This window comes from Carcharodon carcharias, chromosome 2 (genome assembly GCF_017639515.1).
Source record: "Carcharodon carcharias isolate sCarCar2 chromosome 2, sCarCar2.pri, whole genome shotgun sequence".
Taxonomy (NCBI): domain Eukaryota; kingdom Metazoa; phylum Chordata; class Chondrichthyes; order Lamniformes; family Lamnidae; genus Carcharodon; species Carcharodon carcharias.
In genome coordinates, this window is record NC_054468.1 from 142,921,071 (window position 1) to 143,065,249 (window position 144,179).

Consider the following 144,179-nt stretch of genomic DNA (forward strand, 5'->3'; position numbering starts at 1 on the left):
GAGTCACTTGTAGGCCAGACGAGGTGAGGGCATTAGATTTCCTTCCCTAAAGGGGATAAGTGAACCAGATGGGTTTTTTATGATAATAAACAATGGCTTCATGGTCACCATTACTGAAACTAGCTTTTAATTCCAGATTTATCAACTGAATTCAAATTCCACCAACTACCATGGTGGAATTTTAACCCATATCCCAGAGTAATAGCCTGAGTCTCTGGATTACTGATCTAGTGATGTTCCCACTATGCCACTGCCTCCTCTTGCCTTTTTCTTTCTCATCAGTCCTCTTTGCTTTCCCTGCTGTCTCTTGCTGTTTTCTTGTCAGTGTCCCTCTTTTCTGTCATTCTGTTTGTTGTCTTTGTGATGGAATCTTGCCAGTAAAACAGGAATACATCACTTCACATAAATACCGAGTCTGCATATAAATATACAACGATAAATATGAACATACAAATATATTTTCACACCTGCAAATCTCCACTGAAATTGCTACTTACATATTTTTTTCAATTTTCCACTTGCAACAAAAAATTTTAAGTTGGGACAATCAACATGCCCATTGGATGGATCTTCATTAAGACAACATGTCAATCATGGAACAAGATAAAGACGGGGGTTGCGGGAGCTGGAGGATACAGACTGGGGAGGAGAGAAACTGAGGGAGACATAATGGGAGGAAATTGCTGCATCTAGTTGGCAAGGCTGTGTTCAACCCCAGGGAAATCCACCTGGATGCAAAGATAAATCGAGACCTGTAGATTATTGGAATTAAAATGAAAATAAAGTCAGTGATTGAGATTATGACATAGTCAGAGGGGGATGAGAAGAGAAGCATTGACTGGTGTTTACGTTAATCAAATTGACAGCAGGTACCTAATGGTTCCACCTCAAGTCAGCTGAGAAGTACCGAAGCCTACTGCTAACTACTCAGAAACTGAGTCCATACTGGATTTCCAGTGGTAACTAGAATCACTAATTCATCAGTCACTTCTATCAAAATCCAGCTGAGATCTGCTCAAAACCAGTTTTTCCTTCTGGGATTTTCTTTGAACTGTTCTGAATCTTGGCAGTGTGTGTGCCCTGCAATATAGACATCAACCCTTGCACTTTTGTTCAATCCACATTTAATTAAGCCAAAATGCACGTCAAACTTACATCATGAACTTCACAGCGTACCAGAAGTTCCCCCGACAAGTTTTCTTTCACACCAGACCCCTTTCACATTCTAGTCTTGTTTTCCTTGTGCCACCCAGCTGGGATATTGTTAAATGAGCCCTGGGTGCTCGTTTTCCCCTCCCCAATCCCCCTTCCCCAGAATTCCCCTTCCCTCAATCCCCATCCCCTCACCCCCAAATTCCCCCTCCACCACCTCTCCCCATCAATTCCCGCTCCTCTCCCAATTCCCCCCTCCACCAATCCCCCTCCTCACTTCCCTCCCTCAAATTTCCCCTGCTCCCAATCCCCCTGCTCCGCATCCCCCCAAATTCCCTCTCCCCAATATCCTCTCCCCTCCCCCTCATTTTCCCCACATCAATCTCCTCCCCTCCCCGTCAATTCCCTTTCCTTCCCAATTCTCCTCACCAATCCCTACTCACACCTCTCTTCCAATTCCCCCACCCAAATTCCCCCTCCCCTCATTCCCCTTCACCTCCCCCATTCCCCCTCTCCCCTCACACCCCCATTCGCCTTCCCCATTCCCCATTATTCTCTCTCCACCCCTATTTGGCCTCCCCATTCCCCGTCCCCCCTTTCCCTCTCCCCCATTCCCCCTCAATCCATTCCCATTTGCCCTCCCCCTTTCCCTCCTCCCCCACATTCACTCCCTCAACACCATCCCCCCCAGTTCCCATTTGACATTCCCCTTTCCCCCTCATCCCCATTTGGCCCCACCATTCCCCCTCGCCCCATTCCCATTTGACCTCCCCCATTCCCGCTCTCCAATCATTCTCTCCATTCCCCCTCCCCTTCTCCCCATTTCCCCTCACCCCCATTTTACCTCCCCATTCCCCCCACCCCATTCCCATTTGACCTCCCACTCACTCCCATTCCCCTCACCCCAATTCACATTTGCCCTCCCCCTCACCCTCACCCCCTACCTCCCCACCCCTTCACTCCCCACCCCCATTCCCCCCTCACCCCCATCCCCCCTCACCCTCACTCCCCCATTCCCCCCTCACCCCCATTCCCCCCTCACCCCCACTCACCCACCACATTCCCCCTCACCCCCATTCCCCCCATTCCCCCCTCACCCCCATTCCCCCCTTACACCCATTCCCCCCATTCTCCCCTCACCCCCATTCCCCCCTCACCCCCATTCCCCCTCACTCCCATTTGCCCCTCACCCCATTCCCCCATTCCTCCTCACCCCCATTCTGCCTCACCCCCATTCCCCCCTCACCCCCATTTTTCCTCAGCCCCATTCCCCCTACCCCCATTCCCCCTCACCCCCATTCCTATTCCCCCTCACCCCCATTCCTCTCCATTCCTCCCTCATCCCCATTCCCCCCTATTCTCCCACCCCCAATTCCCCATTCCCCCCTCACCATCCCCATTCCCCCTCACCCCCAATCCCCCCCCCCACCCCCTCCAGCTCCCCCGCTGCCTGCAGACACTGTCATTGGCGACCCTTCCCTGGTTTCAAACAAATCCCACCAACGGCCGGCTCGAGCGTTTCCCTGGTGAAGTCCGAGCCATTGTGACCCACACGCGGGACGATCCCAGGCCGTGAACTTTGGTCACTTAACTCACATAAATACACAAAAAATCAAGGCGGTCTCGGGAAAAAAAAGTTGATTATAAAAAGAGCCTCCCAAACTTTTCGCCGCTCTTGTCGGTTAGAAGTCGTTAGTTTGTTCCTTAACTTCAATCGTCAATTTGCTGAGTGATTTTAATCAACACAATGATAAAAATCGACAGATCCACAAAGAATATTTTAATTGTCAGCTTCGGGTTTTTGTTGCTGTTTACTGCTTTTGGAGGACTTCAAAGTATCCAGGTAACTTTTCAGCATAGTAAACGTAACGTTTCAATGTAACTTACAATTTAGAACTTCAGGAGAGGTTCATATACCGTGTTTAGATTGTTGTAATTTTGTTATTTTGATATGATAATTCAGCTGGGGCTACATTTGTATTGTCAAGTTTACATCGAGGTCCCAATTTCAGTTCCCGTTACAGAGCCCAGACTATTTTCAACATCCCCATGGTTATATTTTTCCACCACAAAATAACCTGATCATTTATCCTGGGATGTGCATGGTTTCAGCTATTGATACCGGCAGTAGCAGGTGCTATTCGAATGGTAACTATTAACCCTAATTTTTTTTTCAAAGAATCGTATAAACCAGGAATCAGCTGTAGGACTCCCTGATGGGTCACTGTGGCAATGCACTTTGCAATGTGGAACCAGGTATATCCCAGTTGAGATATCTAGTCCGTCTGGGTTTAGCTGGTCCCAGGATGACAGAAATGCCTCAACCGCCCTTTCCATGTCCTATGGAGTGGTGGGTGGGGTGGGGTGGGGGTGTGGGGGGAGGGGTGCGGGTGTTGACAGCATGGGTGGCTGTTCCTGACCGCCTATCTGTGCAACTGTGTCTGGACAAATGAATGTCACTCAATGTTTAGGGTGACATGTGAAAAAATACCATTTGGGCAAAGTACTGAGGATTGTTTGTACCTAGGGGATGATGATATGCCAACAAAAGAAAAGGGGGAATGACGTTTGGAGAACAAAATTCCGTTCCAAAACAAAACAAGGAAATCAATTCAATATACGCATCATAATCTGTAAACTGAAACAAAAACAAAAATAGCTGGAAAAACTCAGCAGGTCTGACAGCATCTGTGGAGAGGCACACAGTTAACGTTTCGAGTCCGAATGACTCTTCATCAGAACACATCTCTGTGTTCCTCTCCGCAGATGCTGTCAGACCGACTAAGTTTTCCAGCTACTTTTGTTTTTGTTTCAGGTTTCCAGCATCCACAGTATTTTGTTTTAATCTGTAAATTTACTGCTACTTCAGGTTTTGATTCTGATGGTTTAAGTTGAGTGACGCCACAAGCTATGTGCTTGATTTGAGAAAATTCTTTGATACAGGAAATACAATTTTACTTTCTTCATTAAATAGTCTGCTCACATTCTATTCTCCCACCTGACTGCCCTTGGGTTCCCATCCTGTCTATTGTCATTTTTTCTCCTCTTGCTCCTTTGAAAAAAAGAGGAAAAAGTAACAAGTATTGCTGCTGGAAAGGGAGTACCTTAACAACAGCTGCATTCTAAGATCAGTTATTCTTCCAAAAGCACAAATGGGAATGCATAGATTCATTTCATAATGTAGAGTAAGCTAGGATAGATGTGTCTTGAGTAACGTTCTCTAATTCTGTGACAAAAGGACAAGAAGCTGTGAGGGTTCATTCTGTCCAAATGGGAGGTAAGATTGTATCAAGTGTTATCAGTGATTTTAACATGAAAGGTACCACAAGTTCCAGTACTACTGCTATTAAGGATCCAATGTAAGTGGCAACACAGGGCAAAATATAACTGAGAAGTCCAGGTGGTTGAGAAACAGGAAGGTAACATCATGAAGGTGACATAACAATACCAAAATGGGAAAACATCTACTTTTGACTTTCATGTTTTTTATCAAACGGTTGAGTCGGCAGCGATTTAGAAGATGTGCTTGTAAATTTCCTGCGCTTTGGTGAAATAGTGTTCTTTGCAATAAATGTATGCAAGAAAATTATGTTAATTTCAATAGGGCAAATTTCCAGCAAGCAGATTCCAGTGTGTGTGGATAAGGAAATTGGTCGTTAATCACTTTCACCCATTGCACACTGAAAACTCAAATGTTATCAATCAATCAAGGAAAACCAGTCCTTGAAGTATGGTGCGGCTCATTTCTGCCAGGATTATGAAATGGCAAGTAGAAGTGGCATGCCACTTCTGGTAGTATGGTTGCTATTTTAAGCATATTTGTTAAGACACAGGTTAGTATATTTTTCTCCACATGACTGACTCCAAGCCTACATCCCTGATCCAAATGCATCTCCAACGTAGGTTATCCTATTGCCATCCATTCGAGGAATGTGAAAATCAGGGCCCAGATTTTCATCTCCCAATGGAGGCGCAAATTGGGCTGGAAAATGCTGAACTCTGTGCTTTAGCCTTCTGCAGTCTTTCTCCATGTGAATAATATTCAGCTGTTCTATCCTTCCTGCTAAAGTGCATAACTCACATTTTCCCACATTATATTCCTTCTGCCAAGTTTTTGCCCATTCACTTAACCTGTTTATATCTGTCTGTAGACTCTTTGTGTCATCCTCAGCACTTGCCTTCCCACCTATTTTTGTGTCATCTGCAAACTTGGCGCTATATTGTAAAAAATTGTGGCCCCAGCACTGATCCCTGTGGCACTCCACTAGTTACAGGTTGCCGTCCTGAAAATGCTTCACTTATCCCAATTCACTGTCTTCTGTTAGCCAATCCTCTATCCATGCTAATATACTACCCCAACACCATGGATTCTTATCTTATTAAGTAGCCTTATGTGCGGTACCTAATCAAACGCCTTTTGGAAATCCAAATATATTACATCTACTGGTTCCCCTTTATCTATCCTGCTTGTTACTTCCTCAAACAATCCAATTAATTTATCAGGTATAACTTCCCCTTCATGAAGCCATGCTGATTCTGCTTGATTATATTAAGCATTTCTAAAGGCTCTGCTATTGCATCCTTTATAATAGGCTCTAACATTTTCCCAATGACACATGTTATGCCAACTGGCCTATAGTTAGATATTTTTTGTCTCCCTCCTAGGATGCAACCCATCAGGCCCAGGGGACTTATCAGCTTGTAGCCCCATTAGGTTCCTTGGTACTTTTTTCTCTAATGATAGTTATTGTATTTATTTCATCCCCCACTTTTGTCCCTTGATTATTTAGTATTTTTGGAATGCTATTAGTGTCTTCTAGCATGAAGATTGATGCAAAGTATTTATTCAATTCCTTTGCCATTTCCTGGTTCCCCCTAATTGTTTCCCCAGCCTCATTTTCTAAGGGGTCTATGTTCACTTTGGCCCCCCTCTTCCTTTATATATATTTAAAGATGCTGTTATTGTCTGTTTTTATACTACTTGCTAGTTTACCTTCAATATTTATTTTCTCCCTCTTTACTTTTTTTTTGGTCATCTTTTGTTGGTTTTTAAAACTTTCCTCTGGTTTATCACTAATCTTTGCCACATTGTATGTTTTTTCTTCCAATTTGATACTACCCTCAACTTCGTTGATTAAGCATGGTTGGTTTGTCCCCTTCCTAGAATCCTTCTTCCTCACTGGGATATATCCTTGTTGTGAGTCATGAACTATTTTCTTAATTGTCTGCCATTGTTCATCAACTGTCTTTTCTGCTAAACTCCTTTCCCAGTCCATTCCAGCCAACTCTGCCCTCATTCCTTTGTAATTACCCTTATTTAAGTATAGCACAGTTGTTTCTGACCCAAGTTTCTCACTCTCAAACTGAATACTAAACTCTACCATGTTATGGTCACTGTTTCTTATGGGATCTTTTACTCTGAGATCATTTATTAAACCTCCCTCATTACACATTGCCAGATCCAAATCTTAATCCCTGGTTGGATCCACAACATATTGTTCTAGGTAACTGTCCCGAGTATGCTTTATGAATTCTTGCTTCTGCCAATTTGTTTTCCCCAATCTACATGAAGATTAAAGTCACCCATGATTAATGTACTGCCTTTTTTACATGCCCTCGTTATCTCCTGATTTATCCTCTGTCCTACAATATAGCTACTGTCAGGGGGCCTATAGACTACTCCCACCAGTGTCTTCTTCCCCTTTTTATTTCTTATCTGCACCCATATGGATTCTATATCTTTCGATCCAAGATCATTTATTGTATTCGTACTTATTCCAATTTGTACTAACAAAGCTACCTCACCACCCTTTCCTTCTTGCCTGTCCTTTCAAAAAGTCACATACCCCTGAATATTTAGTTCCCAGCTTTGATCTCCTTATAGCCATTACGGAGACGTGGTTACAAGATCATACCCATTCACCTCTATTTGTGCTGTTAATTCATTTATTTTGTTCCAAATACAATGTGCATTTAAGTAAAAAGCCACTAATTTTACCTTTTTACCATTTTCTCCCCTTTGACTCTATTTGCTGCTGTTTTATTAATGTTTGTACACTCTATCCCTTCCTGTCACACTCTGGGTATCAATACCCAAATAGCTGCCCTACAATGCTGCCATCCTTTTGCTTTGTTAGCCTACATATTCCCCTCTCCAGAACACTGCCCCCCCCACTCCACCCTTAAAGTCCTCTCTACAGCCCTAGTGATTTGATTCGCTAGGGCACTGGTCCAGCATGGTTCAAGTGAAGCCTGTCCCACCAGAACAGCTCCCTTCTACCCCAGTACGGGTGCCAGTGCCCCATGAACTGAACCTTATTCCTCCCATACCAATCTTTGAGCTACACATTTAACTTGATTTTTTTTTACCCTATGCCAGTTTGCCCGTGGTTCAGGTAGTAATCCCAAGATTATTACCTTGAGGTTCTGCTTTTTAAATTTAGTTTCTAACTGTTCAAATTCTTTCAGCAGAACGTCCTTTCTAGTCCTATCAATGTCATTGGTACCAACATGGATGATCACAACTGGATCCTTCCCCTCCCACTCCAAGTTCCTCTCCCTCCTACTCCAAGTTCCTCTCCAGCCCTGAGGAGATATCCTTAACCCTGGTACTGGGCAGGCAACACAGCCTTTGGGACTCACACTCACGGCTGCAGAGAACACTATTTATCCCCCTAATTACACTGTCCCCTACCACTGCTATGTTCCTATTTCCTTCCCCCACTTGAATGGCTCCCTATACCACAGTGCTGTGGTCAGTTCACTCATCCTTCCTGCAGTCCCCACTCTCGTCAACACAACTTTCAAGAACCTAATAACTATTGGACAATTACAAAGGTCGAGGTTCCTCGAATGCTACCCCTGGGTCCTTATACCTGCTGCACCTGCAGTCATGCCCTCCTGTCCCTGATCACACACCAAATCTGAACGACTTAATCTTGCGTGACTGCCTCCTGGAGCGAAGTGTCCAGATAACTTTCCCCCTCCCTGATGTGGCATGATGTCTGCAGCTCGGAGTCCAGCTCCTTAACTCGGATCCGAAGTTCCTCGAGCTGCAAACACTTGGTACAGGTGTGTTCAGTCTGGATCACCTTGGTGTCCAGCAGTGTCCACATGCTGCAGCAGCACCACATCAGCCATCCTGCCATCACTATTGTATTTTATTTCATTACTTAATTAATTACTCTAGTATCCCTGCTCTTTACACTTGAAGAACCCTAGGTCTTTACACTTTGTAATTTTTTTCGTTACACACCAGTATCAATCTTATACTTAACAAGCTATTTTTAAGAAAAAGAGAAAAAAATGCGAGAGACCTAAACACAAACTAAAGACCTTACTTTTACTTTAAAGACTAGAAATACTCACCAATCCTACTCACCAAACAGCTGCTCTCCATGCTCTTTAATGGTCTCTCACTCCCTCACTGTTAATGGCCCCGCTGCTTCTTGCACTCTCTCACTGTTGGAGACCACACCGCTCCTCTTGTGCTCGCTCACTGTTAGAGGCCACACTGCTCCTCTTGTGCTCGCTCACTGTTGAAGGCCACACTGCTCCTCTTGTGCTCGCTCATTGTTGGAAGCCACACTGCTCCTCTTGTGCTCGCTCACTGTTGAAGGCCACACTGCCCCTCTTGTGCTCGCTAACTATTGGAAGCCACACTGCTCCTCTTGTGCTCGCTAACTGTTGGAAGCCACACTGCTCCTCTTGCACTCGCTCACTGTTAGAGACCACACTGCTCCTCTTGTGCTTGCTAACTGTTGGAAGCCACACTGCTCCTCTTGCACTCACTCACTGTTAGAGACCACACTGCTCCTCTTGTGCTTGCTAACTGTTGGAAGCCACACTGCTCCTCTTGCACTCGCTCACTGTTAGAGACCACACTGCTCCTCTTGTGCTCGCTCACTATTAAAGGCCACACTGCTCCTCTTGTGTTCGCTCACTGTTGGAGGCCACACTGCTCATCTTGTGCTCGCTCACTGTTACAGGCCACACTGCTCCTCTTGTGCTCGCTCACTATTAAAGGCCACACTGCTCCTCTTGTGTTCGCTCACTGTTGGAGGCCACACTTCTCCTCTCACTCTCTCACTGTTAGAGGCCATGCAGCTTCTCGCGCTCTCTCATTGTTAATGGCCCCACTGCTTCTTGCACTTTCTCACTGATAATGACCATGTTGCTCCTCTTGCCCTCTCTCACTGTTTGACTAAGTTGCCAGAGGTTTAATTTTCCCCCCAATGATTTTAAACTAATTTCCATTGGTATTGCATGGCTTCTGAGGACTGTACATAGTGCATACTGGGTGAGTAGCTATGGAGGACATTGTGGTGGGGGGGAGAGGGGGGTCGCATGGAAGTGGCATTGGTGATCTGAGGGGGCATTGGAGTGGGTGGGTAGAGGTTGAGGTTTTATGGACCTTTAAATTATGTTGGGAGCTGGACTGCTATGTTGGAGAACTGAGTTGTACCTTCTAACTGCCCCACCTCCATACCCCCACACTCTATTGCCCCTCACAAAATGTACTGTGAACTTGTGAAAAGACAAAAATCCCAGGCAAAGTCACTCATGGGTTGGATGTACATTTCAGAAGGTGCAAACATGCACAGATCAGCTTTTCATGAACCTCCATTAAAATCCAGACCAAGGTCTCTGATCCAGCCCGAGCTCCCATCATGCCTTTGTGCTCTCATCTTGTCATGCACATCACTCTGAAAGACCAAAATGGTCTGATAATTAAGGAAGAATAGACAAGTTGCAAATGGTGGAAAGAATATTTTGAACACCCATAAAATGTTCTGAGCATGGTGAATTAATCAATTCTGGAGAAACCATACTGTCCAAAGTGTAAGGAGTTGATACTGAATTTCTGAAAGATGAGGTAAAAGTTTCTATTGGTAGTTTGAAAAATAACAGCGATTCTGATATCAATAACATAGCCAAGGGTCATATTGTGAAAGAGTGATGCAAAGGCAATTGGACAAAATTTGTGAAGAAAAGCAAGTATCTGAAGATTGGGGAAAGGAATGCAGACAATTGAACCAGCCAATCAAGTTCAGAAGCAACAATGGAGTGAATTTGTTTAAACACTTGGTCACTGCTGAACTGATGGACAGAAATTTAGTAGTAGTGTATAAATGATCACAAATCAGCACTCTAACTATAAGCACTGTGGAAATTCTACCAATAAGAAATGCAGAAACTACACCAACTAAATTGGTCATAACTATTCCCACTGGCAAAAAAAAGGGTCTGTAACCAGAGGAACATGATTTAAGGTAAGTGGCCAAAAAGCCAAAGGTGAGTTGATTTTTCATGCAATGACTTATGATGATCTGGGGGGCACTGCCAGAAAAGATTGTGTATGCAGGTTCAAGAGTAATTTTCAAAAGGGAGTTGTATACATAATTGAATGGGGAAAAAATACAAGGGTCTGGGCAAAAAGCAGGGAGAGGCACTAATTGAAAAAGCTTTCCAAAGAGCTGGCAAGGCACAATGGACCAAATGGCTTCCTTCTCTACTATTGCTGTGAAACCTACAAATACAATGTTTTCAAGCCAATAATATATATTCAGATCAATAATGAACTATTCAAGCCAATACATCTGACACTTGCAGCCTCCTTGGTTAGACATTTGCAGCAATGTACAATAATTGCATAACATTAGATAATTGTTCATATGTATTTATGTAGTGCCTTTGATATGGTCAAGTGTCCCAAGGTGCATTACCAAACAAAATTTGACACAGAACTTCATAAAGAGATGTTAGGACATATAACAAAAATCTTGGTTAAAGGAGGTAGGAGGACAAGATGACAGTTACTGTTATGACTTATCTTTGCATTTTTCTTTGAATCTTCTTCCAAGTGCAGCTGGTTGTAGACAACATGTACACCACATGCATCCCATACTGCTGAACTTCGTTTATAGGTTAGCTACATTTTGACATTTACAGTCCACTCTTCCAATCCCTTGTGCTGTTCACAATAATCTGAAGTGCTTCTTGTGTTACAAACTATCTTGTAACAATGTATATGATATAACAATAACATGCTATTATGATGGTATTACATGACATAGCATTATTGCATATATTCTGATTGCCTGCTATTGTTGGAATTCATTTGCCCCCAAGAAAGGTGGTGTGTAAACATGCAAGAAAGGGTGTGATTTAATGCACACATAGTGTGCCAAGAAGAATTTGATCCTCATAATTCTTCAATGTTTGGTTTCTGAACAAGAAACATTGAAGCTGGATCGAGTTGTGTTGACTCTTTGGCCTTTCATACTATAGAGCAGTGTTGTTAAATAGAAAATCACTGACTAACCACAATGTGGCTTAGGTGACTGTTTTAGTCCAATGCAATAAATTTATGAGAAAACATCTTAACCACCCTTTTATTGCCGGTATACTTACTTAAACATCCACCATTATTCTGCAGCCAAGGAAGTAAAACAGTCACACACACTGGTCTGGATTTTCATCTTTGAGGCAGGAGTCAGGAAATTTTACAGACTGCACGATTCCACCTCTGTCCTGGCAGTGCATGCAATGATGGTTTCTATTATTCATTTTTATTAATCAGAAATGCAATTAGCTACATCTGGATTCCCAATTCACTAAATGTGGCCAATGGCTAATGTACTTTGCTACAAAGTATAAAAAGTAACTGATAAATCCATATAATCTTTTGGTAAACAGATTTACTATTAAAAGGATTTGACATCAGTGTTCTGTTCCTAACTATCAATTAATGATTTTAGAACTTGATATATTGCACTTCCTTCCAAATCTGCAACCATTACCATCTAGAAGAGCAAGGGTTAGGGCAGCAAACACATGGGAACACCACCATCTACATGTTCCCCTCCAATCCACACACCATCCTGACTTAAAACTACTTTACTGCTCCTTCACTGTCACTGGGTCAAAATCCTGGAACTCCCGAACAGCATTGTAGCTGTACCTATAGCAGATGGGCTGCAGCAGTTCAAGAAGGCAGCTCACCCATCCAATTCTCAAGGGCAATTAGGGATGAGCACCAAATGGTGGCTTTGTCAGTGACACTCACATCCCATGAAAGAATAAAAAAACCTAAGTAGCCATTTGTCATGCTGAAGTCCACAAAAACTGCATACATTTGAAAAATCATTTGGTTCTTCCAAGCATACCAGTTTCCTATTGTTAAATGTAATATTGTCAGCATTGTTTAAATAATGTACCATTCACAATAATATTTTCCATAAAAAATCCCATCAAATAAGCACTTTGTAATTCAGAGGAAGTCAAGAGAATGTAAGAGTTTATTACGGGAGTTGATTACCATTTAACAAAGCTCATCATTCCTTTTAATATTTGCATAAAAAGCAATCAATCAAACCCAAATAACTGCAATAAATTAATAAATGGAATAAGGCACTGTAGTAAAATAAATCAGAAGTGAACTTTCTAGGAGAATTATGATAACCACATGATTATGTAAGCAGTACAGAGGTACATTTTATCCAGAAACATTGAACTCTATTTTAAACTATTTGTCACTTGTGAAATTGCTTCCAGCTCCTGCTCTTTTCGTAACAAAAACAGAATTACCTGGAAAAACTCAGCAGGTCTGGCAGCATCGGCGGAGAAGAAAAGAGTTGACGTTTCGAGTCCTCATGACCCTTCAACAGAAGAAACTCTTTTCTTTTGCGCCGATGCTGCCAGACCTGCTGAGTTTTTCCAGGTAATTCTGTTTTTGTTTTGGATTTCCAGCATCCACAGTTTTTTGTTTTTATCCCTGCTCTTTTCATTCTGCGTTCTGGCTTTCAGGTCACTCTCTAATTTACTCACCCTCAGAGTTCCTTCCACTTAATTGCTGTGATGCCAATGTTGACGTTACTTTATCAAAATTCTAAAAAAAACCTCTGGGGGAGAATTTTCTCCCCATCAGCAAGATTGGATGGGAGTGGGTGCGGGCGGGTGCACAGCTGATCGTTATGCCCGCCCAACGTGACGTGAACCCAGAAGCGCTGAGCGCTCTCTGTGCGGGCGGGGGGAATAGGCTGAGTGCGCGAAAGAGTATAGAAATCTCCCTGAGGCACAGAGTTGCCTCAGGGAGATTACTTTGATTATCAAAAGTTTTAATAAAGGGGAAAAAAAATAAAGCCATGTCCCCCCATGTGACAGTATCACATGAGCTGGGACATGTCTATGAATTGTATTAAAAATTTTTATTAATGTTTTAAAACTTTCATGAAACCTCATCCTGCCCAGGAATTTAAAAGGCCTTAATAGGCCTTGGACAGTTCGGCTGGCGTGCAGCCAACTCCGGTGAGTGCCTGCCAAACTTAAGATCGAAATTTTATGTGGGCCTGCCCCCGCTCGCCAACCTGAAAATTCTGCCCCTGGTGTTTGTTCCTCCCTCAGTGCTCTGTGTTGACTGGTGATTTTCGGTCACAGCTTCTCCTTTTTAAGTATGGTGGACTCCTCCCTTGGCCAAGCTGGCATTTCTGGGGTCAGCCAAATATATGAATATAAGGAAAATGATGGACAGGAAAAATTTTACTTGTCTATACCTTGTGCAATGAAGCCATGTAATCTCCCAAGAAGAGGCAAAAAAACTAGATTAAAAACCAAGGCTGATTCAGAAAAAAAAATGGATAATCCTTCTCTGACTCACATATGTGATCAAAACCAGTCCAGGAGACCTCCCAGATCCTGACTAATGTTATGTGGTAGCTACATATTGTACGGGACATTCTCTACCCAGGCAGAAACCAGTTCAGCTATTGCTTGAAGGAATTCAGTGAATTAGCATTCTCCATACAAGCGGGCAGACTGTTCCATGTGTCCACAGTGGTATACTGGCAGGACGGAGTGGTCAGACTCCTTGAAGTCTCATAGCATCAGATCAGACATGGACAATGAAATCTTCCTCTTTCAGATGATGAATTAGTGCTTCTCCATGTTGAAAGCCAATTGGAAGATGCACTGAAGGTTGCAAGGGGACTTCAATTCCCAATGGTCAAGATTGGCTCAATAGCACCTACCTGACTGAGCCCTGAAGGACAAACCTGCCAGTCCATGGCTATGGTAGGTGGCGAGAGAACCAACAAACATTCTACCTGTTACAGACGCATCTGCCCATGATAGGACTGAGCACTGCATGGTTCTTGTGAGATGAAGTTGCTTCTTCACACTGAGGATACCCTCCCTTTGTGTTGTGTGGCACTACCACTGTGCTAAATGGGATATATTCAGAACAGATTTAACACCCCAAAACTGGGCATTCATGAGGCGCTGTGGACCATCGGCAGCAACGAAATTGTACTCGAGCACAATCTATAACATCATGACCCAGTATGTTCCTTACTCTACATCACCATCAAGCAAAGAGACCAACCCTGATTCAGTGAGGAGTTTAGGAGAGCAGGCCAGGAACTGCACCACATATATTTATTTGAAAATGAGATGTTAACCTGGTGAAACTACAAAGCAGAATTATGAGCATGCTAAACAGCAGAAGCAGCATGCTATAGGCAGAGCCAAGTGATCCTACAACCAATGGATCAGATCAAAGCTCTGCAGTTCTGTCACATCCAGTCATGTATAGTGGTGGGAAATTAACAACCAGCTGGAGGAGGAGGCTCCACAAACAACGCTAATGATGGTGAAGCCCAGCACATCAATGCAAAAGACAAGGCTGAAGCATTTGCAAGGCATAAGTCAAGAGTGTGATTCAATACTGTCTGCTTTCCTGGATGAGAGTAGCTACAAAAACAATCAAGGATCTAGACAGCACCCAGGCCAAAGCAGACCAGTTGATTGGCACATTAAACATTGGGATGGATTTTCATGTTGGCCTCCGAAAGTGTGAATTGGGCCATTTGCCGACTTTGGAAACTCGAACTCATGTCATCTCTGCCCATAACCCCATATTTTCATCTCCTGGAGATGTGGGTGGGCAAGGTTTGAGTTTCCTTACTCCCGAGGCAGCGTCAGAGGAATGTGAATGTGGAAGCAGGCTGGTTAGAAGGCCTGCCTGGGTTCACTGAGATATTGGCCCAGCTCTTCACACCATTCTTATGCTCCTAACAATCAACCCTCACGCCACCCACCCCCATATCTTCCTAAGTATGCTTCATAGCCATTCACCCACTGTCCATTAAGTACTGTCCTGAGGAGCCATGTATAGTAATTTCTCACTTAATGTGGTAGTTGTGTTCTTGAGAAGTGCAACTTTAAGTGAAACGATGTTAGGTGAATCAAATTTTCCCAATACAACAAATTTTAAAGTTGTAGTTAGGTTCTTTAGGATCTTTCTCATCAGAAAAAAATTATAACATTTTTGTGTACATTTCTAAATTCCTATATTCATAAATGAAATAAATTTGAAATAATGTAAATGTCAAAATATAAGAAGTAGAGTATAAATGTAAATATGTCAAAAAAATTGCACTCACCAGCTATCTGGTTTTGAAGTGACTGGCTCCATCTAGTGGCTAAGGTTTGTCAGTGCAGGGAGCAGTGCTTGCTGAGGGTGGGAACATGAGCAAGGGATAGAGGAGCAGATGAAGCAGCCCCTGGGGATGGTAGGTACACCAGCGTCTTTAAAGATAAGAATGGAGGGTGGGAACGGGAGCAGAGGTAAAAGGGACTTCAGAGAGTGGAAGAAGGGAGAAAAGCAGTTGAAGAAGTACCAGGTATTGGCACTGCACACTGGGGACTTCAAAGGTAAGAGCAGCATGAGAATGGGGGTGGGTGGATGAAAAAGACTGGCTTCAGTACTGAGGGAGGAGTGGAAGGGAGAGGAGCAGATGAAGAAGTCCCTAGCAGTGACAGTGGATGGCTAGACCTGGACTCCAAGAGCAGAAAGAAGAGGAGCAACAGAAGAGGCAATGACCTCACGGTGCAGGAGGAAATGGCAGAAAGTGGCATGTGCACATGTAGGATGTGCAGACCACAGAACAGTAAATCTGTGGCAAATTACATTATAGTGAGCTTCACAATATAAAATAGGAACTATGTAACCGTTTAAAGACTAATGTTACAGCGAAACAACGTTGATTAAGTTAGCATTAAATGGAGACTTGCTGTAATACCAATGGGAAATCTTTGAAATGAAAATTTAGAAAAAGCAAACCTCTAACAATCTGAATGGAGCTGTCATTCAAACAACCATTCATTGTGAAAAAAACTTCAGACCCAATGAAAGAAAAACTTAAATCCCCTCAAGTGGTCATTCAGTTGTTAAAAACAAACATCTACTCAATAACCACACCACAGACAGATAATCCTCTAATAGTCTCTTAAAATGTCAATCAAACTGCACCCACAACTCTCTGCTGAGATAAGTGGTTCACAGCATTAGAAACTCAGACAAGCATTCATAATAGACTCAGCTGTCAAAAGCCAAACAATGGAGTCCTTTCAAACTGGAAAAACGGGTGGCTAAATTTTTTTCTAAGCTACACCAGATGTCCTGTCAAAAAGTTCCAGGAGCAGGTGGCTGTTTTTATGTCTAAGTGAAAGCTGCAGGCCAATTCTATTCAAATTTAAAGCACTTTGGACATTTAAATTGCTTCAGATCATGACATTAGAATTCCCAAGCTCTGTTTTCTTCAGTCTTGAATGCATAATAGCACATTCCATATGGGAAAGTACTCTGATGCATCTCAACATTAGCACAATGCTGACCAATGTAATGGTCAACTTACCGTTACAGGACAGAGCCCCATGATCAATCACTGCAGTAAAAACATTTCTAACTTAAAACATAGCATCTCATAATGACATTTGAAGATGTCAAAACAGGTAAGTGTTGCCTGTCAGAATGTTTCCGACTCCACAGCAGGCTCCAAGAGTCCTGAACTCTCAAACAAGGCAGGTTTTCAGAAGCCTTCCAAAATCCACCCAACACACTGGGGGACAGGAAATGCAAATTTCCCCATGGGCTGTCAATGACAACCTTGACATCAGAAGTTGTTCATACTAGTTGTAATCTGACCTTAACCCTTCCTGCCTATGGGAAGATTGCATGGCCCATTTTTATAGGGGAATTTTATATTTGTGTGGAAAAAAATGTTGGTGATTCCCGACCTCAGGAGGACACTAAAATATGCCCCCTTACCCACCACGGCGCAGAGTGGCAACAGTGTGTACCATCTGCAAGGTGCACTGCAAGAGCTCATCAAGGTTCTTTCAACAATCCCTTCTAAACCTGTGATCTTTACTACCTAGAAGAACAGAGGCAGCCATGTATGGGAACAGGACCACCTGCAAGTTCCCCTCCAAGTCACAGATCATCCTGACTTGGAACTATGTTGCTGTTCTTTTACTGTCACTGGGTCAAAATCCTGGAATTCCCTAACAGCATTATAGGTGGACCTACACCACATGGACTGTAGCAGTTCAAGGAGATGGCTCACCATCACTTTCTCAAGGGCAATTAAGGCTGGACAATAAATGATGGCTTTGCCAGTGACACTCATATCTCATGAATGAGTAAATAAAAAATATATAATGAACCTCAGATAAGAAATGAAGTAAAAAATTGACCTTCCAAAAACCTACATGGGAAGCATACGATTTTTAAACAACAAATTTGATGAACTCAGATGTATAAGAGTAAAGAAATCTTATTATAATTATGCAGCCTATTGGTGAGGCTACATCTAGAGTACTGTGTGCAGTAATGATCTTCTTACCTAAGGAAGGACAAACTTGCCTTAGAGGGTGTGCAGAGAAGGTTCACTAGACCTGCTTCTCGGATAAGGAAATTGTCATGTGAGGACAAGTTGAGTAGACTAGGTCTATATGCTCTGGAATTTAGAAGAATGAGAGGTTTCTAAAGGAAACACATACAGTTCTTAAGGGACTTGACTGGGTGACTGGGTAGATATTCAGAAAGTATTTTTTCAGGCTAGGAATCTAGAACCTGGGATCAAGGTCTCAGAATAAGGGTTCGGCCATTTAGGCCTGAGATATGGAGCAATTCCTTCACTCAAAATGTTGTGAATCTTTGGAATTCTCTACCCCAAAGAACTGTGGATGCTCAATTGATGAGTATATTCAAGGCAGTGATCAATAGATTTTTCATACTGAGGAAATTAAGGGATATGGAAATTGGGTAAGAAAGTGGAGTTGAGGTAGCAGATCAGCCATTACCTAAGTGAATGGTGGAGCAGGTTTGAAGAACCAAATGGCCTACTCCAGCTCCTATTTCTTATGTTTTATATTCTTATGTCAACCCCCACTCTGCATTGTGGAGGCACAAAACTTGAGGCTTTGCCAGTCGAAAATCTAAAAGCTTGTCTCTGCAAATTATTATATTTATATTCTTGGGATCATGGGAGAAGCTGCCTTTATTCTTCCAAATACACAATTGTTCATGAAATTGCTCAGCTAAATCTTTACCACAGTGACACTTTTATAGGTCACATCCATCATTACTGGAGCTCAAAGTTTGAAATCCTCCCTGTTTTTCAGCTCTAATCATTCAGTTCTCAGATTTTGCCAGTGATTCATGCATCCTTAAATAGACGGGGTGCTCATCTTATCAACAAGTAGGCTCAGAGCCAAAGGACAGTATTAGAGCAAGATTGGCACATACACGTTTTGGAATTAAAGCAGCAACATTTTAGGACAAGCAGTTCTCCTTTGGACAGCCAATATAATACTGATCTAGTATGTCAAGAAGCAAGATCCCCTCCATACAGGCACAACAGGGGAAGATCTATTCCAAATTTGTTCAAAATCTTTTTCAGCACATGTAACTATTCAGAAATCAACTTGTTAACTTCTCCTGACAATTATCATTTCTTATAATTGCCATGAACAGCCTGGAAACTTGAATTGTTTATTATTTTCTTGAATTTACAAATCTCTTCATGCTCACCCATCATTCTCTATAATACCATGAATTTTGTAGATGATTTGAGCAGTGAGCATGAAGTTGGTCCTGGTAACACAGTGTTAGTTCTGGAAATCATGGCCTGAATCTTCTGGTCAGTGTGCAGGGGCGGGCCCCACACGCCGACACATAAAATGGTGCGCGGTGACATGTGGTGTGCGTCCCGACATCACCGTGCGTCATTCCGATCTTCAGTACGGTGGGCATGCACCGGAGTCGGCTGCGTGCCTGCCGAACTGCGAAAAGCTTGTTAACGCCATTTAAATACCAATTAAAATCATCAACAGGGCTGCCCGCCCAAACTTAAGGTTGGCTGGCAGGCGAAGAGCCCAGGCAGCCTTCGCATTTTTCATGGAACCTCATCCACGGCGGGATGAGGTTTCATGAAGGGTTTATAAGTTTAATAAAAATTTTTATTAAAATTCATTGAAATGTCCCAGCTCATGTTACACTGTCGCATGAGGGGACATGTCTGAATAATTTTTTTCATTCTTTACTTCAAGTTTTCAGAATGAAATGAATCTCCCTGAGGCAACTCCGTGCCTCAGGGAGATTTCTGCGCTCTTTCGCACACGTGCTTGAAAGAGCGCAGGTCCCGACTCTCCCTCCTCCCCCTGCCCACACAGGGAGCGCTGAGCACTTCTGGGTGCATGTCACACTGGGCGGGCCTTAATTGGCCTACCCATGTAAAATGGCAGTGCGCAACCAATCACAAGTGTGATCGGCCGAGTGCCCACCCGTGCCCGCGCCCACTCCCGCTTCCACTCCCACCCAGCCCACACGACGGGGAGAAAATTCTCCCCCATGATTTTGGACATTCTTGCTGTGGACAAAGCTCTATCTATCTCAGCACCTCGAAGAAAAAATCTCCTTTTTCAACTATAGGATCACATTTTTTATGACTTTGTGGTCAGTGGTCTGCCCTTTGAGAGGCGACAATTCTAAAGTCATGCTCTGTGAGCTGTAGTGAAGGACATCCTAATGGAATCCCTTACTTGTAAAGTGTATAATTTCAAATGGACAAAGTTTGTAGAATGGTGTGTCCTGCATGATGTTACCTCTGTTTTCTATGATTGTGATCCACTACAGAAAGTTTATTATGCAGCTTTGGTACAGTCATGTCTTTCTTTAAAAATAAGGAAGAACTTTAATTTATTTTGTGTGCTCCATGACCTCAGGACATCCCAAAGTGCTTTATAATTAAGGATATTTTTTTTAACTGTTTGGAATGTTGCAAACAAGGCAGCTAATTTAGATTCAGCAAAGTCCCTGAAATGGCAATATGGTCATGCCCAGAACAAGATGTTTTAGTGACATTGATTGAGAGAAGAATATTGGCCATGACACTGGGAAGCACTACTTTGCTCTTCTTGAAATAGTACCATGGGCTGATTTAAGTCCACCTGACAAGGCAGGCAAGGTCTTGGTTTAATATCTCATCTGCAAGCACCTTTGACCATGCAGCACTCCATTAGTTCTGCAGTGAAGTGTCAACCTGGAAAATACACTCAAGTTTCTGATGTAAGACTTGAAACCATGGCCAGAATTTTTACTTCATCGGCAGGCACATGCCCAACCCGAACAAATGTAAAATGATGTGCGATATTTCGGTCAACGCGAGCCAGCAGTGCACCTGCCAACAATTGAAAGGCTCATTAAGGCCATTAAAGTTATAGTTGAATTCAATTTTTCGCTGCTCTTCCAACCTTATGGTTGAAGGGCAGGCGAAAAGGCCAGACGACCTTTGCATTTTTTCAGAAACCTCATTCACGAGCGGGATGAGGTTTCCAACAGCAGTTAAAAATAAAATAAAAATGTTAACATTTTATTAAAAACATGCCCCTGCCTCATATGACAGAATCACATGAGGGGACATGTTTTAAAATATTTTATAAATTTTCATTTTTCATTTTCATATCTTCTTCTCCCTAAGGCAGCTCTGTGCCTCAGAGCTTTTCCAGCATGTACCCATGTGCATGCATGAACTTGCACTCTTACCCGCCTCTTCACCCGCTACCACCCCTACCCCCCCCCGCCCCCCCCGCCGCCTACATGCAGCATGGGTCTCATGCTGGGTGGGCCTTAATTGGACCGCCAGTATAAAATCCCGGTCCAGCCCCGATTTCTCCAGCCTGCCCCCGCCAAGCCCACCTGGTGAGGGCAAAATTCTGCCCCATGACTTCTGACAGATGTGACAGTGCTACTACTGAGCCAAGACTGACATCTTGGAAGGATAAATATCTGGATACATTACTCTTGAACAGTAACACCAAGTAGAGAAATACAATTACAGGAAGAGCTTTATGCTCCAGAAAGCCAGTTAGTGAAGTATAGAATCTTTACAATCTTTACACAATTTTATAAACATTTATTTACAGTTACAGATTACAAGAAAACAACTCTTAACCCAGTCATAGTTTAAGGCAATATCTATTTATAAGGGCACAAGTATATCCTCAGTAAATGTACATCGACTGCCTACAATTAAACATAATTAATAATTCCCTTGTTTCTTTTTATTTATTGTACAGCCTGAAGTCCTAAACAAATTAAATCTAAAATGTCCATGTTTCTTATAAAGCATTACATTGCAAGACACCCCTTCTCTTGGACCTCTACCAATTTCTTCGTATATGCATTTCTTTTTGTCAAACAATTCAACAATTGACCACTCACATGTACCCATTTAATTTTAAATATTTCTTTTCTCTTCTGCATTTGTTTCAAACCAGCAAGGTCAATTCAAAACATTGTCTACTTTTTGTAGAGTGTATATTATTTCACAATGAACGATTATCTACACAACATTCACTGGACATATTGGGTTGAATTTTCACTCCCGAGTTGGGGGCACAGAGTCGGGACAATTCCTGCTGAGCCAAATCAATCCTGAATGATCTGATTTTCATTGCAGAGGAATGGATGCTAAAGGGAGTTGGGCCCGATACCCCAGGAAAGAGTTTGGAGGCAGCCATGTGTGGAGGTGGGCTGTTTAAAAAGGCCCGGCCTGGTAATTTGGCATTTTGTCCCAGCTGTATAAAAGCAATAATACCAAAAACCAGCCATCCATCTATCACCTCTCACTCATCAAAACCCCTCACCCCTCCACACACACTCAATGCCCTATCCATGCCGCCTCGTGCTTCCTATGATCCCTCGTATCCTGCATGCAAACCTATGCCCCTCTAGCCACCCTCATGACCCCTCATTTCCTCCATGTCAATCCACAACTCTCTAGCCCCCTAACCCCCACACCCCACCATGGCCATTTATAGCCTGGTACCAACTTAGTGTCAACTCATGCCAACCCAGCCGCCCAGCCTTTGTGAGATGAAATTGTATTAAGTTGTAAGTGTCTATGATGACCACTTTTTAATAAAAAAAAGTCATTCATAATGAAATCATGTACTTAACCCCTAATAAAAAAACAAACATCTCAAATACTTAATCCCCTATTAAAACAAATATTTGTATTCATAACTTCACATCAGAGACTTTATAACCACTTGGAACTGTCAATCAAACTGTGAACTTGTAGCCCCCCCTCCCCACTTTGATAATGATAGGTTGTGGAATCAGTCACGCAGCACTAATCCTAGTTTATGTTAACAGCCTATGTCCACAGAAAGCAAGTGAAATTGCAAGCACTGATTTTTTTTTTTAATTGCAGGCTGTTTTTCCCAAAAAGTTAAAGAGCTTGGCGATTAAAATGCCTTGACTGTTGCATTAAATTTATCCACATTCATGTATACTTTTAATAATCCCAAAGGGCACCTGACCTCTCCCAAATACCTCCAGCAACTTTAGACCTTTTGTTCAGTGGTCTAAGGCCCTATTTTGTCATATTTTGAACATCACTGGAATAAAAATTGCACCTGTTTGAAGGCAGCTACACTTTTACATGTGCAACTGCCTCCATGAACCACAAATGTGCAAATTACAATCTCCCCCCTTCCTGGCCCTGACGAAAATGGTGGGTCCCGGGTTGGGGCAGGACTTCTGGAATCAGGACTTTGGCACCATTTTGGCTCAGGCACAAACCCCTTCTGACTTGACGAAAATTTGGGCCATTATTTTCAGTATACTTATTGTACAAATCTCACATATATTTATACTTACAAATATTTGACAAATAGAATCCCATATCCACTGCCTCCACAACAGCCAGTGTCTCAACAGCTGAAATACTTTTAAACAACTTACATTTTCTTCGCCTCCCAAACAAAGCAACAAAATTTCCAATTTTCACCCAGAAGAAATATTATGAAACCATCTGCACTCCATTAGGAACATTAGTTCATGAAGCATAGATAAAAATGGCATTTCTCCAGATTTAATAATTTTAATGTTTTATTTTCCCTTAAAACATACTTTATTGTGTATCAAAGGGCAGGATCTTCCGGCCAGTGAGTGGGGGTGGGCCCCGCTCGCCGATGGGTAAAATGACGCAGGATGACGTTGGGTGGAACTCCCAACGTCACCCCACGTCATTTCCATTTTCAGGTTGGCAGGACGTGCAGCCGAATCAGTTGCACGCCTGCTGACCTGTCAACGACCTATTGAGGCCATTGAAAAACTAATTATGGTCATTAATGGACCTGCCCATCTAACCTTAAGGTTGGCGGGCAGGCTGGGAGCCTGGCAAGCTTCGGAAAAAGCATGAGACCTCATCCACGGGCAGGATGAAGTTTCATGGGAGTATTGAAATTTTTATCAAATCTTTCAATAAAGGTTATGGACATGTCCCAACTCAAGTGACAGTATCACATGAGGGGACATGTCAAGGAAATTTTTTTATCATTTGCATTAAAAATTTTAATTTTGAGCCGATCTCCCTGAGGCAGCACCTAGCCTCAGGGAGATCTGTGCGCTCTCTCGCATGTTTGCGCGAAAGATTGCACTCCCGGCTGAGGGAATCCACACCCCCCCCCGCCCACACAGGGAGCGCATAGCTGGGTGGTCCTTAATTGGCCCACCCATGTAAACTGGCGGCGTGCCTCCAATTGGGGGTGCCAATCGGAGGCATGCCCGTCCATGCCCACTCCCACACTTCCCCCCCCAACAGGAGGAAAATTTTTCCCATAGTATTTAAACCCAATTGCTAATCTAGCAACTATTCCAGTCTAAATGCCCAACCAGCACACAACCAATCAAACTTTGCAGTTGCTCTGTGAGGATCTGGTATAATTAAACAGGTTGGGACAGGATCACTGTCTGAATAGGATTTCTTAGTTATTCCAGATCTACTCTGCTTAATATCTAAACCAACATGCATCATGTGCCTGGAAGTTGTTTTACTGGTATCATAAAAGAAAATGTGGGATTTGCTTTCATTTGAATGCAATCCCTTTTCAGCAAAACAGATCTCACAGAAAAATACCACATCCTGGAAGCATCATGTAGGCCACAGATTCATTTGTTTAATTTTCATTGTTTTCTTTCTACATCTGCTGCCCCTTTGGGCAGTGTCAGAACACATCTATGCAAAGTATCATCCTGTGGAAATGAGAGTATTATGTCAATTAATCTATATTGCCTTGAATATGCGGCCAAAAGAGTTACACATATTTCCAAAGATTATTTTTTCCTGCTGAGTATTCACTCTAATATCTGTATTACCCAATTGCTCTTCAAAATTGCAGTTAGTAGCATCACACATCCCATCTGCAAGGACATTTTCAGTATAAATCCACCAATCTGGCAAAGCTGATTGCCCCTTATCTGGTACCTCCAAATACATTCCATTGACACTCTCTCCAACTATCTAACACTCTTTATTCTGCCTCACTTATTAGTTTATCCCTAAGTTTAAGTTAAACAGCTATCACCAAATCATCATCATGATGAGTACTTCTGCTTTTAGTTCTGTTCCGATATTGTTCTGTGTTCTTTATTTAATTGTTTAATCTATTCAAGCTCCAGCCAGTACTTGAACTTTTCCATCAGTCAGGATAACTACTGTGAGATCTTCCTCTGCACTATTGGAAGCTTTGTTTCTTTGTTATTTGATCATTTTCTGATGCAACAGTCACTTCCAGACCCATTATTAGTACTTGCACTGCACTTTCTTACTCTCTACTCTTTGACCCCATTCTGCCAACCATGGAGCTCATTTCTTGGCAATCATCACTTCAAAAGTCAACTTATATTTAAAACTTTCCAGTAGCTTTTTCTGCAAAACTCACAATTGTCATATCCTTCCATTCTCTAGAATATTTGTCACTTGAGTACCAACTCTAGGCTATTGGCTTTGGATGCGATAGCTCTGTCCTGTCACATCATTACCACTATCCAGCCCATGATATTCTGTTCTTCAAGACCTTCATCACAAAACAAATTAGCATTCGAGGTCTCAGGTGCCTTAATTACTTTGAGTAGCTGCTTTGAGTGTGAGATTTTGTAACTGTTTCTGATTAATACTGATGAATGAACCTTAACAGTTTGATTGCCATGTTTAATAAGTACTGTCTTACCATCACACCCTTTTACCATACCAGAGCTTTTCCATTCTCTATGATCCTCTCTTTTATTTTTATTTTTTGACACAAACACAGTTTAATTACTTTGTACAATTGGAGAAAGGTTCCTCAAACACTACTGCGAGTTACATCAGCTCTGTGGAGCGGTGGGATCAGCGCAGCTGCTGTGCATCTTTTCTCACTCGTTAGGAAGTTAAAGGTTGCACAGGCGTTTGGAGTATCCTGTATCACCATGGCGATCCCTTTGCTCTTCATAAACATCAACAGTTTGGGGTCCAGTCTCTGGATTCGATCATCCATCCCCAAAACCAAAATCTCCATTTTAGGCTGCAGTATGTAAAAGAGAGTAAGACTGCCCTCACTGATGTCTTTGTAACTTCCAACATCCCACTGTAGGACTGCCTGTGGAATCACTGCACATGGGCCAAAGACTCGGTTCCCATTAATAGTGAAGCTGTGCTTGCTGTAACCATCAATGAACATGACATTGTGCAGTTCCCTCTCCCGAGTGTTCATTCTGGTGCGCTGGTACAGCTCATCGTCTGAGGGTGTCATCTTATAACACCGACAGGGCTACCTGTCCCGGGCCTGTGCCCGGGCTGCCCACAGCCAGAGCTGGGACTCGAACCCCTGATGCAGCATGGCCGCCATGATGCTCAATCCTCTCTTTTATAATGCACTAAATCTTCTCAATTAAATTCTGTCTCGAATTGTCTTGTATGATGTCTCAGGACTTTCTAAATTTTTTCCGTGATCTCAGCCTTGATGAAAGCTCGATTCTCTGCATGTAAAGCATTCAAATGTGCAGAAAAAAATGTAACTCACTGGGGTACCTTCTAGAGCAGGAGGACTATCGCACAGGTTTGAGGATTTCACCAATAGACTGATTCATAGGAACTATGTCCTCCAAATATCTGGAGTGAATTATTTGCTTGAACCTCCTGTGCTAGGGTGGCAGTCAACTTGACAGCCTGGTTGATCAGCTAAATTTTTATGCAGTGTTTCATCAATCACAGAATAATGTCTTTCACAAGAGTCCATTGCAGAAGGGACTTTGTGATACAGTATTTGCGACCATCATGTTCATGTTTTCACACATGTCTCTGAACTCATTGGCAAAATCCCTTCCATTGTCAGTCAGAAGCTTAGCTGGTGTCCCGAGTCCTTTCACTAACCATTTTCCATTGATTTTATTTGTAATAAACTTCGTCCTTGCCAAGTATTATTGTAAAGAAATTAAATCTAGTTGGCAGGTCTACAAGCTGTAGAAGGAAAATATTTCTGCTGTTATGACCAGGTTAGGAGGGGTGAGCTGACACTTTTGCCCCACTCCTGGATTAATTATAACAGAGTTTAAACTGAAACTTTGCAGTCGTGGCTGGCTGATTCTCTTTTCTCTTGAATTCAGTGGTGTTGAGTTGGAATCCTCCTTTAAGAACTCTCGGTTTGCAGCAATGAAGTCTTCTGGTGAGTTCTCAAACCATAAACAGGGCTCAGCTTTAGTGGCCAGGATTTTCCCGTAGGCGATTTGGGGGCAGGGCCCGCTCGCCAACAGGAAAATGACGCAGGATGATGTCGGGAGGAACCCCTGACGTCATCCCAGTCCTTTTAAATTTTCAGGAAGGCGGGCGGACAGCGAAATCAGCTGTCCACCCGCTGACCTGTCAATGGCCAATTGAGGCCATTGACAGGGTAATTAAAGTAATTAGAGGCCCTACCCGTCCAACCTTAAGGCCGGTGGGCAGACCAGGAGCCCCAGCGGGCTTCTGATAATACATGAAACCTCATCCACTGGCGGGATGAGGTTTCATGTTCACTTTTAAAAAGTTTAATAAATGTAATGCGATATTTATTAACATGTCCCATCTCGTGTGACATTGTCACATGACGGGGGCATGTTAATAATATTTTTATTTCTCTATTTTTTAACTTTAGTACACTGTCAGTAATCTCCCTGAGACAGCACTTTGTCTCAGGGAGCAGTGCGCTCTTTAGACAGCTGGGGATTCCCTCCCCTCCCTGCACAGGAAGTGCATAGTGCTTCCTGTCGGGCAGGCCGCTGGGCGGGCCTTAATTGGCCTGCCCACTCAAAATGGTAGTGGGCCCCGTTTCAGTGGTGGGGGTCGGCTGTCCACCCGCTGCCGAACCAGTGGGGCCCGCACGCCATCCGAGGGCAAAATTCTGCCCAATGAGACAGGTTTCAAAGAGAAGAGAAGTCCGGGGTGGGGGGGGGGGGTGGTGTGGAGGGGAGGGATGAGAAGGTAATGTCCTTGTGGCAGTCTCTGTTAGTTGAAATCCAGTATATTTTACACCTAACAGCTGGGTCACATGACCTCTCCCTGGTTTCAATCTGGGAAATTATCTTAGCTATTGTCTCTTAGAGCTCCATACACTCTGTCTGCATAAAGTAGCTTGTGCCTTTACAAATGCAACTTAGTAGCTGCTGTAGGCCAGTGTCCTTTGTTTAACACAAAGTGTTTTTTCAAAAAGTTCACTATATATATCTAGCAGATGACATTACAAATTAATATTCTATATAGCACGTCTTTGCAACACTGTCTTTGTCCCATATCTTTAGATCCATGGCAATCACCTTGTCAAAGTCATATGCCAATGTAAGGCTTACTCAGTGTCCTCAAATACTTTTTATGGATTTCACACTTCTCTCTAACCTCCTCCATTAGTTTCATATACTCTTCATCAACTTCCATCTTTTAGCTGGATTTTTAACCTCTATAAGTAGGGTGAAACAAATTGTCAATGTAACTTAAAGAAAATTTGCTTCCCCCCACCCCCCCACCCTCTGATTTTTATTACCTAATGCCATTAACTCTTGTCTGATGAGGAATATCAGGTTTTGTTAAGGTGATACAATACTGTCCTGACTGAGTAAACTGCAGATCAACTGCCTTCCTAAAGATAATTGCCTTATCATGCCCAATGTCAAGTTTTATTTTTATTTTATTTCAGTTATTTTACATGGAATTATAACTTTGCAGTGATCACCAATGTGTTGTCATCGCACCTAAAAGCAACCAATATGTATATATTCCTTCACCTTGCATCAATCCTCCCTATTTAGTGAATCGAGATAACATTTTAACTAATATTTCTGCTACAGTCAAAGTGCAAGCACAATCTAACACTGCATAATTAAAAAATTCTGTGAAGACAACAAGGAGATGCCGTCGTGATATTGTCACTGGACTAGTAGTAATCCAGAGACCCAGGATAATGCTCTGGGGACCTGGGTTTGAATCCCACCACAGCAGATGGTGGAATTTGAATTCAATAAAAATCTGGAATTAAAAGTCTAATGATGATCGTGAAGCCATAGTTGATTATTGTAAAAACCCATCTGGTTTATTAATGTCCTTTAGAGAAGAAAACCTGCTTTCTTTACCTGGTTTGGCCTACTCGTAACTCCAGACCCACAGCACTGTGGTTGACTTTTAACTGCCCTTTGGGGATGGGCAATAAATGCTAGCCTAGCCAGTGATGCCCATACTAGGATCATCTGCCTAATATTGCTGTTCCAATTCTGCAGTATTGGCCAGATGTGGACCAACTTGAAATCTGGCAAGGATTGAATCCTCTATCCTTTTTATTACTGCAGAAGGTCTCATTTGTTTCATAAAATGCTGAAGGAGATGACTGTTTCCCCAGGAATATTTTTAAGGCAGACATCTGATCTAACAAAGATCTTTGTTAGAACCAATCACCAGTTAGGATCTGTAGGCTGTCCATATAAGACACCTTAGCACAGTGCAGCAATTTACAAACTAGTGTTGACCCACCGATACCCAATTTGAATTTTGTCAATCTTTTATACAGTCTTTTAAAGTCCATGATATATTCTTGGATGGGATGACCATCTATTTTCCAAAACCTATCAAGGTCTCACCAGGCGTCATAAGTATTTAACAGATCATCTTACTTGTAAATCTCATCCAAGAACTCTAATTATCACTATCCAGTTCATAAAATACTTTACTTGTAAAAAGCGACATACCAAGGTCATAACTTTATTCCTCTTTGGTAGGGATGTAGCACGTATCCACTTCATTCTTTCACTATTCATAAGTATTAGATTCCAAGAACATCAGAGGGTAATCATTACACTGACAATTAATACTTGCCTTCTGCCATTTTCTGCAAAAGCTATTAGGATAGTAGTTTTCTGTCTGAAAATTTTTCATAGCTTCCAACATTCTTCTTTAGGCAAAGATTCTTTGTTATCATGTTCTAATCCAGAAAGCCAATTGCTGAAGGATATAACTAGAGCCAATGTTTACACACTTCCATAAGCATTTATTTACACAGTTACAGGTTACAAGCAAGCATGTCAGTGTCTATTTATGGGGATACAAGTGAATCCCTAGTTAATGCCAACCACCTGCCTACAATTAAGCGCAATTAATATACAGTTAACACATTGCACTGTGGAGTTAAGGAAAAAGGTCGTGGGAAAGATAGCAAGAATGCCAACCAAAGCACCATGGTGCAATAGGAAGTCCAAGGGAATGGGGAGGAACAGCAGAACAGAAAGGCTGCAGCAATAGGGAATTGGAAGGTAATCTCCAGATTACTACCTGAGCCATGTACTGAAAGACTCCTTTTGGGAAGGAAGGGTTTGTTTTCATGGAACACTGGCACCATTTTAGGACAGGAAAGTGCAGTACTGCTCACATAGGCTGAAAGTAAACTGGACTGGGACAAGGTCCTTGTAGAAAGGATAGTTAAGACTATAGAAAGAACTTTAAACCAATACAAAATCTGACCAATTTCCTGATTGTCCCTGATCTGCACTGGAGTGCTGCTTTGGGCTGCATTAGAGTGCTTAAGTTGGAGTTTGTGAAGGAGTTTGGTGAAGAGGGAAGGAGACAATCCTTTCATTTTCTATCTTCCCTCAGAAAGAAGAGTGGCGACTTTGGTAAGTACGACCTGGTGAGTATTTCTCCTGTCCTTAATATCCTCTAACTAGAGGAAGCAAGAGTAAAGGGAGTAATTTAAGGGTAAGTCATGGCAGAGCAGTTCAGATATATGGAATGCCTCTCCTGTGCATTGTGGGAAGTCAGGGATATTTCTAGTGTCCAGGACGACCACGTGTGCAGGAAATGTCTTCAGCTGCAGCTACTTGAAATCTGCGTTTTGGGGCTGAAGTCACAGTGGAGCATCTGCATGGATGAGATCTTCATGGATAGCACATACAGTGAGGTGGTCACACCGCAGATAAAGAATGCACACGCAGAAAGGGAATGGGTGACTGCCAGACAGAGTAAAAGGACTCGGCAGGTAGTGCAGCATTCCCCTGTGTCCATCTCCCTCCGCAACAGATTTTTCATTTTGGATATTGCTGGGGCAGATGGTTTCTCAGGAGATTGTAAGGGGAACAGATAGACCTTTCTGCTGCCACAGACGTGACTCCAAGATGGTATCTTGCTTCCCTAGTGCCAGGGTCAAGGATGTCACTGAGCAGCTGCAGGACATTCTGAAGGGGGAGGGAGAACAGCCAGGGTCATGGCCCATTTCAGTGCCAATGGCATAGGTAAAAAGAGGGATGAGGTCCTGAAAGCAGAATATAGGGAGCTAGGAAATAAATTAAACATCAGGACCTCAAAGGTACTAATCTTAGGATTACTCCCAGTGCCATATGCTAGCCAGGTCAGAAATAGGAGAATAGACCAAATGAATGCATGGCTGGACAGATAGTGTAGGAGGGAGGGATTTAGATTCCTGAGGCATTGGGACTGATTCTGGGAAAGATGGGACCTGTACAAGCTGGAAGGTTGCACCCCAGCAGGACCAGGTTCAATATCCTCACAGGGGCATATGTGGTATTGTTGGGGAGGGTTTAAACTAGATTGGCAGGGGGATGGAAACCTGAGTGAGGAGACATTAGAGAGGGTAACAAATATAGGAATGAAAGACAGAAAATTAGAAAGCAAAAGTGGAAGGCAGAGGAAATGAGGGCTAGCAGCAAATAAGGTCATAGTACAAAAAAAAGTGTAAAAACTTTAAAAAGACCACTCTAGAGGCACTGTATCTGAATGCACAGAGCATTCACAATAACGTAGGTGAATTAAAAGCGCAAGCTGATGTAAATGGGTTGACAATACGATTGTGATTACGGGGACATGGCTGCAGAGTGACCAAGGCTGGGAACTATATATCCAAAGGTACTTGATATTTAGGAAGGACAGGCAAAAAGGAAAAGGAAGTGGGGTGGAATTGTTAATTAAGGATGAAATCAGTGCAATAGTGAGAGAGGATATTGGCTCAGGAAATTTAGATTTAGAATATTCTGGGTGGAGCTCAGAAGCAACTAATGCAGAAAACATTAGTGGAAGCTGTCTGTAGGCCTCCTAACAGTAGTGGCAAGGTAGGGCATGGCACTGAACAGGAAATTAGAGATGCCTGTAACAAAGGTGCTATAGTAATCATGGGTGACTATAAGCTACATATAGACTGGGCAAACCAAATTAGCCAGAATACTGTGATGGATTATTTCCTGGAGTATGTATGAGATGGTTTTTTTATACCATTATGTCGAGGAACCAACTAGGGAACAGGCTATCCTAGATTTGGTATTGTGCAATGAGAAAGGTTTAATTAATAATCTTGCTGTGCAGGATTCTTTGGGGAACAGTGACCATAACATGATAGAATTCTTCATTAGCATAGAAAATGAAGTAGTCCGATCCAAAACAAGGGTCCTAAATCTAAACAAGGGAAACTACAAAGGTATGAGGCATGAGTTGATTAGGATAGATTGGGGAACTTCATTAAAAGGCACGATGGTGGATAGGCAATGCTAGTATTTAAGGAACAAATATATGCATTGCAACAGTTATATATTCCTTTCTGGCACTGAAACACAACAGGAAAAGTGGCACAACCATGGCTAACAAAAGAAATTAAGGATAGTATTAGATCCAAAGAGGAGTCACATGAAGTTGCTAGAAAAAGTAGCAAGCCTGAGAATTGGGAGTAGCTTAGAATTCAGTGAAGGAGGACCAAGAGATTGATTAAGAGGGGAAAAATAGGGTATGAGAGCAAATTAGCAAGGAACATAAAAGCGGACTGTAAAAGCTTCTATAAATATGTAAAAAAAAGATTAGTGAAGACAAATGAAGGTTCCTTACAGTCTGAAATGGAAGAATTTATAATAGAGAACAAGGAAATGGCAGAGCAATTAAACTGCTACTTTAGTTCTGTCTTCATGGAGGAAGACAAAAATAACTTCCCAGAAATGCTAGGGATTCAAGGGCCAATGAGAAGGAGGACTTGAGGGAAATTGGCAGAGATGACAGGCAGCTGCTACGCCAACGTGAGTTTGCTTCGGACCTCCCTGCTCACTGTAAATGGATGGGCACTGAGCTGGGATACTTGGTGCCCAGATCATCTCCCACACTGGGGCTGACCAGCTGTGGCCAATGCTGCTGTGAAGGCTTGTAGGTCCAAGCGCAACCCCAGAGGCCCTGATTGTTCTCCTGGAGGAGCCGCTCCATGAGAGTCGCCACTCTCTCCATGGAGGAAGCATGGTGCTCAGCCACAAGGCTCATTGCTTCGGTGGTGCTCTGCGTGGGCTCCTCCAGCATGAGCACCATGCCATGCATAGCCTCATGTAATCTCTGCCAGATCGTCCTGCATACCCTGCTGCACTTCCGGCGTTTGCTGCCTCACGGACGACTCCAGCAGCATATCATCAGCCACCGACTAAGCAAGTACCTGGTCCCCAGCAGTCCTCCGGCTGCCGGCGCCCTCGGAACTCTCTGTCTCTGCCCACACCTCAGATGAGTGTGAAGTTCCCTCATCGCTGTGCCCTGGGACACTAGCCGAAGATTTAATTCCCATCAAGGTGCTAATATCTGCTCTAGTGCCTGCCTGGCTGAGATGGTGTGATGCTGGAGAGTGCATTTCCTCGGGCAAGACTTCTGCCTCCGGGGTACTTGATCCCAGGGGTGAGAGGTGGGCCCTCTGTCTCCTCCTCCCGGCCCTACTCTGGTGATGCTGAAAGGAAGAGAAAGGACATTTGATCAGCGACAGTGCAGACAATGTCAACTTGCATGCTGCTCTCCCAGATCATTATGTGCTCATCCTGTAATGATGCTAAGTTCAAACACTGAGCATTCGGCAGTGCCACGGTTTCTGTGACACACATGGTGACCTCCCTGCTCGCCAAACATACCTCCCCGTGGCACCGCCCCCAACTTCACCACCACCAGTGTACCTAGGAGCATGGCGCCTCTCAAGGTCCGTGGCCTGCTGTTCGAAGGCCGTAAGGATGGCCAACTGGGCCTGCCCTCTGCCAGTCCGCATTCGTTCCAACGTATTGTGCACAGTCTTCTCCTGAAAAGGAGAGAGGAGCATTGATTAGTCAAGCCTGCACCTGAATTCCCATCGCATCCCTGCCAACTCAGTCAGAGTGGGACATTGCAGGACTCCAGTTCTTTGTCACCCTGCAGCTGCCACACACTGACCCAAACAAGCCAGGGCTGACCACCCCCCCCACTACTTACAGGCAAAAAGTTGCCTCCTTCACATGTGGTACCACAAGATGCCACTTTTAAGCAAGGAAGCACAAGCATGTGGAGCACAAACACCAAAAGACGGATTGGAAGCTCCCCTCCTAGCATTTTATCACCCTGACTTCGACATGCTTCACAGCCTCAGCACTCTGTCTAGGTGCAGACCCTTGACTTTTGACCCCATTCTATACTCTGGATGTCAGTGTCACACATGCTGTGGATGCAGAACACATCCTGGGTCAACCCTCTCGGGGTGAACTAGGCATGGGCAATGTCTACTTTCACACCCAGCGAGGGATACATTCCGTGAGGGATTCAGTGACGTTACTGTACTCAAAGTTTGTGGAGTGTTGGGGGATGTGGGGTTGGGGGGAAAAGATGACGGCTGCATTAAGTGACTTGAGGCAACATGGTACTCACCCTTCCCGAGTGCAGGAGATTGTTGACTCTTTTGCGGCACTGGAGCCATGTGCGCCGCACCACATCATGGAGCTAACACTCTTGGCCACCTCCTCCCACATATGTTTGGTCAGGTGGGGGGCCTCCCGTCCCTCGGAAGAAGGACCTCCCGCTGTGCTGCCACCTACTCCAGGAGGGCAGCTAGGCACTCGTCTGAAAAATGAGGGGCACACTGCCCCACTGGCTGACTCTCTGGCCTTGCCTGGCCTGGGCTGCCCTGATTGCCTATCCTCCGGACTTGTGGCACCTACATTGTCCCCCTGCAGACCACTTCGCCCAGCTACTGCGACCAGCCTTTCCAAGGCTGCCAGGCCTTCCTTTATACAGGCTCCTGGGTCGCCGTTGGATGGGAGTCATGAAGGATGCTGGGCGGGTCTTAATTGGCCCTCCCACGTAAAATGGCAGCACGGACCCGATTGTGGGTGGTGATCGGGTCCACGCCTGCTCACTCCTGTTCCCACTCAGCCTGCCCAACATGGGGAAAATTCTCCCCATGAGCCAGAATTTAATGCATTCTCCTGTGGTGAGTTTGGTGGCAGGGAGGGCATTTAATTAGGTAGGAGAGTGGCGGGTGGGGACCTGAGGATGGCCTTCCCACCCCACTGCCAATTGAGGCCCTGAAATGGACAAATAACGTCCAACTAAAGGCCTCATCCCACCGCCACTGGTATTAACCCAGCAGCAGGCAAGAGGCTCGTCATGTGTTGGAGCACAAGAAGCAAACCTCTACAGGGTAGCATATGGGCTGCCATGGAGAGCCCCTTTCAAAGGTCCTCAGTGCCTGATTGAGGGACCTGGCATCAGGAAGTTGGGGGTGGGGGAGGTGGGGGGGTGCTGCTGAGAGCTAACACCCTGCCCTTGCTACTGACCACCTTCCACTCTCTACCGCACAACCACCCTCCTGCCTTGACTGGTGTCATACCAGCAGCTGCCACTGCCTCTACAGTTCAATAGAGCTGCCAGCCTCTGATTGGCCAGCAGCTCTTGCCGGGCAAGACTTCTGCCTCCGGGGTACTTGATCCCAGGATGGCCCGCTGCTCTCCTGTTGAGTGCCACGGTGAACCTTCAGAAAAGAGGCGACATGGGGCTCTCACCAGCTCTCCAGTTGGCAGACGAGGCTCCGTCGCCTCTATTAAGTACATCCCATGGTAATTGTAATGTGGAATTCTCTTCTCCATAGTGCTGTGCTTGCTGGTTCATTTGAAATTTTCCAGACTGAGACTGACAGATTTGTTTAGATAAGGGTGTTAAGGAAAATGGTTCAAAAGCAGTCAAATAGAGTAGAGTTGAAAATTTGACCCCATTAAGGGCAGAACAGGATCCAGGGATTGAATGACCTGCTCCTGTTCTTATGAACTTGCATTTCCACTCACCAATTCCAGTTGCCATGATGGAGCATGATGGGTGTTTTTTTCCCTGTGTATTTCTACACTTGCCATTGTTATCATATGGCTCATTGGTTAGGTACATAGTGCATACTGGATAAATAAGCATGGAGATGGTATGGAAGAGGCAGAGAACATAGGTAAGACCTTTTCAACTAACCCTTCAAAAGGTTCCCAAATCTAGACTCCTCTGAGGGGCTGCAAGCCATGAGACATGGAGATGATGTTGCAACTCCATGATAAATGCTGGGGCTAGGACATGCCTACCCCCTGCAAGGAACCTGCCAGGCTGGGAGTGCAGAATGCAGGCTCGCTACCTGCACACTTATCCCAGAAAGATGGCTATCACTGGGAATGGGTGCAGGAGTCCCGGAATTAGGTCTTGCCTGCCATTTTTTAATGACTCTGGAGTTGGCCTGCCTCCCTGAAAATCTGGCCTCTGGACCCAAACTTGGCTGTATACCCCAGATGGATTTTTAGTGAAAAGGTAAGGTATTAAACCTGGTCCTGTTGCACATGTTTGTCAGGATACCTAAAACCCAGTTATTTCAAATATCATGTAGATAATTTTGAGTTTGCCTCATGGGTAGTGCATTCTGAAGCTAATTGCTTGGAGCAATTTGTGAATATAGAGCTTTCATTTTTGAATAAAACTACTGTACAGAATTTAGCCACACACTCAGAGAATTGTTATTTGAACTTTCTATAACTTGCTGTGGTCTTATCGGAAGGAAGCAAAATGTTGTTTCGCCATTAAACTGTCTGACGTGCCCATTACCTCTTTCAAGCTTTTCTGTGAATGTGCACCCCAGTTGGCAGAATGTCACATATTAATTCAAGGATGGCATTTAATAGAACTTTCCTGATTAAATCTCCATTTTTGAATTTTCATAGAACATAATTTATTTGGTTGGTCTTTTTCAAGTTGTCTGGAGAAAGCAGATATGACAGCCTGAATAGTTTTTTGTGGATTTGTGCTTTATTTCACATTTAAATATACAAATCTGCTGATGTTACTTTAGGTAGTGTTTGAATGTAATTAAATTGCATTATGTAACTTATAATTGCATTATGTGATTTATCTTACCTCCTGTTTTGTTACTGTTTTGCAGAGCAGCCTGAACAGTGATCGAGGCCTTGGCCTGGCCTCATTAAGTGTCATCTATGCAGCTCTTATCCTCTCTTCAATGTTCCTTCCACCGATCATGATAAAATATTTTGGTTGTAAATGGACCATTGTTATCTCCATGTGCTGCTACGTTACATTTACAATTGGCAATTTTTATCCAAGCTGGTAATAATATAAGATCTTTACTTTAATTATTAGTATTTTGATTGGTTCTTCCACCTAAGCCCCCAATCTCCCCCCTCCCCCAATCAAGCCTACTCCACCCATAAAAGGCCCCAAAGTTGACAATTGGACTTTGCATGCTGGGAGTCAGGGATTGGAAAGCCGGCACCACCACCGCGCTCCCCCCCCCCCACCCCCCCACCCCCCCAACGCCAAACCACAAAATCAAATCCCCACCCTGCCCACATTCCTTGGAATTGCGAGTCAGACCTACCTGGTCCAGTGGCCTGATGTGGAATGCATCCTGCCCAACTGAGAACTAATCCAGTCAATCAGGCTGACTCCCAGGCAGCTAACCTGTCAGGGCTAAAATACAAAGGCTGTGAAGTTAAAACAGCAAGGAAGACCAAACTCCTGTGTTTCCTGTCTGAAACTCCTTCCTCCCCAGCCTACATAAGCTATTCCTGTTGATAGCTAGACTTATGTGTCTGGATATCAGGTCGAATGAGATTGATGACACAGGAACGAGCCTTAATTGTTTGGATGCATGTAGTGGTGAATGTGACAAAGATCCCTTGTGTCAGATCCCAGTTCAGTTTTATACTATTTTATAGTGTCATTAATTATTTTCACTAAAATGGGCAGATGTGCTTAAATGGTAATAAAATATTCAGTCACCATCTTGTATGTATAAAATGCCAAATAGGATTAAACCATGCTCTGGTAAAGACATGTATTCATTTAAAGAGCCTGACACATACTTTGTAAAGATTTACAAAAATCCTTTTGAATAATTTTAGCTTGTTTTATGTTGATTGCTGTGCTTTTTTACACTGTACCTTTCACCCTCTCCTCTTCCCAATGCAGAAATAGGACAATAGGGACAGGAGTTTCACCATTAAGGTAGGAAAAAGGAGCTGGGTCAATTTCTATGTCAGAAATCTGCCTTCAGTGAGCAACTGACTGAAATTCAGATTTTTGAGCTGGTGAGCTCTTAATTGAAATGGATTCTTGACCATTTAAAGTTAGCGGAAGCAGGTTAGCTGAAGAGGGAGGCTCATTCAGGCACCCCACAACAGTCATAACTGAGGCAGCTGGTTGTTCTGAAGGAGAGAGTTTATGCCAAACCCTCCCACTGCACCACAGGGAAGCAATATGTCATAGGGGAGCCAGAGGCTCCCATGAGGGAGAGGAGGGATGCCCTCTTCTCAAAGAGTGCCAGCAGGGGCACCTCCCTGTTCAGTGTTATCTCCCTCTGCCTCCAGTTCTTCCTCCATTCTTATCTCTGGTTCCTGCCCCTCCTCCGATGAGCTGCCCTTCTAGAGCTTCACCGTCCTCAAGGTCCACACCTCCCTGGAGGGTCATGATATGGAAAGTGCAGCACACTACCACAGTGACTGAGATCCTTGAAGCAGGGTATTGGATGGCACCACCCGTCCATTCCAGACACTGGACTCAGTGCCCTCTGACCCTGTGACGCACCATCAATTGTGAATCTGACGTGTTGTCCAACTTTGGTGAAGAAGACGTTTATCACCTGGGTGATGCACTGGTACGTAGTGAGATGCCACAGACGAGGGCACACATGTCATCTGAGACTGCCTAGAGGGTCGCACTCTCCTTCGACACTGGTTCTCGTCATCTACAAGTATCTTCACCTCTGCCTGTAGTTCTGTGCTCAGGGTAGTGTCTCCTTCTCCTCATGCCCTTCATCTCTCCCCTCAGGCCTTCTGATGCCCAGGGCTCTACCCTTATTGTGCAGGCTGATACTCCTCATCTCCAATGGTCTCAATTTCAGAAAGTGCAGTACCCATTTCCAGCTGCAGCCTTCATGGTGCTCAGGTGGAGCGCAAACAGCCTTGCCGACTGCTCCGTGCTCACATGATCTCAGGAGGGTGACGACACCCCTGATCCAGCAAAGTTCTTAATGCTAACTCCTTCATTGAGCTGTGATGGCTGCTGTAACTTTTACTTCAAAAGGGTAATTCCTTTCACCTATGTAAAATAAAAGCAAAATACTGCAGATGCTGGAGAACTGAAATAAAACAAGAAGTGCTGGAAAAACTCTGCAGAAATGTCAGCATCTCTGGAAAGGTAAATGGAGTTAATGTTTCAAGTCCAATCTGACCATTCAGAACTTCTTCAGAATTATTATCCCTTTCACTCATTACACTTACCTTTAGAAACATTTCTGGCCTCCATGACTCAACACTGACGTCCATGCCTGCCTTCAGCTGGCCTAAGGCACACAGTTGCTGAATGCCAGCCACCCCAGAAAAGTCTAAATCCTTAATGGAAACACGCTTTAAACAAACTCTTAATAATGTTCATTGACCTGATTAACACTCCCCCCACCCTCACAAAGATAGAAATGGAGGTAACACTGGCATGCATTATGTCAGTGACATTTTTCCTAGCTGCCTGCTTTCCTTCCAATTTGATTTGGGCCCTGAGAATCCAGCCCTAGTTTCCCATTAGGAATTCCCTTGTATCTTTGTTCTCAGGGGAATAAGGGAAGAAATTGATACCAACAGGTCAGGCAGCAATGGAGACACATTTCACACATCTGCCACTACACCCAAACGAGCCGGTCAAAAATACATTGTTTGTTGGAACAAGTTGTTTCATCTGTTTTCCCTTGAATTCATGGCAACAGTATAATAAGGCAATACAATTTTACAAAGTGGTAGGAATCCCCAAGATTCAAGGAGTAGTGGATTGCAGCCGTGTGTCCCTTGCATCTCTTGATCAATGCCACCATCTGCATCAACAAGAAGGGAGTCAACTCTCTTTAGAGGAAAAATTTTAAACATGGTTGAATATGTCGATTTAGGTGTGGGTGGGAATGAAATCCCAGGAATATGCAAGCACATCACAAATCCAGCTCCAACCCTCCAACTTCCAGATTTAATTTCAGTGTATTAGCAGGAGAGGTATGTTGTCAATTTAAATATGAGTTAATGTAGGGCTTTAGAGTTTAACTTTGGATGCACAGGTTTTTCAGGCTTCTGAAATTCACCAGAGAAAGCAAAGTGAAAAGAAAGTAGCAATTGAGATGCTGAAGCCATGATTAGTCCTTAGTTCTGTTGAAGAGTCATACAGACTCGAAACGTTAACTGTGTTCCTCTCCGCAGATGCTATCAGACCTGCTGAGTTTTTCCAGATATTTTTGTTTTTGATTAGCAAGTATACCAATTAATTATTGACTACTCATTGTTGCTTTCTTACTTGCTTGTGTGAAAGGGTTTGTTTACAGTACTTATACTAAGAGGTTACTTTATACACTTTGGAGGTTACTTTACACACTTTGATGGTGCCATGTATATTTTGGCAGTTCAGTAATCTGTTCTGCACTTGTGACCTGATCTGTCATGTCAGGTGGCTCTTATACTGTATCACTTTGGACCTCAGATGAGGACCAAGGTAACCACCAGAGCATCAAGAGCAGCAAGGCCTGCAACAGCAGAAGCTTGTTGCTCAGAGACCTGCAGTCCAGAAGAGAGGGGATCATCAAGATCAGTGCTAGAACAGAGTAGTGGGAGCTGCTGGAACTGCAAGGAGGCCCACGAAGAAATTTAAGGAACACCGAACAAGGTTGGTCTGGGGTTTCTTGGGCAAGGCAGGATCAGGCACTCTAGGGAGGGGGGTAGGTTTTGGAGGACAGGTGGCAAGGCACAAAGAGGGGTGGGGGTATGATCTTAGGGGGGCAGATACCCCTGATGGACACAGGGCACCCACCCCTCCCCACCAAAAGAGGTACCCCACTTCCTGCCCTTTTGCCAGCTTTGGTGAAAGAAACACCCTTCCCACTTTTGCCCATTCGCTACTCAGCAAATTATGACAGTGGAGGCAGATTGAGGCCCTCAATTGCAACTTAATGGGGGCAGTTAAGGGCCTCAATAGGCCTAAGGGTGGGCAGCCTATTGGATGCCTTGCCCTTCCACTGTATTATAGGGACTGAGTCAGGGATGGGTGGGAATACAGTGGACTACCCACCTGGAGTGCTGCTTTGGGCTGCATTAGAGTGCTTCAATTTGAGTTTGGTCAGAGAGGGACTTTTAATGGTCAATTTCTATCTTAAGTCTAATCTTTCTTTAATTTAGCAACTAACTAACAGTTGCTCTTTGGGTTGGGAGAAAGTGAGGTTTCATCTAACTTTAAAACAGGGGTTATACAGGCTCTGCTTGCAGCTGGAGCTAGTGAGTTAGTTAACTGGGTTAAACAGGTTTTCAGAAGCTCGATTCAGACGGCATAAAAGCAAGCCATCTACAGTGCTGCTTTGGTCTGCATTGGAGTGCTTCATTTAGAGTTTGGTGAGAAGGGGAAGGAGGTGATCCTTTCATTTTCTTCCTTTCCTCAGTAAGAAAAGCAGCAGTCTTGGTAAGTAGGACCTGGTAAGTATTTCTTCTGTCCTTAATATTCTCTAAACTAGAGAAAGTAAAAGTAAAGGGAGTAGTTTAAGTGTAAGTCATGGGCAGCTCAGCTAAATGGAATGCTCCTCCTGTGTGATGTGGGAAGTCAGGGACTTTTCCAGTGTCCAGGGTGACCACATGTGCAGGAAGTGTCTTCAGCTGCAACTAGTCGAAATCTGTGTTTCGGAGCTGGAGTTGTGCCTGGAGTCAATGTAGAGCATCTGCAAGGATGAGATCATCGTGGATAGCATGTACAGTGAGGTGGTCACACCACAGATAAAGAATATGCAGGCATAAAGGGAAAGGGAATAGAACTAGTTCTGTTGAAGGGTCATGAGGACTCGAAACGTCAACTCTTTTCTTCTCTACCGATGCTGCCAGACCTGCTGAGTTTTTCCAGGTAATTCTGTTTTTGTTTGAGAGTAAAACATTAGGCAGGTGGTGCAGGAGACCTGTGTGTCTATCTCCTTCTCCAACAGATTTTCCATTTTGGATACTGCTGGGGGAGATGGTTTCTCAGGGAGATGCAGTAAGCCAAGTCCGTGACATTGCGGGTGGTTCAGCTGGCCGGGGTGGGGGGTAGGGAGAAAGAGTGGGAAAGCAATAGTGATAAGGGATTCTATCATAAGGGGAATGATAAATGTTTCTGCGGCTACAGACGTGACACCAGGTTGGTATGTTGCCTCCCTGGTGCCAAGGTTGAGGATGTCATTGAGCAGCTGCAGGACATTCTGAAGGGGGAGAGTGAACAGCCAGAGGTTGTGGTCCATAAAGGTACCAACAACATAGGTAAAAAGAAGGATGAGGTGCTGAAAGCAGAATATAGGGAGCCAGGAAATAAATTAAAAAGTAGGACCTCAAAGATAGTAATCACAGGCTTACTCCCAGTGCCACGTACCAACGAGATCAGAAATAGGAGAATAGACCAGATGAATGTGTGGCTGGAGAGATAGTGTAGGAGGGAGGGATTTAGATTCCTGAGGCATTGGGACCAATTCTGGGGAGGGTGGGACCTGTACAAGCTGGACGGTTTGCACCCCAGCAGGATTGGGACCAATATCCCCACAAGGGCATTCGCTAATACTGTGGGAGAGAGTTTAAACTAGATTGGCAGGGGGTTGGGGACCTAAGCAGACAGACACAAGAGAGGGAAACAAAGATAGGAGTGAAAGACAGAAAAGTAGAAAGCAAAAGTGGAAGGCAGAGGAAACAAGGGCTAACAGCAAATAGGGCCATAGTACAAAAAAAGATGTGTAAAGATGTTATAAAGACAAGTCTAAAGGCACTGTATGTGAAGCATACCACGGAGCATTCACAATAAGGTAGACGAATTAACAGTTCAATAGATGTAAATTGATACGATATGATTACGATTATGGAGACATGGCTATAGGGTGACCAAGGCTGGGAACTGAATATCTAAGGGTACTCAATATTTAGGAAGGACAGGCAAAAAGGCAAATGAGGTGGTGTGGTGTTATTAATTAGGGATGAAATCAGTGCGATGGTGAGAGGGAATATTGGATCATGAAATTTAGATTTAGAATCAATCTGGGTGGAGCTAAGAAACAAAAAAGGGCAGAAAACATTAGTGGAAGTTGTCTATAGGTCTCCAAACTGAAGTGATAAGGTAGGAGATGGCATTAAACAGGGAATTAGAAATGTATGTAACAAGAGTGCTACAGTAATTATGGGTGACTTTAATCTACATGTAGACTGGGCAAACTAAATCAGCAATAATACTGTGGTGAATGAATTCCTGAAGTGTGTACAAGATGTTTTTTTAGACCAACATGTTGAGGAACTGACTAAGGAACAGGCTATCCTAGATTTGGTATTGTGCAATGAGAAGGGTTTAATTAATAATCTTGTTGTGTGGGGTCCTTTCGGAAACGGTGACCATAACATGACAACACATAACATAACAATCTTCATTAGGAAGGAAACTACAAAGGTACGAGGCATGGGTTGGCTAAGATAGATTAGGTAACTTCATTAAAAGGCATGGTGGTGGATAGACAATGGCTTATGTTTAAGGAATGAATGTATGCATTGCAACAGTTATACATGCCTTTCTGGCACTAAAACACAACAACAAAAGTGGTCCAACCATGGCTAACAAAAGAAATTAAGGATGGTATGAGATCCAAAGAGGAGTCATATAAAGTTGCTAGAAAAAGTAGCAAGCCTGAGGTTTGGGAGCAGTTTAGAATTCAGCAAAGGAGGACCAAGAGATTAATTAAATGGGGAAAAATAAGGTATGAGAGTACATTTGCAAGGAACATAAAAGTGGACTGTAAAAGCTTCTATAAGTATGTAAAAAGAAAAAGATTAATGAAGACAAATGTAGGTCCCTTACAGTCTGAAATGGGAGAATTTATAATAGAGAAAGAGGAAATGGCAGAGCAATTAAATAGCTACTTTAGTTCTGCCTTCATGGAGGAAGACACAAATAACTTCCCTGAAATGCTAGGGAACCAAGGGTCTAGTGAGAAGGAGGAATTGAAGGAAATTAATATTACTAAAAAAAAGTACTGGAGAAATTAATGGAACTGAAAGCTGATAAATCCTTGGAGCCCAATAATCTACATCCCAGGGTGGCCATGGAAATAATGGATGCGTAGTTGTCATCTTCCAAAATTCTGTAGATTCTACAACAGTCCTGGCAGGTTGGAGGGTGGCAAATGTAACCCCACTATTTAAAAAAAGGAGGGAGGGAGAACACTGTGAATTATGGACTGGTTAGCCTAACCTCAGTAGTAGGGAAAATGCTAAAGTCTATTATAAATGATGTGATAACAGGACACTTAGAGAATATCAACGGGATTAGACAATGTCAACATGGATTTATGAAAGGGAAATCATCTTTGACAAACCTACTTGAGTTCTTTGAGGATGTAACTAGCAGAATAGATAAGGGAGAACCAGGGGATGTGGTGTATTTGGATTTTCAGAAAGTTTTTGATAAAGTCCCACATAAGAAGTATATGTGTAAAATTAAAGCACAAGGGATTGGGGGGTAATATATTGGCATGGATTGAGAATTGGTTAGCAGACAGGAAACAGAGAGTAGGAATAAATGGGTTTTTTTGGAGTGGCAGGCAGTGACTAGTGGGGTACTGCAGGGATCAGTGCTTGGGCCCCAGTTATTCACAATATGTATCAATGATTTGGATGAGGTAACCAGATGTTTGCTGATGACGTGGAACTTGATGGGAATGTGAACGATGAGAAGGGTATTAAGAGGCTTCAAGGCAATTTTTGACAGGTTGAGTGAGTGGGTAATACATGGAAGATGCAGTATAATGTGGATAACTGTGAAATTATTCACTTTGGTAGGAAAAACAGATGGGAGAGTATTATTTAAATGGTGATAGATTGGGAAATGTTGATGTACAAAGGGACCTGGGTGTCCTTGTACACCAGTCAGTGAAAGCAATCATGCAAGTGCAGCAAGCAGTTAAGAAGACAAATGGTAAGTTGGCCTTCATTGCGAGAGGACTTGAGTACAGGGCCTTGGAGAGACCACACCTGGAGCATTGTGTGCAGTTTTGGTCCTTACCTAAGAAAGGATATAATTGCCATAGAAGGAGTGCAGCAAAGGCTCACCAGACTAATTCCTGGGATGGCAGGATTATCGTATGAGGAAAGGTTGGGATGACTAGGCCTGTATTAACTGGAGTTTAGAAGAATGAGAGGAGACTTCATTGAAGCATATGAAATTTTGACAGGGCTGGACAGACTGGATGCAGAGATGTTATTTCCCCTGGCCGGGGATCTAGAATAAGGCATCACAGTCTCAGGATACTTTTAGAACTGAGATGAGGAGAAACTTCTTCACTCAAAGGGTGGTGAACATATGGAATTCTCTAACACAGAAGGCTGTGGAGGCCAAGTCGCTGAATATATTTAAGAAGGAAATAGATAGATTTCTGAATTCTAAAGGTGTCAATGGGTATGGGAAGAGTGCATGAGTATGGCGTTGAGATAGAGGATCAGACATGGTCATATTGAATGGTGGAGCAGGTTTCAAGGGCTGAATGACCTACTCCTGCTCCTATTTTCTATGTTTCTATGTGCCCTCCCATTGGAAACGTGTCTTCTGGGGCAGGGCTGTAAAATTCCCCCAGCATTTCCTGTGACAGCGAAGGTGACTATGGCTCTTAACTTTTATATATTTGGGTCCAGGCTTATGCTGGAACTCTAAGCAACATCTCAGTTTTTATATACATTACTGCAATGACTGAATGAGTTATTGAGTGATAATGAATGAATGCGTTACGGACTGAATAATGTAATGAATGACTGAATATCTATGAATACCTGGCTGACTGAACAACTATGAGCAAACACAGGAAGACTGCTTGAGCTCATTTCCTTTTTCTGGGGGAACAAGCACAAGAGTTTGCATGGATTGAAATTTTCCTGATGATCCAGGCTATCGTTGATTGCATGTATGTTTCTTTGTGTAAGCCTCATCTGAATTCTGCTATTTTCATGGACTGAAAGATTTCACTCCCTCAATGTGTGTGATTATGGGCAGCATTTCATGCAGTAAATTCTGGCTGCGATCACAATTTCTTCATTCTGTGGCAGTCATCTGTGACACCTGTAATTGACCCACCAGGGCATATCAAAGGATGGCTACTGGGTGCATAAAGTTATCAATATATAGCACGGTTCATAACTCCTGTCAGGAATCCAGACACGTATTCACAGGAGGCCTACAAAATGCAAACAAAAATAAACTAGTTATGTTTTTGCATTCCCTTAGTACCTGTCTTCTAAGTGCCTTTGTCTATCATTTTTTTTTTCATGGGATGTGGGAGTCAGTGGCTGAGCCAGCATTTTTATTGCCCACCCCCAATTGTCCTTGAAAAGGTGGTGGTGAGTTGCCTTCTTGAACTGCTGCAGTCCATGTGATGTAGGTACACCCACAGTGCTATTAGGGAGGGAGTTCCAGGATTTTGACCCAGTGACAGTGAAGGAATGGTGATATAGTTCCAAGTCAGGATAGTATGTGGCTTGGAGGGGATCTTGCAAGTGGTGGTGTTCCCATGTTCCTGCTGCCTTTGTCCTTCTATGTGGAAGAGGCTGCAGGTTTGGATGGTGCTGTGAAGGAGCCTTGGTGAGTTGCTGCAGTGCATCTTGTAGATAGTACGCACTGTGCGTCAATGATGGCGTGAGTGGATGTTGAAGGTGGCGGATGGGTTGCTAATCAAGCTTTGTCCTGGATAGTGTCAAGCTTCTTAAGTGTTTTTGGAGCTGTACTCATCCAGGCAAGTGGGCAGTATTCCATTACACTCCTGACTTGTGCCTTGTTGATGGTGGACAGCCTTTGGGGAGTCAGGAGGTAAGTTACTCTCTGTAGAATTCCCACCTCTGACCTGGTCCTGTAGTCACTGTATTTCTTTGGCTGGTCCAGTTTAGTTTCTGGTCAATGGTAACTCACAGGATGTTGATAATAGGGGATTCAACAATGTTAATGCCATTGAATGTCATGGAGAGATGGTAGGATTCACTCTTGCTGGAGATGGTCATTGCCTGGCACTTGTGTAGCACGAAAATTACTTGCCACTTATCAGCCCGAACCTGCATGTTGTGCAGGTCTTGCTGCATATAGTCACAGATTGCTTCAGTATCTGTGGAGTCGTGAGGTGCTGAACATTGTGCAATCATCAGCAAATATCCCCACTTCTGACTTTATGATGGAAGGAAGGTTATTAGTGAAGCAGCTGAAGATGGTTGGGCCGAGGAGACTATCCTGAGGAGCTCTTGCAGTGATGTCCTGGAACTGAGATGACTGACCTCCAACAACCACAACCATTTTCCTTTGGGATAAGTATAACTCTAATCAGTAAAGAGCCTTCCCCCTTATTTTCATTGACTTCAGTTTTGCTAGGGCTCCTTGATGCCGCACTCGGTCAAATGCTGCCTCACCTCTGGAATTTAGCTCTTTTGTCTATGTTTGGACCAATGCTGTAATGAGGTCAGGAGTTGAGTTGCCCATCAATTACAATCTGCACCCTCAATGGCTGCAGCATGGTAGTGTAAGTGTAGAGACTGCAGATAGACCTTTGGAAGCTGACCTTGAGTAGCTCTTGACCTAGAAGGCCTGATTTTAGATGTCACCACCATGGCCTGGGCTGCAGCAATCTGGTATGGATGCTTGACAGGAAACGGCAAGGCCAACAGGCGAAATAGCAGGAGTCCTTCTGAGAGGGGATGGCAGATTCCGGTCGCATGGAGCCACTGCCAGGGATGCGCCTCAGCAATCCTGCTGATCTGCTGGAGAACAGATTGATGGAGTGTTCTGATTCTGTTTGAACTAAGTATCCACAACCACAATGGCGGCAACCTGAGCTTGCAAGACAGCAGAGTGAGAATCCACTGCAGCATTCAGACCTTTGATGGAAACAGTTTGTGCTGGAGTAGAAGCTATTTATGCAGGAATAGAATTGATCATATCAAATATTAGGTGCTGCTTCATACTGAATTTCACATGTGTGCTGATGGAAGTGACCACCATTCAATGGTATAAAGTGTAGGCTCCAAACTCTGCACAAAACCCTGTGCCAAGTTGGAACGTGACTTTTCCATTTTTTTGACAATGTGTGCAGGCATTCTGACAGGAATTTTAGTTCACCAAGCATTGATTGTGTACATCCATTAGCCTTCTATTGTAGCCTGACCCATCACAACCCTCATTTGTCTCCTTTGCAGCAGAACTAGCTTGTAAACTGGCTCCTGAGCAAGCTGGAAAATATGCTACACTTTTTCCCCGCCCTTGCTCCGGCACACTTGTGCCCACTGTCTCACTATATGCAGATCTTTCCTCCATGCCAACCTCTAAAATATGAGCAGTTTCTGATGGCTATAAGTGTAAGATCGATTGACCATATCTCTTTAATTTCACAGCCTTCTTTTGCTTCCTCCTGAAAGGTTCACTCATGGCTTCTGGGTGAAAAATGTTATGGAAATTAATCCCACTAAAAGTGCCCTAAACAGCAATAGAGAAGCATTTCAGTGAGGCCAATGCTTCACACTTCCACTACCTGGACGTTTTGGGAGGATTTTGCTGTATTGTCTGTATACTGAGTCTCAAATAATTGTAGCCTTTTGGGCCCTGCATAATTTTTCCATTCAAGAAAGGACTTGTTAGGATTTGCTGGCCATGGCTTCACTAGAGTCAGAACTAAATGAAGGAGAGGAGCACAATGACCTGAACCCAGAGGAGTCTTCAGTGATTGATGCAAGGGACACCAGATCATTTCTAAGCATTGAGGTGTCACCTTCTATCTTACCTTCTATGTAACACTGTCTATCTTTAACACCAGCATTTTATCTCCATCTTCCCACTTTTAAATAAATCCACCACCCATAAACAAGATGACAACATCTCCTTGCCCCAAATCATTACCTGAGTGAATAAGTTAGCACACTTTCTTGTACAATTCTAAGTTCCATGAATAACACATAATAATGTCAATATGCATTCTGTTTTCTTAGAAGTACAGAATGAATTGAAACCAACCTACTCTTTCCTAACACAGTGCTTTGCTAAGTGGCTGAATATGCTTTCTAGCACCTATTCTACTGCTTATCCTAGATGTAATATGAGGGCCAGAATTATGCAAAATGACTGCTCATACTCTATAATGGAAGGTGCCCTACCTCTAATTGCAGATGAGGGCCACCTCCCATGATGCTGCATCAGCTCTCTTAAGTGTAACCATTAGATTAGTGTTTATAACTTTGTTATGAAAATCGCAATCTGTGAATGAACCTTTAGATTGCTGGCAATTCCTAACAAATTCTAGGCTCCCTGGCTGGTCATCTTAAAAATATTTTTAAATCATAACAACACAATAATAAAGATGAATTAACTTGACTATGACACATTAAAGGTTAAAATAGTAGTGAAACTATGATATTAAAAGTCACAGTTTTAGTATTGCAAACATTAACAAAGGTTGATTGGAAATATAGTATATATACTTTGTATATCTACTTTGTTACAATCTGTTAATATTACCAATGCCCAACTTTATCATTTATATTTATCCTCTTGTACTAGCCCAATCATGGTGGAATTGACCCATAACTAAATTAAATGAATAGTGTTCAAACGGGGCACCTAAATGTATGTTGCATGCAGTATCAGCATTTATGATCAGCGCTGTTAAATTGTTATAAACTATTGCAATGTTCTCTGCTTGTAAAATAACAAACATGACAGAGCACGTGCCTACTATTACATGTAAATACAGAATATACTAGTCCAGGCAAATATGTTCTGCAAAACCAGACTCAGATAAAGCATAATATCAATGGATCAATCTTTGATGTGAATTTTGAAAATTATATGATTCTTATTAATGAACCTTAACAGCAAAGAATAAGACATTAAAGGTTAATTGTGTAGTTATAATGAAAATATTGTTTTTCCCAGGTACACACTTATTCCCACTGCAATAATCCTTGGAACAGGAGGAGCTCCACTTTGGTCCGCTAAATGCACCTATCTTACCACATGTGGTTACCGATATGCAAAAAATCACAATAAGATTGGAGAAAATATCGTAAACCACTACTTTGGTATTTTCTTCCTTATATTCCAGTCATCTGCTGTTTGGGGGAATCTATTGTCTTCATTAATATTTCAATACACTTCTGCAAAAGGTAGGAAGACATACTTGTTTGGAAGTATCAGAATATATGCTGCATTGTTATTATCTATTAAAACAAATAGGCTAACACCTCTTAAAATGTAACAAATGGAATTTGGCATAAGTGCATTATTCATCACTGACCATAATGTCCTCCTTTTATCTCTTTAGATAATTTGCTTAATTACTCTGTGAGATTGATGAAATATGTCCGTGATTTGTTGGCTATGGTAGTATATACAGTGGGATGAATTCTACTTATTTGTGTGTTACACTGTTGGAGGGACATTTGAAAACATTCAATTCAAAGGGGAAGGTCTCCCATGTGGCATAACCCAGAATCTTTCCCTCCTTCCTTTCAACACAAACATATGGAGCTGATTTTCATCTCCCAATGGAGGCAGGAATGCAGTTGGGAAACCTGAAATATTTACATTTTTGGTATCAGAAATGAATTTCCTCTCCCTTCTCAATCCTGTGTTATTTTCTTATGGCCTTTTCTTAAGCCGGGAAGGCCTTGGGTCACGGCCCTGCATGCACATGTGCTGATGTCAGGGTCACCCATAAAAAAAATTGCAGCGAATTCTTTACTCCTAATGCGCACTATTTACATCTGCTGTAGTGCAAAACTCGAACCTTAAAAATAACACGTCTCCTCAATGGAGTTCACCACATGTCTCCCAGGCTGAACACATTCATAGCTTGGAGTGACTCATCACTATCAGTGCCCAAGATGCCATTCCTTCCCCGTCCGCCTGTCAGCCCTCGCCACTACCCGTTCAGTTCCATCAACACCATGCATGTGCAGATGAGCGGGGGGACCCTCCATCACCCACGTGATCCGCTGGTGTCATCTGTGCTACTGCCATTGTTCCCTCCTCCAGAAGTCTGATATCTTTCAGATTTGGGGTCCTGCCCTGTTCTTGGCTAGTTCCCCTGGGTTGTGGGATCTCTTCTCCTGGATAGAAAAGAGGGAAAGGATCATCAAGGCATGGTGCTTGGAGATGTCTACGAGATGTTTCCAATTTATCTTGCTCAATGTCCTCTGTTAAAATGTATATTATTTGCTGTTGCTTGGCCAACATGTGCCCTGTGTCCACTTGACGCCAGCCATGTTGGATGCAGCAAGGCTAATATTGTCATCCCACTCACCTTACTGTAGTGCAGAAGGTTACTGAAGTGCTTACGGCACTGTATAAAGCTCCACTGCTGTTGCCCCAAGGTCTGACCAACTCAGCTATCTTCAGCAAAGTTGCCTTGGTGGCCCTGGGAGTTATCTGTGGGCCTCCACCTGCTGTAGCAGGATCTCAAAATCATGCTCTGAGAACCTTGGTGCTGCTCCCTCCCAGGACACCTTGCTACTCTGGGAGTCATGTATCCTAATATAAGGAGAGGAGGCACATGAGTCAGCATGTGTACTTGTCATAACTTTACTTGTCATGAATTTCATGGAACGTAATGCCAGCGAGCGGAATGTGCTGCTCTGTGTGTGTGGTGTGGGAGGAAAGGGTTTGCCTGAGACAAGCTTTGTGGTGTAAGCATTGTGTGGCAAGTGGCAGGGTGACAAGCATATCCCAGGTCGTAACTGCAGTAAAGAGCCCGATGTTTTCCAGAAGCATTCATGACCTGTGTTGCAGTGCTTTTAGGGATAAGCCTGAGAGCCTTCAGTGTATTATACTCTCTGATGGAGAATGCAACCAGATGGGTGTTAAGGTCATGAGAGTCTGAGTTGGAGTGAGGGATGCAGCAGGTGACCTGTGCTGCTGTGGCAACTTGCAGAGCTGTGTGGGCTGTTGTATAATGTTTTTTTAAAAGTCAGTGACTTTCAGAGGTGATCAACAAAAGATTGACGCAGTGGGTATTCAAAGGGTGGGCGGGAGTGGCAATGTTGGCTTAGATCAATGAATACAGCAATAGCAGTTGGTTTCATTAAGGGAATGCAATTAATGGTCCAGCTCACATAAGGCAACAGCCAACATCTAACTCAACAGTCCTTACACTGAAAGGGTCACATGTCACCTCCAGTGGTCTCTCAGGAATGTCTTTGGGCAGGTTTTGAGCATGGTATCTTTAACTGCTCTTTTATTGTTTAGAGGATGGGAAGAACCTGCTTCTGCCCCCACTTCTTCCTGTTTTGAACCTGAGCCCAAACTCAATCGCAAATCACAGCTGAAACCTGCCCAGTCTCCAAGAGACAAAAATATGATGCAAAGTTAATTTGGATAAGGGCTCATGTTTTGGAAGTTGGGAAAGGATCTGACTTGCGTTTTGTGAGCCCGAGAGGAAGATCCAGGTCATGGTGTTACAGGCTCAACTAATTATCTTAAATTGGTTGCTAAACTAACAGCCAATTTAAGATAATTAGTCAAGCTCATAACATGATTCATTTATGCTTGCTAGAAGTGATATACATTCATACACAATGACTTGTTCTCTGAAACAAAAGGAATATGTTCAAGCCTTGTGCCTTTTTTTTGAATTACCCAAAAGCACGGGGAGCCTATAGTTCTATATTTTGCTTTCTCCATGGCAACACCTCAGCCAATCAGTCCAGTCCAGTCTAGGTCTTGTCCTCAACTCTCTACAAATATGAACACTAATAGCAAGTCAAGAACAGAACTTTTGTGGGTAATTTTAACCTCTCAGGACAGTAAGGAGAGGTCCAAACCTCCTCCAGCATGATCGGATGTCTCCTTGCATTACTGTGATTTCCCCTGCCCTCTTCTCTGACCCTTGGATATAGTTTTTTTAGTGTAGGCCTTCTCACTTGACAATTAGACAGCCTCCCAATCTTGGCCAGCTGCTGTGTGAGAAATGGAGAAAAAAGTTTAAAATGAGACCCTGCTATTAAATTTGACAGGATTTCCATATTTTCTATATTTCTGTGCTTTCTGGCTGCTCACAGTGGTCCCTGCTCCCGCCCACCTTAAAAAAAAAGTCACCAGACCAGTCCTCAACTGTGCTTTGGGACAGTTCAAAGTCAGTTGATCCCCAGTGCCATGGCAGGTTGGAGGCCGGTTGACCCCCGTTAGCGGGCAGTTGACCTCAGCTGGTTGAAATCTGGCTGATCCCGGCTAGTGGGTGCTCATCCTCCATCGAGTTGAAAGGCTGTTGGTGCTGATTGCTGGCTCATCAACTGCTATTGGTTGGAGGCCATGATTCCAGGTTGGCCCCCGGGTTGAGCCCTGTGAGCTCTGATATTATTGTTAGTGACTTCACTCCATGATGAAGTTATGTGCTTTGCCATGTTATTGCTGTGTGTGATTGTGAAAATCCAGTGAAGATACTGGCTGAACTAGATTTCAGACTGATTGAGGAAATATTGAATTAAGTCAACATAACTGCTGCAAATGTGCATGAATTCCAAATCTCCCAGAAGACCCACCCCAAATGATCAAGTAGGCGTTAAATGCACAGGAATGATGTGCAGAATTATAATTAAATGTTGATCAAGAAACTGAAAGAGACAGTAGCTGACTTCAAACTTTTATAAAAACAAAACACTGCGGATGCTGGAAATCCAAAACAAAAACAGAATTACCTGGAAAAACTCAGCAGGTCTGGCAGCATCGGCGGAGAAAAGAGTTGACGTTTTGAGTCCTCATGACCCTTCAACAGAACTAGGTGAATCCAAGGAAGGGGTGAAATATAAGCTGGTTTAAGGTGTGTGTCTGGGGTGGCGGGGGGTGGGGGGGGGGGGGGGTGTGGGGGGGGGCGTTGTGGGGGGAGTGGTGCGGTTGGGTGGGGGGAGAGAAGGTTGTGGTTGTAGGGACAAGCAAGCAGTAATAGAAGCAGATCATCAAAAGATGTCACAGACAACAGAACAAAAGAACACAGAGGTGTTGAAGTTGGTGATATTGTCTAAACGAATGTGCTAATTAAGAATGGATGGTTGGGGAATTAAGGTATAGCTCTAGTGGGAGTGGGGGGAGCATAAAAGATTTAAAAATATTTAAAAATAATGGAAATAGATGAGAAAAGAAAAATCTATATAATTTATTGGAAAAAACAAAAGGAAGGGGGAAGAAACAGAAAGGGGGTGGGGATGGAGGAGGGAGTTCAGGACCTAAAGTTGTTGAATTCAATATTCAGTCCAGAAGGCTGTAAAGTGCCTAGTCGGAAGATGAGGTGTTGTTCCTCCAGTTTGCGTTGGGCTTCACTGGAACAATTCAGCAAGCCAAGGACAGACATGTGGGCAAAAGAGCAGGGTGGAATGTTAAAATGGCAAGCAACAGGGAGATTTGGGTCATTCTTGCAGACAGACCGCAGGTGTTCTGCAAAGCGGTCGCCCAGTTTACATTTGGTCTCTCCAATGTAGAGGAGACCACATTGGGAGCAACGAATACAGTAGACTAAGTTGGGGGAAATGCAAGTCAAATGCTGCTTCACTTGAAAGGAGTGTTTGGGCCCTTGGACGGTGAGGAGAGAGGAAGTGAAGGGGCATACATCTTTTGCGTGGGCATGGGGTGGTGCCATAGGTGGGGGTTGAGGAGTAGGGAGTGATGGAGGAGTGGACCAGGGTGTCCCGGAGGGAACGATCCCTATGGAATGCCGACAGGGGGGGGTGAAGGGAAGATGTGTTTAGTGGTGGCATCATGTTGGAGTTGGCGGAAATGGCGGAGGATGATCCTTTGAATACGAAGGCTGGTGAGGTGATAAGTGAGGACAAGGGGGACCCTATCATGTTTCTGGGAGGGAGGAGAAGGCGTGAGGGTGGATGCGTGGGAGATAGGCCGGACACGGTTGAGGGCCCTGTCAACGACTGTGGGTGGAAAACTTCAGTTAAGAAAGAAGGAGGACATGTCCGAGGAACTGTTTTTGAACGTAGCATCATCGGAACAGATGCGACGGAGGCGAAGGAACTGAGAGAATGGGATGGAGTCCTTACAGGAAGCGGGGTGTGAGGAGCTGTAGTCAAGGTAGCTGTGGGAGTCGGTAGGCTTGTAATGGATATTGGTGGACAGTCTATCACCAGAGATTGAGACAGAAAGGTTAAGGAAGGGAAGGGAAGTGTCAGAGATGGACCACTTGAAAATGATGGAAGGGTGGAGATTGGAATCAAAATTAATAAATTTTTCCAAGTCCTGACAAGAGCATGAAGCGGCACCGAAGTAATCATCGATGTACCGGAGAAAGAGTTGTGGAAGGGGGCCGGAGTAGGACTGGAACAAGGAATGTTCCACATACCCCATAAAGAGACAGGCATAGCTGGGGCCCATGCGGGTACCCATAGCCACACCTTTTATTTGGAGGAAGTGAGAGGAGTTGAAGGAGAAATTGTTCAGTGTGGGAACAAATTCAGCCAGACGGAGGAGAGTAGTGGTGGGTGGGGATTGTTCGGGCCTCTGTTCGAGGAAGAAGCTAAGGGCCCACAGACCATCCTGGTGGGGGATGGAGGTGTAGAGGGATTGGACGTCCACGGTGAGGAGGAAGCGGTTGGGGCCAGGGAACTGGAAATTGTTGATGTGACGTAAGGTGTCAGAGGAATCACGGATGTAGGTGGGAAGGGACTGGACAAAGGGAGAGAGAAGGGAGTCAAGATAATGAGAAATGAGTTCTGTGGGGCAGGAGCAAGCTGACACGATCGGTCTACCGGGACAGTTCTGTTTGTGGATTTTGGGTAGGAGATAGAAGCGGGCCGTCCGAGGTTGGGCGACTATCAGGTTGGAAGCTGTGGGAGGAAGATCCCTAGAGGAGATGAGGTCAGTGACAGTCCTGGAAACAATGGCTTGATGTTCAGTGGTGGGGTCATGGTCCAGGGAGAGGTAGGAGGAAGTGTCTGAGAGTTGACGCTCAGCCTCTGCGAGGTAGAGGTCAGTGTGCCAGACAACAACAGCACCACCCTTGTCAGCGGGTTTGATGACAATGTCAGGGTTGGACCTGAGAGAATGGAGTGCAGTAAGTTCAGAGAGAGAGAGATTAGAATGGGTGAGAGGAGCAGAGAAATTGAGACGACTAATGTCGCGCCGGGACTCCTCTTGCTCTCTGCCACCTTAACGTCCCCCTCTTCCTCTCCACCGCCTCCACCTCCAATCCTCCATCGATCTTGACCAGTTTTCAGCAACATTAGGCAGCAGTGCTCATTACTAGCTGGCTGCTTTCCCAGTGCTGAGTAGTCCATATCACCGGTACCATTCCCATAGACAGGAGGCTGATAATTGTTCAGGTGTCCAAAACTTACATTTATATCAGAGAACTAGGGACACATCAGAGTCTCAGTGTGGCCCTATCAGGGCTCGGGCAGTGCTTGACTTCAGCAAGTCCTCAGTTCATGCTCCCTGTAAATCAGAACTGGATGTAGCCTAAAGTCGGCTGACAATATTGGGAGTGAAATGTTTTCAGGTTGCTTTCTGGTTGCTCTTGTTGACCACAGGTGCATGCTGGTTATTTTGGTTAGGATGTGACCCAGTTACAGCTGTTTTGTTCCTTCTGGGCTATCCACCTCATAAATATTTCACTTAGTCACTTCATATTTGGATCACAGTTAAGAACATGAAAAATAGGAGCAGGAACAGGCCTTTCAGCCCTTCAAGCCTGCTCTGTCAATCAATCAAAACACGGCTGATCTTCTATCTCAGTTCAATATCCTGCGTTATCCCCAAATCCCTTGATTCTCTTAGTATCCAAAATCTATAGATCTCTACCCTAAATATATTCAACAACTGAGCAGCTACAACTGCCTGGAGTAGAGAATTCCAGAAAAAAAGCACAACCCTTCAATGGATAAACTTCTCCTCATCTGTGATGCCGAGTAAAAGCATGTCATATTCCTAACTTTAAGATATGAGCTGTATTTAATGTGGACTCTTTGAAATTGTCCACTTTTAAAAGGGAAAGTCAATGTGTTGGACAGATGGGCACTGATGGTCAGATGACCTGGCTTGTGTATTCAAAAACTGACTTACTGTCTAATAAAGACAAAAGAAGACAACCAGATGAAAAGATGTCAACTACACACATCCTGAGGTCATCAAAGAGACTTTCCCAAATTGAAAGGGTCTTTTATTGAAACAACGATTTTAATCCCCTCAGGATGAATGTTTTCAAACAATAAACCAAGATGTGGCTAATGAACCCAAAACTGCCACCATTTTGGAAAAGAAATTGTAATTGTGAGGAGTAACATGGTAAGGCAGCCATGTTTGTCCCTTTGTAATCTTTAAATGCTGACTGCAGACAGTAAGAGATAGCAGCAGCAGAAAGGGACAATAATATTTAAGAACTGGAGGCTGTAATGTCATAAGTCTCCAAGCCTGCTTTTTTTTGGATGCCTCAACACAACAAACTGACCTCCTGGTAATGGCTACAGGCAACTAGCTTTGTGTCCTTCTAAAAGTGCTTCCCTTCAAAAGACTGCTGAACTAACTTTGGCTTAGACTTTAGCTGTTGAATTCACCTTAACTATCCTTCAGGAGTGAAGACATCTTGTTCATCAAGCCTGCAACACATGTTTTTCATAACAAGACAATCACGTGAATTTTGAATTATTCTTTTGTTTATAACCTGTAAAAGTGCACTATTCTCTTCAACTGTAGTTTCCTTATGTGTATTTGTGTGTCAACTGATGAGTGAGTGCTATAGTGTTAGACTTTGGGGTGAGCGTGTAAATAAACAATCCTCTTTAGATCCACGAAAGGCTTGCTGCTGGTTATTCAGATTGTCCACACACTCGGGTTAAAAAATGCATGCATCTTCCTCTCAAAAGCTTACTGATTATGGTCAGTTGGGAAGGAAACAGTGACTCCAGCAGTTCTCTCTCTTTTTGTCGGTAACATCATCCCAATCCTAAATGGTTGACCCCTTATTCTGAGACTGTAACCCTTTATTCTTGACTCCCCACCCATGAAAAGCATCCTCCCAACATCTATCCTGTCAAACTCCTTAAGAATTTTAAATGTTTTAATGAGAACACTTCTCATTCTTCTAAACTGTAGAGAACATAGGCCTAGTCTACTTAATCTCTCCTTAAAGAACAATTCCCTCACCCCATGAATCAACTTTGTTGCACTTCCTCTAAGGTAAGTATACCCTTCTTCTGGTAAGGAGGCCAAAAGGTCTACCAAGGCCCGATATAACTACAGTAAGACTTCTTTCTGCTTATACTTCAATCCCACTGTAATAAAGGCTAACATACACTTTGCTTTCCTAATTGAATCCTGTACCTGCATGTTAAATTCCTATTAGCTAGAATGGTTAAAAGTCATCCTTGTGCAACAACCCATTCCAGCCCCAATTCCACCCTCTGCAACCCGCCCCACCACCACCACCCCACCACGGGTGAAATATTCCGCTCAGGAGTATAGGTTTGGTTGTGGGAGCAAAAACAAAAGTGATTTCCGTTGGTTGGGAAGGGGGGCGGGGGGGGGGGGGGGGGGGGGGGGGGGGGGGGGGGGGGGGGGGGTGGTGTGGGGGGTGCAGGACAGCTGACCACACAGGATCCTGCGTTGTTCAGCTCATTACATATGCACACGCAAGGAGTTTGGTGAATCCTGCCATCAGGTCAGGCAGGAAGTCGCCAACTCTGCTGTTACCTCGTGGTGTCAAAGGTCGGGGCACCATATTTGAAGGACACCTGGATAGCCATTCACTCACTGCAGGCCAGGAGCAACAGTCTGGATATTGTGCAAGAGTCTGTATCAACCAGAATGCCCCAGAGAACACAACATATTGCCCCACGGTTCAACATAATTATGCAAGTGCACGGTGATGTCAGAGAGGAGTTTGGGTTGCAGGACTCATGGGACGTATGCACTAAATGCGTGGCAGCCACTTCATGCGCTCAATGTTCCATCAGTTGCAGGACATCCTGCTTGTTAATCGCTAACTGGGGAGGACTCAGGAGCTGGTGTAGGCATGCAAACTCCTAAACTACTCATGCACCCATTGGAATGACAAGCAATCCTTCTGTTTGTCTGTAGGACAAGCACATGCACAACAGGAGGAAGCGGGCCAACCAGCGCGAAAGCACGATCGGGGGCGGTGCGGGCTGTTTCCCGACCATTCCCGGGCCTGCCCACTGCGCCTGCCCGACAGCCTCAAAATCTTGTCCATGGTCTTTTCAATGTGCCATGCACATGGACTTTGTAAGGGCATAGGAAAAATCTCATTTCTACTTAGAGGTGCCCGAAATCATGAGAGAATGGAGTGCTGTGCAGTTTCTAATATGCGCATTTAATGCTAGGGCTCTGTATATCAGCACCGTTTGGTGCATGCAAAGGACTATGGTAGCATGGTAGACATTAAGTATTGAAATTTAATTCAGCTGTCATAAGCCAAGATACACGAGAGCAAAATATAATGTCTGTTACCAAAAAGGAACTGCAGCCTGCCAGTCAGCAGAGGATAGAAAATCAAACATTAAAGGAAATATAGCAGCAGCTTACTTTGCCTGGAATCTGTTAGCTATCAGATTGTCACAGGTCTGTCTGCCACATCATACCCTTGCAATGGCCTCTGCATGTGGCTCCATAACACACTGGCCTTCGACAGCACCATCCCCTTTACCTTCCTCATTGTCAGAAGAGACATCTCAGTCCTCCATGTCTCCATCAGCCAAGACATCCCCCCTTTATAGTGAGGTTGTGTGGGGTGCAGCAGACAACAATGATCTGGGACATTCTCTGTGTAGAGTATTAGAGTATCCCACCTGAGCGATCCAAACATTTGAACCTCATCTTCAGAGACCTATTATCTGCTCAATCGTGGCCCTTGTGGAGCCCAGGGCCGCATTGTACCACTCGTCAGCAGCACTGTGCAGTTGGTGAATTGGCATCATTGGCTAGCTTTTTCGGGCGTATCCCTTGTCTTCAAGGAGTCAGCCTTGCAATCACCAAGGTACTTCAAAATCCTACGGCATCTGGGAATGATTCAGCATGTATGCACTGTGGGAGCTCCCCGGAAACTGATTTGTCTTCTGTGATCTCATATTAGCTGCACATTAAAAGAGTGGAAATCATCCTATTGTTGAAGTGACCGGCTGATGCCAGGGAGCTCTTATGGCCCTTTGTGTGCAGTCAATAGCTCGTTGCACCTGTGGGAAAACTGCAATTGCTGCAAAATCCAAAACTCTGGCAGCCTGGCTTTCAGGATCCAGGCAGAACATGACAAATTGGTGTGTTTTCCTGAATAGAGCATCCGTCACCTTCCGGATGTACTTGTGTGTTGCCGACTGGGAGCTGCTGCACAGGTCCCCACTGGAGCCCTGGAAGGAGCCACCGACAAAGAGATTTAGGGCAACAGTGATCTTTAATGCCATTGACATGGGATTGCCTGGAAACCCTTGTGGCCGCAGGTCCTTGTGGAGAAGCCGGCAGTCGTGAGCAACCAAATTCCAGAATATCCTAAGATGCCTCCGGCATTGCCTTTTGCTCATCTGTAGGTAGCTTCACCACCTGCGATATACCCATTGCCAGGCCAATGCTCACTGTCACACTGGGGCCCTGCCCACCAGCATCCTGACCTCCTTGAGGTGCCGCTCCCTCTTGCTGCTTAGGCCGTTACTGCTCCTGGCCCTGGGCTAACCTGCACCAGTTCCTCCTCACCTGAATGAGAGCCAGCAGAAAGGCAGGGTTGCCTGGAGCCTGCATCACCTAGGCCTCAATGAATCTGTGAATGAATAGCAGCAATCAATCTAGTAAGCATATTCTTTGTAGATTAGCCTCCATCTCTGTGTCACATAGCCAGTGCTAAGCCCTGTGACTGGCTCCTTTTAGATAGGGCATCTCCACCAAAACCCCTTCAAGGTGAAGGACATCCTGGAGGACCAGAGATGAGTGTTTCTTCCTTTCATAAATGACTCTGCATGGAGCCATTATGCATTGATCAGGTGATGACAGCCATGTGTGAGAACACTCCCTCAGACACCATTCAGCTTGCCTCCATTACCCTCTAGGGAGAGACCATTGTCTTCGCATCATAGAAAGACTTACCACATGAGCCCTTATAAGCCATGAGCATTTACTAGGAAGGAAGGAGGCTTGGAGTTGGGAGATTGCTGCCATCCGCCAGCCATGCCCCTTGGAAGCACACACCTTCCTCCCACCCTTCATCCATGTCCCTGACAGCAGCAGATGCCAGTCAGCACAGAATAGGGGAGGCAATGGTGTAGTGGCATTGTCACTGGACTAGTAATCCAGAGACCCAGGGTAAAGCTCTGGGGACCCGGGTTTGAATCCCACCACGGCAGATGGTGGAATTTGAATTCAATAAAATCTGGAATTGAAAGAATAATGATGACCATGAAAACATTGTTGACTGTTGTGAAAACCCATCTGGTTCACTAATACCCTTTAGGGAAGGAAATCTGCTGTTGTTACCTGTCCTGACTTAGCAAGCCACTCAGTTGTATCAAACTGCTACAAAATCTCAAAAAGAAATGAAACTGGACGGACCACCCGACATCAAGCTAGGCATCGGAAACGACAACAGCAAACTCAGCCCTATTGACCTTCAAAGTCCTCCTTACTAATACCTGGGGGCTAGTGCCTAAATTGGAAGAGCTGTCTCACAGACTAGTCAAGCAACAGCCTGACATAGTCATCCTCATGGAATCATATCTTATAGATATGTCCCAGACTAGCAGGACAGACCCAGCAGAGGTGGCAGATAAATGATCTCATCTGCTCCACTAGGGTGAGTGAACCTCCTACTCTACAAGCTCACATCAGCAATGTTTTTTTCGCTATCTCCTGGGACCTGGGCACCCCTGGCTAGGCCAGCATTCTTGCTGCCCATCCCTAATTGCCTTGAGAAGATGGTAGTGAGCTGCCTTCTTGAACTGCTGCAGTCCATGTGGTGCGGGTACACCTACATTGCTGTTCGTGAGGAAGTTCCAGGATTGTGATCCTTCAGCAGTAAGAGGGCAGCGGTGCAGCTCCAAGTCAGGATCTGTTTGTGGGAGGGGAGCTTGCAGATGGTGGCATTCCCATGTTCCCTTGTCTTTCTAGGTGATAGAGGTCATGGGTTTAGAAGGTACTATCAGAGGAGCCTAGATGAGTTGCTGCAGTGCAACTTGTATGTGGTACACACTGCTGCCACTGCTTCATTGCTGAAGGGAGTTAAAGGTGGTAAATAGGGTGCCAATCAAGTAAGATACTTGGCCCTGGATGTTGTTCAGCTTCTTGAGTGTTGTTGTGGCTCCACTCATCCTGGTAAGTGAGCAGTATTCCATCACACTCCTGACTTGTGCCTTGTAGATGCTGCACAGGCTTTGGGGTGTCAGGAGGTGAGGTTCTCTCCACAGGATTTCCAGCCTCTGACCTGCTTATTCATTCAAAGTGATCTCACTCAATCCAGCTGTCTTCAGGCAGGACAGGATGGAAGGAGAGAGAGAAGATGGGTGGTGGAATGTCAGAGTTGCGAAACCTGACAGAATTTGAGCAGAAAGCTACAGAGCTGGCAGGGGAGGACAGAGATGATTCCTGTGCTGACGGTGAGGTCTGCCACTCCCAACAATCCAGTGAGGAAGCAGAAACAACTTTGGATAAGAGTGTGCATGATGTGTGTAATGTCTCAGCCAACCTAGGCAGTCACTCATTCCCTCTTTTCTCCATTCCTGGTGCCAGCAGGAAGAGGGAAGACCAGCCTCCTTCACTGAAGAAAGCCCCAACCCCAGGCCACCCCAGAGGAGGAAGATGACCCTTTCATACCTGCAGAGCCATCATAGCATTCACCTACATCCTCCAGTGCAGAGACAAACATCAGTGGGTCATAGTTCAAGAGTAGACTCAAGGTCACTCACTAGTGGTCACTGCATTGACACACCTTCACAGCAACATGTTGATTCAGTGAGGGCCAAAGTCTCTGGCACTTGGAGGACTGCTGGAGAACAGGCACCTGCAGAGTCCGAGTCAGATTATGAGCCTCTGCAATTTGCCTTAGGACATATGCTGCAGATTCAAAAAGATGCAGGGCAAAATCAGGCAGAGCTGTCAGAGGCCTTCAACAGAGTGGCACAAGAGATGGAAGAGTGCATCTGTATGCTCTCTGATGTCATGGCTCTGACAATCAAGTGCCTCAAGGTCTTTATGGGAAGGGTGGCGGCTATCTTGCAGACCGAGGTCCAGCAAGTTTTGCTGGATATGTGCTCAGACCTGTATTCCATTGCTGTAGCCATGAGTGGGATCCATCAGTGGCTAGGCAAGAGGGGGACGGGGCACCTCGACCTTCCTCCAGGTTCCCCTTCCTCTCAAGGAGTCTAGGAAGGGCTCTCAGATACCCAAAGGGAGGAGGAGCATCAGCCGGACACTCTAGGACACTCCAAGGGTGTCCAGCCACTCCAAATCCCCTCTGCCTGTGACCCCCATCCATTCCAACAGGTCAAGCCAAGCAGGGTGCACCTGCCCCACAACAGGAGACCCTGAGCAGGCCAGGGTCCTCTTGGCCTCAGACCTCCAGAGGACGCCTGCCAAAGTCATTTGAGATAACAGGGCATAGCAGTCATCAGGCTGCTCTCACCTCTGCTGCGGATGTTGGGCATGCACCCAGACATAGTGATAGAGTAAGAAAAATAAAGAAGTTATGAATACAGACTAGTGGCATGGGTGTAAAATCATTGTATATAGTTCTGGCACCTGTAAATATTAACACTTACACTGTTTTGAGATCTCCTGAATTCCATCTTGCTGTAGTCGCTTCAATGGTTGCATGCACTCCAACCCTTTCAGGACCAAGTATGGGTGTTCCTCCAATACATACCTGCCTGCACATGGAGACATCGCTCTTTGAAAACGGTGATGAGAGCCATGTATGAGAAGCCTCCCTCCCATGCTTTTCCACTTGCCTCCATTGTACTCAGACTCTATAGGGAGACCTTTGCCTTGTCATAAAGAAGGACTAACCACATGAGCCCTTTCCAGTATTGACCATTCCCCCAGGAGGGTGGAGGTTTGTAGTCGCAAGTTGGCTGTCATTCACCAGCCATGACCCTTCTAGGCACCCACCTTGCTCTCCCCTTCATTCCTACCTCTGACTGCAGCCGATAACAAATGGCGCAACCTTGCTGGGATCCCGATGTTATGAGAACATCCCAGGCAGACCTGTTGCTGAGTGGGCTGTACCATATAGTGAGGATTTCAAATGACCATGCATCTCATACGGCTCCTCCATGATTATTAATGTGTTCCCTAAGTTGGCCAGTTGTGCTGACCTTGAATTCCACCTTCCCGAGAAAACCCCCTTCCCAGTTGGACATCGAGGGCGTTGCCTTGCTGATGGTGAGCGTATCCTTCCAGACTCACTCCACCACATTTTACCCTTCTCCGTCACCCACCAACTTCCCCCCATAACCATTGACCCCCCCCTAAAGTAACCTTTATTCTTCTGTCTGTAACCCTTGTACCTCCTCCTTTAACCCTGGATCTCATCACCATCCACCTCCAAATGCCTCTCCTCCCTTTGGAGCCAACACCTGTTACCATGCCCATACCACCCTGACCCTGCCCACTTCCGTTATCTGTGCCACCTTGTACCCCTCCAAGACTCTCACAGTGAGAACTACACCCACCAAACACATACCTTGATCCTCCCACTCTACCACATCCCCCTTCCTCCTCTCACTGTAACTATTCCTTCCTATCACCAGTACCCTCCATTCTCCCCACAGCACTCCACCATAGACTCAATGGACCCCACCCTATAAACTTCCCTGGACACTACACTCCCATGCAGACTTCCACTCCCCTTCCACCTCCCCTTCAGGTACCCCACCTCCTTTAATGCCTTCAACCCTGCCTTCCAGCCTTCCACCTCAATCCATGTCCTCCACCCTCCCTTCATACCTTCAAATCCCCTTGCAGACTTCCACCCTCACTTCATGCTCTGAATCTCTCCCCTTCCCAAGCATGCCATCTCCTGCATGTCTCCCGGCAGCCAAGAGCAGCCATCGGGAATGGTGCAGGCAGTGTTGAATGACCGGTGAGTCCTGGAAGACTCCCTTGCCAGGTGCACACCATGTATTTTGAGTCATGAAACAGAACCATTTAAATTCCTGCTGGCGGGGTGGAAAATTTAACAATGAAACAGGATTCTGGTCAGTTGGGGTTTTAATGAGCATTCGTGATGTACAAAAAGGGTTCCTGAAGTACATCAGCAGGAAAGTCGATCCCCGTTAACCAGCCATGAAAGCTGTAGGAACAAGATTCTAACCTCATTTCCCGATGTTGAAAAACCGATTTTAAAAATCTCACTATATCTTTCACCCCCGCCAGCCACGATTACCACCGTTGGCATGGGAGATGGAGGAGTGCATCTGCGATGCTGCCTTAATTCCCTGCTGCCACTTGTATCTGTTAGTCTCTTGCTTCGTTTTCCCTCAGGTTTTCTCCCTCCACTCTCACTGAATCTCTTCCATCTCTTACACTGCTTTTACCTGTCGGCGTCTCACACTGTTTTCTCTCAGGCTTGCTATTTCTGGTTCCACCCTGAGCAAACAAAATTGTCCAGTTCTTGTCCACTGCTTGGGTTAAGGCCTCCAAAGTAACATTGGAAAGCCCTAGACATTCAATCCACAGGTCTTGTAATTATTTCAATCTTGATAAGCATTCCTTTCTGTTTGCAGCCAGTTTACAATCTCTTTAAGAGGTGCTGGCTACCTTTAAGTGATGTCAGAGGCACCCGATTTCCCACCACCCCAAACAGGCACTCAACAAATAAGCAGAAGGCACAACATTGGCTGCATGTCTGATCCAACAGAATGAAGTTCCAGCATCAATTTTGTATTTTCGGGCATGGCTGAATTACTAGGCTTATGAATCTGCTCTCTGCAAGATCAGGGCCCTTGGTGTAATTTTGGCTAAAGTTGCTAACAATTGTCCAAATCACTGATAGGTCTAATTGCATTCAGTCTTTTAAAGTTAAACTGAAGCCAGATTATAGGTGCAATCTTTTCCTATGTAGCAAATAAGCCTCCAAAGAAATGAACATATCAAAAAGTCATATTTACATCACAATATTAATTTAACTTCTTCAACTATATTTGAGTTGCAAACTGTGAATGTATTTGTAATTTATGTAGATTATAATAAATCTGTTGAGAATATTCCAAATTACAGATACTCCCTTGTCAATATGTAATGACCTAATAACAAAGAAAGTTGGAATCCTGCAACAAAATGTGTATCTGTGCTCTGTCATCTAGTAAAACACATTCTTTGGTTTCAGCTAACATCACTGATGAGATTTTATCATACTGTGGACCCAACAATTGCCCACAATACGAGGTGAAGACCGCTCGCAATGTAACATCTACCCAACATTCTATGTCCATAATCCACACTCTCTCAGGAATTTATACTGGTAAGAATAATTATTTGCAGCAAAGCTAACAAGATCAATCTCAAGGTTCTGTTTATTTTAGTTCATACCATGTGTACTTTAGTTGCATTCATTTTTCCACAATATTTACTATTAGTGAGAACTCATAAAGGTTTGATTTTCTCTGCTGTGATCTGAGACTCTGTCCAAAGCTGCCTGAAATAATACGGTGGAAGAAAAGGATATACCAGTCATTAACAATTGCTTCCATAGGCATGCACACTACTTTGTTTATATTACCAGACTGCCTCTGAAAGAGGTACCTTTGTAGGTTTCATTGTAATATGACTGGGAAACAAAGCATTGTCTGCTAATAACATAACAAAGTTAAAAACAAAAAAAACTGTGGATGCTGGAAATCCAAAACAAAAACAGAATAACCTGGAAAAACTCAGCAGGTCTGGCAGCATCGGCGGAAAAGAAAAGAGTTGACGTTTTGAGTCCTCATGACCCTTCAACAGAACTGATCTGTTGAAGGGTCATGAGGACTCGAAATGTTAACAAAGTTAAAAGTTTGTTTGGATCCACTTGCAAACTACAATGCACATCTCTTTGTTCTCTTATTTCTTTTAATGCTCATTTTCATTTCATTCATAGAAGGAGTTAGGAGAAATTAAAACAATTTTTTGTTACAAACTATTAGATTCAATGCATTTGGACTGGACAGGACATTTTTTGTACTTTATTGAAATGGAGTAACAAAGGAAGATTGCTGCAATTATGTTCCAGATTTATGTAATATTTTGGTGCCACCATCCAATACAATGGATGGAGCATGGATGAACATAACGGAACAGCATAGCATCCCCACCATATTAATATAGGCAGAACAAGAGGCATCCAGGCCCATAAAGGAAACAGGCTCCCTTTTTGCATATGCAGAGTGCCTAAAAGTTGCTTTTCAGCATTGAACTGCTCTGAACACTGGTGCCAGGTTGGCTGTGGGTAGTGACGCATGGCCTAAATGGAAGCTTAAAGGGAATGCTGTAGACCACCACCAAAAAGTTAAATTTTGTAAAATATATTTACTTGAACATTGAGCCAGAAGGTGCAGGGGTGTTCCTGCCAGTTCCACTGCAGCACCAAAGATAGTTGCTGGTCTTTGCACAGTTGCTTCTCAATCGCCCTCTCAAGATAGCTGCCTCCCTCCTGATTGCTTCCCCCATCTCCCAATTACCCTTTCTCCCAATAACCCCTTCTCCCTCCCAATTATATTCCTGCTGTCCCTTAGGAAATACCTGCAGGCTGCTATGTTGAAATCTTCTTTGCTGGCGAGGTACCTGTAAATGCCCAAATGTCATCTGCAGCTCATCTCTTTGATATGAGACCAGAGACACAATATTGCCTTGGGCTTACCAATACTGGCCCAGTGATCATTTTCTGCACCTAGTTCTCAAAGAACCACTTTCTTAGTCATAATGTGTGCAAAAGTGCATGTCCAGGACCATGTCCCACCTTCCATTTCCCGAGGGTTGTGCCCTGGGGATCTCCCGGAAATTCCCATTCAAAGACTGCACAGGAATTGACTGGGAAGTTTAAACTTCCATTGGGCAGTTACCCTGCACCTAACACCATACAAAACTCTGATTTGGATCTTCGAGACTTTGGATGGTTCTGACCCTCTTACTAGAATAGTTACCCAGGAGAAGTTAGAAGGATTTAAACCACTTCTAACTCCTGGATAAATATGGGACTGAACCCCCCCCCCCCCCCCCCCCCCCCCCCCCCCCCCCCCCCCCCCCCCCCCACCCCCCGGCTACTCCCCACCGCCCTGATTAGCCCCCATCCCTCCCAATACCTCCCTCCACCCCATTTCCCTGCACCCTCCCTTGACAACCCAACTCCCCATTGGATTCTCCAACTAGCCCCCAAATCTCTTACCCCAACTAATCCCCCACCCTCTTAAATTAAACAATGCAATTCTCCTCAACTATTCCTTGTGGTAGCAAGTTTCACATTCTTATCATTTTTGGATAAAGAAGTTTCTCCTAATTCCCCACTGGATTTATTAATGACCACCTTATATTCATGGCCCCAAGTTTTGGTCTCCTTCACAAGAGAAAGCATAAACTCTGCATTTAATTTCCAAACTCCTCCATAATTTTAAAGACTCATAAGGTCACCCCCTCAGTCACTTTACTTCTGCATTAGCATTACTCTGGCACTTAAGACAACAGAACATTCTGGGTTCCTTGTCCCAGCTCCAGTTAAAGTTACCTATCCCTTGAATTATAGCTTCTAGGACATTATATCCCTTTGCTTTATCCATGCTGTCTCTTCAGCCCTTGCATAAGCATCTGCTGTACAGTGTTGTTTGTTATCTCCTTCCCAAGTCAGTCTTATTACCTCCAATATAGATACCTGATACTGTGGGCTGACATTTTGCTCCCTGCCCCCTAAACCAGGTGATGAAGGCGAGGGCGTGTGACCAGCAATGATAACCAGGGTGGGCAGAGGGCAGGAGGAGTGTCCTACTCTTCTACCCACTGAGACCAACTAAAGTATTTAAAAGCTTGTTAAAAGATTTTTTTTGGGGGGAGGTGGAATTTTGAGTACTGTGCACAGGTTTCAGGAGGTGTCTATTCCAGATTTGCAGAAGGGAAGTGGGTATAAAGTGGGGACCAAGTTATTTCTGCCCCAAGGAATCACCCAAAAGGGTCAGCAGGGCAAAAGGGAACTTGGCGTTTGGTAAGGAGGTTAAGGGTAAGGGTATTGACGCTACACTGGTGAAGCACAGAGTGCCCATTCTGTACTCAGGCATTGCATGGGATCGTCACCCTCTGGCATCATGGAGCAGAAGAACTGGAGAAAAGACTGCCAAGGGCAAATGGGTGGCTGCTTATCCAAAAGGAAGGTTGTGGCTGAAAATGGACCCCGTGATAATGCGAAGCAACATCCTCTGCAGGAAGGGGAGAACCCTGAGCAGCAGGAGGACATGGGAAATGAAAGATGGGCAGGAAGGCTATGGGGGCCCTACCCTCACCACAGGATTTATCACCAAAGATGGAGCTACCTGGGATGACTGAGACTCACTGCCGCAGGAAACTGCGACTCTCCAGCCAGGTGGTCACAAACACCTGGTTGCCAGGCCCTGCCAGTAGCCATCAAAATACTGTGCACTTGAACTTCTTCTCTATTGTGTCCTTCCAAGGATCAGCTGTAGACCTTAGTAGGATTTCACAAGCAGCTGCAGGATTTCACAGGATGCTGATGCCAGCTTTGCCAGGGCAGGGCAGTGCATTCATTTCACAATAGATGCAACCTCATTGTCACCGATTTTGCTGCCATTGTAGGATTCCCTAGGTGCAGGATATCATTGATTGCACCCATGTGGCCATCAAGGCAACAAACGATTGGCCAGTGAGATCAATCAATAGGAAGGATGGTTCTATAGATTTCCATTCTCTCAATGTTCAATTAGTCTGCAACCATAAGAGCTTCCTTCACATACATGTTCGCTTTCCTGGCAGCTGGCATGACTCCTTTATCCTCTGGCAGTTTAGGCTGCCTCACATCTTCACTCTAACTCCAAAGTTCGTGTAATGGATCCTAGGAGACAGGGGATATCCCTTGAAGAGATGGCTACTGACCTCTCTACGAGAGGCCCAGACAGAGGCACAGAAGCGATACAACCAATGTCACTTGCTCAGAAGGCCAACTACGACATCTGAAAGTGCAATTCCAATGGTTGGACCAGCTGGGTGGCACCATTCAATACCCTCCTGCAAGAGTCATGGTGTTTGTGGTGGTCTGCTGCATTGTCCAAAACACAACCCTCCAGAGAGATGCAGATCTTGAGGACAGTGAGGCCCTGGAACAAAATAACTCATTAGAGAGAGTGCAGGAGGTGAGAGAGAAGGGGAAATGGAGGTGGAGGGAAAAGATGCTGTACAGAGAGGCATTCCTACTGCACAATGCTGCCTTCTTCTGGGTAGAAGCCATCTGGTAATTCTATCAACTAAGCAGACTGAACCAGTGGCCAGACATCTGTTTTTCTATATGGCCTCATTATGAATGCTTGGCTTTAACAACAATAATGAACCATTCAGTCTTTGTTCTCTTGCATCACACAGAGACACCTGAGATCTGCAATGCTTCTCACTGATAGTGAAGACCTATCTTGTTCAATCATTCCATTTTATTGCTCAGGAGTCATTTGATCTTTCTACCTTGTATGATTACTGATAAAATGGAATCCAATTACACCCCCATATGAAATTATTGCATTGAATAATATCATGCGCTCAGGCAGAAGAAAGTTGTCTTCTCCTTCTACAGAATGGAAAAGATCTTGCACAGTTTAGCTGGGTTGCAAGTATTGAATATTTCCCCAAAATATGAATTTACTATCATCGTGTGCATATGGTGCAATGTGCAGAACATGCTAATGAGGGTCGAGGCAGTCACTGAAATTGGTGTTATCATCAGTATACTGTTACAAATAACTAATGGGATATTACCTATCAAATTAGCAATATTGCATGATGATGTTCAAGTAAAATTTGCCCTCTGGTTTGTTTAACAGTCACAATGGGATCAGCTATAGGATGCACACAAATTAACAATGCATTATATCATTGCTGTCCTTAATATTAATGACCCATGCTGCATATATAGCAGGCAACATGTTTAACCAGATGCCAACAATGGGCGTCATCGTTTTACTGGGATTTTCTGTGATTGTTTGATGAAAGGGAAACAATATCATGCATGATTGAGGGGGAGGGTCAAAGTTGGGGTGTGGGGGAGAGGAATAAGGGACCTGGAAATAGGAGAAGCATCAGAGCCAGTGATTTCTCTGCCTAGCCCTGATTCCACCACAGCAGCTGAGACATTCCACAGCATTCTAAAACAATCAACATTCTAAATAAAACAATCCAGAACATTCCAAAAGAAAAATGTCCATTCACCCTATCTTCCAGTTATAAATCCTTAAAAGAAACAGGATCTTCCTTGCCAAAAACTAATCAGTTCTTCTTCGTGCCATACCCTACATATGTACCAAGTTTCACTGAAACCTATCCATTAATTTTTGAGATATAGACTTGGATTTTTGTCTGTGAGTCGGGCACGCAGAGTCAGGCAAATTCTCAGCTTCATGAGCCTGACCTTTAAAAATGGCTGCCTAGACATTGGATTTTGGTTGGGGGGTGGGCTACATGAGAAGTTGGGATGGGTGACCACAGGCGTGGTGTGGAGGATGGGCTAGATGCAGGGGTGGGCTGGGCGGATGGTCTGTCTTGGGACTTGAGCACTATATCCAAAAGATTTTTTAAAAATCATAAAATATCCCTCCAGCCCTCACCCCTTACAGACTCCTCATGCCTGATCCATACCAACCTGTACCACCTCAAGCCCCGTAACCACCTGCCATAGGTCCTCATGCCCTCCATGCCCAGCTATACCAGTGTACCTGCCTCCACAGCCCCCTCAAACCTTCCATGCCAACTTTTGCCCCTATACGCATCATCATGACCCTCTTTAGCCTCTATGCTAACTTAGTGCCAGCTCATGCCAAGCTATGCCCCCACCCACCATCCTTTGCCCTTACACCCACCATGCCAACTCACCCAGTTTTCGTAAGATAAAAGCAAAAAATTGCAGATGCTGGAAATCCAAAACAAAAACAAAAATACCTGGAAAAAGTAAGCAGGTCTAGCAGCATCTGTGGAAAGGAGCACAGTTAACATTTCAAGTCCAAATGACCCTTCAACAGAACTAAGTAAAAATAGAACAGAGGTGAAATATAAGCTGGTTTAAGGGCTGGGGTTGGGGGGTGGGGGGGCGGGGGGGGGACAGGTAGAGCTGGATAGACGGCCAGTGATAGGTGGAGATAACCAAAAGATGTCACAGACAAAAGGACAAAGAGGTGTTGAAAGTAGTGATATTATCTGAGGAATGTGCTAATTAAGGGTAGAAAGCAAGACAAACAAGGTATAGATAGCCTTAGTGGGGGTGGGGTGGGGTGAAGGAATCAAAAAAGTATTCACCATGGGCAGACCCAAGGACCCATGCAGAGATGAGATAAAGTTTTATAAAATAGAGTTCTATGTGTCTATTGCAAACTTCACTATATTTTAAAAAAAACACTCACTCATAAAAACCCATTTGGACATGTATATTCCTTCAACCATAAAAAGCCTTATAACAAAAAGCATTGGAATTCGTAGTCCCATTTGTAGCTGTTAATCAAATTGAAATGGCAGGCATCTGATTGTGATAATGCATGGTTGTAAAATTAATCATTCAGCAGTAATTCAGTAATGAAAGCTCTCAGTCTTTGTCAACAGACAGAGTAAAACATCAAGCAATGATTTTTTTACACTTTAGATTTTTTTTCAATGATTTAAAGTGCAGGACTTTTAAATGCCTTGACAGCTCCTATTGAGAATTCCTATTGACACCTATGACAGTTTCTCTTGACGGGTCTTCTTAACAGGTCCACTTGACACTTTTGACAGCTCCTCTTGACACTTTTGCTAGGTCCGCTTAACAGGTAGCCTTGACAGTTGATTTTGACAGGTATCTGGATGGTTCCAAAGAGTTTGACAGTTAATGAGTTTATGCACTTTTTACACACATTCATGCCTACCTTTAACAAATCCAAAGAGTACTTTACCTCCTGAAAAAGGCACCTGGACCCCCCCCCCCCCCCCCCACCCAAGGTGTCCCAAGGGGTACATTATCCCTCCATGACTTTGTCTGGGGCTCTTGAAGAGGGATGAGTAACCATCTCTCCAAGGGAAATACCTAGGGGAGGCTCCACCGAGAGACTTTGGAGGTTGGAGTGAAGAACTGTGGCACCCTGATTTGTAGAGAATGAAGGAATCATGGCAACTGTCAGGAAAGTGAGTGCACTTATAGAGGAAGCTCTTGTTGTGGTTACAGACCAGTTGAATGTTGAGGGAGAAGAACCCCTTCCTGTTGATGAATCTGAGTACACAGTCGCCGGGTGCCTTGGGTAGCCACATGGGCACAATCAGTGGTGTCCTGTACCTGGGGGAATCCAGCAACGGCAATGAAACCCAATACCCTCTGTCTCTGCAAGGCCGCGTCTGTTCTGAACTGAATATACTGTCTATCTCTGGCAAATGGGCTATCGGTGACCTGGGAAATGCAGTGATATGCTGCAGTTTGTGCAATGCTACCAAAGTCTGCAGCTAATTCTTGAAAGAACCTAGAAGTAAAGCAATTCACAGCTACAGTGACTTTGACAGCTGATGGCAGAGTATGCAGAGTACCAGTGCTGCTAGGTGTGTGTCTCTGGTGAAGAGTGCACAAAGAACTGTGACCATCTGCCTGAAGAGTCAGTTTCCTGTGGCACTGGTTCTCGGCCATCTCCAGGTAGCTCCTTCTTTGTAAGTAGGTTCTATGCTGAGGGTATGGCCTCCAACTCCTTCCAGCCCCTTTTCCCACTCCCCTGCCCTCTTGATACCTGAGGCTCCAGCTTTTCTACAGAGAGTGTTGCTCCTCAACGCCATTGGGCCCATAATCTGAGAGTCATGTCCCCATTGCCAGCTGCTGCCTTCCTTGTGGTCATTTGGTAATCCAATTGTCCTTGGTAGCCTTACCCTTTACTCATGTCCTGCGATGCCAGGCGGGTGATGAGCCGAAGTACTATCTGATGCTTACTACAAACCCTCCCTGTCTCCTGTGCTGTGCCAAAGTTACCTGTTTATCATTGGCTAAGCCCCCTATGCATCATTTACTCTGTTATGGGGCCCCAGTAATGGCTCCCCACTTTTTCAACCCATGACTGGCTCTCCACTTTGTACCTGCTTCTCTTCATCTGTTCTGCCAGCATGTGCACCCCTGGGAAAATCACATTCCCCATTTACGAGTTCTTAATGAGTTCTTTAACCAGCTTACTTGACCTTAACCAGGGATCAGTTAGGATCGCAGGGCCAGCCTTCCCCTGCCCTGGTGAGCATGGCCAGTGCTGAGAATCGCGTCGGGAAACTGGCATGCTGGCCACCTCCATTTCCAACCCCATGAGACGCAAAAATCCAGACCCCATATATATGATGGACATGTGGAAAATCATTGTACATTCTGAAGGAGTTACTTACAAACTCTACAGGACAACTATTCTCCCCAACCATTTCACACTCTATGGGCAGAATTTTGCCATCAGCGAGCAGGGGTGGGGCCCACTCGCCGACGTGTAAAATGACATGAGATGACTTTCGGTGGAACTCCTGACGTCATCTTGCCCCAATTAAATTTTCAGGAAGGCGGGCCTGCAGCATAATCAGCTGTCTGCCCACCAACCTGTCAATGGCCAATTGAGAATTCAGGCCAGTGACAAGGTCATTAAAACAATTAAAGGACCTGCCTGTCCAACCTTAAGGTTGGTGAGCAGGCCAGGAGGCCCGGCGGGGAATAGAGAAAACTTGAAACCTCATCCAGCGGCGGGATGAGGTTTCATGCAGGGTTTTAAAAATTTGAATAAAGTTAGTATGTAAAATATGGGGGACATGTTAGGGAATTTATTTTTTTCTATTTTTAACATTCTTCAGAGTGTAAGCAATCTTCCTGAGGCAGCACTTAGCCTCAGGGAGATGTGCGCTCTTTCATGCGCATGCGCGAGAGAGTGCACTCTCGCTTTTGGGGAATCCCCCCCACCTGCACAGGAAGCACGTGGCACTTCCCACCAGACATCACGCTGAGCAGGCCTTAGTTAGCCCGCCACGTAAAATGGCAGCGGGGCCCGCTTCTCCGGCTGGAATCGGCTCTCCACCCGCCGGAGATTGGGTCAGGCCTGCCCGCCTGACAGGCAGAAAATTCTGCCCTATGATTTAACACTCACTTAAAAAAGCTTATAAAGCCCTGAAGAGAAGGGTCCCTGATTTTGCGACTGTTTGTTCCAGTACTGCCTTGTACTTCCTGTAGGTGTTGGTGTAGGTGGAGTACTCCTTGTTGCTTTTTTTCTGGATCATCTCGATGAGCAGGACAGAAAGCAGTTTAAAGGGAAGGAAATAAACGTATTGTCTATCCTCATGGCTACCCTTACACATTTAAAGGACAAGCGCCAATGTCTACTCATCGTCATGACAATGTACAGTGGATTTGAACAGGGCTTCCTGGCTGGTGATTATACAAAGGTAAGAATTCTAAAAGCTTTTATGATTATAAAAATATCCACAAAGGTATTAATCTCCAGATTACTCCCAGTGTCACATACTAGTGAGTACAAAAATAGGATAGTGCAGCTGAATGAATAGCTAGTAAGACTCAGAATGAAAGGTTTTAAATTTTTGGGTATTGGGACCGGTTTTGGGTGCGGTGGGGCCTGTACAAGTCGTATCAATAGCAGCTCAAGTGGGCCCAATGTTTGACAGGGAGATTTGCTGTTGGGGAGGACTTAAACTGGTTTGGCAGTGGGTCTGGGAACCTGAACATAGATTCAGAAGGGAGAGAAATAAAACTGCAAATAGAAGGAAGAAAATTAATAAGCAAGTATGGAAGATTGAGAAATCAAAGTGAACAAATAGACAACAGAGGAGTTTTTCAGTGATTACTCATATATACTTAAATACAAGGAGTCAGTGAATAAGGCAGATGAGCTGAGGACACAGATAGACACTTGAAAGTGGGATATCATGGCTATTACTGAAACATAGCTTAAGGATGAGCAGGAATGGCAACTCAACATTTGTGATTACAGGGTTTGCTGCAAACAGGATATAGAGAGGGATAAAAATGTAGGTGGGGTTGCCATATTGGTTTTAAAAAACATTATCCCTGTGAGTATGGATGATATGATTAGAAGGAGCATCAAATGAAATCATATGGGTTGAACTGAGGAACAAAAAAAGGAGCAATCACACTGCTGGGAGTATACTGTAGACCATGAACAGTCAGAGGGAGATGGAAGAGTAAATATGTAGGCAAATTGCTGAAAAGTGTAGAAATTACTTGATATTAATTGGGGTAAATTCATTGTAAAACATACAGAGCATGCAAAATTCTTGAAGTGTATTCAGGGGAACTTTTTTAACCAGTACGTAGCAAGCCTAACAAGAGGAAGGACACTTCTGAACTTCATTTTAGGGAATGAAGCTGCGCTGGTGGAAAGGATATCAGTGGGAGTTCATTTTTTATGCGATTAGAAACATAGAAAAATAGAAGCAGTAGTAGGTCATTTGGCTCTTCGAGCCTGCTCCACTATTCAATATGATCATGGCTGATCCTCTATCTCAGCGCCATACTCCCGCTCTCTTCCCCTTGACACCTTTAGAGTCTAGAAATATAACTATTTCCTTCTTAAATATATTCAGTGACTTGGCCTCCACAGTCTTCTGTGGTCGAAAGTTCCACAGGTTCACCACCCTCTGAATGAAGAAGTTTCTCCTCATCTCAGTCCTAAATGGCCTATCTCGTATCCTGAGATTGAGGTGCCTTGTTTTAGACCCCCCAGCCAGAAGAAACATCATCCCTGCATCCAGTCTGTCCATCCCTGTCAGAATTTTATACGTTTCAATGAGATCCCCTCTCATTCTTCTAAACTCCAGTGAATACAGGCCTAGTCAGTCCAATCTCTCCTCATACACCAATCCTGCCATCCCAGAAATCAGTCTGGGATTTCGCTGCACTCCCTTTATGACAAGTATATCCTTTCTTAGGTAAGGAGACCAAAGCTGCACACATTACTGCAGGTGTGGTCTCACCAAGGCCCTGTATAGCTGCAGTAAGTCATTCTTGCTCCTGTACTCAAATCCTCTTGCAACATACCAGTTGCCTTCTTAACTGTTTGCTGCACCTGCATGATTGTAACTCAGTTAGGTTTAAATTGCGGAAAGGTCAGTTTTAACAAACTGAGATGTGATTTGGCAAAGTGGATATTCAAGAAGATCTAAAGAGAGTTCCCACAAAGAAAACGCATGAGACTCACAAATTTAGACACCTCTGAATGTCAAAAAGCATACAGAGTAGGATAAGGAAAAAAAAAGAAAGTTTATGTCAGTTGCCAATAATTCAGTACTGCAGAAATGATCGAATATGGAAAGTGCCGGGATGAAATTAAAAAGGATATTATGAAAGCAAAGAAAGGGAAGAAAAAATAATGACAATTAAAATTAAGGAAAACCCAAAGATGTTTTATAAATATATAAAGACGAAGGGGAAACAGTAGGGCTAGTTAGTTTTAGCACCAAAAGGTAACGTGTGTGGAGATGCAAGACATGGTTCTCAATGAATACTTAAACCAAAACCTTGGGTTGTGACTCAATCTCTCAAACCTAATATCAAGTTCAATAATATTATGCTCATTATTTACAAGATTTTCTTACACCATCAGATCATTAACTAATTCTGGTTCATCCCACAGGAAGCAGAAAAGGCATTTAATGCCTTAAACCTGATCTGCCACCATTCATTGAGATTATGGCTGATCTGTTACACAACTCCATATATCTGCCTTTATCCCATATCTCTGAATACCTTTAGAAAACAAAAATCTAGCAATCTCAGGATTAAAATTTACAATTGACCTAGCATCAATTGCCATTTGCAGAAGAGCGTTCCAATGCTCTACCAGCCTTTGAGTGTAGCAGCGTTTCCTAATTTTGCTCCTGAAAGGCCTTGCTCTAATTTTTGACTATGCCTGCTAGTCCTAAACTGTCCAATTTATGGAAATAATTCCGCTCTATCTACTCTATTTATTCCCCGTAATATCTTGAAAACTTTGATCAAATCGCCCCTTAACCTTCTACATTCCAGGGAATATAACACAAATTGGTGCAGGATCTCCTGTTAATTTAATCCTAGGAGTCCAGGTGTCCTTTTGGCATACCTACAATGCACTCCCCCCAAGGCCAGTGTATCTCTCCTAAGGTGCAATGTCGAGAACTGTTTAAAGTTCTCCAGGGGCGTCTGACACACACAAACGTGAAATAGCGCGTGATGACGTGGGGCAAGCATCCCAACATACTTGTGCACTCGCACGATATTTCTGTCAGTGGGGACGTGCAAGAGTCGGCAGCGCACCTGCCGACAATTAAGAGGGCTATTAAGCTCATTAATCAATTCATTAAATTGAATTTTTCGCTGCCCGTCCAACCTTGCCTTCCCAAGCAGCCTTTGCATCATGGGCGGGATGAGGTTTCCAACAATGACTGAGAAAGCAATGAAAAATTTTTAAATTAATTTTTCACATGTGAAAGTTCATGTGACAGAGTCACATGTGGGGACGTTTTCCTTATTTTTCGAATCTTTATTTCTCATTTTAAAAATCTTCAGCTCCCTGAGGCAGCTCTGTGCCTTCAGGGAGCTTTCAGTGAGCGCACCCCCATGCATGTGCAAACTTCAATGCTCAAGCTGCTCCTGCCCCCATCCCAGCAGTGCTGAGGCTACCAGCATGTGTTTCATGCTGGCTGGCCATTAATTGGTCAGCCATCATGAAATCGCAGTTGGGGCCCGATCGTAGGCAACGGACTGTTTCGCGGATGGTCCCAGACCCACCCGCCACACCCACCTGACGAGGGGAAAATCCTCCCCAAGGTGTGGTCTAACCAGGCTTGTGCAGCTGAAGCATGACTTCAACTCTCTGGTATTCTAGTCTGCTAGATATGAAGGCCAGGATTCCATTAACCTTTTTGATTATTTTCTTTATCGGTTCATGGCATTTCAACGACCAATGATATCTGGGCCGAGAAGTCTCTTTGGACCTCCACTGTTTCTAGATTTTCACAATTCACAAATATCTTGTTCTCTACTTTTTAAGTTCAAAGCGGATGATCTCTCATTTATCTACATTGAAAATAATTTGTCTCACTTCAGCTGATTGCGTCCTTTCTAGCCCTTACATGATCAGTGACCTTGCCTCCCCAAGCCCCAATCTGCAGCCCATGATCACTGCTGGCTGCCTTCTCGATCCACAGCCTATAATCATGGCCAGTACCCCAGAAGCCCACCTACTGCCCATGATCACTGCTGACCTGCTTCCCGTGATCTGCAGCCATGATCATGGCCACCTCTGCATAAGCTCCCAGTCTGCAACCCATGATAACTGCCAATTTCTGATTATCTCATCATTAGCATATTGCTGTTTGTGGGACTTTGCTGTGCACAAATTGGCTGCTTTGTTTCCTATATTACAACAGTGATTACACTTAAAAATACATCATTGGCTGTAAAGTGATTTGAGATGTCCTAAGGTTGTGAAAGATGCTATGTTAGCACCCCTGAAGTGGGTATAGGTAACAATGAAAGTTTACATTTGCTTGGGTTTCTGGGATTTTTCATTTCATTCACAGCACTGTCTGTTTCAAGGGGCTCAGGAGATGCAGTTGTGCTTGCCCCCTACTAATTCTCTGCTGCTGTCTCCGGTTGTGTGTGACCTTGTCCTGTAAGAGAGAGGGAAGATTGTCAGTAAGTATGTGCAATGTGTTTGTGTAATGTGCCATAGCTGATCAGCTGGCAATATATGGAAGCTATAAGATGTGGGTGTGAGTTTTGCAGCAATGGTAAGAGTGTGAGAGTTAAGTGGAGCATCTAAATGTTAAGCATGAGTCCTGATTGCTAGAGTTTGCTGCTGGGTGAATAAAGGGGTGTGATGCATTCAGCAGTGTGGGAGGTTACAGTGTGGGGTGGGGAATGAGGGGAGGAGATGGCATTTTAAGAGGTGTTCACTGACCTTCACCACTCACATGAGATCAATGAACCTTTTACGGCACTTCAGCCAGATCCTTAGAACCAGACTCCTTGTATTGCCTCTATGGCTACCTTCTTCTATTCCCTTCATAGTGTATGCCTTGAAGCACCCCCAGCCCACCAACACCGCCCCCCCACCCCCCCAACCCACGCCACCACCACCTCCCACCCTTGTGGAAACAAGACCTCTTTCTTCCTTGCTATCTTCTTGGCTAAGGCCTCCAATGCCACATCAGAGAACTTGGGAACCATCTCTCTCTGACCTTCTACTCCATTGGAATGCTTACTCCTCCCTGAACACACATTTTCAAATGATTCTACCAGGTGCTATAGCCAGAATGCACTCCTTCTTCAAATTTGCAGGCTGCCTTTAAGAAATGCAGGCTAGCTGAAACTCATGCTAATCACGCATACGCTGGGTACTGTGCCAAGTGTTTCACACTGGGCTGCACAGTACAATGATTGTGAGAGCAGGCAGTATGATGTTTGCAGTGACACTTGCATTATTTTGACCAGATGCAGAGTAGTCACACATCACAATCCCCTCACCCAAAAACCAACACTTTCAAATTTTTAGCCCTGGGGATGAGGCTAGTGGATTTATTACAAGTCAAAAAAGGTAGTGGAGAAAATAATGGGACTTAAGATATTCAAGTCTCATGGATCTGATGGTTTTCACTCTGGAATATTAAAAAGAAAACAGGTCAATAAATTGAAGATGTGTTAAGCCATAATTTTCCAAAACACTCTACATTTGAGAATTGGAAAATTGCAAGTGCAACTTTATTATTTAAGAAGTGAAGGAGGGATAAATTAGGTTGCTACAGACCTGTCAGTTCAACATCAGTTGTAGGGAAGTTTCTAGAATCTATTATCAAAGACAGATTATGATCTGATCAGAGTCAGCATGAACTTGTGAATGAGTCTGGCTAGCATAGTTGAATTTTTTGAGGAGGTCACTAGCATGGTGGATAGTTGAGTACCTATTGGTGTTATGACCAGGTGAGAAGGGATGAACTGGCTGCCCTCTACTTCCTTGGTTGGTCACAACAAAGATTCAAGTTTCTTTTTTTCCGGAATATGCCTTTTTCCAAATCAGAATGCATTTTATTATTTAAGCTGTGAGCAATAAGGAGCCAATCAAACAAGGTTTTCTTGAGTTGAATAAAGAACAAATTTATTAACCCCAAAACATAAGAAAAATAATAAAAAGGTGATATCAAGCATTTGGCCCTCATGCAGTCAATAGGGCCCACACATACAAACATCAAACATAAGAACAAGGAGCAGGAGTAGACCATTCAGCTCATCGAGCCTGCTCTGCCATTTATTAAGATCATGGCTGATCTGATAGTAACCTCAAATCTGCACCCCACCTACCGCTGATAACGTATCACCTTCTTGCTTACCAAGAATCTATCCACTTCTGCCTTAAAAATATTCAAAGACTGCTTCCACCACCTTTTCAGGAAGAGAGGTACAAAGACTCATGATTCTCTAGGAGAAAAAAATTCTCCTCATCTGTTTTAAATAAGTAACCCCTTATTTTTTGAACAGTGACCTCTAGTTCTAGATTTTTTCCACAAGAGGAAACATCTCCTCCATATCGACCCTGTCAAGACCCCTCAGGATCTTATATGGTTCAATCAAGTCACCTGTTACTCTTCTAAACTCCCGTGGATACAAGCCTAGCTTGTCCAACCTTTCCTCATAAGAAACCCATCCATTCCAGGTATTAGCCTGGTAAAAGCAAAATACTGCGGATGCTAGAAATCTGAAACAAAAACAAAAACTGCTGGAAAAACTCAGCAGGTCTGACAGCATCTGTGGAGTGGAAGACAGAGTTAACGTTTCGAGTCCATATGACTCTTCATCAGAGTTTTGATGAAGAGTCATACAGACTCAAAGCGTTAACTCTGTCTTCCTCTCCACAGATGCTGTCAGACCTGCTGAGTTTTTCCAGCAGTTTTTGTTGTTGTATTAGCCTGGTAAACCTTCTCTGAACTGCTTCCTTAAATAAGGTGACCAATACTGTACACAGTACTCCAAATGTGGTCTCAAAAGTGCCCTGTACAACTGAAGCATAACCTCCCTACTTTTATATTCAATTCCCCTCATAATAAATTATAAAGTTCTATTAACTTTCCTAATTACTTGCTGTACTTGCATACTAGCCTTTTGTGATTCATACACTAGGATACCCAGATCCCTTTTCATCTCAGAGCTCTGCAATCTCTCACCATTTAGATAATATGCTTCTCTTTTTTTCTTCCTGCTGAAATGGGAAATTTCACATTTTCCCACACCATACGCAATCTGCCAGCTCTTTGCCCACTTACTTCACCTACCTATATCTGTTTGTAGCCTCCTTATGTCCTCTTCACAACTTACTTTCCTACCAGTCTTTGTGTCATCACCAAATTTGGCAACCATCCCTTCAACCCCTTCATCCAAGTCATTTATATAAATTGTAAACAGTTGAGGTCCCAGCACTGATCCCTGTGGCACACCACTCGTTACATCCTGCCAACCTGAAAAATACCCATTTATGCCTACTCTCTGCTTCCTGTTAGCCAGCCAATCTTTTATCCATGCCTATATGTTACCCCCTATACCATGAGCTTTTATTTTCCACAATAATTTTTGATATGGCACATTATCAAATGCCTTCTGGAAATCTAAGTACAGTACATCCACTGGTTCCCCTTTATCCACTGCGCATGTTATTTCCTCAAAGAACTCCAATAAGTTGGAATTTCACAAAACCATGCTGACATACAGACATAGGTATCAGAAATAAGGGAAATTAGAGTTCAATAAAAAAAGTAAAAGAATATATGATTATGTGCCCTTTGATTGTCATTGAGGCATCAATTTTAAATGCTGTGGCCAATTAAGGTTAGCTGGTTTCTTGAATGTGGTCAGATATAGAAGATGTTGCAATTATTACAAGATCTTAGTTCACTGGTAGGTTTCTTGTAGAGTTTACTTCTCAAACCCGGTGACACTCTTATTCTAGAAGAGAAAGGAAGGGAGAAAGCAAACAGCCTCAGCTTGTTTCCTTTGTTGAAGACTTTCTGGACACTGCCTGTGTCACTTGCAATCTCTCTCTAGTGGCTGGCAGCATTGCCTTGAAATACTTCACCCATTGTGTATTTCCAAGAGGTTTTGGGTGTCTGTCTGTGGTAGTCATTGTTTCAATATCTAGTACTTTGCATTTTTAATGTCTCTTCATTAGATAGTACGAGTTTTGATGGTTATCCCGATTATAGGAAATGCCTTTCTCTCCACACTCCCCTGAGGGTGGTTTGTTCATTTCTCACGTTCACCTTGGATTGTGGCCTTGCATTTTTAAGCAGTTTGCTTTGGCTCAGTTCAATTTGAAAAGTTTCAGTCAGTTGAAAGTTGAAAAATTATATTTTCAAAAATAAAGGGGCATAGCCTCGTTACAATGTTGTCTATATGGTCTTCCAAAATGAATTTTATAAGGTTCTGATCAGGATCAAAGCCATGGAAGTAACTTTGTGACATGGGTTGGTAATTGATTAGGAAGTAGGAAACAAAAGTAGGGCTAAAGAGAGTGTTTTCTGTTTGACACAATGTGACGATATATAAACATAACAAATACTCATACTCTTTATTTTCTACCCACAGGCATATGTCACTTGTACTATTGGAATACAATTTGTTGGTTATGTCATGATTTGCTTTGGTGCTTCAAATTCCATTTTCTCTATGATTTTTGGAAAGATGTCAAGATATACTGGACGAATGTCATTGTTCGCCTTTGGTGAGTTAAGTTGGATTTTTTACCTTAAGCTGCCAAAACTCAAAGGAATGTTTGAGTCTGCTTTATAGAGCACATCAAATGTCTCCAGCAAAAAAGATCTAGGTAAGCTAAAAAAACAAATGGCAAAGCTACCTAATGGTTACTTTTAGCTATTGAACTTATCCTACAACTCTCTAATCTAGAAATTCCATCATGCCCCAAAAAAGCATGCTAGAGGTAGGGCCGCTTTGCATAAATAAGTCTGATCAAATGGTTGAAGAGCATATTAAAATCATAGTGAAGTGAGGGCAAGACAGAAGGACTATAATCAGATGGTGGTAGGATGGATGGTGGCAATAAGGATTGTTGGACTGTTGATATATTGGAGACAAGAGGAATGATCCAGGTGATGCACTCTTTAGTAAGCTGTCCTTTGGCAGGTGAGGCAATGGTGGTTGATGTGATTCCTGCTTTTGTTACCCTTCATGATGCTCCTCCTGCTGGACTTCTTTCTACTCAGGTGGTTGTAAAGGCTAAACCCTCAAGGTAGCAATGTTATGGAACATGCCTCCTCCTTCCTCTTTGTCCAGATATTTTTTCTCCTATCTTCCTCATCCTCAAGCCCCAAAGGCAACACTATAAGACCTTAGAAAAATAGAAATGAGGTGAAATATAAGCTGGTTGAAGGGGGTGGGACAGATAGAACTGGTTAGAGGGCCAGTGACAGATGGAGGCAAAGAAGAGATTGCCAAAGATGTCATAGACAAAAGAACAAAGGGGTGTTGACGGTGGTGAAATTAGCTGAGGAATGTGCTAATGATGACACTAACGGTAGAAAGCAGGACAAGCAAGTGACAGATAGCCCTAGTGGGTGGGGTGGGGAGAAGGGATCGAAATAGGCTAAAAGGTAGGGATAAAACAATGGATGGAAATACATTTAAAAATAATGGAAATAGGTAGGAAAAGAAAAATATGTATAAAAAAATATATAATAAATAAATAAATAAAATTATAAATTATTGGAAAAGGGGGGATCGGAAAGGGGGTGGGGATGGAGGAGAGAGTTCATGATCTGAAGTTGTTGAACTCAATATTAAGTCCAGAAGGCTGTAAAGTGCCTAGTCGGAAGATGAGGTGCTGTTCCTCCAGTTTGCATTGAGCTTCACTGGAACATTGCAGCAGGCCAAGGACGGGCAAGAGAGCAGGGTGGAGTGTTAAAATGGCAAGTGACAGGGAGGTCTGGGTCATGCTTGCGGACAGACTGAAGGTGTTCTGCAAAGCGGTCACCCAGTCTGTATTTGGTCTCTCCAATGCAGAGGAGACCGCATTGGGAGCAGCAAATGCAGTAGACTAAATTGAGGGAAGTGCAAGTGAAATGCTGCTTCACTTGAGAGGAGTGTTTGAGCCCTTGGATGGTGAGGAGGGGGGAAGTAAAGGGACAGGTGTTGCACCTTCTGTGGTTGCATGGGAAGGTGCCATGGGAGGGGGTTGAGGTGTAGGGGATGATGGAGGAGTGAACCAGGGTGTCCCGGAGGGAACGATTCCTGTGGAATGCCGCGGGGTGGCGGGGTGGGGGGGGGGGGTAGGTGGGGGTGGGGGGTGTGAAGGGAAGATGTGTTTGGTGGTGGTATCATGCTGCAGTTAGCGGAAATGGCAGAGGATGATCCTTTGAATGCGGAGGCTGGTGGGGTGATAAGTGAGGACAAGGGGAACCCTATCATTGTTCTGGGAGGGTGAGGAAGGTGTGAGGGTGGATGCACAGGAGAAGGGCCGGACATGGTTGAGGGCCCTGTCAGCCACCATGGGTGGAAAACCTCGGTTAAGGAAGAAGGAAGACATGTCAGAGGAATTGTTTTTAAAAGTGACATCATCAGAACAGATGTGAAGAGATCCATCCCCACCCCCTTTCCGATCCCCCCCCTTTTCCAATAATTTATAATTTTTAAATTTTATTTATTAATTTTTTTTAATATGTGTTTTTCTTTACCCACCTATTTCGATTATTTTTAAATGTATTTCCATCCATTGTTTTATCTCTACGTTTTAGCCTATTTTGATCCCTTCCCCCCACCCCACCCCCACTAGGGCTATCTGTACCTTGCTCGTCCTGCGTTCTACCCTTAATGTCACCATTAGCACATTCCTCAGCTAATATCACCACCGTCAACACCCCTTTGTCCTTTTGTCGATGACATCTTTGGCAATCTCTTCCTTGCCTCCACCTATCACTGGCCCTCTAACCAGCTCTACCTGTCCCACCCCCCTCAACCAGCTTATATATCACCTAATTTCTATATTTCTTAGTTCTGATGAAGAGTCATACGGACTTGAAGCGTTAACTGTGTTCCTCTCCACAGATGCTGTCAGACCTGCTGAGTTTTTCCAGCTATTTTTGTTTTTGTTTCAGATTTCCAGCATCCGCAGTATTTTGTTTTTATTTTATTATACTGCAAGACCTTCCATGACTTTATACAAGTGTTGTAAAGGCAGCCAAAAGCATTGTAGCACCAGCAAAAAAAAAATAAGATTTTGAAGTTAGAAAATAGAAAGAAAAATGTGGGAAGGTTGAGCAACAGCATAAAAGCACAAACAAGCAACTAATCTGAATGTAGTGGATGAGCCCCTGTGTCAACTTTCTCATGCAGCAAGTCAGGCATAGGAACAAGCCAATTTCACAAAAGGATCTGGCACTAGCAGTTAGACTCTTATATTTAAATATTTTAATCAGCCACGTTAATAGAATTGGATAGTTCGATGCCCATTTGGCAATGGATGAACGGGTGCAACACCATTGAATTTCTAGGCCTATGAGTTCTCCCTCCAGTCTTCAAAAGCAGTGTAGCATCAGATTAGATCTCAGTTAAGTTTAAAATATCAACCAAATTTACTTAACAAAAGATAAACAATTATATAGTTAAAATTACATATTTACAGTAGACATGCTTCCACTCAATTCTAAGGACTAAGCTAATTCTTTGTAAATAACATTTCAACAAGTCTTTCTTTTTTGCTGATTTCTTACCACTGTGACAGGCTAATTAAACAGCATGAGATATGATCGATCAGCTAGTTACTCAGCAGTTCAGTTAACATGTTAATTTCTCTGCCTTGAGATATTTTAGAAATAAACATGGAGGTCTTGTGGCATAGTGGTAGTGTTCCTACTGCTGGGCCAGAAGCTCCAGATTCAAGTCCCGTACCAAGGGCAGAATTTTGCCCTTGGTGGAGGCTGCTCAGTGGGAGCAGGCGGGAAGCCGACCACCGCCCACGATCGGCACCACAACACGATTGCACGCTGGCGGGCCAATTAAGGCCCGCACAACGTCAAACGTGGGGGACAGAGCACGAGTGGGCCGAGTGCAAACTTCGCTTACGCTGCATAATCTCCCTGAGGCACAGAGCTGCCTCAGGGAGATGAAGAGATAATTTAAAAATTAGTTTAAAAAATAAAAATGAAATGAAACATGTCCCCTCATGTGGCTCTGTCACATGAGCAGGGACATGTTAGTAATTGAATTTTAAAACTTTCATTTTATCACTATTTGGTTTTGGAAACTGCATCCCGCCTGTGGACTGAGGGTGGGGGGTAGTTGGGGAGGGAGAGTGCAAGTCCACACATGTGCGTGGGTACGTGCTGGAAAGGTGCATTAAGATTTTTATTTGCTGTTGGAAACCTCATTCTGCCCATTCCTGAGGTTTCCTGAAAAATGCAAAGGCCACTTGGCTTTTTCGTCTGCCCACCAATTTTAAGTTTGGATGGGCAGTGAAAAATTTTTTTCAGTTATAACTGTAATGGCCTTAATAGTCGGCAGGTGTGCTGCCGAGTCCGTCACATGCCCACTGACTGAAATATCGCGCTCACTTGGGTCGGGCGCAGGCCCAACTGACGAGCTAAAAATTCTGGCCTACCAAACGTACCTTTTGGAATTAAGTGAGTGGCGAGCGGGGATCACAAGCCGTCAGATCCCCAACCATTGAAAGCTGGTGATGTTGAAGTGAGGTGTCTCTCCGAAGTGGAAGGTCAGCCAGCCATTTTGCAGCTGCCTACCAAAGGAGGGCAGGAGATCAGAAAGTTATAGGTTGAATGGCAAAGATTGGAGGGGAAGAGGCTGTTGAGGGGCACAGATCAGAGAAGGGCATAGAGATTGGAGGGGGCAGGGGCTGATGGTTAAGTCTGAGGGGCATAGGTCAGAGATTAAGGGGCTAATGCAGAGTTAGGGCATACATTGCCATCTTAAATTCAGGGCAGCAGCCAGTGAAAAAGTAAAATAAGACCCATGAAAATCACGACCCAATAATATTGGATGTATGAGTAGTGGAGAAGCAGCACCGAGGGATGTGACTGCATGGACCATTATTGGAGAGGCAGGAAGAGCAAATGGGCCTGTCCCGCCATGTAATTGGACAGGCCCACGTGCCACTTCCCCGGTTGACGCACTACCATGTGATCGGAGCTCGCTGGCTCCTTCCAACCACTCGGGTATCCCACCAACCTCCAGGTTCACCAACGGGACCTGGGTTTCCTGAACTAAATTCTGCCTCTTTTTCCCTGTTAGTTAGCCAATCCTCTATCAATCCTGAACTAATATAATAGCCCCAAAATCTTGAGATCTTATCTTTCAGGTAGCACCTTATTAAATGTCTTTTGGAAATCCAACTACACTACATCTACTGGTTCCCCTTTATCCACTCTGCTTGCCACATCCTCAAAGAACTCTATTAAATTTGTCAAACCCAATTTCTCTTCATAAAACCATGTTGACTCTGCTTAATTGTATTATGATTTTCTAAATGCCCTGCCACTATTTCCTTAATAACGGATCCCAACATTTTTTCCAATGGCAGATGTTAAACTGTCTGTAGTTTCCTTCTTTCTTTCTCCCTACTTTCATGAATAGGGCATTATATTTGTGATTTTCCAATCTTCTGAGGCCTCTCCAGGATCTAGAGAATTTTGGAAGGTGACAACTGATGCATCCATATCTCTGCAGCCACATCTTTTAAGATGCAAGCTTTTAGTCCAGTTAGTTTTCCAAGTAATTTTTCTCCAGTGATAATGATTGTTTTATCTCCTCCCTCCCTTTTACCCCTTGATTTTCTATAATTACTGGAATACTTATAGGGCAGAATCATCCCAGATTTGCACTAAGTGCGATAGTGGGCATCGTGGCTTCTCACGCCGTATCGTCCCAAACCCACCACATTAATTATGTATTCCCAGGAAACAAGCCATTTCCATGGCGAATGGGCTGTCATTCGCCCACCATGCCATCACCTTGCCACCTCAGCATGCCAGGTGCCATATTTAAAATCCAACTGCGCACACCTCTCAGGGCTTCCAGCCCAGGACTGCTGCACAGAAGACATGGCCCTGAAAGGCAAGAAGACTGCAGCCACCCCATTTAACGATGCGTCCCTTGAGTGCCTTTTGGAAAGAGTGGAGGCCTGCCGTGATGTCCTCTCCCCCGGCTCTGGCCACAGGATGGGCAGTGGCGTTGCAAATCTGACTTGGAAGGCGGTGGCAGCATTGGTAAGCGCCAATGCCCTTCAAAAGAGGACAGCCACCCAGTGCCACAAGTGGATGAATGATCTCCTCCATTCCACCAGGCTGTCACTTTTCTCACTCTAAACTCACACACTCACAAACCCATCACACATCCACAGGGCCCTCACTCACTGCCAATTCAAGGGATATTGCCATTCACTCTCTCACACACACCTTCATTCTCCTCATCCCGCCCATGGGACACTCACAACCCACACATGCCAGGCATACTTATCATCTGGCCTGGCAGGCATCCCACTTACACTCTCTCCATCTCTATTCATGCAGGGCAAGCTGACGCACATCAACAGGGAGAGGTTGCTTACGGATGGAGGAATGTCTGACATCAAGGTTCTCACGGACTTTGAAAAGAGCCATCCAGCTGGCCGGCGAGGATCTGGACCATTCTTGTGCTGACATTGAGGTCAGTAGTGCCCTACCAGGCGAGGATTGAGCGGTGCAACATCCATCAGCCAACCATGCTGTGAGTGATGTGTCCTATTTCATAGGCCACTACCATGCCCAAATTCTCTCTCCTTACTATTTGCAGGCACGTTTGGGAAACAGCCAACGAAGTCCACAACCCAGGGCCTCCAATCAAGCCCCGAAGAAACCTCTCAAGGGGAATCTGAAGGCACCATCCTTGAAGTCCCATCACAGTGTTCACCCACTCCCTCCACCAGCGCAGAGACACGTACCTTGGTGGGACTTAGCTTTAGAGTAACCTCATGATCAAAACCTGGTGAGCAAATCGCACTTTCTAATCCACAGCAGGCGGCAGCAAGGACTTCCCAGGTCTCCAGCACTCGGAGGACTGCTGGAGGCCAGAAATTTGCTGAGTCCAAGTCAGATGATGAGCCTCTGGAGTCAGTCACGTCACAGTTGCAGGAGCTGCAAAGGCAGGCTCGGAAACAACAGGAAGCAATGTCCACTGTTCTCCTCAGGTTGCAAGGCACGGTGGAGGAGTCTGTCCGTCTTCTGGCTGACGTGATAGCGCCAACATGCCAACGCACTGAGGTCAACACTGGTAGGATGGTGGCCGCCATGGGGATCTTGGTACAGGACATAGGTCCTGCACTGCTTCGTGGACTGAGCTCCATCACTGATGCCATAGTTGGCCCTCAATAGTCTGAACATGAGAGGGGTGTGGGGCAGCTCAATCTCACTTCAGTTTCCCTTCTCCTCAAGGAGTCAGCCTGGGGCCCTTCGGCACACATAGCGAGGAGGATCAGCAGGTGCACCCTCCAGGGCCATCTATCCAGGTGACTCCGAGAGTGCCCAGCCCATCCTTTTTTTTTTTGACCCTCTTTCTTTGACCCCAGTAGCTCCAGCTTGAGGAGGGTGCCACTGCCACACAGCAGCAACTGAAAGCAGGCTGTGACCCTCCAGGTCTCGGCCTTCCAGAGGACCCCTGTTGAGGTCATCACAGACGGGGCACAGCAGTCAGCAGGCTGCCTCCAACTTCGTTGTAGATGTTGGGGGAGCACCAAGACATAATGGCAGGGTTAGGAAAGTGAAGAGGAATTAGTTGCATGGCCTGGGTACGGGTGTTAATCACTTATACATACTGTTCACTATTGTCAATAAACTCCCAAGAATGTCTCCCTGCCTTTGGCTCCTTCTTCTGATAAGCAGTGTTTGTGTCACTCAGATGTTGAACCTTCCTGCCCAAGATAAAGGCAGGTGTCTCATTTCCAGGCCTCTAACCTGTGCTTTGTGCAGCCTTCAGACCAAAGTGATGGCCCGGCCTTTCATCCCTGGACATATCAGTGATGCCTGCACCAAGACCATGCTTGTCATTGCTGCCAGAATGTCTTGAGCAGGCATCACAGAGTTCCATCATTCTCCCTTTGTGCTTTCAGCACCTTTTAAGGTGCTCCTGAAGGGATCAGGTGCTGAAAGCGGGCAAAGGATCTTGTGGTTTTAAAATATCATGATATATCCCTGATCACAGAGTGCAAGTGAGCTGCCCTCAGACAGACAGGAATCAGACATTCTCAGAGGTAATGTGAAGGTCGATAGTGTCCTCACTACATGTCGTCATCTTCCTCCTGGATTTGAGCAACTTGTAAGGCCTACGCTTGTGTCTCCATGACAGGTGCCTTATTACAGAGGGTATGTGCGCCATACAGGGTATAAGCCAGACTGGAGTCAAACGTTCACAGATGCAATGTGAGGATCGATGGTGTCTTCTCACTTCATGTCATCATCATCCTCCACAAATCTAGCAGCTATGAGGGCCTCCCAAGCACATCTGCCTTGGTTGGCCACTGCGAGGGCCTCATCGCTCTCATCATCGCCTTCGAGGATCTCCTCACCCTCATCCCAGTGGACATCCTTCTCATTGGAGGAGATGTGGAACTCCTCCATTTCCTCCTCAGCCAGCTGCTCTCTCCGTTGCAGTGCCAAGTTATAAAGGGTGCAGCAGGCGACAACGATATGTGACATCCTCTGTGAACGATATTGAAGGGCTCCACCTGACCGGTCCAGGCACTGGAAGCTCATTTTCAGCATTCTGATGGTTTGCTCCACCAAGTTGCAGCATGAGCCTCATTTTACCTTCGTTCTGCTGCAGCCTGAGGCCACTGCATGGGTGTCATCAGCCACGGCCTCTGCAGGCAGCCCTTGTCCCCAAGGAGCCAACCTTGCAGCCCATGTGGACCCTGGCAGACATCAGGGATCTGTGACCGACTGAGAATGTAGGAGTCATGCAAATTCCTTGAGAACTGTGCGCAAACCTGCAGGATGTGTTTGTGGTGGTCGCACACCAGCTACATGTTCAGTGAATGGAATCCCTTGTGGTTGACATAATTGACCACGTGTTGCAACGGAGATTGGTGTGTGATGCATGTGCAGTCAATGGCACCCTACACCTGTGGGAAACCCTAGATCTGGGAAAATCCACTCACTCTTGCATCCTGGCTCTCCTGGTCCTGGGCAAAATGCACAAAGTTGTTTCCTTCACAAGGATGGCATCTGTGACCTCATGGATGCATTTGTGGGTGGAGACTTGTGATATCCCACAGAGGTCACCTGTGGAGCCCTGAAAGGAATCACTGGCGTAAAAATTAGATGCCGCTGTCACTTTGGCCACTGGTAGTGAATGGCCTCCATGTCCACATGGTGCCAAATCCTGCACTGGCTGGCAATTATGACCGACCAGTTCCTTAGAGATGTGCAGTCTTCGGCGCCACTGGTTGTCAGTCTTCTGCAGGAATGAAAGGCGGCGTCCATAGACCCTGGGTCTAGCTAGGCACCGACCAGAGATGGTCTGCTGTGGCTCTTCGATGGCGTGCGCGGGAGCCCCAATCTCCCCTTCTTCCAGAGGGCGCTGTTCCTCCCTCTGCACAGCCAGGTGCCTTAGTCGCTCTCTTCTCCGTCGTCTTCACTCTCTGTACGTCATGAGGCATACAGGTAGTTCATCGGGCTCCATGATCCTGATGTACTCCTTCTGCAGGATGAGAGAGATGCATGGGTTGGCTTAGGTGTTCTAAGAACCTCTCTTAGTTAAGTCTGAAGGCCCCTTAACGCATCCCGGAGAGTGCTGGCCACCACTTGGATAGCCAGAGTTTAGTGCGCTACATTGCTGCCCGAAACACAATCTTCCTCCGCCCCACTCCACCTGACTGATTGGCAGCAGCTTTGCCCACTGAACTGCATGCTCAGGCATTTATATTCCCCTAACCTGCACTAGAAGGCTGCATTGTTAACTTGAACCATCGGGAGACTGGTCCACATCTGAATGATGACATTGCAAGGGACTGTGAGCGCCTCCACCAGTGACTGCTTCATGGCCAGCTTTAGCAAGGAGATTGTACAACATGCGCAGTCTGACAGGCTGGCCTTATAATGATATGCAGAGCATTACAATGAAGTTCCCAATGTCTGATGGCGGGAAACACAGCCCGCCATCAACGGGCTGAGCAGACTACCGCAAACTGGTTTTGTGACGTTGTGAAACTGAGTTCTGGCCTTCTCGCCATATTGTCCGCTCATGTCACCAAGCATGCCCGAGGCCAGTGGGCACGGAAAATTCCATCGATAGTGCCTTCTAACGTAAAGACAAATACAAAATACTTAGGGCGGAATCGTCCCAGATTTGCTTTCAGTGCAGTAGCGGGTGGGAAAAGGATGTTTTACCTGCTGGCCGCAATTTCCCAATCCCGTCTCATTAAGCATGCATTCCCGGGAACACGCCGTTTCAATAGCGGGCGGGCTTTCATTTGTCTGCTAGACCATGACCTCACCATTTCTTCATGCCGGGTGCTATTTTTAAAGTGCAGCCACATGAACGCCTCTCAGTGCTTCCAGCCCAGGGCTGCTGCAAACAAGCCATGGCCCCAAAAGACAATAAGACTGCAGTTCCCCTGGTTTAATGATGCATCCCTTGATTGGACACTGCAGAGGCCCGCTGTGATGTCCTTTACCCCCACTCTGGCGGCAGGAGGTACAGCAATCTCACCACATGGCTTGATAGGTGATGGCGGTGATGGTCACCCTGGGATAACCCCCTTCCCCAGTGCAGCCCAGACCCTGCAGCCTCTTCCCTTGCCTAAGGCCACTTCTCCCCAGTATTCAAGCGAGCCCTAGCCCTGCAGCCATTGAAAAGCCATCCCTGCCTTATGGCTGATCTGATAGGTAGAGACCTGCCTGTTAGCCCCCTAAAAGTGATGTGGTGCTGCCAGGGAAGCCTGACGCTGATGACGTGAGTGCTGCCACAAGTAAACAATCCTCGAAGTCCAGAGAAAAGTGCAGCTCGCCAAGTACACCTTGCTTGTGTAGACTTGTGAAACACTCGGGTGCTTGAATGATCCAGCATGGGGGGGATGATTCCAATGAGCTAGGCTTATAATGATATGCAGATGTATTACAATGAAGTTCCTGACATCTGATGGCAGGAAACCTGGCCTGCCATTGACGGGTTGAGTGTACAATTGCAAACTAGTTTCATGATGTTGCAAAACCAATTTTTGGCCATCCTACCATATTCTCGCCACGCTGCCAAACACACCTGCTGCCAACGGGCCTGGAAAATTCCACCCTTAGTCTCTGCCATTTCCTCATCTCCCATTATTAATTTTCCAGTCTCATCCTCTAAGGGACCAGCATTTATTTTAGCCATTCTCTTCCTTTTTATATACTTGTCGAAGCTCTTACTGTCTCTTTTTATATTTGTTACTAGTTTATTCCTATCCTAATTTCTCCCTCTACTATTTTTCTAGTCATCCTTTGTATAGGTAGGTGAACCTGCACCTCCCCTCTTATACTCTTAACTCTAACATCTGACCTGAACTTGCCTGGTTCAGGTCTGCAAATCTACGCCCCTGTACCAACATCCATGGCACTTAAGGCCTTCTATGACAAACTATGCCCCTCTACCGACCAGCATAATCCTTTATAGCCCCTGTGCCAACTTAATGCCAATTTATGCCAGCCAATTCCCCCCACACACCACCCTTTGCCCTTACATCTAACATATGAAGTCACCCAATATCCACCATGGGCAGACCTCAGGACCATGCAGAGATTAAATAAAGTTCTAAGTGTCTATTGCAAACTTCACTATAATGAAAAAAAACACTCATTTGTAAAAACCCATTTACTGCATTTACATTCTTCCAACTAGGTAAGGCCTTATAACAACAAACATTTCATTCAAGTGCACAGTCCCTTATAAAAACAGGCATTGGAATTCATTATCCCACTTCAAAAAGTCTATAACAACTTGTAACTGTCAATCAAATTGTGAAATGACAGGCATTCTGTTGTGATAATGAGTGGTTGTGAACTCAGTCATGCAGCACTAATTCAGTAATGGAAGCCCTCAGGCTTATATCAACAGAGTGAAATAGCAAGCAATATTTTTTTTAACACTTCAGATACTCTTACAATGATTTTAAGGGCAAGACTTATAAATGTCTTGACAGTTTTACAGCTCCCTTTTCACAGTTCATCTTGACAATTTTAGCATGTCCTCTTGACAGGTGCTTTTGATAGGTTTGACAGTTGATTTTGACAGGTCTGTTGACAGCTCCAATGAGCTTGCCAGTTATGAATTAGGCATTTTTTGCACAGATTTATGCCGACCTTTAACACTTCCAAAAGGCACCTGACCTCCCCCAAAGAACACCTCACCTCCACCTTACCTTATCCTCCTGGCTAACCAAACGAATCCACAAAGTTCAGGCTTGCACTTACCACGTCTAATCTGCACACCTTGGGTTTACACTCCTGGCCTACCAAAATCTGACTTCAGTGCAGGCAGCTGAGGATTTAAATGGCCAGCTGCCTCCATAAACCGCACATGTACGAAACATGAACCACCTCCATTTGCTTCCCTGAGAAAATGGGAAGTGCCATATTTGGCGAAGGGACCTAGGATTTTCAGCCACTTTTGCCATGACAGAGAAGCACTCCATTATGATGAAAATCTGGGTCCAGTACTCTGCTCCCCTGCAAGTTAAATCAATACTTACAAATGCTTTTCCCGTGACTTCCAAACTGCACCCACCCTGTTGATCACTCAGAGGAGTGCATTCCCATGTGTGTAGATGATCAATCCTACCCATGGTTAACCTTACAAGTTGCTGCTCTTGTCCATAAACAAACTTTTCTTATAGCACAAATATCACATCTGTGACAATGATTGATGCAAATCCCTCAATGTTTTAATTGTAAATTCTTATATCTTGTATATATCCTGGGTTCATGAATAATTCATTAACATATGATGGTGTTTTGATGGAGATTTTAGATTATCAGCATCAAACTGGCGATTGTGGTTCACCCTAATGAAACAGGTTTTGGGATTAGCATTTCCAAGGCATGTGGGTGCCCACCTAGACACATTGGAACCCACTGTTTGTCAGCTTGAAAGTGCTATTTACAATTTTACGCTGTGACCACAGGAGTTCAATGGTCGACATAAGTCACTTAAATCTGGATAGATACATCCCATTATGTGGTCTGATTGCATCAGCTATCTTTTGACTAGTATAGTCACGAAGTCACTTCATTGTGTCAGTGTTTCATTCCAAGGTTTTTTTTTAAAAGTCCAGTTCCAAAGTCCTTTGAAATCCCCAATATTGCTGGTTGAATTTTAAATGTTGTGTCACGACTCACTGGGGATAGTACGCTGTAATATCAAGCCCCACTACTCCCTAAGCCACAACAAACATGAAAAGTTTGACCAAACCACCAGGTTGCCCCAATTCTACCTAATTGTTTAAGTTAGGTCAACAGAATATGAGCACCAGGTTTGTAAACTTAAGAAGTAAATAACTGTTTATTGAATAAATTGTCTTTAACTAGTGGCAAAAGAAAGAAATATGAACTGCTAACTTCTAACTCTATAACTTAAACTCTACCCCTTAAACCCCTATGCACAAGCACACACACAAACAAGACACACAAAACATGGATTTTAAGAGTGAGATAAAACAGTTCAATAGCACCAATCTGGAGTACAGGGTTAGATGAGTTGATTTTGATTGATGTCTTCCAAATTCCTTAGTTTGTTGTTGATGACACAAGGTGGTCTCCCAGCACTTTTAGTCAGTGGTTCACTGGTTGAAAAATTTGCTTTTCAATGTCTCAACTGGTGATTTTCCCCTTTTCCTCTTGACAGGGCTTTCAGAGAAAGCAGGTTACAGAGATGTAAGGGATAGCCAGCCAGCTATTATGGCAGAATTGCTGAAATCTCAAACACAGGAAAGACAGATTTCAGGTCTTCCCTCTTTGCAGGCTAGGAGTTGTTCTGCCTCTACTGTTACCACACAAAACCCTAGTCACTTGGCCAGGAGCCAATTAAAATGCTGTGGTTAGGCAGTTCCCCTAGTCCAGAACTCCTTTATGGCACCATCCTGTTCTCTTATTGCACTCTTATTGTTCTTATTGAACTTATTGTTCAATAACTTATTGTTCCAGGGTAGCAACATTGTAGATTTTCCTCATTCTGTTCCAGTGAACATGTCTTTTAACTGCAGCCATGGTAGTTATTAAAGCTATAACCCAATTTTAAAGCCACAGTCCAAGAAAAATGTTTTAAAAAAGTTCTTTACAATTGGCTCCCTTTAAGTTGAATGTGTTCTTGCTGAAGGATTGGCTACATTTGCTGGTTTCCAAAATTTCCCCAATCTTCTGATCTGCCATAATATTTGTAGCATTGTATGCCTTTTCTTTCAATTTGATACCATCCTTAACTTCATTCATTAGTCACAGATGGTTCATCCTTCTTGTAATCTTTCTTTCTCAATGGAATATATCTTTGTTGAGTTATGAAATATTGCCTTAAATGTCTTATCTACTGTCTTACTTTTAACCTATTTTTCCAGTTCCCTTGAAGCCAACTCTATCTTCAAAGCTTTGTAATTGACTTTATTTAAATGTAAGGCACTAGTTTCAGACCCAGGTTTCGCACACTGAAACTGAATGTGAAATTCTATCATGCTATGATCACACTTTCCTAGATCATCCTTTATGATTAAATCATTATTTAATCCTGTCTTTTACACATTACCAAGTCTAAAATAGCATGTTCTGTAGTTGATTCCATAATGTGTTCTTCTGAGAAGCTGTTCCAAATACATTCTATGAACTTGTGCTCAAGGTTACCTGAGTCAATTTGATTTGTCCAATCTATATTAAGAATAAACTTGACCACTATTATTGCAGTACCTTGCTTACAAGCCCCTATTATTTCTTGATTTGTGCTCTGTCCTACACTATGGCTACTGTTACAAGGCATATAAACTTTTCCCACCAGTGACTTTTTTCCTTGCTATTTCTTACTGAAGTCAATGGGAACCAGGGGGGAAACTGTCCACTATGTGGAGTCATACTTAGCACAAAGGAAGATGGTTGTGGTTGTTAATGCCAATCATCTCAGTCCCAGGGCATCACTGCAGGAGATCCTCAGGATAAGGCCCAGCCATCTTCAGCTGCTTCATCAATGACCTTCCTTCAGTCATAAGGTCAGGAGTGGGGATGTTCGCTGATGATTGCAAAGTGTTCAGTACTATTCGCAACTGCTCAGATACTGGAGCAGTCCATGCCAATATGCAGCAAGGCTTGGACAACATTCAGGCTTGAGCTGATAAGTGGCAAGTAACATTCATATCATACAAGTGCCAGGCAATGACAATCTCCAACAAGAGAGAATCTAACCATCTCTCCTTGACATTTAATGGCATGACCATCACTGAATTCCCCACTATCAACATCCTGGGGGTAATCATTGACCAGAAACGGAACTGGACCAGCCATATACATACTGTGGCTACAAGAACAGGTCGAAGGCTGGGAAATCTCAGGTGAGTAAGTCACTTCCTGACTCCCAAAGTCACTTACAAGGCACAAGTCAGGACTCTGGAATGCCATCCACTTGCATGGATGAGTGTGGCTCCAGTAATACTCAAGAAGTTCGACACAATCCAGGATGAAGCAGCCTGGTTGATTGGCACCCCATTCACCGACTTAAACATTCACTTCCTCCATGCACAGTGGCAGCAGTGTGTACTATATACAAGATGCACTGTAGTAGCTCACCAAGGTCCTTCCAAGGCACCTTCCAAACTTGAGAGCTCTACCACCTAGAAGGACAAGGGCAGCAGACACATGGGAATACCACAACCTGCAAGTTCCCCTCCAACCCACATACCATCCTGGCTTGGAACTACACTGCCATTCCTTCACTATTACAGGATCAGGATCCTGGAACTCCTTTCTCAGCAGCATTGTGGATGTATCTGCACCACATAGCCTGCTGCAGATCAAGAAGGTGGATCACCTCCATCGTCTCAAGGGCAATTATGGATGGGTAACAGGTCTTGCCAGCAATGCTCACATTCCATGAAAGAATTTTTTAAAAAGTACTCTGTAGAAGCAGTACTCCGTCCAGCCGGAGTCTCCTGCGCTTATATTAGCAAGAATTCCAAAGAACTGAGACAATTCTATTGACCAAGTTACCATTACTAATTACTCACCTAACTAACTTAGCTGCTGCCACAAGCAGGCAGCTTGTTTATCACCGATTAACACTATGAAAGAAAATACGAGGTCAAAGTTAAATGCTAAATGCAAAATTTGAGTAAATTTTAGAAAGAGATCAACCCTTAAAACACTTAGAAATTTGGTGAGTGAGGGAATTCTGAGTTATGTACCCTGTAGAATAATTGAATTGGACTTCACCCTATTTGAAAACAAAGGTGGGAATTTTAAAATCCAGCACCATTCTGTAATGGTCTAAGTGGCTGTGCCATTAATGCAGCAAACTTGATCTCACCATTGATTATACACTAACTCCTGCCGCCGAACAGGAATAAGAACTCCGCTCCCATTTCATAAAATTTTTCTCACCACTGATGTCACTTCCACTTCCTACTTCTTCCCGCTGCCCACCATCCGGTCCACAGCTTCCAGTTTCTTTCTGCTCCCCACCATCTGCTGCCCATCCTCCACTTCCAGTTCTATCCACTGCCCCTCCCTCCAGCTCACTTTGCCACTCCCTTTACCACTGGAGGCAGATAACATGACCGGCGGATGATTCGAACTAGAAGAAGCAGGAGGACTACGAAGGGAGCAGTGAAGAGAGGAAAGTGTGAAATGGCAAAGAGAGCAGGGGGAAGCAGCAAAATAGGAAAGTCAGAGGGAGCAGTGAAGGAGAGTGGAGTAAAGCAGGAGGGAACAGTGAAGGGAGGCAGACAATGGAGGTGGAACGGAGCGAGGAGTGGTGAAGAGATCGAGAGGGAATGAGAACAGTGTTGTGTGTCCCTTTCTCACTTTGTTTGGACTGTACTATCTTTGATGCAGGCAGCTGCCTGTAGTGTCACTGTCAGCGACTTCACAAGTACTGAAATTTCATGTGGTGAGTGCGCCCTCTGGCATCAGACTTGATTTTAAACTGGGGAATTATGATTGTTAGTTGTTCAATTCTTTTGGGGAGAATCTCTGTGAAGCAGCTCAAAAGTCCCAGCAAGTTATGGCTTGGTGTACATAATGGCTTATGTCACGCAATATAATTTCTGCAATACCATGGTGCACATTTTCAGGGAATTCAAGCCCATTATGATATGGTAAAAATATCTAATGCATGTTACTGTACTGTAACTGAAGTTACTTTAATTGTTCCATGTCACAGGAACCATTACGCATCTGGCAACAATGATTGCAATATTTTTATGGCAACCACGACCGGAACAGCTGCCAGTGTATTTTGTGTTTCCTTCTCTTTGGGCAATGGCTGATGCTGTTTGGCAGACACAGACCAATGGTATGTTGACAGTAGTAAGCGACAAGATATTAATTGTTAATTTTGTATTTACATTATAATATTGCATGAATAACTGTAGCAATACTACAAGAAAGATGATGCAATTGAGATCTGATATAAGACTGTATTCTATTTATTTTCCATGGTCCATATAACTTAAATAACATAGCTTTGTCCAACTGGAAATATTAAAGAAGCATATCAATATTAATTGTTTACAATAGACATTAAGGAATGGAAAGTCCTTCGTTCATGGTTTTCATTGTCATAGCTGTTAATCACCTTGCCTGGCTCTGGAAAAGTGAGCCAGTTCTTCATTTAACAGCATAATTTTCAATCTTGCTACCTGCGCAAAAATCTGGTGGACAGATCACCACTTGTTTTAGAACTTATCCGACCTTCATTCTAATTGAAACCAATGGAATAAGGGTTGTATAGGCACTACATCAAGCAGAATCCACTCCATCAGCTTACAGCCCAGCTAGTGAAGTTAAAAATTACCCCCAGTTTAAGTGCCAGCTATCATATTTAAATAGCTGAACATTAGAAACAGGAGCAGGAGCCTTTTCCACCGTTCAACAAGATCATGGCTGATCTTCTACCTCAATCTTTGTCTTGAATATAGTCAACACCACAGCTCCCTGGGATAGGCAGTTCCAAAGATTCACAACCCTTTGAATGAAGAAATTTCTCCTTACCTCAGTCCTAAATGGCTGACATTTTATTCTCAGACTGTGGACGGAATTTTCTCACACCCTGAGTGACTGACTAGGAGCTGGGCGGGACAGCAAGATTGCAGGGGAATGTGTTGGTACAAAACACCACCAGCTGGTGAATTTTGCCGGAGGCAGCCGGACTCCTGGGTGAAGACAGCACTTTTTGGTGGTGGACAGGCAATTGAGCCTAAGGAGCCAATTGCCAAGCATTTTTCCAAGGATTTGAAATTTTACCAGGGGCACACAAGAAGAACAGAGCTTCAGAGCCCCACCATCTATAAGCTCAGCGGCAGGTCAGTGTTGGCTGGACTTGGCAACCATAGCGAGCAGCAGCATTCAGTGTGAGGAATGAGAGAGTGAATAAATCACGGGATTGACAAGCTGGAGGCACATTAAAGACACAACAGATTGAATGTTCCCTCCGAGGTGCAAATTGTTTGCAGATTAAGGGAACAGGCCTTGAGAAGTGAGCATTGCAGGTGACAATAGGTCTCATGCAATCCAGCTTTGAGACCTCATGAGAAGGAACATGAGAGAGTGAGGGAGGTGCAGTCTCCAGGAAGGACTGCAATACCCAGAGGTGCAGGAGGATCGTAATGGTGGAAGGGTCTGTGGATGAGGATAGCGCAAGGGTCACGCAACCAGCCTCATACGCAGAAAACATGACCCACCATAGAGGCTTTACTGACAGAAGATCTGCTTCCTGCAGATGTCGGAGGATCAGTGATGCTGAAGACTGCATCTGTCCAGGGAGATGGATCTGAGCCCAATGGAAAGTGAAATGGTGGGCACCTATTGCCTATGGTGGTGAAGGTCATAGTGGTGCTGAAATTTTATACCTTAGGATCAATGCAGGAACTCCTATGGAGACATCTGTGGAATTTCCCAATCTGTGTCTACATCAAGGTGGTCACAAATGTCAGCTTCAAGAGGGATAACAAAAACATTTGGTTTCACACTGTTCTGTCCAGTCACATAGACAGGGCTGTAGGATTCAGGCCATTGCTGGATTCTGCAGGTGCAGGGTGTAATTGACTGCACGTATGTGACCATCAAGAATTCCAGGCTAGGCAGCAGCCTTCACCAATAGGAAGTGTTTGCAACTAACAGACAAATGGTCTGTGCAAAGTCCTGAGAATCTGTCATGACTCCTTCGTTCGAAGGTAGCCCACAGGTGACAAGGGCTACACACTGAAGACATGGCTCCTTACACCTATACAAATGCAGAGGAAACATATAGCAGTGACCACATGACAACAAGGGCAACCACTGAGTAGGCCACAGGGCTTCTGAAAACGAGGTTCAGATCCCTGAATAGATCTGGGGGGTCAGTTCCATATGTCTCATCAAGGATCTTGTGTATTTTTGTGATGTGCTGTGCTCTGCACAACCAGGCACAATAGAGGGGAGAACCTTTCGAGGGCAAGGACCTCCTGCAGCATGATGCCTCCTCTTAGGGAGAGGAAGATTTAAGGGAGCTGCAGACCAGGTAGGCAATGGCAATGCAACGGGACTACAGGCAGACAATGCTTTACACCATGGAGACTCGTAAGTCACTGATACAGACAAGTTTCTCAATAGCCTTCAATAGATACCTTTGTGGAAAATTAAATCTTCTCCCTCCTATAGCTCTTTTGGCCTTTCCTTGGATGCTCTTATTAGGCCTATCATGACAACAAACCAAGGCATGGATACAACATTGACCTCATGCAGCCATTGTCTTTCATCATATTTTTTCCAAGAGCATTCTAGCTATTAAGGGTTAGATGGTGTAGAAATAGGTACAGGAATCATTCTGTAGTGCAACAGATTACATTTCAGTTCTCGCATTTAGGCAACAATGTGACATAAGGTAATAAATTATCACCCTGTAATACCCGAGTGCAGCTTGGTGGATTTATGCACGTGCTTGTGGATGCTCCTCAATTGCACAATTCCCCTAGTGCAAGCAACTGAAACTGATGTGGAGGCAGGCTGCTCTGTTGCTTTTGATGATGGTTGTTCTCTGGAGGCCTAAGGCCTCGAGGGCCTCGACACATAGGGTGGGCAGGGAGGTATTGGTTTGCGTCTTGCGCCTGTGCACCTCTGTCTTTGTGGCTTGGTGTGGGTGTCATGGTCAGAGGGGCTGAGGCCCTGCCGTCCAAGCCAGGAATGCATTAAAAGAAACTCCCTGCGCTCTCAGGCAGCCACTTCTCTATCCTTTCAGGGCACCCTTGTCCCTCCCTGGTCACCTGAGGAACATGAGCACCTGGCAAGGACTCCAGGCCGCTCTTGCCCCTCTCACCTAGCCATTGCCCCCTGGAGCTCTTGGAAGAGGTGATGGTATGCAGGTCAGGTCACATATCTAAAGTGTACACTGGGTGACATGCTGGATGGGGCTGTCCATGAAAGTCGCCACATTCTCAAAGGAGAAGACCAGGAGCACATACCCCAGAGCTGTGCCTGCACTCGTAGCCTGGATGGACTTCATTGTCCACACATGGGTTTGTAATGCCCTTCGGAGTGCTAACAGATGTCCACACACCTCAAGCTGCAGCTTCACAATTCCCATCTTGCTGTTGTCTTTTGATATCATAAACCTGAAGCTTCCAGAGTCTTCATCTTGGGAGTGGTGTTGTTGGAGTTGCACTCATCCAGGCAAGTGGAGAATATTCCATCACACTCCTGACTTGTACCTTGTAAATGGTAGACAGGCTTTGGGGGGTCAGGAGGTGAGTTACTCACCACAGAATTCCCAGCCTCTCACCTGCTCTTGTAGCTACAGCATTTATATGGCTACTGCTGTTCAATTTCTGGTCAAAGTAACCCCCCAGGATGTTGATAGTGGGGGATTCAGCGATGGTAATGCCATTGAATGTCAAGGAGCGATGGTTGGAGATCTTGTTGGAGATGGTCATTGCCTGGCACTTGTGTGATGCAAATGCTACTTGCCACTTGTCAGCCCAAGCTTGGATGTTTATTGTCCAGGTCTTGCTGCATTTGGACATGGGCTGCTTCAGTATCTGAGGCATCGCAAATGATGCTGAACATTGTGCAATCATCAGTGAACATCCCCACTTCTGACCTTATGACGGAAGGAAGGTCATTGATGAAGCAGCTGAAGATGGTTGGGCCTAGGACAGTACCCTGCGGAACTCCTGCAGTGATCTCCTGCAACTGAGATGATTGACCTCTAACAACCACAACCATGTTCCTTTGTGCTAGGTATGACTCCAACCAGCAGAGAGTTTTCTCCCTGATTCTCACTGACTCCAGCTTTGGTAGGGCTCCTTGATGCCACACTCAGTCAAATGCTGCTTTGATGTCAAGGGCAGTTGCTCTCTCCTCACCTCTGGAGTTCAGCTCTTTTGTCCAAGGCTATAATGAAGTCAGGAGCTGAATGGCCCTGGCAGAACCCAAGCTGATTCTCATACACAATTGAATGCCCACCAACATGAGAGTATTTGCGATGGCGGAGGGTCTGGTTAAATGCTGTGATGCTGCCTCCTCAGATGGCGTCTCCTCCTCTGAGGGGTCAAGTTCTTTTGCAGGTATGGATGCTGCCTCATCTTCTACTTGATCTGTGAGGGAGAAAAGAGTTATATGAGGGATTTGCAGATTCTATCACCTCCTTCTGACTGCCCTTCAATTGGGGCTTCCTTTATTCAGCTCTACAGTTGTTGCTCACCAGAAGGTTTAATGGCCTCTTCCATTAGTTTACTCACTCTCTCATGGCTCCACACCCGCCTCCCAATCAGCAAACCTGGTTTCCCTGCTTCCAGGCTGCCTATCTCTATCACTTCCTCTCTCATTGGAGTCAGCGCCACAAGATATGACACATCTCTTTCAATCCCTCTACTTTCTCTGGTGTTGTGAGCTCTCTTTTGAAAACACAGAATACACATTGTAACTTACCCATCCTAGCCACCTACGCCCTACATTGGTAGAGGCCTCAATCTCCATCTTTGCACCAAAGGGATGGCTGCTGCATTCAGGCCTTCCATATTGGCAGTGCAGCAATGAAATCTGACTGACAAGGGTCCTCCACTGAGAGGCTGCTATGCATCTGGCACTGAATACTGGTGCCTGATGATGGCCAATTACTGAGTGGAGTCATCCTTTTCTCACAGTTCATATGCACCTTCTATGACATTCAAGGCTGCAAGCTTAATGTTACGATCTCCACTCACCTTTACTGACCATATTGGGTCATTGAATTTCTTCCGGAACTGCTACCATGTCTGTGGGACCACCCCATGGCTGCTAACCTCCTGAGTGATCTCCAATCATACCCTCTTGGACTGCCTTTCTGGCCTCCTCATGCTCTCATGAAGATAAAGGACTTCCCTCCGTGCCCTTGCGCCTGGAGGAGCACCTCCATGTCACAAAAGCTAACATACCATTGCCTTCCTAATTGCTTCTTGTACCTGCGTGTTAACTTTCTGTGATTCATGTACAAAGACATCCATATCACTCTGAATACCTACATTTCATGGTCTCTCACTATTTAAAAACAATTCTTTTTTTAAAAAAATTTCGCACCAAATGGGTGATCTCTAAGGAGGAGATGTTTCATGTGCAGATTAGGTACATTCCAACAAAGAAGGAAGGTAAGGGAACAAAAAAAAAACAGGATTCTTTGGATGACTAGGGAGATAGTGAATATGATGAAACAAAAAAAAATGGGTGTATGATGTATGTCATGTGAATTCTTCAAGCAAGAACTAGGTCAAATTGAGTGGGGAAGTGAAGAAATTAATAAGATTGACAAAGAGCAAATGAAAATAGAAGGCAGTTAACATAAAAGGGAACCCAAAGATCTTTTACTGACATGCAAATAATGAGTGAGTAATAAGAGTTTATTAGGGATCAAAAGGGTAATGTATGTTTAGTGGTGCAGGGTGAGGCTAGATAACTTAATGGGTATTTTGAAGTGGTGCTTACTAAGGAAGAGAATACTGACAAAAGCTCAGCAGCAAAGATGGTACAGATAATGGATGAGTGACAATTGGTAGGCAGGATTGACTGGAAAGCCTGTCAATGCTTAGAGTGGATAAGTCACCTGGTTCAGATGGGTTACATCTGTGGTTGCTAAAGCAAGTGGGAGTGCAGATAGTGGAAGGGCTTGTCAGAATCTTCCAATCTTCCCTACATAAAAGGGGAGGTGCCATTGGATTGGAGAGCTGCAAACATGACATCCTTTTGCAAGAAACATAAGGACATTCTAGCAACTAGAGGCCAGTTGGTTTAACATCAGTGGTGGGTAATGTTTCAGAAACAATAATCAGGGAAAAAAATTAAAAGGCACTTGGAGAGGATGAAGTTAATTAAGGAGAGCCAGCACTGATTTGTAAAAGGCAGATCGTGCTTAACAAATCTCATTGAATTTTTTTGACAAAGTAACAGAGAAGGTGGATGAAAGGAATGCAGTGGATATTGTCTATATGGATGTTAAAAAAGCATTTGACCAAGTACCATATAAAAGGATGGTTAACAATATTGAGACTAATGAAATAGGAGGGAATTGGCTTAAGGGCAGAAAACAGCAAGTTGTGGTTTATGGTCGTTTTCACACCAGGGAATAATTAATGGTGTTCCTCAAGACTCAAGTGCTAGGCACATTGCTTATATATAAATATATAAAAATCAGTATTATTGATTTTGATATTGGAATATAGAGTAAACTCTCAAAATTTGACAATGAAACCAAACTTGGAGGAATGGCAAACAGTGAGGATAATGCCAATTGACAGTAAAAAGACAGAAATGCTATCAGAATGACGGGACAAGTGGCAGATGGAATTTAATAGAGAGGCGTGAGGTGATGAATTTTGACAGAAGGACTAGGGAGAGACAATGTAGACCAAATGGCATAGTTCTAGAGTGCACAGGAACAGAAACTTGGGGGTTTATTTGTATAGATCTTTGAAGTTGGCAGGTTATATTGACAGTAGTTAGCAAAGCGTATGGGATCTTGGGCTTCATAAATAGAGGCATTGAATACACAAGCATGGAAGTTATGCTGAACCTTTACAAAGTTTTGGTTAGGCCACAGTTAGAGTACTGTGTCCAGTTCTGGTCGCCACACTTTAGGAAGGATGTGAGACTCATTGAAACGGTGCAGAAGAGGTTAACCAGGGCGGTTCCAGGAATGAGAAATTTCAGCTATAAGATTAAGTTGGAGAAGCTTATGCTGTTCGTCTTACAGCAAAGGAGACTGAGAGGAGATTTGATAGAGGTGTACAAGATTATTACAGGTTTAGATACAGTCAACAAGGAAACTTGTACCCATTAGCTGGTGGGCAAGGACTAGGGGACACAAATTTAAGGTTTTCAGCAAGAGATGAAGGGGTTGGATGGGGGGGTGGGGGTGGGTGGGTGTGGGGTGTGAAGAAGAACTTTTTACATGACCAAACTGGAACTCACTACATATAAAAGTGGTGGAAGCAGAGACTTTGAATGATTTCAAAAGAATTGGATAGGTATTTGAGGAAAATAAACTTGCAGGGCTATGGGGTTTGGTAGGGGGGACATAGCAATTGAACCATTTGGATTGCTCTACAAAGAGCAATTTGATTTGATGGGTAGAATAGCTTCCTTTTCTGCTGCAATGACTCAATGACCTTGTCTGTATCCCTCAGCAGCATCTTAACATCCTACTCACTGATTACTATCCCACTTATTGGACAGAATTTTCCCAGAATTGCACGAACTGAGGTAGCGGGCAAGTAAAATGGAGTCTGACCCACTGATGAAAATGGCTGGTTTTCAGACTATCATCCTGAGCCTGTCTCATTTTTTATGCATTCCCGGGATCCGTGCCGTTTCCATGGTGAGCAGGCTCTCATTCGCCCACCTGCCATCACCCTGCTGTTGCATCATGCCAGCCGCCATTTTTCAAAGGCAGCCGCCAGCAAAGTGCTCATCACCACCAGCTCATCACCACTGCCTGGGAGACATGGCCAGCAAAGGCAAAAATATTGCAGCTCCCGCTTCAACGGGTCTCTCGAGCCACTGCTGGATGCCATGGAGGCCCGACGGGATTTGCTCTACCCTCGCTCTGGTCGCAGGATGGGTAGCAATGTCACCAACCCAACTTGGGAGACAGTAGCAGCAGTGGTCAGCGTGAATAGCCTGCATAGGAGGACAGCCACCCAGCGCCGCAAAAGGATGAATGATCTCCTCCGTTCCGCCAGAGTAAGTCACTCTTTTCATCACTCCCAACTCTCACATCCACAGGGCCCTCACCCACGGCCTGTGCAAGGGACATCACTATTTACTCTTTCAGACACACACACACACACACACACACACACACACACACACACAGTCATTATCCTCATCCTGTCCGTGGGACCACTCACCACCCACACGGGCCAGGCATACTTAGCATCTGGCCTGGCAGGTGTCCTGATACACTCTCCCCATCTCTATCTGTGCAGGACAAACTGGTTCACAACAGGAGGGAAAGTCACAGACAGGTAGAGGGATGCCAGAGATCAAAGTTCTAACAGAATTTAGAAAACAGAGCCATCCAGCTGGCCGGCGATGACCGGGACCAGTCCTATGTTGACGGTAAGGTTGGTGCTGCTCTACCAAATGAGGATCCGACAGTACAACATCCATCAGACAACCATGCTGCGAGTAATGTGTCCTGTGTCGCAGGCCCATCTGCCAAACAGCCGACAGAGTCCATGACCCAGGGCCTCCAAACAAGCACCGAAGAAACCTTTGAAGAGGAATCTGGAGGCATCCTCCTTGAAGTCCTGTCAGAGTGCTCACCCACTCCCTCCACCAGCGCAGAGACATACACCTCAGTGGGACCCAGCTTTAGAGTAGCCTCGGGATCACAATCTGGTGAGCACATCACACTTTGATCCACAGCAGATGAAGGCAGGGACTTTCCAGGTCCCCGGCACTCCGAGGATTGCTGGAGGCAAGAACGTTGCTGAGTCCGAGTCAGATGATGAGCCTCTGGACTCGATCATATCACAGTTGCTAAAGCTACAAAGGCAAGCTCGGGAACATTGGGAAAGGATGTCCGCTGCACTCCTCAGATTGCAAGGCACAATGGAGGAGTGTGGCTGAGGTGATAGCGCTGGCATTGCAATGAACTAAGGTCAACACTGGCAGGATGGCAGCTGCGATGGAGACTTTGATCCAGGACATTACTCCAGCACTGCTGCACGGGCTTAACTCCATCACTGATCCCATAGTTGGCCTCCAACAATGTGTATGTGAGGGGGGGTGCTGGGTAGCTCAATCTTACCCCAGCTACCCCTTCCCCTCATGGAGTCAGCCAGGGGCCCTCGGGCACCCATAGGGAGGAGGATCAGCAGGTGCACGTTCTGGGGCCATCCATCTATCTGAATCCTATCTTCCTGTGACCTCAGCAGATCCAGCTTCACAGGCTGAGGAGGGTGTCACTGCCATACGACAGGACCCTGAAAGCAGGTTGTGGCCCTCCAAGTTTCAGCCTTCCAGAGTCATCACAGACAGGGCCTCACAGTCAGCAGGCTGCCTCCACCTCTGCTGTGGATTTCTGGGGAGCACCAAGACGTAGCAATAGGGTTAGGAAAGTTAAGTAAAAGTAGCTGCACAGCCTGGCCACATGTGTTGATCACTTGTACATACTGTTCACTATTGCCAATAAACTCCTAAAAATGTCACCCTGCCTGTGGCTCCTTGTTCTGATGAGCAGCGTTCTTATCACTCAAATGTGAAACTTTTCTGCACAAGATAAAGGCAGTGTCTCATTCTAGGGCCTCTTCCCTGTGCTCTGTGCAGCCTTCAGGCCATAGTGATGGTCCAGCCTCACACTCCCTGGAAACATTACTGATGCCTGCACTTCAGCAGTGCTGGTCATTGCTGCCAGAATGCAGTAGGCAGGTGCCACAGAGTTCTCTCATACTCTGTGTTCTCAGCACTTTTAAAGGTGGGGCTGGCCTCCATCACATCAGCATCTGCGATTTGTGTTGCTGTGCACCAGCTCCTGAATGGCTGAGCTGCTGAAGGTGGAAACAGCATCAGACACGCCTTAAGTTTCATGTCTGTGTCTCTGAGATGGCCCTGATATGGAGCGCAAGCAAGCTGCCCTCGGCCAGACAGGAGTCAGACATTCTCAGGGGCTATGTGAAGTATGGAGTGCCCTCACTGCATGTTGTCATCATCCTCTTGTGATTGAGCTACAATTAGGGCCTCCACAGCAATCTCCATGACAGGAGCATTCTCAGAGTATTGGCGCTGCCATAAGACAGACTGGAGTCAAATGTTCACAGCTGCAATGTGAGGATCTATGGGAACAGCTCACTGCATGTCGTCATCATCCTCCACAAATCTGGCAGCTATGAGGGCCTCCCGAATGCGCCTGCCTCATCTAGCCAGTGCGAGCGCTTCATCCCCATCGTCATTATTACCGAGGACCCCCTCTCCTTCATCAGAGGAGACGTGCAGCTCCTCCATCTCCTCCTCAGCCAGCTCGTCTCCCCGTTACAACCTGGTGCTGCAAACGGCGCAGCAGCCGATGACAATGCGTGACACCCTCTGTGAACTGTATTGCAGGGCTCCACCAGACCAGTGCAAGCACTGGAACTGCACCTTTAGAATCCTGATGGTCTGCTCCACCAAGTTGCAAGCTGCTGCATGAGCCTCATTATAATGTTGCTTTGCTGCAGTCTGAGGCTGCCGCACAGGTGTCTTCAGTCACGGCCTCTGCAGGTAGCCCTTGTCCCTGAGGGGCGATCCCTGTAGCTTCTGTGGGCCCCGGAAGATTGCAGGGATCTGCAAGCGACTCAGGATGTAGATGTCCTGCACACTCCCTGGAAACTGTGTGCATACCTGCAGGATGCATTTCTGGTGGTCGTGTACCAGCTGCACGTTCAGTGAGTGGAAGCCCTTGCGGTTGATAGAAGTCCACTGAGTGTAGTGATGGAGACCTGAGTGCCACGGGTGCAGTCAATCACACCCTGCATCTGTGGGGATCCTGAGATCAGGGCGAATCCAATGGCCTTTGCATTCTGGCTGTCCCTAAATGGGCAAAGTTGTATGCCATCGAGAAGATGGCATCCGTGACCTTTTGGATGCATGTGGGTGGTGGATTGTGAAATCCAAGAGGTCACCTACAGAGTCCTGAAAGGAGCCAGTAGCATAGAAATTGAGCGCCGCGATCACTTTCACAGCCACTGGCAGTGGATGCCCTCCATGTCCTCTCGGCACCAAGTCCTGCAGTAAGTGACAGATGTGAGCCACCAGGTCCCTAGAAATGCGCAGTCATCGGCGACACTGGGTCTCAGTCATGTGCAGGAATGGCAGGTGGCATCTAAAGACCCTGGGAGTCGCTAGGCACCGACCAGCCAAGGCTTGCTGTCGCTCCTGGGTAGCGTGTGCGGGAGCCCCTGCTACCCCTTCTTCCTGAGGTTGCTGCTCCTGTCTTTGCACAGTCAGGTGCCTCAGTTGCTCTCTCCTCCATTGTCTATGGTCTCTGTAGGCTATTGGGCATACAGGCTAGGTCACCAGGATCCATGATCCTGACGTGGTCCTCCTGCAGCATGAAAGAGAGAGAGAGAGAGACAGACAGACACATGAGGTTATCATGGCTGTACTTAGCACTTATCCTGGCCCTGTGTGACCACCCCATAAAGCTTCCCAGAGAGTGCAGGTCACCCCTCGGATGGCCAGAGATGAGTGCGCTGCATAATTACCCTGTCAACCTGCGACATGGGGGACACTGGTCCAAATCAGAATGCTAAGATTGCAAGGGACTGTGAGTGCCTCCAGCAGTGACTGTTACATGACCAGTGTTGGCGAGGAGATTGTACAATGTGTGCAGTCCAACTGCTCCGCGGTCCCAAAAAGTGGTGGCGGACTTGAAGTCTGTGCTGGGGAAGGGGTGCGTGAGGGAGGTTGGTGGGGTATGGGGGGTGTAAAGTATGCACTTTGGTGCCTCTGCATTGGGCAGGCTAGGAGTCTGACCCCAATTATATCACTGTGGTTGCTCCTGATCTGTCTTATTTGCAGAGACGTGGTTAGTTTATACAGGTGTCCCTAATACATGGCCACTCCCCTCGCTTATCCTGCCCCCATCTCGATTACCTGTGCACAGGGTGCAGTGCCAGGGCAGCACCTGACCGACCACCCCCTCAGTCGCCTCCAAGGCTAGCCAGCCCCCATCTCTTCAGCATGGATGACCAGTTACACTGTGCTCCTGAAGGGGTCAGGTGCTGTTGGCTGACAAAGGATCAGGTGCTTCTAAAGTTTCATTGCTGTGTCTCAATGATACGACCCTGATCACAGAGTGCAAGTGAGCTGCCCTCGGCCAGACAGGAGTCAGGCCTTCTCTGAGGCAATGTGAAGATAAATGGAGTGTCCTCACTGCATGTCGTCATCATCATCCACAAATCTAGCAGCTATGAGGGCCTTGTGAGTGCACCTGCTTTGTCTGGCCAGTGTGAGGGCCTCATCACTGCCTTCGAGGACCTCCTCACCTTCATCACTGTCGACGTCCTCATCGGAGGAGATCTGCATCTCCTCCTCAGCCAGCTCCTCTCCGCGTTGCAGCCCCAGATTGTAAAGGGTGCAGCAGGTGACGACGATGTGTGACACCCTCTGTGGACTTTATTACAGGGCTCCACCAGACTGTTCCAGGCATCGGAAACCCATTTTCAGCATCCCAATGGTTTGCTCCACCAAATTGCAATTCATGGCATGATCATCGTTATAGCTTCACTCTGCTGCAGTCTGAGGCCACCACATGGGTGTCATCAGCCATGTCCTCTGCAGGTAGTCGTTGTCCCGGAGGAGCCATCCCTGCAGTGTCTGTGGACCTTGGAAGACGTCAGGGATCTGTGACCGACTGAGAACATAGGCATTTGTGCACACTTCCTGGAAACCGTGCACAGACCTGCAGGATGCATTTGTGGTGGTTGCACATCAGCTGCACATTCAGCAAATGGAAGCCCTTGCAGTTGATATAGTTGACCGCATATTGCGACGGAGTTCTGAGCGCGACTTGAGTGCAGTCAATAGCACCCTACACCTGCAAGAAACCCGAGATCTGGGCAAATTGAAATGCTTTTGTATCCCGGCTGTCCTTGTCCTGGGCAAAATGTACAAAGTTGTGTGCCCTCACAAAAGGTGGCATCTGTGACCTCATGGGTGCACTTGTGGATGGAGGCTTGTGACATCCCTCAGAGGTCACCCGTGGAGCCCTGAAAGGAACCACTGGCATAGAAATTGAGCGCCACTGTCACTTTCACAGCCACTGCCAGTGGATGCCCTCCATGTCCCATGGCGCCAAATCTTGCAGTAACTGGCAGATGTGACTGACCAGTTCCCTAGACTGGTGCAGTCTTTGGCGACACAGGTTCTCTGTCATCTGCAGGAATGAAAGGTGGCAGCTACAGACCCTGGGTCTAGCTAGGCATCGACCAGCAACGGCTCTCTGTGGCTCTTCCACAGCTTGTGCAGGAGCCCCTCCTGCCCTTTCTGCCAGAGGGCGCTGTTCCTCCCTCTACACAGCTAGGTGCCTCAGTCACTTTCTTCTCCATCGTCTTCGCTCTCTGTAGACCATGAGGCATACAGCTAGTCCACCAGGCTCCATGATCCTGATGTACTCCTCCTGCAAGATGGAAGAGAGACACGTGAGTTAGCATGGGTGTACCAAGAAACTCTCTTGGTTAAGTCTGAAGGCCCCTTAATGCATCCTGGAGAGTGATGGCCAGCACTTGGATGGCCAGAGATTAGTGCGCTGCATGGCTGCCCGAAATCTCACCTTACTCCGACTGATTGACAGCAGCTTTGTCCATTGGACTGCATGCTGTGCTCTCAGCTCAGGCATTCTCTGAACCCACGCTGCAAAGGTGCACTGTTAGCTTGAACGATGGGGGAGACTGGAATGATAACTTTGCAAGCACCTCCACTAGTGACTGATCCATGGCCAGCTTTAGCAAGGAGATTGTACAATGTGCCCAGTCATCCAACTGTTCTGCAGTCCATTAAAACACTCATTTGTTTGCAGTCTGTGCCTGAGGGGTGAAAAGCTCTGGAGCACTTGGTGGCAATTTCATGCCTCTGCGTTGCTTGAGTGGGCAGATAAGCTAGAGGCCTGACTCCAATCATCTCAATGTGGTTATGCCTGAACTGCCTCAGCTGCAGAGGAATAGCCACTTTATACAAGGTGTCCCTAATGCATGGCCACTTTCCTGGTTCACCCCTCACGTGGTTGTAACTCTTTCGAGTACAAACATGTTTCCATCTGTTTCAGATGAAGTTACATTGTTTCATAGTTTGCCATTGTGAGATTTGAACTCTTGATCTTGGGGTTATAAACCCAGTACCATAACCACTTAGCTATTTAGGCCAAGCCTAAAGGTTTTCACCATACACAGCATCTTGCTGTTAATGTGTCTTGCTTTGGAATAGTACGATGCCAGTTTGTATTTGTAACTCTTTTGAGTACAAACACGTTTCCATCTGTTCCTATTCAGATGAAGTTACATTGTTTCATAGTTTGCCATTGTGAGATTTGAACTCTTGATCTTGGGGTTACAAGCCCAGTACCATAACCACTTGGCTGTACACTAGCTGCAACCCCAGTCCTCTTTACATACAGCTAGCCTATCCAATGACCTCCCCACCTTTCTAAATTTTTAGCCCATCCAGTGTCTCAATTACCTCCCTTTTACTGTGACTTTGCATCTGTCTTTCCCAAGGAGGATGCTACCAATGTATTCACTTAATTCATCAGCCATGCCCTGTAAATCCCCTTTTAGGTCCCTAATCTGCCCCACTCCTCCTTTTATCATACTTTTACTATTAATTTCCTATAGAAGTCTTTTGCATTCCTTTCTGTGTTAGGTACCAGTCTCATCTCATACTCTCTCTTTGCATCGCTTATTTGCTTTTTCACTTCATCTTGACTATCTCTTTTGTCATTCAGGGAGCTCTGGATTTGTTTGCCCTAACTTTCCCCCTAATAGGTATGTACCTTGATGATACCTGCACTATTACAACTTTAAAGCCATTACAGCTTTACCTGCAAAACTTTAATTCCTATTTATTTGGCCTAGATCCATTCTCAGCCCATTGTAATTGTTCCTCTCCCAATTAATTGTTTTTACTCTGGATTGCTCCTTGTCATTTTCAATAGCCAACATAAACCTCATGATACTATAATCACTTTCACCTAAATGTTCTCCTACTGACACTTGATCCTCTCTTAGAGGAGACGTGAACTATGGAAGACCCCTAGTCTTGGGTCATCAACCAAAAAAAAATCAGCCATTCAACATTCCCGTTGAAATTCTTTGGCCCTCCTAACTTCCCATAAAAGTGTTAATTAATCACAGCCATTCACAGTATCAATGTCAGAATTTTTTATCCACTTCACATCTCTTAATCTTCGGTAAATAAACACACTCACAGTAAAAAAAAAGGAAACAGCGAGTTATTACAATGTAATAGAGATGTCAATCAAACAAAGCTTTCACTCCTCTGCAGCTGGAGGATGCATGGGGGCATGGAAAGGCCATTTGGGATATGAGGGACCATGGGGAGAATGGGAAATACAGGGGCATTGATGGGGCATGTGACACAGGGGCCATGGGAGGTATGAGGGAGCATGCTTGGGGAATACGGAGATATGAGGGGGCATGGGAATTATGAGTGAACATGGAAGGGGCATGAGGATATAGGGGGCATGGAAGGAGTAAGAGGGGACATGTGTGGTAAGTGCCGTGAGTAGAGAGGTATGGGGTGATGAGGGTTTGAGGGGCTGATATTCATCATTACAACTGGGCCGATCTTCCAGTAAACGGGGCAGATGTTCCAGCCTGCTGGCCTTGTCATCCACCTACCTCCCTCTGGAGTTGGCAGGCCCAACTCCAACTTGCCCCCACCTCCCCAGAATGAAAATATGGTGGGCAGGGGGCAGTTTTAAAGGAGACAGTTCTGCTGAGGAAGTTTCCCGAATCAACTTTCTTGCCTCCTCCGCTAAAATCCAGTCTCTTGTATCCAGGAATGTTTTAACACTCAGAATTGCACTTCTTCAAGCCAGGTCTCCATTATTGCTACAACATATTTCCATGTGGCTATCTGCACCTGCACCTCACCAACTTTATTTATCACACATCATGCATTCACATACATGCACAGTAAACCTAATTTAGAACTTGTTACATTTTCTCTTACTTTGACAGCACCTAATACCTTACTGTTTCCTACTCAAGTGCTCACTACATCTCCCAATTCTCTGCACCTTGGTTTTCCTCTGATATTATCTACTGGATCCCACACACTTGCCAAGTTAGTTTAAACCCTCCCCAATGGCACTAGCAAGGACATTGGTCCCGGCTCTGTTCAGGTGCAATCCGTCTGGCCAGTACAGGTCCCATCTCCCCCAGAATTGGTCCCAATGTTCCAGGAATCTGAAGTCTTCTCTCCTGCACCATCTCTCCAGCCATACCTTCATCTGCACTATCCTCCTATTTCTATACTCATTTTTCTGTGGTACCAGGAGTAATCTGGAGATTAGTACAATTGAGGTCTTTGTTGGTTTCTTCCCTAGCTCCCTAAACTCTGCCTGCACGACCACATCCCTCTTTCTACCTATATTGTTGGTATTAATATGGACCATCACCTCTGGCTGCTCACCCTTACCTCTCAGTGTTAATTCATTTAATTTGTTGCAAATGATTCATGCATTCAGATTTTTCTAATTTTCTAATATCACCTAGTCGCTAATTAATACCTTTGTTACTCTCACTGTCTCTTCCTGGCCCACTCTGTTTATTTTTACCCCCCAAAAAATGCTCTGCTCTTGAACCTGGACATATCTCTTGTTGTTTTTGAATTTGAAAATAAGATGGATTTGAAAATATCTTCCACAGGATAAAGGCAGATTTTTGATTTAATCATTGTCCTTTCTCCTTCAAGCCCTTTATGGAGTTCTATTTCTGGAGAACAAAGCAGCAGCATTTGCTAATTACCGGCTGTGGGAATCTGTGGGATTTGTTACAGCATTTGCCTATGCAAACTTTTTGTGCATAAAGATCAAGTTGATTATTTTGATGGTCATCCTATTACTGGGCATGGTGTTGTATGGAATTGTGGAATACATTGAATACATTCGAGCTAACGGTGAAAGTCCTAAATCTATTTCAAACATATTACACGATGAGCACCTAAAAACTAAAAAGCAGGAGGAAGTGGAAGAGGAAGCAAAAGAAGAAACAGAAACCACAGATGTAAAATCCATTGACGAAAATGATGCTGAAAAGTAAAATACATCTTTGAGACAATGTTATAAAATCTGTATTTTCATTGATTTCTACAGACATTTCAGCAAATGTCAGTAAAAATTAACTATCCACTTTCAAATGTATTACTTTTTATTAAAAAATTATAATTTTTTAAAAAATTCTTAAAATTAAAATATGACTTTCTAAAGATATTAACTTTAGAAAGACTAGAATTGTCTTCTGTAATTTAATTTAATTAGATAATGTATTTGAACTGTAACATTATATTGAAGTGTATGTGCTATAAAGTCTTTAAGGATATAAGTAAATCCATGATTTGGCAGCGAATACAGATTTTAGTTCATAGGATATTTAACCTATTTAATGAAACTCTTATCACAAGTAAATGTGTTGAGGAAAGTTTCCAAACTCTCAAGAATGAGGGGATTTTGCAGTAGCTTGTACTGCAACACTCCGTGCAGAGTTTTTAAATATCTGCCACTTTTGACCCATAAACTTGTGTTTGTTGAATATCCTATGATGTTAATATTTTTATCTTGGAGGTTAGTCAACAAATTCCTGCTATCATGCTCATGGTGTTTGTAATGCTTGTAGACTGAAATAAATTTCTCCAATTCATCTTGTTTAACTGGTAACACTATATTCTTCTGTACCAAAAACATGCCCTTATGCAAGAGGCCTAACCAATGCTTGTCCTGAGGGTGAGATAGTACATTTGCTGGTAATATTTGATTAATAGCCAAGGCAGAAGATCAAGGTGTATGTTTTGCATTGTTACAGATATATTCATTTTTACATTGTTCAATAATAATCAGCTGGAGAAGGGAAAGGTGACCAAAAAACAAAATTGAAGGGATAGTTTTTATAGAAACCTTTGCGGCTGGAAAAATGGTAACAAGGCTAGGTTTAGACTGTGACTGCAAAATGGCTGAAGATTCAACCACAGATTATACAGTGGAGGGTGCACAGCACATAGGATTGAGGAAGAATGCAGAGGTAGGAAAGGGCAATTCAAGTAGGGATTTGAAGACAAGGACAAAGATTTTAAACTCAAGATAGAATTCATCAAGTGAGTGGGTGAGTGGGCTACAATGTAGATGGTAGAGTTCCAGCTGAATTGAAATTTATATAAAGGCAGAACATTTGCTTAAAGATCAGTCACAGTGGTTTGGTAAAAATGTGGAAACAAAAATGTACGTTTCAACTTGAGAGGCTATAAAGGGGGAACAGTTTTTATGGTTAATTCCACCTCCAGCTTCCAGCACTTTGCAGTTATGTAAGAAGGTTGCGCTGACAATGATTACATAGGAAGCAGTGTTCTTCATCATAAATGAAATATTCCAAAACTTGTTCTAAGTGTTTGGTTAAATTTGTTTTACTCTGAAGAATGTTGAATTCAGTGAATTATGCTGTGATACTTTATGCAGATATAAATCTTATGTTAGGAATGAGGCCCATTATGGATGATTGCAATACGTTTGGGAGTTATGTTTCTAAAGCATAAAAAAGGATAAGAAAAAAGTGAAAATGCCTAAAAGGAGTCTTAATAAACTTTCTAATTCTTCATAGCATAACCTGAGTTGTAGAAGATGTGTATGAAAGCTAAAGATGGACTTTCTGTTTATAGCAATACAACATGGTCAGTGGGTATCTGTTACTCCTAATTATAGCAATGAGTTCCAGATTGTTGTCCATGAACATAATGATGATATTTCTTGTACTTGGAGAAGCTCTGCCATTTAATTATTTGGAGTACTCCAGCTCCAATGTTGTTCTTAACGGAAATTAGGCAGGTTAAGTACACTGATTTATGGATTTATGGGAGAGATCCAAGGAAAATGTCTGGCCTACAAACCCAAAAGCGTCACAATGTTATATTTATGGCACAGTTGATAACATGCTGGCCGTAGAGCAAGACGTTTGTGGGGTTTCAGCCCCATGTCAGAAACTTGAGCATAAAATCCAGTCCGACATTCTTGTGCAGTTTGAGTGGATTTGGAGGTGCTAGCTTTCAGATGAGATGTTAAACTAAGGTCCCTGTTTGACCGAGAACCGGAGAAAAGTTAGTTTAGAAAAAAGCTATTCAGCCCATCGTGTCTGCATCGGCCAAAAAAGAGAAAAAAATCTAGTCGCTCATTTTACATAGAAACAGAAACATACATAGAAAATAGGAGCAGGAGTAGGCCATTCGGCCCTTCGAGCCTGCTCCGCCATTCATTATGATCATGGCCGATCATCCAACTCAATAGCCTTCTCCCCATATTCTTTGATCCCTTTCACCCCAAGAGCTATATCCAACTCCTTCTTAAAAATAGAATCCCACTTTCCAGCACCTGGTCTGTAGCCTTGCAGGTTACAGCACCTCTCAAGTGACATTTAAGCTTGGTATGGCATTATTTCAAAGAAAGGAAGGGCAGCTACCCCTGTTGTCCTGGCCAATATTTCTCACTCAACCAACGTTACCAAAACATTATCTGATCATTATCACTTTGCTATTTGTGGCAGCAATACATAAATCAGTTGCTATGTTTGCTACATTACAATGATGATTACACTTCAAAAAGTACTTAGTTAGCTGTAATGAGCTTTAGGATGTTGCAGAGGTTGTTAAAAGAGTTAAACAAATAGTCTGCCTTTTAGGTTTGTTCCAACTTAAACTTTTCAGTGATGTCTTATGTGGTGCGTATACATTTCTGTCAATTCAAATTAAATAAACTTCTGCTGTTCTTGCCAGATTATTAAAAAAGCACACTGATGTTTATTATAAGTTTGCTATTAGACAAATGTATGTTTATTTAGATCACATTTAATCCTTCAGTGCTTAGATTTTGGGTCTGACAAGTTTATACCAAAAAATTTGATGATTACAAATAAACTGCTACATTGAGCGTGCATCATTACTAAGTGGAATTGAGCAATTAAGTTTACTCTCCTGCATTCATACAACTGATAAAAGAGACAGGTCCACTTAAACTAAAATCATCATAATAAATAGTTCCATTCGCATTATAATTGGTAGATCCAGTTTAATGAGGTAATTAACTCTGTGCAACAGTGGGGCCACTTACAGCGAGAGAACATAAAAGAAACAGTGTGGCCATTTATGGCTAGAGAGTGAGAGAGGAGCACGGCCATTTACAGCTAGAGAGTGAGAGAGAAACAGCGTGGTTATTTACAGGGAGTGCTAATTATAAAATAATTTTAATAAAGTGTAAAGAGTAGGTATACTAGAGTAATTAATTAGTAAATTGAATGAAATACAATAGCGATGGCAGGACGGGTGATGTGTTGCTGCTGCAGTTTGTGGGAGCTGCCGGAGACTAAGGTGATCCAGAGTGAACACATCTGTATCAAGTGTTTGCAGCTCAAGGCACTTCGGATCAGAGTTAAGGAGCTAGAATCCGAGCCGCAGACATTGTGCCACAGGAAAGCTACCTGGACATTTTGCTCCAGGAGGTGGTTACACCTATCAGATTAGGTAATTCAAATTTGGTCTGTGATCAAGGACAGGAGGGTGTGACTGCAGGTGAAGTAGGTGTGGGGACCCGGTGGAGCCTCGACCCCTGCAACTGTCCAACAGTTAGAACGTTCTTGCAAGGTGTGTGGATGAGAGCAGGGACTGCAGGGAGGAGGAGCGAACTGACCACAGCACCGTGGTACAGGGAGCCATTCAAGTGGAGGGAGGAAATGGGGCTCTAGTGGTGGTAGGGGATAGTATAATTGGGATAGATATTGTTCTCTGCAGCCATGAGCAAGAGTCTTGAAGGCCGTGTTGCCTGCCCAGTGCCAGGGTTAAGGATATCTCCTCCGGGCTGGAGAGGAACTTGGAGTGGGTGGGGAGGGATCCAGTTGGTACAAATGTTGATTGATAGTACTAAAAAAGAGGTTCTGGTGAAAGAATTTGAACAATTTAGGAGCTAAATTAAAAAGCAGAACCTCCAAGTGTTCTTGGGATTGCTACCTGAGTCATTTGCAAACTGGCATAAGGTAAATAAAGTCAAGGAGTTAAATGCATGGCTCAGAGATTGGTGTGGGAGGAATGGGTTTCAGTTCATGGGGCACTGGCACCCGTACTGGGGTAGAAGGGAGCTGTTCTGGTGGGAAGGGCTTCACTTGAACCATGCCGGACCAGTATCCTGGTGAAGTGAATAACTAGGGCCGTAGAGAGGGCTTTAAACTAAATAGAGAGGGGTAGGGTTCTGGAAAGGGGATATGTAGGCTTAAAAAGCAAAAAGAGCCTTGCAGGGCAGTTATTTAGGTAATGATACCCAGAGTGTGACAGGAAGGGACAGAGTGTACAAACAAAAGAAAACAGCAGCATACAGGGTCAAAGGGGGAAAAAATGGTAAAAAGGCAAAATTAATGTCCCTTTACTCAAATTCATGTAGTATTCAGAACAAACTAAATGAATTAGCGTCACTAGGGGAAGTTAATGGGTATGATCTTATAGCCATTACGGAGACATGGTTACAATTGGATCAAAGTTGGGAACTAAATATTCAGGGGTATGTGACTTTTCGAAAGGACAGGCAGGAAGGAAAGGGAAGGCGGGGTAGCTTTGTTAGTACAAGTTGGAATAAGTACGAATACAAGAAAGGATCTTGGGTCGAAAGATGTAGAATCCATATGGGCAGAGGTAAGAAATAACAAGGGGAAGAAGGCACTGGTGGGAGTAGTCTATAGGCCCCCTGACAGTAGCTATACTGTAGGACAGAGAATAAATCAGGAGATAATGAGGGCATGTAAAGAAGGCAGTACATTAATCATGGGGGACTTTAATCTTCATGTAGATTGGGAAAATCAAATTGGCAGAGGTAAACACGAACAAGAACTCAGTGTATTCTGGCCAGTTTCTTAGAACAATATAGAGTCATATAAGTCTACAGCACAGAAAAAGGCCCTTTGGCCCATCATGTCTGCACCAGTCAAACAAGTATCCAACTATTCTAATCCCATTTTCCAGCATTAGGCCCATAGCCTTGTATGCCATGGCATAGCAAGTATACATCCAAATACTTCCTAAATGTTATGAGCGTTTCTGCCTCTACCACCCTTTCAGGCAGTGAGTTCCAGATGCCCACTACCCTCCGGGTGAAAAAATTCTTCCTCACATCCCCTCTAAGCCTCCTGCCCCTAACCTTAAATCTATTCCCCCTAGTTATTGATTCCTCCACCAAGGGGAAAAGTTCTTCCTGTCTACCCTATCTATGCCCCTCATGATTTAATACACCTCAATCATATGCCCCCTCAATTTCCTCTGCTCCAGGGAAAATAACCCCAGACTATCCAATCTCTCCTCATAACTAAAACCCTCCAGTCTAGGCAACATCCTGGCAAATCTCCTCTGCACTCTCTCTGGTACAATCACATCCTTCCTATAATGCGGATTCCAGAACTGCATGCAATACTCTAGTGGTGGTCTAACCAGCATTTTATACAGTTCCAGCATAACCTCCCTGCTTTTATATTCTATGCCTCGGCTAATAAAGGCAAGTATCCCTTATGCCTTTTTAACCACCTTATCTACCTAATAGGTTGTGAATCCAACCAGGGATCAGGCTATTTTGGATGTGGTAATGTGTAATGAGGTAGGTTTAATAAAGATCTCAGAGTAAAGAATCCCCTAGGAAACAGTGACCATAATATGGTAGGATTTAGCATTCAGTTTGAGAGTGAGAATCTTGGGTTGGAAACAGCTGTGCTAAACTTAAATAAGGATAATTACAATGGAATGAGAGCAGAATTGGCTGGAGTAGACTGGGAAAGCAATTTAGCAGAAAAGATAGTTGACAAAAATGGCGGACGTTTAAAGAAAATAGTTCAAGACACAACAAAGATATATCCTGGTGAGGAAGAAGGATTCAAGGAAGGGGATAAACCAACCATGGTTAACAAAGGAAGTTACGAGCATTGTCAAATTGAAAGAAAAAAAGTACAATGTAGCAAAGATTAGTGGTAAGCCAGAGGATTGGGAAAGTTTTAAAAACCAACAAAAGATGACCAAAAAATAATAAAGAGGGAGAAAATAAACTTTGAGAGTAAACTAGCAAGTAATATCAAAATGGACAATACAACCTTCTTTAAATATATAAAAAGGAAGAGAGAGGACAAAGTGAACATAGGCCCTTAGAGAATTTGGCTGGTGAAATAATGGGGAACCAAGAAATGCAGAGGAGTTAAATAAATACTTTGCATCAGGCTTCATGTTGGAAGATGCTAATAGCATTCCAAAAATACTAAATAAATCAGTGGGAAAAAAGGGGGGAGGAAATAAATACAATAGCTATCACTAGAGAAAAAGTATCAGGAAAACTAATGGGGCTAAAGGCCAATAAGTTCCCTTGACCTGATGGATTGCATCCTATGATGTTAAAGGAAGTAGCTACAGATATAGTAGATGCACTGGTAGTAATCTTCCAAGATCTCTTAGACTCTGGCAAAGCTCCAGAGGGTTGGAGAACAGCCAATGTAACACCCTTATTCAAAAAAGGAGGGAGGCAAGTAACAGGTAACTATAGGCCAATTAGCTTAACATCTGCCATTGGCAAAATGTTGGAGCCTATTATAAAGGATGAAATAGCACAGCATTTAGAAATGCACAATCCAAAGAAGCAGAGTGAGCATGGCTTCTTGAAGGGGAAATCATGCCAAACAAATTTATTAGAATTTTTTGAGGAGGTAACAAGCAGGATAGAGAGAGGGGAACCAGTAGATGTAATATATTTGGATTTCCAAAACCAATTTGATACATTGCTGCACATAAGGCTACTTAATAAGATAAGTATGGTGTTGGAGGTAGCATATTAGCATGGATAGAGGATTGGCTAACTAATAGAAAACAGAGTTGGGATAAGTGGGGGGGTGGGGGGGGCGCATTTTTGGGATGTCAACTTGTAATTAGTGGAGTGCCACAGGGATCAGTTCTGGGGCCTCAATTATTTACAGCATATATCAATGACTTAGATGAGGGAAGTGAATGTACTATCACCAAGTTCGTGGATGACAAAAATAGGCAGGAAGGCAAGTGGTGAGGATGACACAAGGAGCCTACAGAGGGATATAGACAAGTTAAGTGAGTGGGCAAAAACTTGGCAGATGGAATATAATGTGGGAAAATGTGAGGTTATGCACTTTGGCAGGAAGAATAGAGGAGCTGAATATTATTTAAATGGAGAAAGACTTCAGAAGGCTGCAGCACAGAGGGATTTGGGAGTCCTTGTGCTTGAATCCCAAAAAGCTAACATACAAGTTCAACAGGTAATAGGGAAGGCAACTGGAACGTTGGCCTTATTTCAAAGGGAATGAAGTATAAAAATAAGGAAGTCTTGCTAAAACTATACAAGGCACTAGTTAGACCACACCTAGAATACTATGAACAATTTTGGTCCGCTTATCTAAAGAAAAGGTATAATGGCATTGGAGACAGTCTAGAGAAGGGTCACTAGGTTGATCCTGGGTATGGAGGGATTTTCTTTTGAGGAGAGGTTGAGTAGGTTGGGCCTGTACCCACTAGAGTTTAGAAGAGTGAGAGGTGACCTTACTGAAACATAAGATTCTTAGGGGGCTTGACAGGGTAGATACCGAGAGGTTGTCTCCCCTTGTGGGAGAATCTAGGACCAGAGGGCATAATCTCAAAGTGGAGGGACGCCCATTCAAAACAGAGATGAGCAGGAATTTCTTCTCTCGGTGGGTAGTCAATCTGTGGAATTCTTTACCACAGAGGGCTTGGAGGCTGGGTCGTTCAGTATATTCAAAGCTGAGATAGACATTTTTAATTAGTAAGGGAATCAAGGATTATGGGTTCAAGGCAGGAAAGTGGAATTGAGGATTATCAGATCAGCCATGATTTCACTGAATGGCAGAGCAGGCTCAGTGGGCCAAATGGCCTACTTCTGCTCCTATGTCTTATGGTCTATGGTCTAAGAAGGCCAGCATCTTAAAAAGGTGCTGCCAAGACTGGCATTGCCTTGTTTTGTTAATGGAATTTTTCCAGGCTTCATCAGTGCCAGAGACAGGAATATAAGGGATGGAAGCCAAGGGTGTGGGGAAAGAGGCAGATGGGGGACACTGAGTTGAGCAAGAAGAAAATTTTCAAGTTCCCAATGCCTGGTTCAATGCATAGAATTCACTCAGCAGCAGGCTGGAGGCAGGACAGTGTTGCCATCAGCACATAGCAGGAAGGCAATTTTAAAGAATTTGCATGCAATTAATACTCATTAAAACACAAGATCTAGCGATTAAGTTATATCTTTGCCAATAAGTTGGAGGTGCATGGGGAACACAGACTTTCACAACGGCTCAAAGCTGGCACGGAGCAGACAAGACAGTCTTCGAGGTTGAAACTGGGCGAGTTGGAGCTGTCTGTTAGTATTTAGAGAGTTTGCTGGAAGAGGAGAGAGGAGGATTTGAAGCATCTGAGGGCAGGTCAAGGGTGATCAAAAGAAGGTCGGGGTGACCAAAGAAGGGTCGAGGGAAGTCCAAGGGAGGGTGTTCAAGGCTGATTGAGGGAAGGTCAAGGGTGACCATAGGATGGTTGAGAGTGATTGAAGGAAGATCAGGAGTGACCGAAAAGGATGAGGGTAGTTCGACGGTGACTGAGTATTATGACTACAATCGGTGTTAATTGCTGCGCAAACCAAATCCCAGAGGGAAACTTGGTTACAAGCCATGACCTTTTTGTATTCTGAAACCAAGAAGATGATGTTCCAATCTCAGCAGTAAGAGGTCTAGTAACATTTCTGGGATTTTAAAAGTCAAAAGTAAAAGTTTTGTTAACAAAATGAAAGAGAACTTAAGCACACAAGATTAGTTACACAATTAAGGTTAGCCTTAGAAAACACTGCCCCAAAAACTCTAACTAGTCAAACCCACATTTCAGGCAACACTCCCTTATAGATGTCTACAATGAAATCCAGTAATATTACACAAGACAAACTGCTGTAGCTTCAATAAAGGCATACCACATGACCTTTACCCTCTTCCACCCTGCGGTGGAACCCACTTCAGAATAAAACTGCTTGCTGCAGTCCAAGAATTTACTGGCTTGACTGGATAAGTGATTGAAACTGCATCCTCTGCTAGCCCAGTGCTCCAGCTATCTCAACAGCTCAAACAGCTTCAGCTATCTCCAGTCATCTCTACAGCGATCCAGCTCACCAGCTATCCAAAGTAACTCTAATATACCTTTTTTTCCCTTTTATCTCAGTCCCATTGTTCTCACAACCTTTTGAAACTCATACCCTTCCAAATATAAGAACTTTCATATTGCCATCTTGTCTTTACTTTTGATCAATAAAATATCATATCCCCACTACCGGTTTACCTATGAACTTGTGTAAGATGCAAACATTTTTCTTTGTACCTCTGACTCCCCTTTGATATTCAAACAAACTCTCCACTTATCTAAAAAAATACAAATGTTAGATCTAACCTATATACTTGTACCTCAACTTAACACCTCTATCCTTTTCATGTTTCCAAATCCCCAGACAACCTGACTCCTATCAAATTCTGCCCAGCTTAATTAAATCACACACACACAAACACCCACCCTTCTTTACAGAATAACACAATGTTCCCTGAAATATTAAAAACACCCATTCTCACACTTAGGGAGGACCAAGGCTGATTGAGGGAAGGTTGAGGGAAGGTCAAGAATGTTCGGGGATGAGCCAAAGCTGATCATGAGTAGATCAAGGGTGACCAAAGGAGGTTAAAAGGAAATTCAAGGGTGACTGAGGAATGGTGAAGGATGCTCGATGGAAGATCAAGGGAAGGTTAAGGATATTTGAGGAAGGGTCAATGGTGATCCAAGGAAGGTTAAAAGGTGACCATAGGAGGGTTCAGGGTCATTATGGGAAGGCTAAGGGTGTTCGAGGGAGGGCAGAGGCAAATCAAGAGAAGGTTGAGGGTGATCGAGGAAGGATGGAGAAGCATCATGAGCAAAGCCAGGCTGTGGTCGAAAGAAGCAAGGCCATGGTCACAAAAAAAAAGGTTGTGGCAAAAGGACACAAGAATATGGCTGAAGGCGACCAGGGTGAACTTCACTTCTCTAAATTGAGGGTCAGGTCAACAGTGGAGGACAAAGTTTTGCCTGGCTTCAGCCCTCTATTTACTTTTTGGTGCCAAAATGGAACACATCCACACTATTTCTGGAGCCTTGGGTGCAGGAGGAGCAGCACAGTAGGAGGATGACACTAGGTCATGTACAACAGTGATCAGAATGCCAAGGGGCAACACCAGATGCTGAGGCTGGTCAGGATGGAGGTAACCAGGGGCCAGTGTTGCGACGAGTAATGGCTCATTCTAGAGTCTACCGCACGTGCTTAAACTACCTGCACATGACGGAAAGACAATGCCAATCACAGCCCAAGATGTCTAACTGCCTCCCTAGTGACCTGTATGCTCTCCTCCAGGATGACCTGCAGCCCTGTTGCTGGCTTATAGGCAATGGATGCATGTCTGCTTAAAAATGGCACCCAGATCTACAACCTGGTCAGCTGAAGGCAGGTGCAACAACTTCCTGGGCAGGTTTGGTGACTTCCTGCTCACCCCCTGTGTAATTGGCCACTCCTGGCATCCCTGTATATCTTATTGGCACGCCACCACATGATCCCACTCAGCCAGTGGGATCCGGCCGCAAGCAGAAGTTTCACCCACTTCCAGATCTGCTGTCAGGACCTGTGCCATGGGAACAAAATTCCACCCAAGGAGTGATTCTTCTCATGAAACCTGTGATATCCCAAGATACTGTCCCTGTGAGCACTGGGTCATAGAATCACCCCTACAGTTGCCTCTTTTAGATAAGTATTAAATCTTCACCTGTTTTTGCTCATGACTAGCACCCAACTACTAAAATGCAGGTGCAACAAAAGTAATAATCTTGTTGAAAAGAAACCCATAAATTAATTATTCTGTAGTCGCATGGATAGATATTTGGATACACCATTTCTTATGAACATGAGAAAGACAGCTATGCTGTCTGAAATCAATGCTCAAACAGTGACTGCTAAAAGACTCTGGTTTCCTGAACATGACCTTTTTGTCTTTCGTGAAAAACATGATGATTTCTTTGAGATCCAGAAGTTTATTCAATATCAGGCTACCTGGATGTGGATTAGCAGGTTCATCAAACAAGGCCTTTCAGAAGACTGCTTTGCTAAGGATTCTAAAACAGCTCTCCGTGTAGAAAAACATATACATGTTGGAAAAAAACAGTCCTACTCAATTCACAAACTGATGCAGAGCTCAGTTCAATTTAACAGCAAAGAGGGCAAGGGAAGATAATTCATTGTGCCAAAACTAGAGCCAAAGCCAAAAATTCTGGAAGGATATTAAGAAATAACTATGTCTTGAGAAAAGCTATCAAGGTAATTGAAAATGCAAGTGCTGCAAGTTTTAACTGTGAATCATATGCACACATTTTAAAAGCAAAAGCTTAAGGTGTATTCCAAACTCAGGCATCAGAAGCCAAAGTTCATTACTGACACAGATAAAATTGATGTAAGATGTCCTACTGAAGTTTTCTTTTTAAACAGGTCTCACTACATTTTTCATACTGACAGTGCAGAAAGACTAATGTAGCATTAGAAGAATCTTGGTAATTTAGTCTGGCTCTAATATGTATTCATAAATACAAAGTACAGTAGCATTTAATACACAACACCATAGCTTCGCACTCCCTAACACCTGTTCACTGACACACAATTTGGGTTCCGCCAGGGCCACTCAGCTCCTGACCTCATTTCAGCCTTGGTCCAAACATGGACAAAAGACACTCAAGATGTGAAGTAAGAGTAACCACCCTTGACATCAAGGCAGCATTTGATAGAGTGTGGCATGAAGGAGCCCTAGCAAAGCTGGAGCCATTGGGAATCAGGGGGAAGACTCTCCGCTGGTCAGAGTCATACCTAGCACAAAGGAAGATGGTTGTGATTGTCAAAGGTCAATCATCTCAATCCCAGGACATCACTGCAGGAATTCCTCAGGGTAATGTCCTAGGTCCAGCAATTTTCAGCTGCTTCATCAATGAGCTTCCCTCCATCATAAAGTTAAAAGTGGGGATGTTCGCTAATAATTGCACGATGTTCAGTGCCATTTGCGACTCCTCAGATACTGGAGCAGTCTGTCACCACACGCAGCAAGACCCGGACAACATTCAGACTTGGACTGATAAGCAGCAAGTAACCTTCACACCACACCACACATGTGCCAGGCAATGACCATCTCCAACAAGAGAGGATTCAACCATTTCCCCTTGACATGCAATGGCATTACAATCACTGAATCCCCCACTATCAACATCCTGTGGGTTATCATTGACCAGAAACTGAACTGGACCAGCCATATAAATACTGTGGCTACAAGACTAGGTCAGAGGCTGGGAATTATGCAGCAAGAAGCTCACCTCCTGACTCCTCAAAACCTGTCCATCGTCTATAAGGCACAAGTCAGAAGTGTGGTAGAATACTCTCCACTTACCTGGATGAGTGCAACTCCAAAAACAAGAAGAAACCTGACACCATCCAGGATAAAGCAGCCTGCTTGACTGGTACCCCATCCACCACCTTCAACATCCACTCCCTCCAACACTGACACACAGAGGCAGCAGTGTGTACTATTTGCAAAATGTGCTGCAGCAACTCACCAAGGCTTCTTCTAAACAAACCTGCAACCTTTACCACCAGAAGGTGGAGGGCAGCAGACACATGGGAACACCACCATCTCCAAGTTCCTCTCCAAGCCACACACCATCCTGACTTGGAGCTATATCAGTGTTCCTTCATTGTTGCTGGGTCAAAATCCTGGAACTCCCTCCCTAACCGCACAGTGAATGTACACTACGTGGACTGTAGCAGTTCAAGAAGGCAGCTCACCACCACCTTCTCAAGGACAATTAGGGATGGGCAATAAAAATGCTGGCCTAGCTAGCGATGCCCACATTCTGTGAAACAAAATGCCATGATAAAACAAGGTGATAGCTGAAATGCCCCTAATCTAGACTAATGCTCTAAGAACAAAGGGTCCTGGATTTATAGGTATGATAGTCCAGAGCCAGGAATATCAGTATGTGGATTCACTGTAGATATTCAAGTGTAAACATGGGGTGACAATCATTCTCGGAGCAGTTACCTAGATCAGGGATAATATTGTGTGTCCACTTCTGCTACTCAATATATCCATGGGCTAGAGACCAAGAAATCAAATGACTAACCTTTTGTTTAAGGCCTATAAAATGGCTCAAATAGAAAATGCCCACAATCCCCATAAGAAATTCACAATGTAATCCAGGTACAAGTAAATATTGCCCTAGAGCAAAAGGCCCCAGATACTGAAGTAAAATTTGGACACCCAACTTCATTCCTATTTCTTAGTTTAAGATCAACCATTAGAAGGAGTAGTACCTCCCAGAAATACTTGGTTAAGGTGCAGCAAGACAATGTCTGAGCTGAAAGCAATAAGGAAATGGTAGGAAATATCTTAGCAACAGATGTCAACACCCCTCGGCAAGAATGGCCTCAGCGGCTGTAATGCTTGCTCTGTGCCAGGTCCTGATATCAAATAATACATCATTGTGATTAGGGCTATGTTTGAAGCATCCACTAAACTGTCAAACCAATAATCTAGAACCTGCACAGTTAACCAATGGTCGAATGACAATCCCCATATTGAGCAGGGGAAGTATGTTAGAAATTAAGAGTCAAAGAGTCATTCATGACACAGGAGTCCAATTGACCCATCTGGTCCATGCTGGTGGTTTGTAGAGCAATCCAGTTTGTCCCATGCTCCTGCTTTATTGCCATAGCCCTAAGTTTATTTCTTCCAACTGCCCATTCAATTTCCTTTTGAAATCATTAATTGTCTCTGCTTCCACCACTCTCGTCGGCAGCATTACCATTCGCTGCATAAAAAAAGTTCTTCCTCACACCCACCTGCATCTCTTGCCCAAAATCTTAAATCCATGTCTTCTAGTCCCTGTACAATCAGTTAGTCAAAAGTTTTTCATCGTCTACCTTATTTAACCCTATTATAATCTCGTATGCCTCTATCTAATCTCCCCTCAATTTCCTTTACTCCAAGGAGAACACAAGTTTCTTTACCCTAACCTTGTCGCTATGAATGGAATCATTCTGGTAAATCTCCTCTGCACCCTCTCAAGGACCCTCAATTCCTTTCTAAAATGTAATGACCAGAACTGGATGCAATACTTTAGTTGTGGCCTAGGCAGAGCTTTATAAAGGTTCAGCATAACTTCCCTGCTTTCGTACGCAATGCCTCTGTTTATGAAGCCCCAGATCCAATATGCTTTACTAACCACTCACTGAATAGGTCCTGCAACCTCCAAAGTTCAATCCACATGCACCCCCAGGTCCACTGTTCATGCACACTCTTTAAAATTGTGCTAATAAGTCCATATTGTCTTTAGCTATTGCTTCTGCCAAAATGCATCACTTCATACTTCTCTGTATTTAATTCCACCTGTCACTTGTCTACTCATTCTGTTACCCTATGTCCTGTTGCAGTTAATATGTATCATCCCTTTAAGAGTAAAAGGATAGTAAGGGACACAATTGGTCCCCTTGAAGATCAGAGTGGTCATCTATGTGTGGAGCCTCACGAGATGGGGAGGTCTTAAACAGCTTTTTTGCATCAGTATTTCCTCAGGAAACTGGCATAGTGTATAAGGAAGGAAGGGAAACAAGCAGTAGTGTCATGGAACATATAGAGATTAAAGAGGAGGTGGTGCTTGCTGCCTTACAGCGAATAAAGGTAGATAAATCCCCCGAACCTGACATGATATTCCCTCGGACCTTGAGGGAGACTAGTATAGAAATTGCAGGGGCCCTGGCAGAAATACTTAAAATGTCCTTAGCCATGGGTGAGGTACCGGAGGAGTGGAGGGTAGCTCATGTTGTTCCGTTGTTTAAAAAAGGCTCCAAAAGTAAACCAGGTAATTACAGGCCAGTGAGCCTGACATCAGTAGTAGGTAAATTATTGGAAGGTGTTCCGAGAGATCGGATATACAATTATTTGGACAGCCAAGGGCTGATTAAGGATAGTTAGCATGGCTTTGTGCAAAGTAGGTCGTGTTTAACGAACCTTGTAGAGTTTTTCGAGGAGGTTACCAAGAAAGTAGATGAAGGAAAGGCTGTGGATGTTGTCTACATGGACTTTAGTAAGGCCTTTGACAAGGTCCCACATGGGAGGTTAGTTCAGAAGGCTCAGACACTTGGTATCCATGGAGAGGTTGTAAACTGGATTCAAAATTGGCTGTGTGGGAGAAGACAGAGTGGTAGTGGATGATTGCTTCTCAGAGTGGAGGCCTGTGACTAGTGGTGTACCTCAGGGATCTATGCTGGGACCATTGTTGTCTATATCAATGATCTGGATAATAATGTGGTAAATTGGATCAGCAAGTTTGCTGATGACACTAAGATTGGAGGCGTTGTGGACAGCGAGGAAGGCTTTCGAAGCTTGCAGAGGGATCTGGACCAAATGAAAAAACGGGCCAGAAAATGGCAGATGGAATTTTATGCAGAAAAGTGTGAGCTGTTGCATTTTGGAAGGACAAACCAAGGTAGGACATACACAGTAAATGGTAGGGCACTGAGGAGTGCGGAGGAACAAAGGGATCTGGGAGTTCAGATACATAATTCCCTGAGAGTGGCGTCACAGGTAGACAGGGTTGTAAAGAAAGCTTTTGGCATACTGGCCTTCATAAATCAAAATATTGAGTATAGGAGTTGGGATGTTATGGTGAGGCTGTATAAGACATTGGTGAGGCCAACTTTGGAGTATTGTGTGCAGTTCTGGTTGCCTAACTACAGGAAGGATATCAGTAAGATTGAAAGAGTGCAGAGAAGAATTACTAGGACGTTACTAGGTCTTCAGGAGTTGAGTTACAGGGAAAGACTAAACAGGTTAGGACTTTATTCCTTGGAGCGTAGAAGAATGAGGGGAGATTTGAAAGAAGTTAACAAAATTATGAGGGGTATAGACAGTAAGTATGAGTAGGCTCTTTCCACTTAGATTAGGAGAGGACATGGCTTTAGGGTGAAAGGGGAAAAGGTTTAGGGGGAACATTAGGGGGAACTTCTTCACTCAGAGAGTGGTGAGAGTGTGGAACGAGTTGCCATCAGACGTGGTAAATGCAGGCTCACTCTTAAGCTTTAAGAATAAATTAGATAGATACATGGATGGGAGAGGTCTGGAGGGTTATGGACTGGGTGCAGGTCAATGGGACTGGCGGAATAATATTTCGGCACAGACTAGAAGGGCCGAATGGCCTGTTTTTCTGTGTTGTAGTGTTCTATGGTTCTATCCTTATAGTTTTCCACTCCTCCAAGTTTGGTATCAAAGGCAAACTTTGAAATTTTACTCTGTATTCCATGTTCCAAGTCACTTATATATAAAAAAAGCTGTGGTCCTAGCACTGAATCTTGGGGAACACTATTGTCTACCATCCTTGAGGCTGAAAAATAATTCTGGAAAAATAATTTATCACGATTCACTGTTTCTGTCCTTAAGCCAATTTTTTTTTTATATCCAAGCTGACACTGACCTTCTTACTCCATGAGCCTCAATACTGTTAACCAGCCTTTTATGTGGGACTTTGTCAGATGCTTTCCTAGAATCCATAGGGTCAGCATCTATTGCATTCCCTTCATCTATCTTCACTGTTACTTCATTAAAAGATTCAATACAATTAATCAAGCGCAATCTGCCTTTTACAAATCCATGTATCACCAGACATGACTTTCTGAACAGCATTTTCAATACACGCAGCTCTCAAAGCACTGACTGTGATACAGATTATTCCCTGGTGTGCACCAGGGTTAGGATGCAATCCTTGAAGCTTTTTTCATTCAAAGCAGAAATGCCATCCTCCTTTTAAAATGTTCCTTGACTTGATTGAGCAGGCACTTTCCAGAATTCACACACAGTGCAGAAGGGAAATGGAACAAACTTCGAGACACAACCTACCATTCCACACTCTCAACATATGGGAAGCAAGACTGGAAAAATGCTGACGGGTTTGAGGATAACATCAGCATGATGGAACCTTTCACTAAAGTCAAGTGGTTCGCTCTCATTAATTACAAAAGAGGAACAAGCAAGACGGCTCTGAACGCACTAAGAGCCGCTTGAAGTAAAGTCCAACAGGCTGCTAGGCAGCGTGCCAATAACTACCGGTTACACCATTGCCAGAATATCCAGATGTCCTTTGACACAGGGAATGCCAGCGGCATGTATGATGGGATCACAAAGGCAACAGGTCATCAACAAAGAAAACAGCTCCATTGAAAACAAAAGCAGGGGAGGTCATCACTGACAATAATAAACAGTTGTGGAGACATGAGAAACACTACCTTGAGTTGTACTCTAGGGACAACATGGTCCCTGAGGAAGCTCTAGACACCATAGAAAACATAACAAAAACAGAATTACCTGGAAAAACTCAGCAGGTCGGGCAGCATCGGCGGAGAAGAAAAGAGTTGACGTTTCGAGTCCTCATGACCCTTCGACAGAACACTGTTCTGTCGAAGGGTCATGAGGACTCGAAACGTCAACTCTTTTCTTCTCCGCCGATGCTGCCCGACCTGCTGAGTTTTTCCAGGTAATTCTGTTTTTGTTTTGGATTTCCAGCATCCGCAGTTTTTTGTTTTTACCATAGAAAACATGCCTGTCTTGACAGAGCTGGATATCGAGCCTCAGTGGAGAAGCTTAGTAAAGCTATTGATCCGCTTGCTATGGGCAAAACCTCAGGTGTTGATGCCTTACAGCATGAACTCATCAAGCATGGGAAACTGGCACTCCTGCAGCATCTGCACGACCTTCTCTATTTCTGGAGGGAGGGTCAGTGTCCCAGGATATGCGCGATGTAAAGAGTGTGACTCTGTATTAGTACAAGGGCGACTGCAGCGATTGCAACAACTATCAAGACACCTTCCTGCTTAGCATTGTGGGAAAAGTATTTGCCCATGTTGCCCTTGTCAGAATGCAAACCCTGGCTGAACGCATCCAACCCAAATCCCAGGGTGGTTTCAGAACTTGAAAATCTATGATCAACATAACCTTCTCAGTCCTTCAGCGACAAGGGAAATGCTGTGAACAAAGGAGACCGCTATATACCACTTTCATCGATTTCACCAAGACATTCAACTGTGTGAGCAGAGGCAGTCTATTTAAGCTGCTGGAGAAAATTGGCTGCCACTGAAGCTGCTCAGCATGATCCCTCTTTTCACAACAACATGATGGGTAAGGTCAGCCATGGTGGGATAACATAGGAACCTTTTGAGATCGGTAGTGGGGTCAAACAGGATTGTGTTTCACTGCCAACACCCTTTGGCATGTTCTTCTCTTTGCTGCTGCTATATGCCTTCAGTTCATCTGAAGAGAATGTCTACTTACACATGGAAAGCTGATCAATCTTGCTCACCAGAGATCCAAGACAAAGGTGTGCCAAGTCCTCAGAGTTGCTCTATGCTGAAGATGCCACATTAGTAATCCATACTGAGCTAACCTGCAGCGGCAAATGGACAGACTCTCTCCTGCCTGTAAAGAGTTTGGTTTGACCATCAGCAACAGGAAGATAAATGTCCAGGATGTTGCTCTATCATCATCTATCTGCACTGACAATGTGACGCTGGAGGTTATTGATATTTTCATATATCTGGGTCCACAATCACCAAATATTTGTTACTTGATGCTGAACTCAACACACACATTGCAAAAGCTGCAGCTTAATGTTCAAGCTGAATAAGAGAGTGCGTGGAACAAGAGCGTCCTGAGAACACCAAACTGCGTGACTACCAAGCTTTCATCCTCAGTATACTCCTCACAATGTGGGATCTGGACAACATTTGCTCAGCAGGAGAAAAGGCTGAACAGTGCCCACCTTCATTGTCTCAGACGTTTCCTTGGCCTCTCTTGGCAAGACAAGGTCACAAACTAAGAGGTCCTGGAGCATGCTAATTCCATCAGCATACACTCATTGCTAAGCCAATGGTGGCTCAGCCCCATTCATCACATGGACGATAGTTGTATACCAAAAGATCTTCTGTACAGTGAATTGGCCACTGGGTCATGACCTATTCAGTGTTCATACCTCCATACAAGTACAACTGCAAGTGAGATATGAAGATGGCGAACATTGAGACTGCCAACTGGGAGACAGTCACTGATGGGCATGAGCTCTGGAGGCTGATTATTTTGGAGGAGCATTGGAAGAGGCGAGCAGAAACAAAAGCTCAACTGGCCAAGAAGATGGCGTAGAGAAAACGGAAGCCAGCAAATGGTGCACCATCTCAGCTCACTGTCCTCTGCTGCAGCAAATGCAGCAGAGACTGCCAAACCATAGTGGGGCACCTGAGCCACACCGGGTGATGCTCAGCAGCATTCACCACCATCATCTTATGAGATGGAAGGAAGTTACTTCATCAAAAAATTCAACACTATTAGTAAAGCATGATCTGCTTTTTACAAATTCGTGCTGGTCCTCCTTAACTAACTCAAACCTCTCCAAGAGCCTGTTGATTTTTTCCCTGATTATTGGTTCTAAAACCTTACCCATCAATGATGTCAAACTGACCAGCCTGCAGTTGCTAGAACTGTCCTTACACTCTTGAATAATGGATGCCACATTTGCCTCTCTCTCATCCTCAGGCATCCTCCCTGTATTTTGGGAAGATTGGGAGATTATGTCAAACCCTTCTGCTATTTCTACCTACACTTCCTTTAGCAACCTGGGATAGAAGACATTTGGACCAAGAGACTTATCCAATCCATTACCTCTACCAATATTTTGTCAGCATCCTCTTCCTTAATAAACACCAATCCAAAGTTCTCATTAAGTATCCTAGACTTGCCCTGTGCCTAAAAGCATATATCATCCTCTCTATCCCTATTAGGACCTACTCCACCTCTTACTATTTTCATGCAGGAAGATGATTTTGAGTTCCCTTTCATATTGACTGCCATTCTGTTCTCTTTCTCTCCTTGCCAGTCTTATTTTTTTTTTAACTCATTTCCCTTCTCAGCTTGTTGTGTTTGACCTCATTCCCACTTGAAGAACTCACCTGGCATGCATCATACACCCTCTTTTTTTGTTCCATTATATTCTCTATCTCCCTCGTTATCCAAGAAGTTCTAGCTCTGGTTTCACCACCTTTCACCCTTGTTGGAATGTACCAAGTCTGTACCTGAAGCATTTCCTCCTTAAAACCCATTGTTTCAGTAGCTTCTCTTGTCCATTTTACCCTGGCTAGATCCCTTCTCAAATCGTTAAAATTTTCCTTTTTCTAATTTAGACATTCTACTTTAGATTGTTCCTTGCTTTGCTATATTACTAGTTTAAACATGATAAAAATGATTTATCTTAACCAGGTGTTCCCTCACAGAGACTTAATCCACTCAGGCCACCTCATTTCCATCAACTAATCCAGCAATGCCTCCTTTCTGAAAAAGTCATACAGACTCAAAATGTTAACTCGCTTTCTCTCTCCACAGATGCAGGTGGGCCTGCTGAGTTTTTTCCGCATTTTCTGTTTTTGTTCCAGATTTCTAGCATCTGCAGTATTTTGTTTTTATGCCTCCTTTCTAGTTGGACCAAGAACATACTGATCAAGGAAGCCCCTCCTGAACACCTTTCAGAAAATCCTTCCCCTCCTTACCCTTTAATCCAACAATATCCCAATCAATATTTTGGTAATTAAAGTTACCCAATATCATCAATCAACAGTTCTTGCACAGAAAAATAAACACACACAGGAATAAGGTGGAGAATTAGATTGATGCTATAGGTTCCATTTTATTACATATCACTTAAGTTTTGTTTGACCAGGAACATGTGTAATGAGTATTTTGATATATAACAATTACCCCGGCTGCAGGAGATCCAATAGCCCAAGACAAGGTGCATGGTAAGATGATGCATCTTCAATAGTGAAAACATTGCTGTCTAAATAAGTATCCATATTAGAAGACTGTGCTAGAATTGTCTTCTAATTTTGTTGAACAAAGCTGCTAAAATGCGTAAGTGAACCAGTGTATGAAAACAGAATAGGTGGTGTTTTTTGTAAACATACTGGATCATTTTATGGCAAAATAGTTTGATAGGACAGTAGAAGAGCCAAACTGGACAGCCAGCCTATGAGCAGCTATAAGTATTGCTATAAACAAGAGGGGAGCTAAATTTAAATAGCCCCGATTTCTCCTCTCACCACCCATCTATAATCAGAAAGCTGTTTGATTTTTGAGTTGCCCCTTTATAACTGGTGCGTATTTTCCCCAACCCCTCAGTTTTGGTGTGACCCAATTTCTATTAACAACTCCCTTGAGATAGGGTAAAATCAGAGGATTAGTTTATTTTACAAAATGCTCAAAAGATGATGAAGGAGGGGTGGTGTCACTATGTAGCCCCCAGCACAATCACACAATAAAAGGATAGAGAAAGAAAGAAAGAGGACAGGGAAAAAACACATAATAAACAATAATTGTTTCATAAAAGTCCAGAGTCCAGAATCAAAAGTCCAATGGTGTATTCTTTCAAAGCATCAGCAGGCTGAAGACTGATGCTGGCGAATTTACTTTTCCAATAGAGATGACTTCCATGATGTGATGGGAATACAAACGCGAATTAGTCTTGTAGGCAATGGTACAGAAACTCAGAAGCTCCAGTAGAAACAGTGTAGATGTTCTGAGCTACTGCTCGGTTGATGGAAAATGGCCACCTGAGCTTTGCCATTCCACAAGGCAATATTACAGATTCCAGCAGCTTCAGGAGGGGTTGGTCATGTGATAAGACACCCACTTCTCCTGTTTGATTTGAACAAAGGATGGGTATATGGTAAACGTATCAACTATTAATAGTTTGAGGTATCGGGATCCTTTTTCCTCACAGACTGATCGTCTCTGTTGGCCCGGGCCTGGGCTTAGAAATGTAAATGGCCTTTATACAGTTCACTGGGATTTGATCTCTGCAGTCACAGGGGTCATTAGGACCTCTTTAGAGGTAACAAAGTGGCAGCTGTTCTGAATGCCAGGGAGTTCTTCTTGTTTGAGTCACAGCCAGTTGTCACTTCAATCATTTTAAAGCCTTTGTCCAGTTTTAAAAAAAATTTATAAATTAACCAGGATGATATATAGATATTTTATAAAAATATAGAGTGAGGTCTTAGTTCCAGAACAGTATGAATAACTTGACACAGAATAACAGGCAGAAATGAACAATGGGATATTGACTGGGTAGGTTTGAAGTCTGGTTTGTCCCTAAGGAACTGTGAAACTGATCAGGGAAATAACAGAAGGAAATAAGGAAAGCAATCCTTAACATGATGTAAGGGCACGTTAAGGGTGCAGTCATTGTCTCGTAAGAACATACGAAACACAAGCAAAAGTCGGCCATTTGGCCCCTCGAGCCTGCTCTGCCATTCAATAAATTCATGGCTGATCGGTTTGTGTTTCGAATTCCACATTCCCATCTACCCAAATAACCTTTGGTTCCCTGGCTTAACAAGAATCTATCTACCTCCACCTTAAAAATATTCAATAACCCTGCCTCCACCACCTTCTTGAGGCAGAGAGTTCCAAAATTGCACAACCCTCAGAGAAAAACAATTTTCACCTCTGTCCTACAAAGGTGACCCCTAATTTTAAAACAGCGCCCCTAGTTCTGGACTCGCCCACAAGTGGAAACATCCTTTCCATGACCCACCTTGTCAAGACCGTTCGGATCTTGTTTATTTCAATCAAGTAAACTCATTCTTCTAAACTCCAGCGGAAACAAGCCCAGTATGCCCAACCTTTCCTCAAAGACAACTCACTCATTCCAGGTATCAATCTAGTAAACCTCCTCTGAACTGCCTCCAATGCATTTAGATCCTTCCTAAAACTGTGTACAGTATTTGAGATGTGGTGTCATTAATGCCCTGTATAATTGAAAGATAACATCCTTATTTTTTATTACGGGAGTAATTGAAGATAAAAGTAGCATTCCATTAGCCTTCTTAATTACTTGCATACTAACTTTTTTGTGACTCATGCACGAGAACACCTAGATGCCTCTGCACCTCGGAATTCTGCAGTCATTCTCCATTTAAGTAATACTCTGCTTTTTTATTCTTCCTGCCAAAGTGAGTAACTTCACATTTTCCTACATTATACTCCATCTGCCAGATATTTGCCCACTCACTCAACTTACCTATATCTGTCTGCAACCTCTTCATGTCCTCTTCAGAACCTACTTTCCTAACTATCTTTGTCTCTTCTACAAATTCAGCTGCCATGCCTTCCATCCCCTCAACTATGCTATTGTTATAAATTGTAAAAAGTTGAGGCCCCAGCAGGGCTCCACTCGTCACAACTTGTCAATCAGAAAAAGATCCATTTATGCATACTCTGTTTTCTGCCAGCCAGCCTTAAATCCATGCTAATATGTTTCTCCCTACACCATGAGCTTTCATTTTCCACAATAACCTTTGACCTGGCATCTTATCAAATGTCTTCTCGAAATCCAAGTATAGTATGCCTACAGGCTCCCCTTTATGCACAGCACATGTTACTCCTTCAAAGGGCTTCAATAAATTAGTTAAACATGATTTCCCTTTCACAAAACCATGCTGGCTCTTCCCAATTATCTTGGCCTGAATTTTTCAGGTGGCGGGTGGGCTCGGCGGGAGTGGGCAGGGCAGTTGCAGAGCCAATTGCCGCCTGCGATTGGTTCTGCGCTGCCATTTTACGCGGGCAGGCCAATTAAGGCCCGCCTTGTGTAACATGCGAGCTGTAGCACTCAGTGCTACCTGTGCGAACAGGAGGACAAGGGAGAGTCAGGTCAGCACTCTTTCCCGCATGCACACAAAAAAGTGCTTCAATCTCTCTGAGGCACGGAGCTGCCTCGGGAAATTGAATAGATATCGAAATAATTAAATAAATGGTTTAAAAAATTTATTTAATATGTATCCTCATGTGACTATGTTATATGAGATAGGACATATTTTGATATTAAGGAAAAAGTTTTAATTTATTTAATAAAAGCTTTATGAAACCTCATCCATCTCGTGATGAGGTTTCCTAAAAACGCGAAGGCCGCTTGGCCTTTTCACCTGCCTGCCAACCTTAAGATTGGATAGGCAGCGTTAACAGTTACTTCAATTACTTTCTTAATGGCCTTAATAGGCCATTTACATATCGGCCGGCAGTCAGCTGATTCTGACGCACACCGGCCAAATGAAATATTGCGGGACTGCGCGATGACGTTGGGACAAATGCTCGACGTCAGCGTGCATCATTTTACACGTCGGCATGTCGGGCCGGCCCCCGTATGCTGACTGAAAAGTCCTGCCCCTTGAGTTTTTCTAAGTGCCCAGCGAAAACTGCCTTACTGATAGATTCTAACACCTTCCCCATGACAGACATCAAGCTAACTGGCCTATAGTTTCCTGTTTTCTGCCTCCCTCCCTTCTTGAATAGAAGGTTATATTTGCTGCTTTTCAGTCTGATGGAACCTTTCCAGAATATAGTGAATTTTGGAAAACTAACACCAATGCATCTACTACCTCATTAGCCACCTCATCTAAGACTCTAGGATGAAGTCCATCAGCTCCATCAGTTTGCTCAGTGCCACTTCCCTAGTGATTGTAATTTCACAAAGTTCCTCACTCCCTTCTATCTCCTGATTTACAGCTATTATTGGAATGTTATTTGTATTTTTCGTAATGAAGACAGAAGCAAAATATTTGTTCATTTCATCCACCATTTCCTTATTATCTGCTATTATCTCCCCATTTCCACTCTCTAAAGGACCAACACTCACTTTACTTACGCATTTCCTTTTTAAATATCTGTAGAAACTCTACTATCTGTTTTTACAATTCTAGCTAGCTTCCTCTCATACTCTAATTTCTTTCTCCTGATTAACCTTTTAGTCATTCTCTGCCTTTCTTTATATTCTGACCAGTTATCTGACCTGCCACTCATCTTTGCACAGTTACATGCTTTTGCCTTAAGTTTGATGCTTTGCTTAACTTCTTTAGTTAATCACAGATGTTGGTGCTCCCCGTAGAATTTTTCTAGTAGTAGGAATATACTTACTGAGTATTCTGAACTATACCTTTAAAATGTCTTCCCTGCTTCTTTATTAATCTATCCTCTAGCTCAGTAACCCAGTTTAGCTCAGCTTTCATGCCCACATAGTTGCCCTTATTTAAGTTAAAAATACTAGTCTTAGACTCATTCTTCTCCCTTTCAATCTGGATGTAAAATTCAATCATAATGTGGTCACTGCTACCTAGATGGTGCCTTTACTCTGAGGTCATTAATTAATCTTGTCACATTACACAATACCAGGTCTAATATAACCTGCTGTCTGGCTGGTTCCAGAATGTGCTGCTCTAAGAAACTCTCTCAGAAGCATTCTATGAACTCCTCATCCAGCTTACTACTGCAATTTAATTTTTTCCAATTTATATGTAGATTAAAAATCACCCATGATTATTTCTGCCCCTTTATCACTAGCATCCAATATTTCTTCTTGTATACTTTGTCCTACATTAGGGGGCCTGTAGACCACTCCCTAGTCACTGGACTAGTGTCTTCTTTCCCTTATTATTCCTCATCTCTACCCAAACTGATTCTACATTCTGATCTCCTGAACCAAAGTCATCTCTAACTATTGCACTAGTGCCATCCTTGATGAACAGTCCTACCCCTCTGCCTTTACCTAGCTTCCTGCTCTTCTTGAGTGTCACATACCCCTCAATATTCACGGCTCAATCCTTGTCATCCTGCACCCATGTCTCTGTAATGGCTATCAGATCATATTTATTTACTTCAATTTGCATTATCGATTCATTTACTTTGTTATGCATGCTACCACATGCAGATAGAGCCTTTAGTTTTGTCTTCATGTTATCTTTGTAACATTTAGTCTTGGCTGTTGGGTGTATTCTTAAGCTTTTTTCTCTTTCCCTTCCTGCCATTCTCTGACCCTCAGTTTCCATATAACTATTTTTTGCTCTCCTGCCTTAACTCTTGCCCTTGATTTGCTGTGTCTACCAAAGCTTGGTCCCACCCCCTTCCCCATTTAGTTTAAAGCCCTCTCTACTTCCCTGGTTATGCAACTCCCTAGAACACTGGTCCCAGCACAGTTCAGGTGTAGACTGTCCCATCGGTACAGCCCCACTTTCCCCAGTACTGATGCCAGTGCCCCATGAACCAGAACCCACTTCTCACACCAGTCTTTGAGCTATGCATTCATTTCCCTAACCTTATTTGGCCTGTGCCCAATTTGCACATGGCTCAGATAATAATCCAGTGATTATTACCTTTGAGGTTCTGTTTCTTAATTTGGTGCCTAGCTCTTCACATAGCCTCTTTCCTTGTCCTGCCTATGTTGTTGGTACAGACATGGGCCACA

General features: G+C 44.2%; 1 protein-coding gene and 1 pseudogene across 1 annotated transcript; one reads left to right on the forward strand and one right to left on the reverse strand.

Moving 5' to 3' along the window:
- Nucleotides 1–2,823: 2,823 nt before the first annotated feature.
- On the forward strand, nt 2,824–118,384 carry unc93a (unc-93 homolog A). Its single transcript, XM_041209021.1, has 8 exons — nt 2,824–2,995; nt 37,009–37,190; nt 50,052–50,281; nt 66,427–66,561; nt 75,472–75,683; nt 83,887–84,022; nt 100,684–100,815; nt 117,441–118,384. Exons 1-8 carry the CDS (start codon nt 2,900–2,902, stop codon nt 117,785–117,787), a joined length of 1,470 nt encoding a protein of 489 aa, XP_041064955.1. The 5' UTR covers nt 2,824–2,899; the 3' UTR covers nt 117,788–118,384.
- Nucleotides 21,823–26,172, reverse strand: LOC121269422 (annotated as a pseudogene).
- Nucleotides 118,385–144,179: the final 25,795 nt, after the last annotated feature.

Coding starts and splice junctions, on each gene's coding strand:
- unc93a (XM_041209021.1), top strand. CDS start 2,900: ATGATAAAAATCGACAGATCCACAAAGAATATTTTAATTGTCAGCTTC. Junction 2,996..37,008: donor GAGGACTTCAAAGTATCCAG/GTAACTTTTCAG, acceptor ACTGTTTTGCAG/AGCAGCCTGAACAGTGATCG. Junction 66,562..75,471: donor TCTCTCAGGAATTTATACTG/GTAAGAATAATT, acceptor TACTTCCTGTAG/GTGTTGGTGTAGGTGGAGTA.